This window comes from Delphinus delphis, chromosome 15 (assembly GCF_949987515.2).
Source record: "Delphinus delphis chromosome 15, mDelDel1.2, whole genome shotgun sequence".
In the NCBI taxonomy this organism is placed as follows: domain Eukaryota; kingdom Metazoa; phylum Chordata; class Mammalia; order Artiodactyla; family Delphinidae; genus Delphinus; species Delphinus delphis.
In genome coordinates this window covers 80684828-80821414 of record NC_082697.1, presented here as the reverse complement: position 1 = coordinate 80821414, position 136587 = coordinate 80684828, and the positions used below count along the sequence as shown (strand labels likewise).

The following is a 136587-nucleotide window of genomic DNA, read 5'->3' as shown; positions in this document are numbered from 1 at the left end:
CCTCCCTGTTCCTTCATTGTATATGAAATGACTGGGACGTGTGCGCAAGCCTCTTGCTTTTTTTTTTTTTTTTTAGCTAAATGGCCAATGAGATATTTTCATCAACATCAAATGGAGGTGAACTCAGGAAAAATACTGTTTCTGTGAAAATACCTCCTTTCTCTGTTAGGAGGAGGCTCATTTAACGCCCATCTTCTTATTCCAAGAAGTTATTAGCTCTTGCTGTTTAACAAAAAACAGGAACAACAACAAAATAAATCCTTCATATCTTGTTTGGAGAATTTCAATGTTTTTCATTTGTCATTATGAAATCAAGGGCAATTTTGTAACTTTTTTTTTTTTAGTATGTAGCTGTTACATGTATGGTAATGTCTTTAAGTAGCGATACGTTACTTTTAAGGAAAGGTAGTCTTCTCTTTGAGTCAAGCACATTGTTTAAATAAATTTCTTATTTAACAAAATTTTTTAATTAAAGCCAAAATATAAGACATTCCCAGATAAATACAAACAGAGATTGTTGCCAGCCAAACTATTTTACAGAACGAAGTCCTTCAGATTGAAAAGGAAGGACCCCCAAATGGTAGGTTTAAGTCACAGGAAGGAAGAATATGGGAAATGGTAAACTTGTGGGTAAATGCAAAACACTGATCTATATCTTTCCCTCCCTTAATGTCTTTTAAAAATGAAATTGTTTAAACAATTATTATAAGGCTGTAGTGTTGGGTTTTTAACATATGTAGATGTAATAGATTTGATAAAAATAGAATAAAGGAGGGAGGAAGTAGAGCTATGTGGCTGTATTTTATTGGATTTAAGTCAATATTAACCTGAAATAGTTTCTCATAAGTTAAAGATGCATATTATAGTCCCTACAGCAATCACTAAGAAATGAGTTTAAAAACATAGAAACAGTGGAATTAATGTAATACAAATATTTTTAACACAAGATAAGGCAATAAAGAAGGAACAGAGTTTCTTTGTGTTTACGGGACAGTTCTGTATCTTGATTATGGTGGTGGTCGCATGGTGGTCATACTTGTGATAAAATTGCATAGAACTATACACAACACACACACACACTTGAGTGCACGTAAAAACTGGTGAAATCTGAGTAAGGTCTGTGAGTTCCAGTATTGTGCCAATGTCAGTTTCCTTATTTTTATATTGTACTACTGTATAGCATGATTATGTTGGTAATTATTTGACTATATACATTGTCAAAACTCATTGAGCTCTACATTTATTATTTTTTAATAAATTAATTTATTTTGTTTATTTATTATTTTTGGCTGCGTTGGGTCTTCATTGCTGCACACGGGCTTTCTCTAGTTGTGGCGAGCGGGGGCTACTCTTCGTTGCGGTGCGCGGGCTTCTCAATGCGGTGGCTTCTCTTGCAGAGCACGGGCTGTAGACATACGGGCTTCAGTAGTTGTGGCATGTGGGCTCAGTAGTTGTGGCTCGTGGGCTCTAGAGAGCAGGCTCAGTAGTTGTGGCGCATGGGCTTAGTTGCTCTGCAGCATGCGGGATCTTCCCAGACCAGGGCTCGAACCCGTGTTCCCTGCATTGGCAGGCGGATTCTTAACCACTGCGCCACCAGGGAAGCCCAGCTCTCTCTACATTTAAATTGGTGATTTTCATTGTATGTAAATTATACCTCAGAAAGCTAATTTTAAAATATAAAACAATTTTTAAAATAAACAAAATAAAATATAAAACAATGAATACTACAGTCATCTAAAGAGGAAGCCAGGGAGGGAAGGAAGGAGGAAGGAAACCATAACTTGGAGGTAACAGATACTGTGCAAGATGAAGAAAACTCACACACACACACACACACCACCACCACCACCAATAACAACAACAACAATAACAGCACTATCGCTTACATCCTCAGAGAGGTAAGAAGATACTGGTACAAATAGGGTACATAAAAAAGGGAACTCATAAATTAACACTGGGACAGCAGATTGGAAAAAACACAAGGATTGAAAGTTCAAGGTGAGAAATCTCCCAGAAAGTAGTACAAAAAGAGAAAGAAATGAAAAATAAGAGAAAAGATAAAATCAGAGGACCATCCGGGAGATGCAACTTCTGAATGATGGAAGTTCCAGACAGGGAAACAGAGAAAACGGAGGGGGAGAGAATCAACAAAATACTTTAGGAGAATCTCCCAGTCCTGAAAGGCACATCGACAAGTAGACAAGAAGTTTGTGCATACTATAAATACAGTACGTCACATACGTACAAATATATATATATATAGAGAGAGAGAGAATTGTGTAAAACATACTCATGTGGACAGAGACCAAAGGAAATACACACAGGAAAAAAGTTATTTTGTTACAATGATGATGAGTGTTTCAAATTTTATTTTAAATTATGCTTATTTGTATAAATTAAGATTAAACACCTTTGCTTGCCCCAGCCCCAAGTACCTGCACAACAAAGTCCAAACTTGCCTAATAAAAATTCTGTAATGGCTCCCCGTGACCTTAAGGCCTTACAGGATTGTCAACAGGAAATTTTGAACTTTGTTCTGCCTGCCCGTCCCCATCTCCTGCCGCTTCCTTCCACCTGCCTGCACTCCAGCGGTTTCAGAACATGCAGCAGGACAGGCATCTTGAGGAACCCCAGCATCTGGCAGGAACTCCTCCTCCTCCCCGGGTCTCCATGGTAACACTTACCACTTGGTTGTAGCTGAGTTATCCCTTGCCTTGGAAGCCTGTTCTCAGGGAGGAGAAACTGTCTCCCTGGGGCCTGCCACACTGTACGCACTGTAAGCAGTTGTTCAATGTTTGGGGAGGCCGGGTAGGGCAGGCATTGTAATGCCACCCCTTTCGTGTGGCCTTTCTGATTCCCACACCACCACAACACCACCATTCCAGGAGAAATCAGACTTTCCCTCTGTGTTGCCGTAGCACTTTATGTGACCTTGGGTGACTTATTCCCTCTATAACCCAGTTTCCTCACCTGTAAAATGGGGCAAGAATGGTACCTATCTTACGACATTACTGTGAGGATTCAATCAGGTTATGTTTACAGCACCCATGCCAAGCTGGTAAATGCCCAGGAAGAGGAAGCCATTGTGATGATTACTTTGACGTCTTAATATGACATCTGTCTGTTTCCTATGGCAACATGTACAGACCTCACCTCTCCTATGTGAGTATAAACTGCCCGTGGGCGGGGAACCTATCTTGTTGATCTTTGTCTATTGCACAGCACATGGCATGCCGTCTGACTGCAGCAGACATCCAGAAAATCGTCCTTGGATTCACACAGACAAACATACACGGAGCCTTACACATGCGCAGACGTGTGCACACGCTTAGGGACACACGCCAATACATTTTTCTGTGCTCATCTTGGCTGACCGTCGGGTCTGTAGCGTTCAACTGCGCTGACCACCTCCTCCTCTGGAAGTACAGCATTCTCCACCCCTGGCTCCTGGGACCTACTCTTGCTTGGATTTCAATCTACCTCTCTGGAAGTACCTCTCAGCCTCCTTCGCGCCCCAGCTCCTCCCCAACTTGCCCTTAAATGTCTTTGTTCCACATAGCGCCATCTCGGTCCTGCCCTTCTCACTTTGGACCTGTTGGGTGACTTCATCAGAACCAAAGATACATTTGCAAAAGTCTAGAAAAGTCATAATCCGGGTTAGCAGCAGCAAAGCTCTCCATTCTGACTTCCAGAACTGCAAAACCTGAAGGACTTCCTACCCTCCTTCCGGCACCTCCCTCCAAAGGGACAGTCACAGGACCCACGGCTTCTTTCACCTGTAGCAGCTGCTCACACGTGAGGCTCCCATCCTCCACCCTCCTCTCTGCCCCTAGTGGCGCTGTGTCAGCTCAGACCCCTCCACTTTTCACCTGGACCCATGGTCAGGCCCCCCGTCTATTCTGTTGGCCGCTGCCGGAGTGAGCTCTCACCGGTTCTGTTTCCTCGCGAAGTCCCATCACTGTGGATAAAGCGATGCATACATGGGCAGCGGTGTGACGAATCAACTACGGCAAGATGTTAACCGTAGAATCTAAGGGGTAGGTACAGGAGTGCGCGTTCCAATCCTCTCAACTCCTTTGTGCTTCAAAATTTTCAGAAGATGTTGGGGGAAATACCCTTCAATGGTTTCTTTTGGCTTTTGGGATTAAACTCAGACCCCTTCGCGTAGAACATAAGGCCCTCTGTGATCTGGCCGTTGCCTCACCCTCTGTAACCTCATCTGCTACCACTCACATATCCCTTTCCCACAAGCCATCCTGAATTACTTGGATCCCACAGCAGAGTCGTGGTATTTCATTCTTCTGAGCCCTCGGACTTGCTGTTCCCGATTCCTAGAATGCCTTTCCCTGCGTTCTTCTCGGGTGATCCCTAACCCCCATGCACTCTTCTGACTCATCTCAAGTGACACCTCCTCCAGGAAGCCTTTGCTGACTCCTCCTTTCGAGGCCCCTTATCTGGTTCCCACAGCCCCTCCCGTATCTCAGCAGAGATTTATAGTACGAAGGGCCTCGCCTAAGACTGGGTTGTCAGATATGCAGCAGCAATGGAACCCTGGCCTGAGGACGGGGCTCTAGTTACCCTACGCCTCCGAATCACCTATGATCTCTCATTTCTTCCCTCAGAGGACGCATCCTCAGGCATCTGCCCTGCCTTTGCGCCAAACACACTTAGCAGGCTGAGCGAATCCTCGGGCTCAAACTGACAAGCCAACCTCGGCAACTCCAGCCGCCAAAGCTGTCCTGGCCCCGGAGCCCCGGAGCCTGCTGGCGGGGGCTGTGCCCTGCTGGTGGTGGAGGCCCCCGAGGAAGCGCTCCAGGCAGGGTAGGGAGGAAGGCGGGGCCTGCGGCTGTACAAGTCGGTGTCCCGGGCCTGGGACGGAAGTTGCAGAAGTACAATTAGTTTCAGTTTTGTTTCTCTTTCAGGAGCCCAGCAACAGCAGCGCCAGGGCCTCGGGGGCCCCCACTCCGGGTCCTGGAGCCCCGGCTAGGTAAGGAGAGGGGCTTGGAGGGCGACTGAAGGGACAGCTGAACTGGAGGGGGTGGGGGAAGGGGGAGAGCGGGAGGAAGGGGAAGGGAGTGGGGAGAGGGACCCAGAAGGCGGGAGGAGAGGGGAGGAGAGGGGAGGCTTCCCCCGCGGGGCCAGAGATCCGAGACTTCCTGGGGAAGACCCCCTCCCACTCTCTGAGCTCTCCAGCCAGCCCCTGCTTTCTGGAAGTTTGGGGGAAATCCCCCAAGTTTCTTTATCAAGTATTTCACAGCCACTGTGCAGGGAGCTGGGGGCATTCACAGCTGATCCTCATGTGACTCCTACCCTCCAGAGGCTTCTAGGAAAGCAGGAGGCCTCTTGCAGCAGGAAAGGCTGAAAGAAAAGGGCTGGAGGAGATGGGGCAAAGGCTACGCGGTGACCCTGAGTTTGAGGAACTGGAAGGAAAGAGCGAGGCGGCCCCTTCCTCTCACGCATCCTTCTGCCTGTTCATTTCAGGATAGTCGAGGCAGGAAGTGGGGCCCTCACAACCCGTGATGCCGCTGCCAGGGCCTAGGAGGCAGGTGTACGGGGCTGTGGGAATTGGGGTCCCTCATACTCCCCCACTCTCCGGGAGTCAAGGCACATCTGCCCACCCAGACCCTCGGCGGGTCCTCTGTGCCCTCCCCTCACCTGGCATCCCACCCCCAGCAGGACCCCCAGGATCTATTCACACCTGACTCGCATCCCATGTGCCACAAGGCCTGTCAGTGGGGGACACCGATCGTTACACCGGCAGGTCTCTAAGGCTGTGCTTCTTGGTGTTGTCATATCTCGCAGGGCCTGACATGCAAAAGCGGCCTTTACTTTTTCATAGTTGCTGAATGTCTGCAGGGAGGAGGGAGGCGGCTCTTTATCTCAAGAGACCAGAAGAAAATTCCTGGCCATTCAGGTGAGACCCCAGACCTGGTGGGGCTTGAGGATGGGGGAGAGGTGAGAGGGCAGGTGGGGGCCACCGCGGAGGTGCCCTCTGTCCTCTGACCCCGACCCCTCGCTTGCAGAATGGTTTCCCAGGGCTCCTCGCCCTCCCTGCTGGAGGCCCTGAGCAGCGACTTCCTAGCCTGTAAAATCTGCCTGGAGCAGCTGCGGGTGCCCAAAACATTGCCCTGCCTGCATACCTACTGCCAGGACTGCCTGGCCCAGTTGGCCGAGGGCAGCCACCTCCGATGCCCTGAGTGCCGCGAGACTGTGCCTGTGCCGCCCACGGGCGTGGCTGCCTTCAAGACCAACTTCTTTGTCAACGGGCTCCTGGATTTGGTGAAGGCCCGAGCCGGTGGAGACCTGCGCGCAGGGAAGCCGGCCTGTGCACTGTGCCCGCTGATGGGGGGCGCCAGCGCGGGGGGGCCAGCCACAGCCCGGTGCCTGGACTGCGCCGACGACTTGTGCCAGGCCTGTGCCGATGGGCACCGCTGCACTCGGCAGACCCACAGCCACCGAGTGGTGGACCTGGTGGGCTACAGGGCAGGGTGGTACGACGAGGAGGCCCGGGAGCGCCAGGCGGCCCAGTGTCCCCAGCACCCGGGGGAGTCCCTGCGCTTCCTTTGCCAGCCCTGCTCCCAGCTGCTGTGCCGGGAGTGTCGCCTGGACCCCCACCTGGACCACCCCTGCCTGCCCCTGGCCGAGGCTGTGCGTGCCCGGAGGCCAGGCCTCGAGGAGCTACTGGCGGGCGTGGACAGCAACCTGGCCGAGCTGGAGGCCACCCGGCTGGCGGAAGAGGAAGCCTTGGCCTGTCTGCGGGAGCAGGCAGCCAAGGTGGGCACGCAGGTGGAAGAGGCAGCCGAGGGGGTCCTCCGGGCCCTCCTGGCCCAGAAGCAGGAGGTGCTGGGGCAGCTACGGGCCCACGTGGAGGCTGCCGAGGAGGCTGCACGGGAGAGGCTGGGGGAGCTGGAGAGCCGGGCACAGGTGGCCAGGGAGGCGGCCGCCTTTGCCCGTCGCGTGCTCAGCCTGGGTCGGGAGGCCGAGATACTCTCGCTGGAGGGGGCAATTGCCCAAAGGCTTCAGCAGCTGCAGCGTTGTCCCTGGATGCCTGGGCCAGCCCCCTGCCTGCTGCCCCAGCTGGAGCTCCATCCTGGACTCCTGGACAAGAACCGCCAGCTGCTAAGGCTCTCCTTTCAGGAGCAGCAGCCCCAGAAGGACAGCGGGAAAGACGGAGCCAGAAGCCAGGGAGGCGCTGCAACCCCGCCCCAGAGCAGGGACGGAGCCCAGACCCCAAAGCAGGACAGCGCGCAGCCGCCCCAGGAAGATGGAGCCCAGACCCTAAAGGCGGAGAGAGCCGAGACGCCCCAAGAAGATGGAGCCCAGACCCCGAAAGAGGGCAGAGCCCAGACACCCCAGGAAGATGGAGGAGCCCAGTCCCCAAGGGGCGGCCGATCCAACAAGAAGAGGAAGTTCAAAGGCAGGCTCAAGTCCGTTTCCCGGGAGCCCAGCCCAGCACCTGGGCCGAACCTGGAGGGCTCTGGCCTCCTCCCCAGGCCCATCTTTTTCTGCAGCTTCCCCACACGGATGCCGGGGGACAAGCGGTCTCCGCGGATCACCGGGCTGTGTCCCTTTGGCTCCCGGGAGATCCTGGTGGCAGATGAGCAGAACAGGGCCCTGAAGCGCTTCTCCCTCAATGGCGACTACAAGGGCGCGGTGCCCGTCCCCGAGGGCTGCTCCCCGTGCAGCGTGGCCGCCCTGCAGGACGCCGTGGCCTTCTCGGCTGGCGCTCGCCTCTATCTCATCCGCCCCAACGGCGAGGTGCAGTGGCGCCGGGCGCTGAGCCTCTGCCAGGCCAGCCACGCCGTGGCCGCCATGCCGAGCGGGGACCGGGTGGCCGTCAGCGTGTCAGGCCACGTGGAGGTGTACAACATGGAAGGCAGCCTGGCCACCCGGTTTATCCCTGGGGGCAAGGCCAGCCGGGGCCTGCGGGCGCTAGTGTTCCTGACCACCAGCCCCCAGGGCAATTTCGTGGGGTCAGATTGGCAGCAGAGTAGCCTGGTGGTCTGTGACGGGCTGGGCCAGGTGATTGGGGAGTACCGGGGGCCGGGCCTGCACGGCTGCCAGCCAGGCTCTGTGTCCGTGGATAAGAAGGGCTACATCTTTCTGACCCTTCGGGAGGTCAACAAGGTGGTGATCCTCGATCCGAAGGGGTCGCTGCTCGGTGACTTCCTGACGGCCTATCACGGCCTGGAAAAGCCCCGGGTGACCACCATGGTGGATGGCAGGTACCTGGTTGTGTCCCTCAGTAATGGGACCATCCATGTCTTTCGGGTCCGCCCTCCTGACAGTTAAAGGGCTGGGACTGGAGAGACACTTCGGGGTGGGGGGACTGGGGGGGTAGAGAGAAGGGAAGCAGGGCGGCCCGAGGGATGTGGTGGCCGAGGGCATTCTCCCAGAGAGCAGGGGTTGGCAACTTTTCAAGGTGAAGTGCGAAACCGCTCTTCAGGTGCGCAGGAATAGGGACCAAGGCGGGTGGCATGGCCGTAACCCTCGGAAGCGGAGGAGGAGGGGTTGGAGGGGTACTGGGCATTAATGCTTCTTGCTTTTGCTGGGGGTGACTGCCACTGCCGCCGCCGTAGAGTCTAGGTTTCCAAGATGTGTAAGCTAGTCCTGATTTGAGTTCTTTAAAACCATTCCTGAGGGGGTAGCCCAGGGAGAGTCTTGGGGAAGTGGGTAGAAATAGTCCTTTAAGCCCAGGGCTTGAAGGGTATGTGAGGTATGTACTTTCTGGAAGAGAGCTGAGAACCCCCTCCCCTCTGACTTGAATGGGACGCACCAAGTCAGAAGAGGTCTGGGATTTTGAACCCGGCCATAAATGGCATCTTCCACCAGCCTCGGCTGGGAAGTTGAGGCTCCTCTGATAATGGCGTCCCCCAGTGAAGTGCAGGCTGGACTTCATGGGGGACCAAGTATAGACACAAGCCGAGGCCAACAGGCGTTTACCTTTAAGTCCGTGAAGAGAATGTGCTACTAGAAAATGGAACCCGGCAGGGTTGGAGTCTAAAACACAGGGTTCTGAGTGTGAGACAAGGGGAGACCCTGGGTCTTACCCCCTGACTTCCACCACCCCTCACCTCCAAGCCAACCTGAGGCCAGACCTATGTAGGATTTAAAACCTTTTCTTTTTTGATGTCTTTACACTTCCTGGAGTTTATTTTTAGCCCCCTCTTAGTTTTCTGGCACAATTCCTTTTGAGAAATTGTGGCTGCACTAAGGGGTTGAAGGCATTTGTCCATATTGCCGTTATGGGTGGGGAAAAAACCTAAGGCTAGAGGCCAGGTGCGGGACTCAGGGGCCAAACCGGTTGGAAGACCTGGGAAGTCGGTAGTGGGGCTGGGATGGGCGGAGGGGTGAAAATCTCATGGAGGGATCCCATCAGAAGGGAGCCGTGACCACCGGCCTTTTGCACAGGCTGTGGCAGCGGTGGAACTGAGGTGGACATGTTTAGCCAGGGGCTGTTGAGAGGTGACCAAAGGGAATAATATGTAAGGATCATGGGCAATGAGTGTTCATGGGAACCAGAGAGATGTTGGACAAGTCCAGATGGAAAATGCAGGACATTAGGTGTAGGGAAAAGAAAATCTGTTTCCAGGGAGGTCGTTGATTGTTTAATGAAGTGAAAGGGGAAATCATCAATGTTAGGTGGACAAATTCAATTATATAAAATTTTGAAATGTATGCACAGGAAAGAAGAACGAAGATTAAAGGAAAATCAATGAGATGAGGAAATGACGGAGCATTGATCTAAGGAGTCTCCAGTATATGGAGCGACTAAACAGATCTACTTGGTCAAATGACCAAATAAGCCGTATACCCAAGGGGAACGCACACAGGCCAGGACACATAAAATGAAACATAAAATAAAATCGACCACTTGCATTCGTCAAAAATACATTTTAAAAAATATGTCGTGGGGAAATAGACCCCTGGCACTATAAATGATGCTTCCTGGTGAACAGTTTGGCAATTCTTGACAAAAGTCAAAGAAGTGATTATAAGACGAAGTTATCACACTTTGGGGAGTACATTCTGGGAAAAGGATACAAAAGGAAAAAACGTATCTGCACACAGGTATTTGTGGCCACCCTGTCTATTACAGTCTTTGACAGGAAACAGCTCAGCTTAGCTCGCCAATTCTGGCTAGACCAGAATCTAGCCAAGTAGACTGTGTTCTACCAGGACAGTGAGCTGCTGCCTTCATGGATGACAATTATGAGAACTATTTAGGAGAATATGATGTTATATGATGCAATCGTAAGCCAAAAAAAAAAAGATTTTGGCTTTCTGTTCATGTAATGATAGCAACAAGATAAAACCATGTCTGAATAGTTACCGAATGGAAATAGGTTCAAAATGTGTAAATAGTCAGTGATTGGGGAGATTGGGTTCTTTTTATTTCATGCTGTTATTCATATACGCACATTTCTACTTCAGTTATTACTGTCCGTTAAATAACATATATGCTTGACTACTTCAGAAAAATACACTCAAGAATAACTACTGGATTTGTGAATGAATGTGTCAGAATAAGTGAGACTGTTCTGTCAGGGGTAGGGGTGGGAGGCTAGGCAGGAGTCAGGAGGAGAATCCCAGCCAGTCAGGACCCAGCAGGGAGGAAGGTTCGTCAGAGCAGGGTCCTGTCTGGTGACTGATCAAGGAATCTGCCCTGGGAAGTTTGCAGAGGTCAGGTGGTCCCCGTGGGTGGTCCCCGTGGGTGATCGGTCACTGTGGAGTGTCCAGAGACAGGGGAAGGTCTTACTGAGTTCACCAACTAATTCAGACCAACTGGAAGCCAAGTGGCGGTTCTGCAGAACCAGCTGGTTTAAGATGAGATGCACGAGTCGGGTGCCGTGTCTGTCTTCTTTGCAGCTCTCTCTACAGAGTCAGCACAGTGACGGCTCCTAGTAGGTGCTCTGTAAACGCCTGTGGAGTGAATTGATGTCTAGAAAATGCCAGGTTGTCCAAAACTTTGGCTTGTGGAAAATCTCCAGTAGGGGGCACTGTGGACACAGCCTACCATAAGCCTCCAGGAGACTGGCTCAGCTCTAAGTCACAAAAGAGGTGAAATTCGCGTGTCCTTCTTATATGTCCTGGGCAGGGGGTGGGGGTGGGGGGTCCTGGCCTCTAGGGGATAAATACCTTCAGGTTTGCAGAGCCGCACTGGGAGCCACGTGCAGAGGGCCCGGCTGGTGGAATGGCTGCAGTCAAGTGGCTCACCCCTGAGGCAGGAATAGAGAACTTCCAGAGGGAAATATCACCTGGATTCAGGAAGAGAATCCCACAGATGCTCTAAAGATGAAGGAGGCACAGGGCTTTCCATGATGCTGTAAGAAGCTTGGGGAGTCAGGCACTGGACGATTGACAGACTTACTGAATTTTCCTCGTGAAGGGGTAGGGGTGGGAAGGCACAGAACATGGCAAAATGTGAAACGGATGAGAAGTATAGCATTGAGCATAATTTGGAGGTAAAATCCTCAGTGCCCCAACTGTCACCTGGGAATCCTAAATCCCAGCACAGAAAGCACTGCTCGGTGCGGAGAGAGAGTTCTCGGCTCAACTACAGATGTTAAGTAATAGGAACATTGTGAAAGATCCGACATCCGCACCCTGCATTGGACTATGACAAGGATCGCTCATTCCTTGTGCTGTTTGGAACTCTCCAGATCGTGTAGGAAAGGAGAATGCCGTTCGGGTAGAGAGAAAGGGAGTAGAGAACCTTGTTCATATTCTCTGTGCTTAAAAAAGGAAGGTGAGGGCTTCCCTGGTGGCGCAGTGGTTGAGAGTCCGCCTGCCGATGCAAGGGACACGGGTTCGAGCCCTGGTCTGGGAGGATCCCACATGCCGCGGAGCAACTAGGCCCGTGAGCCATGGCCGCTGAGCCTGCACGTCTGGAGCCTGTGCTCCGCAACAAGAGAGGCCGCGATAGTGAGAGGCCCGCGCACCATGATGAAGAGTGGCCCCCGCTTGCCACAACTAGAGAAAGCCCTCGCACAGAAACGAAGACCCAACACTGCCATAAATAAATTTAAATGATAAATCATATCTTTAAAAAAAAAAAAAAGGGAAGGTGAATGAGGCAGTGGAGACCTGGGTTGAATGCTGGCTCTTCCAACTAAATAGCTGTGTGATGTTGGTCTAGCTCCCTAACCTCTCTGAACCTCAGTTTCTACATCAGTAAAATAGCGATAATAGTATTCACCATGCCCACCTCACGGGGTGGTGGTAAGGACTGGCTGAGAGGCATAGAGAAGGATTTTGTACCCCATAAAGCTCAAATCTGCAGTCTTGGTTGGGAAAAATTTTAACCGACTTTAGCACTGACTTATTTTCCATCAGGGTAAGCTTGAATGGGGATATTGTGCGCATGCATTGTGAGGGGAAAACTCGAGGACGTCTGGGTAGAGTTGTGACCTGCTTCTCCTTTGGAGGAGACTGTTCTGTTTCGCTTTCCAGCAGTTATTTGGAGAAGCCATTTGCTAAGACACAGCAGTGACCATAGGAGCAGAAGGGACCAATGGCCAGCTTGCTAAGACTAAGGCCAGCTGAGAATCAGGCTGTACTAATGAAGGCCTGACAGCCATAGACATTTAGAAGAAATTCAAAATGGCAAGAGTAGCCCAATTTTTTGGTAATTTAGAGAAAATATAATTTGGGAGAAAATAACTCTTCTTTCGCTGTAGTCTTATTATTACTATATCTATAATGCCATGTCATCGAATAATCTACAGAGATAATATTCCAGAGGGGCAGACATTCAAGAGAGAAGTCAGAAGCCTTCCGAGGAAATTGATGAGGTTGGTGACCTGAGCTGGGCGAGATGTGATAAGTGGGTGCCAAGATCAAGGTGTTGGACCATTTCTCCTGGGCAGGTCAGCTGAGAACTAGAGTTATCTCGTAAGTCAGGTGGGAGATTGGATGGGGATGCAGAGTTCTGTTTGGGGGAGAGAATGGTCTTGGACTAGCTGGGGCAGGGAGCTGCCAGAGAGAGTGCTCAAGAAGACGTTCCCATTAGGAGAAAGACGAAGTTCAGATGCAGGCTTAGGAAAACAGGTAACTTGACAGAAGGTAACAAAGCCAGTCTACCCAACTGATTCATGAATGTAGTTTAATTAAATGAGTCTGGATGGGAACAAAAATAGGTCACAGAGTGATTGGAGGTGTGGAGAAGGCTCAACAGGGTCTGGCTGACCTCACCCTCACCTGAAGCCTGGGTGAGGAATCTTTGGGACCGGGTGGAGAGGGGACCGTCTGTAAAGAGGCAATTAGGAAGTAGTTTGGGGAGGTTTTGGAACGCTATCTGACTTGTCTTCAGAGAAAGTTTGAACTGGCTGCATTAGCAGCTAAGAGAAATGGGCTTGAAAATGGTGGAATTGGGGCCTCTGTACCAGTGGTGTGAGCCCAGCAAGTATTTCTTTGCTGCCACCAGGCTGAAGAATGTGTGTTGTAAACTCGTTCATTCCTTTATACTTTGTATCATTCTTTTCTGTTTCTTAATAAATTCTTTTGAAACATGTGGACCTTCTCTCAGATGGTTCGTGCGTCTGGGAAATGATCAACACCCAGGTAGCGGACCTCCCTGGCGGTCCAGTGGTTAAGACTCCGCACTTCCACTGCAGGGGGCGCAGGTTCGATCCCTGGTCGGGGAACTAAGATCCCACATGCCTCGCGACACGGCCCGGGTAGTGAAGGGAATCAGATATCATGGCCGTTCCTTGATATAGCTCCAGAGATGCTACACGGGATCCTTGGGGACATTTCAGAAGCAGGGTGATCAGCACAGTCATCGTCTGTGGTCCCAGCCCTCGTCCCGGGCCACTCCCACCTGTAGGACAGAGGGGCCCTCTGGGCAGAAGTGTGCATCTTCCAGGCTCACGTTTGGTGGGAGGCAGCCCTCAGGTGATCCGGCCCAGCAGGACCCCGTGGAGGTGTATATGAAGGAGGTGGGCCAGGGGCCCAGGTCAGGATGGCTGTGCCCATCACTGGTCTCTGCTCGTTTTCTGGCTTGTGGGCTCCATCTAACGTGCTGCATTTGTGATCCCACAGTGGCCCCTGCAGGGCTGGGAGGTACCCAGGCTCTAGGAATATCTGCCTACTGGCCCAACCCACCCCCTCTGACCTCCTCTCCAAAGCCCCTCCAGGAGCTCCTGACCCTCCCTTCTGAGTCCTGAGCAGGAAGAGAAAAGATCTCAGGTCTTTATTTCGAATTCACTCAGCCTCCGGCCTCCGCATCAAATACAGGCGTCAAGCAACAGTTATGGAGTGCCACCTACCTGTGCTTCACATCCATCGCCTTCCGGGATGGAAGTAGGCACCATCGTTATTTTACAGACACGGAGACCTAGGCCTGCGAGCTTTGCTCATTTTAAGTAGATTTCGTTTCTGACTCCAAAGGCTGCCCTTCTGACCAGCTCTGAATCCGGAGCCTCATTCATCGATGAGAGAGCTGAACGAAATGAGATCTGAGGTTCTTCCCCGAGCTAACAGGCCAGGACCTATCCCTAAGCAGGTCCAGAATCTAGGCCCAGGAAGGGAAGCTCAGTGATGCCCCACATACCCCCACCACCATCTTCTCAGTGCCAGAGAGGCCCCGCCTCCCCATGGAGCAGGAATGACATGCCACAAGAGAATGCTCTAAGTGGCTCGTGGGGAAGCAGAGGGTGTGGAGGGCCCACCACTGCTGCGGTGACAGCCTGAATAAGAATTCCGCAATTCATCATCTAATGACTCAGCCTGGCTTTGGACCAGAGCCTCTGTGAGCCCTGGGGAGTGTGACTCAGCAGCTGAGGGGGCCGGGCGGGAGAGCCTGTGGGTCCATGTGAGCGGCGGCTGTGGGGAGAACGGCCTGTTCTAGCTCCAGACCCCAAGGCGAAGCGTCTGGCCCTGTGGTCAGGCACATGTGTCCTCGGTTCCCAGCCATGCGGCCCAGCCTCCTCCCTCAAACCTGGGTCTCTCTCTCTCCTCTGCATTGGAGAAGTCGCAGCCCTGGAGGCGGCAGACCCACTGCCTCTGCTCACAGCCATGGGGTCTGCAGCAAGTTGCCAGGCCAAAGACTCTGCAGGCCTCTCTCTTCTTCGCTGCCCTGCTGGGGTCAGGCCACCTTCGAATAAGGGCAGCAGAGGACACACTGTAGGGGTGGGGAAGCCGGGCTATGTCACAGGCTGGGCACACAGCTCGACAGATGTTCACTGTATCCCTCCTCGTCACTGGGGTCAGGGGAAGGGGGCTCTGGGGTCTTGATTTTGCTCCAGGGTCAACTCAGAAAATGTCTCTTCCCCATCAGAAAGGGCAACGTCTGTTTCCTCTCCCCTGAACACTAATTTAGGGACAGTCTCACCAGAAGAAAAGAGCCAGAGCAAGGAGACATGGAACAGCCCCCGAATCCAGCGAGGGGCCAGGGCACCGAGGCCAGGGGTCCACGTGCAGGGCGGGTGTACACAGACCCGCTTCCTCCCTCCAGCGCCTGCTTCCCTCCCATCTCTGACGGCCCTGACTACTTTCTCACCTCGATTATTCACACGCAGCTCTTTCCTCACCTGCAAAACCCTTCAGGACAAGAACTTCTGATTCACACTGAATTTTCCATAACCAGGTGTTCTATAAATACTGGTGAGTGAAAAGAACAAATGAGTGAATTTGGGCTAAAATCTAGTCCCTGTCGCTTACGTCAGATAGAACACAGAGAGGAGCTGGAAACATTGCTGGGCCAGGCCCGGAGGCAAAAAGCGTTTATCCCTTTTCCTTAGAAGGGAACATGAGTAAGAGTGAAGTTATCTGGAAGAAAAGATAGTAATCTCACTCCGCTGTACTTCTCCCATGTTCCACAGCACTTTAACCTTCTAACATACTATTCCATTGAATTATTTGTCCTACTAATTGTTATAATTTGTCTCTTCCTCCAAATTCTACCCCAGGTAGAACGCAAACCCCAGGATGGGGCATTTTGCCTGTTTTGTGCACTAATACCTCCTATGCCCACAGAATAGTGCCTGGGATACGGTAGATTTGGAATGAATGAATGGTATCTATGAAACGTTTACCTGGAGGCAGGCCCCTCTCTACAGGTTATGCATTTATGTGTATTAAAGTCCAGGTAGGTGCATAGTATTATCACCTCTGGTTTAATTATGGGGACGGTGAGGTTAGAAGGTTATGTGACATGAACAGGCTCACCACGAGTTGGGCAGAGGCCAACGCCAGCTGCGGCCGGCCTGGAGCTAACTCTGCAGCGCTCCCTGGCGAGGTGATGCGCACGAAGGCTTCCCAGCAGCCCCACCCCAGTCCAGCTTTCCTGGGTGAGACTTTCTTTCCTTTTTTAAAGATTTTTTTGTTTGTTTTTGGTGTGGACCATTTTAAAAGTCTGTATTGAATTTGTTACAATATTGCTTCTGTTTCATGTTTTGGTTTTTTGGCCACGAGGCCTGTGGGATCTTAGCTACCAGACCAGGGATGGAACCCACGCCCCCTGCATTGGAAGGCGAAGTCTTAACCACTGCACGACCAGGGAAGTTCCCAAGGCTTTTTTTCTTTCTCTCCCTTCCCACCAACTTCCTACACGACCCCACTCTAACCCCCAAAAGTTAGCTCTGCCCCAAAGTACAGCTTCTTCTCAGTTGGAAAGACTTTTCCTGGCAGGAGAACCACGGAGACATGGGAGCAGAGCGCGGGCCGGGGAGCCTGGGCCTGGCTCTCCCTGCCCGGGCCCTACTCCCCACCACCTCCCTCCCCCCACCCCACAGACTGCGTGGGAGGCTCCCAGGCCCAAGTTGAGGGCCGGAGGAACTCCCTACATCACTCTTCTGTGAGTTTCGTGCTGCGGGGAGCTCAGCTAGAACCTAAGGAGGTCCCTGCCCACCTCAAGGCGCGAGACTCCAGACGCTGTCTCCTCTCCAGGCCAGCCCTGCGGGGCCCAGGCGGGGAGAGCCAGGCCCCCTCACCTTCTGCCTTTCTCCCCAGTTCCCTTCTTGGCTCCAGTGCCTCCGTGGTTCTCTCGCCAGGAAGAGTCTTTCCAGCCAAAGAGAAGCTACACTTTGGGGCAGAGATATCTCTTGGGGTTGGAATGGGCTGGTGTGGGAAGTTGGCGGGAAGGGAACTATAGAGAAAACATCACCCAGGAAAGATGAACTGGGCTGCGGCTCTCGGGAAGGCCTTGTGCGAATCACCTCCCCAGGGAGTGCTGGAGAGTTAGCTCCAGGCCGGCCGCAGCTGACGTTGGCCTCTGCCTAACCACTTGCTCCTGTGTGATCCCTGGAGAAAATAGAGATCCAAGAACACCAGGAAGCAGGGAGAAGGCTGCAGGGACTTGAGGACACACACATCCAAGCTCAGGGAGACACGACGCCATATATCTGCATCCGAGGCCTCGGGGAGGCAGCAGGAGAGGAAGGGAAGGATGCTGGGGTGTCTGAGCACCATCTGGAAGTGGTCCATCAGGGGAGGCGGAAGCTGGATTGGGGTTTGTCATCGAGAATCTGTGTCCAGATGTTGAGAAGCAGTGCCACACCCTATGTATGGGTTTGTGGTTGTGGCCAGGGCCAGACATCTTTGCTGGTGTTTAGATGAGGTGTATCTCTATGCTCTGCAAAGCGCACAGGGCTGGGGGACTTGCTGTCAGGGTGCTCCCAGGCAGGGCACCATGCCAACTTTTGCCTCATTAAAGAATCGAGACTGGAATTTCCCAGAAGCTCATTTCCTACCACTTACTACTTAGCGGAGGACCAGAGCTGCCACATCTGTCCTCCGAGGGCAGATGCTGGGTGTGGGCGAGGAGCAGAGCCCTCCAGGAGTGCCTCCATGCCCTGTTCACCTCTCCACCCAGAGGCCTGTCTCCTAACACAGAAGCACATGTGCCTCCCCTCTTGGATTCTTCCTCCCTCTCCTTCAAGAAAGGGAGTCACAGGGAAGAGATCCACATTTAGTCCCAGCTTCACCACTCCCTGTGCAGAGGTTCCTTCACCTCTCTGAACCTCCGTTCCTCATCTGTACAAAAGATGCAGTGAGACAGCACAGTGGTTCCCAGATGAATAAACAAGAGGGAGAACACAAACACACTCAGTGCCTGGCACATGGAGGTGTTCGGTCCATGGCCACCCATTCACTCCTCCCCTCACCCAGCCCTTGGGACCACGGGCCTTCTCTCCATCCTTTTAGAGGCAAAACACCCCATGCACCCATCACTCACTCCACCACACAGCAGGTATTTATTGGACCCTCTGCCTCTAAATAACCAATGCAAACAGCAAGCACAAAAATGTCCAGGGGGAGCTTCCCTGGTGGCGCAGTGGTTAAGAATCCGCCTGTCAACGCAGGGGACACGGGTTCGAGCCCTGGTCCGGGAAGATCCCACATGCCTCGGAGCAACTAAGCCTGCGCGCCACAACTACTGAGCCTGTGCTCTAGAGCCTACGAGCGACGACTACTGAGCCCACACACCACAACCACTGAAGCCCGTGCACCTAGAGCCCATGCTCTGCAACAAGAGAAGCCACCGCCATGAGAAGCCCGCGCTCGATGCAACTAGAGAAGGCCCGTACGCAACAATGAAGACACAACACGGCCAAAAACAAAATAAATTAATTTTTATAAAAAGTGTCCAGGGACGACATGGCCAGGGCGGAAGGTGGCCGGTCTCCCAGATAAGGCAGCTTTATCATGGTGCTTCACCACAGCCCAGCACCTCCTTCTCGGCTACAGGTGCACACCTTGGACAAAGCAATCTCAGGTCCAATCAACATGAACCGGACGCAGAAAGAATAGCTTACAGACCCCAAATTCTGGCTTATTAATTCACAAACAGAGTCACATCCCCAGGCACCTGGACACATCTCTCCTGGGGGCCTCAGAATGTGGCTTTAGTGTGGACATTGGATGATCTTAATGGCAGGATGATAGTCTGAGGCGTCCTCTGCACCTCCAGACACACCCATCCTTGGTCCTAGCCACTGAAATTTGCGGGACGGGACACCGATTGTCCGGCACAGCCTGGAGCCCCAGCACCAAGTTGGGTCTCCTTGGATCCCCCTTTGTGATGAAGAGGAACTTTCCCCTCGTCTTGGCATTTTCCCTCGGGCAGAAGACAATGCAGTTACTTTGCTGAAATGCAATCACAATCTTATCTGCTCCTCTATGTCTCCTTAATTGGATTTGGGATATTCACAGACAGACAGTCTCCTAGGTAATTTCTACAGAGGGCTAATATCCTCTCCTAAACTGAGTTTCTTCTTAATTGAATTCTCAGAAGGCGATGTTAACTTCAAGGTACTTGGCTGTCAGACCCAAGTCCCACCCACGTGGGGCAGTATTAAGGGACACAGGAAGAAAGTTTACACCCAAACAGTTCCTGCCTCTAAAGGATGTACAACCCAGTAGGGAAAACAAAACAAACACATGCAATGCAGTCGACGAATAATCCAGTGCTGAACGTGTGATTGTGTGGGTCTGATCATAAGAGGGATCAAGTTCAAAGGACAGACAGCTCAGGATGGCCTGGAGGAGGCTGGGAAGGCTTTGGGGAAGAGGCAGAGCTAAGGCATCTTGGGAGGCTCTGTGGACAGCTGACATACCTGAGAAAAGCAGGGGAGGGGGAACATTCCAAAGGCAAAAAATGGGTGGGAAAAATGGAAATCAGATGGTCTAGATGGAAGGGGGCAGATGTGACCAATTCACATCCCGCCCCTGTGATGAATGGCTTCCCGGTTCCCTTTTTCACCCCCACTACTTCTGTTCCTCTTCCCCATGCATGAGCTGGGCTTGTGGAGAAAGTCAGGGACGCCCATGTCCCCCATCCTCCCCAACATACACAAACACACGCGTGTCCAGACGCAGCAGAACTAACGGTCTGCTGGACAGGAAAGCCCTGTCGGAGTGCAGGGAACCTCCACCCCAGGCCAGGAGGAACAGCCCTGGGCTTTCCACCTGCTGCACTGATCACCACCTGATTCAGCCTGAAAACCAGCCCCAGGTGCTAGACACAACATGACCTCTTCCCCTTTCCTACCAGCTCCCTGGGCTTCTCAGAAGTGATAACAGGGAGTTCCCAAGTCAGGGGCTTTCCATCCGGGCTCTGCTGCTGGCTCCCACCTCCACCCCCATTTCCCTGAGTAAGCTACCAGCACAGGCAGATACGGGCAAGATGGAGTTTGGCATGCCATTTCCAGAAAGAGGGAGGACTGGAGGAGAAACCCCTCAGAGCCCCATTCTGGTGGCTTAGGTTCAGGACCAGACCCTTGAGACACCCAGAGCAGAATGGTTTCCATTAGTGCTGGTCTAAAGCGGGAGCTCAGAATGAGAGGGGGTGACCCCCAATTTCCTGGTGTCCCCTCTGAAGGAGCTAGACCCTGGAAACCAGACAATGGCCCCTCTGCTTCCCCAGACAGCCTGGTCCTTAGACAGAGCTGGCCAGTGTGGAGCTGAGGACTCAGGAGGGCGAGGTCTCTGCCTGCGAGGCCCGCAGCTCCTGCCAACCCTGGCATGACTGAGGCTGTCTGCGTCTGGGACCAGCCTCACAGAATGGTGAGCTGGCAGGCTGGGCTACACCCTGGGGAAGAGGGAGTGGGCCCCAGAGAGCCAGGTGGTCTAGGCTGTGAATAACAGAGGCCTCATCAGCACCCCAGAGCCACGGGGCAGAAGCACCCAGCACAGGGACTGACTAAGAGCAGGTCCGGGCGGGTGGACGATGACAGGGGAGTCGGGAGGCTCTGTCAGGCTACACACACACACACAGACACACACACAGACACACACACACTCACACACACACACACACACACACACACACACACACACACACGAGCAAATCTCCCGGCCTGCTCTTTGGGGTCCTTCATTTCCAGGCCCTTCTACTCACACGACTCTTTGCTTCTCCAGGCTGACTCATCCTCCCTGAAGGCCCCTTTGCCCTATCCGGAAGGTTGGGGCCCTGAACTCCTCCGCACCCGCCCCAGGCCTTGGCTGTATGCCTGACTTCAAGTGTCATTCAGGAGGCACTTGGCCCAGCCTTCCTTGGAACTGCTTATCTTTAGAAACGCCTGTCTTTCTCCAGAACAGAGCCCTGAGTCCCTCCAGGGCTGGAGCCATATCTCCAGCCCCAGCACTTTTATATGCCCAGGGGGCAGAAAACACAATGAAAGCAGCTCTGCAGGAATGCCAGCAGATGGCAATTAGGATACTGACCTTCATTCTTCACAGGCCGTGCCCCGCAGGGAGCCTTCCCGGGCAGTTCACAGCGGGCAGGCAGTTCACAGCAGGCAGTTCACAGCATGGCTCTTTCAAGGCATGGCTCTTTCAAGGCATTCGAGGCATGTTCTGGCTCCTCCAGCCCTGAACCAGCTTCTCATCTCCTCTCTCCCTCTCCACCCATCTCAGAGTTGAGCCTGAAGTCCAAGGTCAGCAGAAAACCAGCTCACAGACGTGAACAGGGCAGGAAAAGTGCTCCCGGAGCAACTGGGTCAAAGTTCAGCACACCCATCCTCCTCCCCAGCTCACCGCCAGAGGCTGCAGCTCCCTGTCGCCAGGTGACTCAGCCTCCAGGCCTAGGGCAACACCGACCAGCTGTCAGGTAGACGCCTTCAAGTGTGATAAGGGGGCTCTGCCTCCAACAGCCTCCCCAGGGCAGCAAGTGCTTGACATTTCACATCACTGGCTCATGGGGTCTAAGGTCATAGTCTCAATCCTAGAAGCACCCGGAGAGCTAGTAAAAACAAAACAAACCCCAGTATCCCAGGGTTCCAGTTCAAGATTCCAATCATCAGGGGTGAGTCTGGGTCTCAGGACTTTTCCAAAGCTCTTGGTGGGGGTGGGGGATGAATTTGGAGATTGGGGTTGAAACATACACACTACTATCTATACAATAGATAACGAATAAGAACCTGCCGTACAGCACAGGGAACTCTACTCAATTCTCTGTAATGACCTATATGGGAACAGAAGCTTAAAAAAAAAAAAGAGTGGATATATGTATAACTGGTTCACTTTGCTGTACACCTGAAATTAGCACAACATTGTAAATCAACTATACGTCAATCAAAATTTTTTTAAAAATTTAAACAAAACCAATGCTCCTGGGTGAGCCTCAGGTGCAGTGGGGGGCTGAGAACCACGGGATCAAGGCACAGAATGTCATAATTCCAAACTGAGTGTGACTCGGGAGGGTTTAAAACAGTGACTCCTTAAGACCTGAGTTGGAATCAGTTCCTTGCTGGGCAGCAGATCTCGGGGGGTGCGGGGAGGGGAGAGGGGATGAGACCAGGGTCAGAAGAGTTCTGAAGGAAAGAGTCAAGGGTGGTGGGAAGGGGGCAGTGGGACATGCAGTGAGGGAGGGGCATGGACCCATCCTGGGTTGGGAGGTTAGGGGGGACAGCTGTGCAGGGGACAGCTGTGTGGACAGGTGAGGCACTGAAAAACAGAATGGAGTTAAGAGCTGGGGGCTCTGGAGCCAGCTCCTCTCATTAGCTGAGTGAGCTTGAGCAAGAACTCCGACTCCTTTGTGTGTCGGTTTCCTCATCTGTAGAATGGGGACATCGCCACTCCCCGACTCTGAGCCACAGGAGGACGAACTAAGGTGATGAGTACCAAAGAGGGCCTGGCAGATGGCAACCACTGAGCATACCTTAGCCATCATTACTGCTGTAGTTTGGGGAAGAGAGCAACTCCTGAAACCCTAAAGAAAAGGCATGCAGACCCCAACACCTTAGAAAAGAATGGACTTGCAGATCAGAAGCTGCCTCAACACACTAACAGGGGCAGTCACAGATCCAGGCTGTCTGGCACGAGTTTTCAGAGGCTCAGGGTCCATCCTTCCTCCAGGCTTACCAGCATGGGTGTCCGGGAGGCTAGGGGCCCTGCAGCCCTGACAAGGGGGTTGCTTCTCCCTGTCCCTTTCAGATGGAGGCCTCTCCTCTAGCTCTGGGATTTGCCACACTCTTTCTAAAGGCCCTGAAACAGGATGGAACTCTCCCCTCTGGTATTGCACACAGTGGGGGACCCCGGGCAGGCCTCCACCCTGTCCCGGCCATGACCTCATTCATCTCTAATGAAGTTCCTGCAGGTTCCAGCTTCTGCAAATCCTGCCCTAGAACCTAGAATTGTCTTACTTGGTTTCCAACAGCCAACTGGCCATCTGGGGCTGTGACGGTCCCAGCATAGATGGGCTTCTTTACCAGATGCTCCTTCGGTTCTCCCGGGATCCGCCTGACCTTGGCACGGGACCCTGTTTTCCCCCCTAGGAGTTCATCTGCTTAAGAAGGCCAGCAAAGGGGGCGGGGACCATTTCTCCCAGTCACTACACCGCGGGACTCAGACCTCCAGCCTTCCACTGCAGCGCCCATACCTGGAAGCCAGTTCACGCTGGGGCATCCCCAGGGCTGTTTACCTGACTGGAGCAGGAAGGCCCAGTCTCTTTCCTTTCCCCCTTGTTCCCTGGAAGGTGACTCTGTCCCTCGTGCATTGTTTTCTTTCCGGTGGAATTTCTGCTCTTGAAGACTCAGCGTTCTGCGTTCCTCCCACCGCTGCCGTTTCTCACATCCCGGTTTCCTCCTGTCCAGACAGCGCTGGCCATCGGCCAGGACCTCGGCCATTCGTGGAGAGGACAAGGGCTGAGGACAGCAAAGGGTGGAGGCGGGAAGTGGGAAGCTGATCATTCCTCCTTCATTGGAGCCTCAGGCCTCTTCTGCAGGGCCTGTGGTGGTCCTCCATGGGCAGTGTGTCAACAGTGGGTGGCGTGTCCACTATGGGTGGCGTGTCCACCATGGGCGGTGTGTCCACTGTGAGTGGTGTGTCCACTGTGGGTGGTATGTCCACTATGGGTGGCGTGTGCACAGTGGGTGGCGTGTCCACTATGGGTGGCGTGTCCACCATGGGCGGTGTGTCCACTGTGGGTGGTGTGTCCACTGTGGGTGGTATGTCCACTATGGGTGGCGTGTCCACAGTGGGTGGTGTGTCCACCATGGGCAGCGTGTGCACAGTGGGTGGTGTGTCCACCATGCACAGGCAAGCCCTACCCCCTGCAGTGGGCAGAGAGGCCCAGAGAGCAGGCCTGGGGTGGACGCATGGGGAGGTTCTGCACGGACGGGGACAGACCTTGGACTTCCCACTCCCAAATTAGTTCCTCCCTGGATTGGGTGCGAGACCCGTCTGGCACTAAGGCAGGCAGGGAGCCCAGACGGTCAGGCCAAGATTGAGGCCAATCTCCAGTGTGGTCTCAGGACAGGGGTTAGGGGTGGCAGGCAGTACTGCCCAACTTGTGCCAACTTGCCTGCCCATGGCGCTCCCTGTGGGGTTGTGGAAGGTGCTTGAGACGGGGTGGTTCATGCTTCCCCTCGCCTGACCTGGACCCCAGCCCACAGGCCAGTTCCAGGAAAGGGCCCAGGTCTGATTCCTGGGTGTTAAATGCAGCCCAGGTCAACCTGCCCTCCCAGCCATGAAGCAGAAGGGGCCCCAGACTTCGTCAGGTCTGGGCCGCCTCACGTCTGCCACCTCAGCTCCCCTCAGTCCAGCAGCCCAGCCCCTCCTCCACCCCGTCCCCCCAGGCAGAGCTGCGATGGGAATGACAGTTACGCGTTTGCCTGCATCACCCTTTAATCACACAGCCCTGTTGGTTCCTGACACTGATGGGAGTGGGGGCCACAGCGAGGCACCACCAGGCAAGGGACTCAGGACAAAGTCATGTTATAATTCTGGGTCCTGGGAATAGGAGGGACAGCAGGCATTTCCAGCTCCGAGCATCTGCTTTAGATCGAATTTCTTAACTTGGTAATGATGTCTTTTTCAAGCATCTGCTGGAAGCCTGGTCCTGCCCTGCCAGTGCCAGACATGGGCCTTCCTTGCCCCAGTGCCCCGGCCCCACCTGCTGAATTTCTGGGGTTCCTTACCTGAAGACCTGATTCTCTAATCCCTTCTATCACAGGAGTCTTGGTCTCTACCCTCTACCCTCAGGAAACCAATGGGCTCAAGAGAGGACACACACACACACACACACACACACACACACACACACACACTTTTTAAAGTCAGCTGAAGGCTACTGATTGCTTTCTTCCTATGGGTAGATATACTTGGTCATTTCATTCAAGCCATCTTTTGAAACCCTAACAAGATAGTTATGGAAGTGGCATCATTCTCCCCATTTTGCAGAAGAGAAAAGTAAGGCTGTGGGGAGTAAAAAAGTTACCCAGAGTCTCCTGCTAGTCCTCAGGCCACATCTGCCTCTTTCTACAGAAGACATCTTGTTCATGCCCATGGTGTCTGTCTAGAGAGACTGAAGCATTAGGAAGGGAAAATGGTTTGCTCACGACCATGTGGATAACTGGAGCCAGAATGTCTGGTCACAGTGATGACCACCGGAGAATCCTGACGTGTTGAGAGCAAACACACGTGGCTCAGTAAGCAGGTCTGATTGAATACAGTCTTCCCTCGGTATCTGCAGATTGGTTCCAGGACCCCCGCAGGTACCAAAATGCACAAATACTCTAGACCCTTATATAAAATGGTATAGTGTACTCTGGCCTCCATATCCACAAATCCTGCATCAGGGGATTCAACCGACTGCGGATATGATCGGTTGGTTGCATCCACGGGTTCGAACCCGCAGATATGGAGGGCTGACAAGAAGGGAAGGGGAACCTTCTGGTTGTGGGTCTCCTTGGGATGCCTTTCCTAATCAGGGTGGGGTCTCTGAGGTCAGGAGGAGGCAGCCACGGGGATCCAGGAGAGAAAAAGCAGGTCTCCGAGGATAACGTAAGGGACAGGAGCAGTCGCAAGGAAGAGCTGGGTGCTCTGGAGAAGGGAGTGGGCCCAGGAAGCCAGGAACTGGGAGGCGGGTGTGGACGAAGTCGGGACAGTGTTTCTATGTGGCCTCCAGCCTGCAGCGAGTAGAGAGTGCTGCTTAGGACAGCGACTGCGGGGCAGTCTCTGAAGGCATCTCTGAATGTCACATCAAACCCATCCCAGAAGAGATTCAGAGAAGCTCCTTTCTGAACACCTGAGCTGGAGGATGAGGGGAAGGCAGCCGTCCTGTGACTCCCCTGATCAAGCTGAGGTCGTCCTGTTGCCTTTCCTTCAAACGCTGCACTGCTCTCCCCAGCCCTTTCAGCTGCCGCACGACGTGGAGGGGCACAGGAAGGGTTCTGGGTCCCCCACGGATCCAAGCAAGCCAGCAAGACAGGCGCCGACTGCCTTCCTCCTCACCAAGCCAGCTGAGGCAGCCTGGGGTGACTCAGATAGACAGACATGCAGAGAAGGCCTGCTTCCATATGGCGACGAAGTAAGAGAGAAGGAATAGTCAGTGACTCGGGACGTCCCTGGCTCCCCACTGGCAAATTCCATCTGTGCTGCATCACCAGGCTGCTTCGTTCCTGGGACCTGTGCCACCCACAGGTTCCCCACTGACCCAGGGTCACCACCACCATCAGAAGGTTCCACTTCCCTTCTTGTCAGCCCTCCATATCTGCGGGTTAGAACCCATGGTTGGTTATCTGGCCGTCTGCCCAGCTCAGTAAACTGGTTGCGTCCAGAGCCAGGACGCAGACTAGAGCAGGAACCTCTACTTCCAGCACCTGGGAAGAGGCTGCAGTGAGAGCAGACCTAGAACACGGAAGCCCATGAAGAGAGCAAGACGGAGATGGGATGCCTCAGCTAGAAAGGGCTGCTGCCCAGAGATGGAGACAGGTGGAGAGAGGATGAGAGCATTGTCTCCCCTCCCTGTCCTGGGATCTGTGACCCGCCCCCTGCTCCCCCGCCTCATCCAAGCTGCCCTCTGCTTCTCCCTTGCAACCCAGCATCAGTACCTCTTCCTCCGGGAAGACTTCCGTCCACATTTGGGCCTACACCCTGATAGCCTGAGTCTTACAACTTTGTATACAGAGTTTGACAGATGATTTTAATCTAATCATTGCATGATGTTAATCTTCTGTCCCAGAACGTGTGTCTGTGCCTTCGGAGAAGGGAGAAGCTTATGTTTCTGTGAATCACACCATCGGGCATTGATTGTCAATAACCATTTGGCCATTTGGGGGAAGATTCACACAACAGCCAGGGTAAAATGAAAGATGTATCCAGAGAAAGTGATAAAAGGAGATTCAGGAACGCTGGGAATGAGGAACAAGTTCTGGTAAACAGGAAAGAAGTGAATCAGAGTTAGACAATCTATGTACGTGGAGAGAGAAGTGGAAGCAGGGTTAGGATCTGACTGGGGTAGACCCAGTGGGAGTGGGAGGCTCCCAGGCCTGCACTACCTCATTCTGGCTGCCACCGGCAGGCTCTGCGGTCACACCAACCCCAGGAATCACACATGCCATCTGCCCCATACATCCCCCTGTGGCCACACTGGGCCCCCTTCTCTCCCTCTGCCTCTTTCTTCCAAGAGAACAGGCTCTTTCTTGCCTGGGGTCTGTGGGGGGTCTCTGGTGCTCACTGAACACTGACATTATGAGAGGCCACCCCCAAGGGAATACTGCCCCCCAACGCCCCTCCAAGAAATAAGGACACACAAGACATGGCGACGGACACAGTAAAGTGAAGGATAAGCACAGAAGTGACTGTAAGAGAAGGGGATGTCTGTAAAAGTGGTTCAACTGTTAGGGGGTGTTATCGGGGAATCAACAGGACGTAGGGGATGTGGGTGGCAGAGAAGGGGACAAAAGGGCCAAGACCAGAAGAGTAGGTCAAAGTCTACTCCACTTTCACCTGCTGAGAAAACAAGCCTCCGTCCTTCCTGATATGCTGGAGGGTTCAAGACACGCGCCAAATGTCAGTGGCGTCCACATGTGACCCCACAGCTCAGAGAGGAAAATCGTCCCAGGATCTAAAGTCTGTGAAGTCGGCCAGTGGGAGCACGTCAGGCTCAGGGTGAAATCCAGAGGGCCTGGCCTGAAATGGACAGAGGGGCTGGCAGCCGTTCTCGTGGGTGACCAGCCAGTCCGCTTCCCAAGGCATTTCATCCACTCTGCTAATCACCGAGAGACATCAAAATATATAACAAGGCGCTTGCCTTATGTCAAAGTTAACAACTCAAGCTGTCTGGGTTCCTGTCCTGGTTCTGCCCCAACCGAGAGTGGCTGCCGCTTAGTGAGAGCCTGGAATATGTCGGACGCTTACAATATTTCATTTAATCCTCACAAAAACCCTGAAGGGTGGGAATGAGTGTCCATCTACATACCTACCTCACATACAAAAATGGAGACCCACAAAGTTTGGTTTTGCCCAAAGACACATAAGTAGCTAAGTGTCAGAGCCCTGACCAGGCCGGCTCAATGGGCACTGTTCTCCCATTTATGGTATGTCGCTGTGTGTTCTCAAACACATCCCACGGCCTCTCTGGGCCTCAGGTCTCTTACCTGAAAATTCAAAGGACCGGACCAGATGGTTCTTAGAGCCCTCCGCTCTGAAACTCTATGACATGATTGGAGAAAAAAGCATCCCACGTTGGGGGATGCAGGTTCTACTGTTACGGGAATTTAAGGCGAGATGGCTGGAGGTGGCGGCTGGAGAAAGCGTAAAGGAGAGGGGCTTATGGTGGCAGATTAGGGGAGAGTCAGGCTCGGCGGCAGTGTGAGGAGGGACCTTGGACAGGCCGAGGTGGCCCATGTCTGTCGGGCTGTCCCAGGGCCGTGATCTTCAATGAGAAAAAGCTGACACGTAGCCCAGGCCTCGGCTCACTCCTACAAGATGGGGCCGAGAGCCCAGCCCAAACACAAGCTATTTTGGGTGTTGTATTCTTTGGAAAACCACCAGGCCAGAAATAGCGCTGTGAGTTAGTAGGACCCCGGCCTTCTGCCACCCCCGGCTCTCCCAGTGAAATTACCAAGAGTCAGGAGGCCGGCTCTTAACATTCCAGGGAGCCTGTGTAACTGATAGGAGGCAGCCTCTTCTTCCCACAGGAAGGCCTGGAGCAGAGCATTTGACTGTAAAAGGGATTCTGCACGAGGAGAGGAGAGGGAAAGAGGGATTGAGTCACGGAGAGCAGAAAAGAGAGAGGGGGAAAACGGGGAGAGAGCTCACATGGCTGAGACTAGAGGAGACGGGCGGGAGGGGCTGGAGATTCCCAGTGGATGGAGGGATGAGTAGAAGCAATAAGAAGAGGGAGTCTCAGAGGGAGAAAAGGAAAGAGAAAAAGAGGGTGGGTACCTGGGGCTTGGAGAGCAAAGGGGAAGCAAAGCGGAAGAGCAGAGAGCTAGAGGGCAACTGCGGGGCAGGAGGTAAAGGGTTGGAGGGAAGACCAGCATGGCGGAGGCCCCAGTGGAAGCAGGGCTACTGGGGGGTGGGATGGGGACAGGGTAGGGGGACAGTCACGGAAAGTGTGAGTCTGATCTCGTCACGAAACACCTGCTCAGAGCAGATGAAAACATCTTTCCCAGTTGGCTAGAACCGGAACTTCCCCCGAAAATCCACAGCCCTATAACTCATTCTCTTATCTCTGACCCTCCAGGAGTCTGAGATCCAGTTATTTCAACAGTAGGGACTTTTGACCCCTTAAGAAAGAGCCAATGCTTGAAAGAGGTGACGGGGTCAAGGCTGTTTGGTGTTCAGGGAAAGTGACAGCTCCTTGAGTCAGGCTGGATTCTGAGAAGGGCGTTGCAGGAGGTCTGCTTTGGGGCAGCGGGTGATTGGACTGCACCCTGGTGTGGAGAAGATCTCCTGAGGGCAGACCAGGGGGAGGCAAGGTCGTTTCACGGAGAGGACAGTCAGGCACCACGATCAAGTCTGGGTTTAGATCCTCTGGTGGCCCCAAGTGATCAGAAAGTCAAAGGGAGGGTCAGAAAACCCAGCATGGTACAGTTACACTAGGCTTTGCCTCAGTTTCTAATCCACACCCACCAGACACCTACAAGTCTCCGCCAGTTTGGGAAAAGACCCCTTAGTAAGTCAGCCCTTTCTGTTTCCAAGGTAAAGCGTACCCCTTCTTTCTCCAACAGGACATAGAGCTGCTCCCAGGTGCTCCTGTGCCCAGGAACAGAGGGGCTTTTCTGGAACGGCAACAGGATCATTCAGGTCCAGGGGTGGGGGCAGAAATGGTCACTGCCCTGGCAGGACCCAGGCGGTCCCAGAAAACAGCAGGGCTTTTATGGCTGAGGCTGGGCGAGGAGAGAGACAACAGCTTCTGGAATAGCCCACGGAGGAAGGCATGAGGCTCAGCTGAAGTGGCTGGAGAGGCCGGACAGCGGGGCACCTGGAGGGAAGGTCCAGCCGCCTCTTTTTTTTTTTAGCGGTACGCGGGCCTCTCACTGTTGTGGCCTCTCCCGTTGCGGAGCACAGGCTCCGGACGCGCAGGCTCAGCGACCATGGCTCACGGGCCCAGCCGCCCCACGCGGCATGTGGGATCTTCCCGGACCGGGGCATGAACCCACGTCCCCTGCATCGGCAGGCGGACTCCCAACCACTGCGCCACCAGGGAAGCCCCCAGCCGCCTCTTGTCCCACTGCTCTTCCAACTTGGGGCTTGGCACTCCCAACACAGACTCCCAGGTCCCTGTCCCCCTGTGGCCCCCAAGGGTGAAGGGCAAGGCATTGGGGCCTTTCTGGGGTTAGGAGATGGCTTGGAGGCTTCCCCTTCTCTCCGTGCCACTCCACATCCCCACCTGGTTCCCAGGGGCAACAGGGAAAACAAAGGTGGAGGCAGAGGGAAAATGGGAAGGTCCTCCAGCTGCAGTTGCCCTTGGTATCTGTTTACTTAAAACAGCTAAAACAAACATCCTGACACATCCACCCACTCAAACTTCCTGTGATCCTGCTACCGGCTGTCTCCATGGATACTCCCAGTCGAACCCCACCACCCACACAAAACATGACAGTGTGTGGACTCCGCCACCCAAGTCAAGGGCTCCATCCCCCCCAGGACCCCTCTGGCACTACCCCGTCCACAACATCAGGCACACAGCCAAGGGTGCCACCAGACCCCTAAATGCACCAGCCCAGTCCTACAAACTGGCCTCTCGCCGACGTCCACCATCGATAGAATTCTTTGGTCACTTTGCCACCCCTAATCCCAGTGCCCTAGAAGCACACCCCGTAAACCCGCCGTGAATTGACGCCCTTACTTCCATCCCTACTGCCGCCACTCCAGCCCTCCAAATGTTTGCATCTGGAGGAAAAGGATAAGACGTAATCCTCCCCAGTCACAGCAGGCAGCTCAGAAAAATGAAACCTACACACTGGGCTCCTAATTTCCCACCAAGGCTTTACCCCTTTACCCCGGTTACCCACCACCCCACCCAGCACACCTCAAACCCCAGCCATACAGGACTGTTGACACAAAGAGAGCCCTGGGGACACCACCAGAGTCTGGACACGTGGGGGAGTCAGCCACACATCACCCAGTGGACGGGCTGGCAGGCGCTTGGCAGGGAAGACGGAAAGAGGGGAGGGAGTTCTCCACCAGGCTCATGTCCTAGACAGTCAAAACCCAGACAATCACATGGCACGCTCCGGGCCCTCTGGCTGCTGGGATGTACTCAGGAAGAGGGAGGGGTGTTCTTCCCAGTTTGGCCAGTGCATGGAGCTGGTGGACAAAAGTCTGCAGGATCTTTAGTTTCTTTGATAACTCTGCAGCGATCTGTTTCTCCAAAGGAAAAGGAGGAAGTGTAAATCATTTCCCTACACTGAGCACTGGGGAAAGTAAGCACTGGGTGCCAGGGGTCAAGCTGGCATAACAGCCCGAGGCAGAGGGCAGCAGAATCAAGGGAGGCCCTGGGGTCAAGGCAGCCAGGATTTGCTCAATTGTTCCAAGCCCTCTCTGACATGTACACACACAGGGCAGCACGCACACACACACAGATGCCTCAGCAAGTCCCACAGAGGGAGGTGCTGAGGGGGCCCGGCTGCTGTTCAGACAGACTTCCAGAGCCAGAAAGTGGGCGGGGCCGGGCCATGAGTTAATCTACTTCCGGCCCACATCTGGTATAAAGGGAAGCAGCAGCCTCCAGAGGAGCACAGCCGCATCTGGCTGAAAGACCAAGAGTGCTGTCCAAAGAGCCACACCCCCTCCCCAGCAGAGGAGTAGCCACCGCCGTCAACACCCGAAGCCCCAGCAGCAGCGGGACAAACTGCCAGTCACAAGGCACCTTGAGAATTTCAGGTAAGAGTAAAAGCAAACTCTCTCCATCTCCGGACCTCGGGCTAAGGCAGGGAGCACCCCTCTGCAGACGAGCCCCGGTGTTCCTCTTTCTTTCCCCGGAGACCTGCAGCCCTGAGTTGACCCCGTCATATCAGTGATCACAGGAGAGCAGGGAAGATGGGCAGGACCCCCCAACAATCCCACCACCCAGAAGCAAGGGCCTCACTTCTCTTGGACCCTCTCCATGGAGACATTCCCCCTTCCCAGCGCAGGAAAGGGGTTTTTCATGCCTGCTAACTTGAATGAAGCCATGATTGTGAAAGAGAATTACAAGAGAATTACAAAGCATCACAAGAGAATTAAAAAGCATCGTGTAAATCACAGGTGTTATTATAATTTCACCTTTCAGCCTCCTGGAAGGGAAAGAAGATCTCTTGGAGGGTGGAGCCAGCGGGTTCCAAGATTCCCGCAGGTGAAAACGCACTTAAGACTCCCTGGGGCTGAGACAGAGGGGAAAAGACTCAGGGTCTGAACCCATCACGGTTTCTGTCTTGCCTTCCTGTTCACGTATCATCTGCTAGCGGCAAATATGGGGAGCCTGGCCGCGGCTGGGGTCCCATCACCCCTCCCCACTCACCATCCTTCCGGAACTCTTCCCTCATCGGATCTTTTTCCACTGGCTCTAGGATGCCGATGTCTCCTGTCTTCGCCTGCCTCGCACTGGGCGTGGCCCTCATCTTTGGTGAAGGGTCTGCCTCCTACCATCACCAGTCTCCGGCGGCCCACCTCGCCGCAGACTTTGGAGTGAAAGTGTTTCAGCAGGTGGTGCAGGCCTCCAAGGACCTCAACGTGGTTTTCTCACCCTATGGGGTAGCCTCAGTCATGGCCATGTTACAGCTGACCACAGGAGGAGAAACGCAGCAGCAGATCCAAGAGGCGATGCAATTCAAGATTGATGGTGAGAGATGGGGCAGAGTGGGAGGCGGGCATTCACGTGGTCTTCCCAGGACAGGGGTGTAACCGACCAGAGGCAGAGGAAGGGCTGACCCCAGCTTAGCTGAGCCAACTCCTGTCCTCCCATGACACAGGGATGGACCACTGCATCTTCTTCTCACCACACCCTGTGTCACTTGGTTCTTGGACAGTCACAAGGTGTACAGGCCAGTGGATCTGGTATAAAACAGCCCTGCCTCACCACTCATATACTGTGTGACCTTAACCCCTCCGAACCTCAGTGTCCTCATCTGCAAAATGGGGACAGGAAAAGTATCGACCACATGGGGCTGTTGTGAGGGTCAACTAGAATGATGCATGTGAAGTGCCTGATAGCTATTGTTATTATTAAAAGAAAAAATTAGGGTTTATAACTTAAAAACAGAGAAAAATATTCCAAGCCAAAGATAAGGGTTAGGACCTAAGATTTTTGAAGAAAAGAGGGAGATGCAGGAAAGATTAAGGTTTGGAATGAAATCTCCATCCAGAGACCTCTGGGGGAGCAGAAGAGTCCTGTGCATGTGGGCAGGGTTAGGGGAAGTTAGCTCCACTGGGAGCCCTGGGTTTGAGATGACCTTAATGTGTCCTTTCCTCCCCGCTTTGGCCCAGAGAAGGGCATGGCCCCTGCCCTCCATCAACTGTACAAGGAGCTCATGGGGCCATGGAATAAGGATGAGATCAGCACGGCTGATGCCATCTTTGTGCAGCGGGATCTGAAGCTGGTCCAGGGTTTCATGCCCCACTTCTTCAGGCTGTTCCGGACCACAGTCAAGCAGGTGGACTTCTCAGAGACAGAGAGAGCCAGGTTCATCGTCAACGACTGGGTGAAAAGACACACAAAAGGTGAGCAGGCAGGGAAAGGAGGCCAGTCCCCAGGGCCTGCAGAGAAAAGGGATTCAAATCCTAAGTGTCCTAACCTCTCCCTTCCAGCATCTTCTGCTCTGTAGACAAGTCAAGTGCTTTAAGAATCAAAGCATCATGTTTTTCCATAATTAAGCTTTCCCCGTGAACCAACTCTAAAGTCATCCCTAAAAAGTATTGCGAGGTGTTATAAGAACAGTAATAACCATGACAAAGGGCACACACAACCCGTCAAGACTGCAGCTTAGGGAGCAAAGTAAGGGGAGACATATTTCCAGGTCTGATCCTGGACAGGATCCCAAGACCACGAAAGTGTGGTGAGCTGGAAGGCTTTCTGAGACTCTTAGGAAGATGAAAGGGGTTGAAAGCAACTAGATAGGTTCACTAAACCTTACCCAGTCTGTCTTCTGACGGAATCCCTTCTGACACACATCCATTGGAGGACTGGGCGCCAAAAAGGACCATCTAAAAGGATTTAAAAATATCTAGCCTCCTGATCGCCTCGATTTCCCACAGGCATGATCAGCGACCTACTTGGCGAAGGGGCTGTGGACCAGCTGACACGCCTGGTACTGGTAAACGCCCTCTACTTCAACGGCCAGTGGAAGATGCCTTTTCTAGAGTCGAGCACCCACCACCGCCTCTTCCACAAGTCCGATGGCAGCACTGTCTCTGTGCCCATGATGGCTCAGACCAACAAGTTCAACTACAGTAAGTGCAGGGCCCTCCCTTCCCCAAGTCCCACAGTGACTGCACCTCATCTCTGGGGGGCACCCCCTCTAAGGGGGGAGAAACCCTAGAATACACCCCAGCTGTGACAAAGACTCCCCAGGTAGGAGACACTGGGATTATCAGAGCAGCAGGAAGTAGCTTTTACCTTGTGCAAGATGAAGCTGAAATCCAGAAATTCCCTCAGGCCCATAGTTGACCACTTTGACCCCATCTCTCATCTTCATGTGGTTCTAGTGTGATAACCTGGGGTTCACAGATCCTTCTGGGGAAGAGTGATGTGAAAGTTGAGATTAAGGAGATGGGGATTGGAATGAATTCGTAGCTGGGTACTGGGGAGAAGGCTGTGAAGGTGAAGAAGGCCAACAGGAGACAGAGAACCCAGAAGACACTGTGATTTAGCAGAAGAGAAGGGAAATGGGAATAAAGACATTGAACAGGGGAGTGGTGGGGTGGGGGAGCCTCAAAAGCTAGGATGGAGAGCTGGCTTCCAACGAGTGGAGGGGACAGGAGGACTAGTTGAAAAGCCACTGCTGGGTTAGAACCAACAAGAACTGGAGCCATTGCCAATGCGCCATCTTGGTGTCTTCACAGCTGAGTTCACCACCCCCGACGGCCATTACTACGACATCCTGGAATTGCCCTACCATGGGAACACTCTCAGCATGTTCATTGCTGCCCCCTATGAAAAAGAGGTGCCTCTCTCTGCCCTCACCAGCATTCTGGATGCCCAGCTCATCAGCCAGTGGAGAGGGAACATGACCACACTGACCCGCCTCCTGGTTCTGCCCAAGTAAGCCACCCTTTGCTCTTGCCACACTTGCCAATGCTCTAGTCCCCTCTGCCTACCCCCTCCCCTCTCCCCTGGTTCCCTGGAAGTGCCACCCCCATGTGGAGTTTCCCAGACGTGACATCTGCAGGGTAGGGACAGGGACATGTGTGGGTGGCTGATGGGAAACACTCCGGCCTGGGTTTGATTAAGATTCCTCTCATCATCCCTCTTCTGCTGGAGGGCAGTTTCTAGACCATGCCCCACATTTACCACCCTCTGAATACCCAGCAAAAGCTAGCCAAAGGAAGAGCCAGAGATAGATGATGCAGGGTTGGGGTGGAGGGGAATACATTGATCTACACTCTTTTAGGAATGCCCCTCACTCCCACCCCCTTCTCTTCAAGTTAGTATCTAAACAATGGAGACAAAAGGAATCACTTCCGCAGATGAAACAGCCAGAACCACAGCTTCTAGCTGGCTTCCAACGAAGCAGAGTTTTAAAAATCCTTCTGCAGAAGCAAAGAGGGTGCCGGAGGGTGAGGCTGGATAATTCCAGAATTGTGGGGAAGCTTCCCACCATGCTTACCCCAAATTTCCAGATGCCATAATGCCAGGCTTAGGGAAAGAGGATCATTTAGTTGGTTAGCACGCACTCTCTCTCTCTCTCTCTCTCTCAAAAAAAAAAAAAATAGAGGTAATTAGTTGTGCCCTGATGGGAAGCAGAGCGAGAGCCCCAAAGCCTCGCTGCTGGAGTCCTCCTCAGGCTCAGCTCTCAGAACACAATCTACAGACCGGCTTTTTGTTCAGATATCCTTGCAGAAGAATTTGCCCTGCCCCTTCCCTCCCCAGTCAGACTGAATATAATTGTGCTCAAACTACTGCCTTATTTGAGGAAAGTAATTAGTCATAGGTTCAAGGGGGTGGGGAGATTGCAGGCAAATGTTCATTAGTACTAGAATCTCCCAGCAAGGAGGAGACCTTGCCAACGGATTTGAAAAAACAAGTTTCCCACTTCTACTTTCTTTTTTTTTTTTAATCAATTTATTTATTTATTTATTTTATTTGGCTGTGTTGGGTCTTCGTTGCTGCACGCGGGCTTTCTCTAGTTGCGGCCAGTGGGGGCTACTCTTCGTTGCGGTGCACGGGCTTCTCATTGTGGTGGCTTCTCTTGCTGCGGAGCACGGGCTCTAGGCGCGTGGGCTCAGTAGTTGTGGCTCGCAGGCCCTAGAGCTCAGGCTCAGTAGTTGTGGCACATGGCCTTAGTTGCTCTGTGGTATGTGGGATCTTCCCGGATCAGGGCTCGAACCCATGTCCCCTGCATTGGCAGGCGGATGCTTAACCACTGCACCACCAGGGAAGCCCCCACTTCTACTTTCTCATCAGTCCCCATCCTGTTGGTCTGTGGGGACGGAGATACTTGGTGGGGTTAGAGGTGGCCTGAGCTTGAGCTGTGTCCTGCTCCTGTCTGCAGGTTCTCCCTGGAGAGTGAAATTGACCTCAGGAGGCCCCTGGAGAACTTGGGAATGACCGACATGTTTAGGCCAAACCAGGCAGACTTCTCAAGACTTTCAGGTAAGAGGTTTTCCTTTCACTTTCTTCCCCTGGTGGACAGTGGGGTCCCTAAGAGGACTAAGGAGCTTCTCACTGAGAACCAAAGCTGATGTGTTTTGGTATCCACCTCTGTTTCAGATCAAGAGCTTCTGTACGTGTCGCAGGCGCTGCAGAAAGTGAAGATTGAGGTGAATGAGAGCGGCACGGTGGCGTCCTCCTCCACAGGTGAGTCAGGCTCAGGTGAGGTCTGGCAAGTCTCAGCCCCAGGCTTCCAGGAGGGCCCGCGGTCTGGCACCCAGACCCTGGGTGAACCAGGAAGACCCCACTGCCCACGTCAACCAGGTCTCTCCTGGTAGAGCTTCGCTTCCTGTGTGGAGCGCATCACCCCGATCCCACTAGAATACAGGCCTGCTTTCCCCGGCACCCTGCTCCCTCCCCACTGGCTCTGAGGTCCTCTGACTGTGAGGTCCTGGCTTTGCTCTCAGTGGTCAGTCACCTTAGAGGCACTTGCTTCCAATACGCCCTAAAAGGGTTTAGATAAACGTGCCTGCGAGTGACTACCTGAGAGATCTCTACCCAATTCCTGGAGGAAACCAGGCCTCAGAGGACATCCCAACACTTTTAGGGTCCACATCCAGGAATAACTGAGTCTCCTAAAACCCTCCCATCCCAGTGCCACTGTCACTGGATCACCTGTGACCAATCCAGGCTTCCGTGCCCACGTCCCTCCGCTCTAAGACGTGGTCCCTTCTTTTCCAGCCCTTACAGTCTCAGCCCGAATGGCCCCCGAGGAGATCATCATGGACAGACCCTTCCTCTTCGTGGTGCGGCACAACCCCACAGGTGAGCCGGGGGCCTGGGAGACCCCCCACCCCCCCTGCTCTCCTGGACTTGGGCACTAGTCCGGGCAGGTGTAGACACCCCCACTCCCCCCAAGAGGACTCCAGGCAAGGAATCATAGCTCTGTTCCCCTTCCCCTCCTCGGAGGCAGTGCTCTCTCCAGACGGGGTGCTCAGTCTGTCCCCCAGTCCCAGCTTAGTCACTAGAGCAGCTGTGCCTCCGGGCACTCACTCATCTCCCTGTATCTCAGTTCATCCGTAAACACCCAGCTGGGTGAGCTGTGCTGTTCCCCTCCCCCCCCCTTCTCATCTCCCATGATTCTTCCGTCCTCAGGAACCGTCCTTTTCATGGGCCAAGTGATGGAACCCTGACCATGGGAAATGCAGCCCTCATCTGGGACGGAACTGGAGATGTCCAAGAAGAAGAAACTCCGGAGCAAAGAATTTTTATTTTAATTCATTTTTCTGGAGAAAGAGAAGATATTTATCTTTTTTTTTTTTTTTTAACGGTAAATCTTTCGAATCTGTCTCTTAGACCTCCGGCTCTCCCAGGAGGGGAAAAGAGGACCTTTGAGTTAAACTCCCCAGCGGAGACCCTGGGAGAGACTTCAGAAGCACAATGCCCCGAAGGTCTCCCAACAAGACTGCAGAACTCCCAGGATCATTTGCGCGGCTGCTTCAGCCCATCGCTCTGCCCATTCGGGTCTTCGGACCTGGATCCCCCTGAGGCCCTGGCAGGAGGCGCCGCAAGGCTTACAGGAAGGAGCTTTTGTGTGTTTGCTAGAAATAATTTGTGTTCTGGTCACGTTGCCGTCACTCTTGCACTGTCTGCCGCTGCTGAGAAAGCTGGCTGCAGGCCAAAGAAGGCCAATGGGAGAAACACTCTTTCATGTCAAGGTCCGTCCTCCCCCAGCTCAGAGGCACGAGACCCACCCAGGCCTGGCTGCTCCCTCCCCAGAAACAGCGTGCATATATTATTTTGGAGTGTAGGTGACTTGTTTACTCAGAGAAGCAGCTTGCTGCTTCCCACAAACTTTATGTTGCAGAAATAGAGGGAGAGAGATGAGATTTATGCCTCCTTCTTGGCGCCAATATCCTGGTGGGGAGGGTGGGATGCCAGGCGTGTCCTTGAGCATTTATCACATCCTCGTCCTTGTGTGCTTGTGAGAGAGAAAGGACTATGGAGAAAACCTATTATTTAAACTTGTTCATAGTGTTCCTTTGTGGTCTGTGTCATTGCACCTCAGGAGTGGCCACTTGCCTGTCATTCCCCTCCTGGCAGCGGGAGTGATAGGGCCCACACTGCCACCTGGTGGCTGCCCGAATCCCATCGCTCCTCTCCTGGCCTTTCCACTCCGTGGAGCAGGACCCCTGCCAGGACTGTCCAACTTCAGCCCACGTTAGGGACCAAAAGGATGTGGTGGGTGAAGGCAGACAGAGCTGTTGTTTCAAAATTTTCCAATATACTTAGGAGCAGGAGTGCAAGGGGCTACACGACCTAGCAGGACAGAACTTTCCCCAATTACATGGTGACTCACAGCCGCATTGGTGACTCACTTCAGTGTGTCATTTCCGGCTGCTGTGTGTGAGCTGTGGACACGTGAGAGAGAGAGAGAGAGAGAGACAGAGAGAGAGAGAATGAGAGAGACAGCAAGAAGCTCGGGCTCAATTACCCCCGTTAGCTAATCTTTCTGAAAGCCAACTAGCTGGTGGGTAAGGCATGAAGACCAATGTATTGAAGAATTGCACGTAGGCGTCGAATGAATGTAACCTAATAGAACCCTAATCATCCCACTACGCCCCTCAGTGAAAAATCTTCGTTCTTTGTGTGTTTTTGTTCTTTTTTCATGATGCACTGGACAATGAGAGCCACACACAGTACCCTCAAGGATACCCAAACGTGGGGTCCAACGTTCCTGAAAGTGTGGTGAATTCTATGCTTTTTCACTTTTGATATAGAAGCAGCTAAAAAATGTTTTTTTTAAATAATAAATAAATAAAGATACTCCAAAATCGTCCCTGGCCTTGACTTTCCATGTTTCACACGGTACAAAATCCAAACCCTGTCAGTTCACAGACCTCTCGGGTGAAAGGGATCTTTATGAAACACACGCCCACAAGCTCAAGGCTCACTGTCCCGTCATGGGTGAATCCACAGGGCTGGCCACCGGGCTCTGCAAGAAGACCCCCAGGGATACACTGTGCAGGACATGATTCTCCCTTTGGGCCTCATCCTCAAAAAGGAAAGAGGGTTCCCCAAACGCCTGCCACCTGCCCAGACACACCTGCTCACTGCCCCTGTCACTTCCCATCTCTGTTCATGCCATTTCCTTCCCCACCAAATGTCCCCACCCTCCCCTATGCCTACCCCACTCCCCATTTCTCAAAACCCAGACCAGATCCATTTCCCCCACCATGGAGAGCCCCTGGATCCAGTCGACATCATCGGTCTCTGCTTGGCATGGACCCGTCTTTCTTTCTCCTGGTGTGTAACAGCGCGTGCATGTGCGTATGCTCTTCGAGTGTGCATGTTATCCTCCCCACCCCCATTGACACAGCAGGTTCTTTGAGAACAAGGCTCTTTTGTTACACAGATTCTTTTTTTTAACATCTTTATTGGAGTACAATTGCTTTACATGGTGTGTTAGTTTCTGCTGTATAACAAAGTGAATCAGCTATACCTATACATATATCATCCCCATATCCCCTCCGTCTTGCGTCTCCCTCCCACCCTCCCTATCCCACCCCTCTAGGTGGTCACAAAGCACCAAGCTGATCTCCCTGTGTTATGCGGCTGCTTCCCACTAGCTATCTATTTTACATTTGGTAGTATATATATGTCCATGCCACTCTCTCACTTCGTCCCAGCTTACCCTTCCCCCCTCCCCGTGTCCTCAAGTCCATTTTCTATGTCTGCATCTTTATTCCTGTCCTGCCCCTAGGTTACATAGATTCTTTTTTTTTTTTTTTTTTTCCGGTTGCGTTGGGTCTTTGTTGCTGCACACAGGCTTTCTCTAGTCGTGGCGAGCGGGGTCTGCTCTTTGTTGCAGTGCGCAGGCTTCTCATTGCAGTGGCTTCTCTTGTTGCGGAGCACAGGTTCTAGGTGCACAGGCTCAGTAATTGTGGCTCGTGGGCTCTAGAGCGCAGGCTCAGGAGTTGTGGCACATGGGCTTAGTCGCTCCGCGGCATGTGGGATCTTCCCAGACCAGGGCTCGAACCTGTGTCCCCTGCATTGGCAGACAGATTCTTAACCACTGTGCCACGAGGGAAGCCCCTACATAGATTCTTAATATCCTCCTTAAAATGTTATCCTGAACAGTCCTTTATTGTCTTCTTCCAGTATCTTGAAGGCTTTTGCCAGAGGACATACTTCCCCCAATTATTTTCCATTCATATATTCAAAAATAATTTTTAAATGGAAAAAATACCAAGAACTAGCTGTCAAAATTGCATGCTATCCAGCTCCAGAGCCCTGAAGATGGGATTGATAGACCCAGCCCCCCCCCCCCGTAAACCTAGATCATGTCTTAATAGGAACTAATTATTGTCCAGAGGCTCTTGATCAAAACATTGTCTGATAGTTAAGCGGTAGTGAGTTCTCCATCACTGGAAGTGTTCAAGCACAGCCAGGATGACCACTTGGTGGGGATGAGTCAGCAGTCAGGGTAGAGGTGATTTTTTTAAATGACAAGGAACACCTGCTCATACTAAGACATTCAAACTGTTTGAAAGGGTAAAAGTGGATCACTGATTGACATTTTGGTTGTTTCATGGTTTTTAAAAAAAATGTCATGTTGTTACCAACAATGCTGAGACGGACATCCTTGCACATTTATCCCAGTGTACACATGCTCGTATATGCATAAGATAACTTCCTAGCAATGGGACTAAGTATCTTTTAAGAATCTCCTAATCCTGCAAGAATGTGATTATGTTGGTGACACCACCATTTTCAAATGGTACAAAACAATCAAAGGTGATCCTCTTGCCTGGTAAGAATCCTACGTTTTCTGAAGCTTAAAAAAGCCTTCACAACTTTCCTGAATAACCCCACTGCCATGAATAAAGATAGATTTTTAGACCTTGAACTGAAAGAAGCTTCACGTTATAATTTTCCCTAATATTATGTTAGACTTCTTTGGAGCAAATTTTGATTATAATGTTTTGGAGAGTAAATCTAGAAAAGGTCTCCATTCACTGACTCCCTCCCCAGTCATTCGACACGTACTAAGGCCTTTTCACTGCCCTTCCGCTCCTGTATCCCTTTCAGGGTCAGTCCAGGGGCATTCTTGGGGCCTCCAACACAATGCACTAGGATGTTCCAAGGAGATGTGGTTGTTACACCTCCTCCTCATGGTTTCCTCTTTACGTTCAGGATTTCTTGTCTCCCACGAGGCTGATGTAGTAAGAGAGGCCCCCGAGTGCCATCAAGCCTGGAAGGAAGGTCTTCCTCTCCCCTTAGAAAGCCAGTGGGAACAAGGGCAAGACCCAGAGGAACGAGGCCTAGAATGAGTAGCTCCCCAAAGCTACTCTCAGCTTTAGAGAGAGATGCTCTCCGTTAACCTCAATGACTTCTCCGTCTTTCCTTTCCTATTCTCACTGTGCAACTGGCAAGCCCTGAAGGACTAAGATATGGTTGTAGAACTACAGGGAAAAAGGCCAGAGAGGCCACTTTGCCTCTTCCTAGCCTTACAGCCCAGCCCGTACACAAAAACTAGATGTAGCCTGAGCCAGTTCACAAGACACTTCTACGCTGAGGTTTATGGCCAAAACTTCAGCTGGGGCTAAAGGATTCCTCTTCCTGCAGGAATACTTCCTTCCTCTCATACAGATCCCGCTTCAGGCTCATAAAGGCTCATGAAGGCCAAGAATTTAGGACACCAGGATCCAGATTTATCTTTTGTCCTCCTTATACCCTGAAAAGATGACCAATGCCAGGCACTGGGCTAGTTGTTGAGGAGCTACCCATCTGTGACAGATTTGCTTAGAGACCAAAAGAGCCTCCTTTTTGCACAAGATGCTTCCAAAAGCAGAACACATTAGAGCCTTAATTCTGCAGGATGTAATTCAAACACTGTCCATACATGCTGAGAAGGCTCAGAAGAAAAGAGTTCTTCAGAAGGTCTCTTCGCCACCAAGGGAGTTTGCCCCAGGAAGTGCCCCATTTAACAGTGCCTTCTGTTCTTCTCAGATATTTTGAGGACAAAGACGGTGAGGCAGCCTCACAGTGTGAAGCCCACCCAGTCCTCCTTGGCCACTCTTCCTCTGTCTATTTCTAGGGATGAAAATTCCACAAGATCTGCCTGCATCTATCATAACGGCAGATTTCTTGTTCACCTCACCCACTGGAATTATTTATCTGCCCAGGTGTGGGCAATGAGTATGGATTTTGTAAATCCCTCAAGGGTAAAAAGATTCTATCAGAATGAAGCTTGTCAAGGAGACACCATCTGTTTTCCAAATCATTTTTTTTTTCCAGGCGGTTCCTGAAGTAAGTTTCATTGTACTGATCATGGCGTGCACTTCTGTAGAGATGAGGAAGGTAAGACACAGGAAGGTTGAATCATTTGCCCCAGCCATGCCTGTGCTCCTGGCCACTGCACTGTACCGCCCTCTCTGTGGCATTTGGGAACACAGATCTCCCTGAACACAGAGGGCTCAGACGCAGTCAGGAGCAAAGGTGCTGCCCTCACAGGCCCGTCACCAGGGCATCCTGTGTGCACACCGGTGCCTTACCAGCTGGAACACCAGCGTCCTGAATGTAGCCTTTTCTCCCCTGGCCACCAGAGGTCGCTTTGGCGCCAGTGGAGAGCTTCTGAAGCAAAGCAGCTATGGCTTCAACCGAAATCTCGCCAAGTCTGAACTCCAATTTAACAAGTTTTTCTTTAAGCGTGTAACTGTATACTGGGGGCGGTGAAGCACTTTTAAAACAGAGTAAGTGAGGGACTTCCCTGGCGGTCCAGTGGTTATTAAGACTCTGCAGAGGGAGCAGGTTCCATCTCTGGTCAGGGAACTAAGATCCCTCATGCTCAGCGCAGGCCAAAAAAACAACAATCATGTAAGTGATTGATGTTTCTTACTCTCAAGTACAGGCATACCTCGGAGATACACTTACTTTATAAATACTTTATTGCTAAAAAATGCTGACCATCATCTGAGCCAGTAAGTGTAATCTTTTGCTGGTGGAGGGTCCCGTCTTGATGCATGGCTGCTGACTGATAAGGGTCATGGCTGCTGAAGGTTGCGACGGCTGTGTCAATTTCTTAAAATAAGACAACAGTGATTGACTGCATTGATTGACTCTTCCTTTCACAAACAATTTCTCTGTAGCCTGCAATGCTGTTTGATAGCATTTTACCCAGAGTAGAACTTCTTTCAAAATCGGAGTCAATTCCCTCAAATCCTGCTGCTGCTTTATCAACTAAGTTTATGTAATACTCTCATTCCTTTCCTGTCATTTCAACAGTCTTCACAGCATCTTCACCAGGAGTAGATCCCATCTCAAGAAACCGCTTTCTTTGCTCATCCAGAAGAAACAACTCCTCACCATGAAAGTTTTATTGCGAGATGGCAGCAGTTCAGTCACATCTTCAGGCTCCACTTCTAATTCTAGTTCTCTTGCCATTTCTACCACATCTGCAGTTACCACAGTGGTAACAAAGATCACTGATCACAGGTCACCATAACAAAGATAATAATAATGAAAAAGTTTGAAATATTGCAAGCATTACCAGAATGTGACACAGAGGCATGAAGTGAACAAATGCTGCTGGAAAAATGGCGCCAGTAGACTTGCTCAGTGCAGGGTTGCTACAGTACAAACCTTCAATTTATAAAATACTCAGTATCTGAGAAGCACAGTAAAGCAGAGCGCAGTTAAATGAGGTCTGCCAGCATCTACGGAGAATACTCACCAAAAAGCTGAAACGTTACGGGAATCACTGCAAAAATGGTTGAAAGAAACATTCTAGAAATGATCACTGGAGTGTAAAGGGTCATCAGGACCGGCTGCTTTGTTCCATCTTAAAGGATGAAAAAGGTGGATTTGGGTCTGTGGGGGGGGAATGGCAGCGCATTCCAGAAAACAATATGAACAAAATCACAAAGGAAAAATAATAGCAAGGCAGGTTCCAGGGACGTGTCTGAGAATGAACTCCCAAGTCATCAAGTTGGTTTTCAGACTGCTGCCTCCCTCCTCTGATAACCCAGCCCGTCTCCCCTTTTTCCATACGCTCTCCTGGTCTATCAGGCAGGTCTGACCTACGTCCCTTGAATAAGCCATGCTTTTTGTGATCCTTCATGTCCCAGGCTGATAGTCTGCAAACTTAGGAAAAGGTGGCGATGTTGACCACAATGGGAAACCAAGAAATGGGATGGTTTCAGGGGAAGGCGGAAGGAAGTTACTCATTTGGGGCAAGTGAAGTTTGAGATGACAATGAAATTTTCAAGTGGAGGATCCAGTGTACCTTTCTTCAACAACACCTGGGTACCTGCTGTGTGCTGGGCACTGTGCTAGGCACAGTAGAAACAACAAAGGAAGGCAGTCTATCCTCTAGCAGGAATAATAGATATTAAATATGTACTATTATATAGAAAATTAGAATTTAGCATATTTGGAGTGAGAGGTAAGATTTAAATATCTCGATTAGGTAACCATGTATACCAATCATAATTGAAGCCAATCAACAAGCACTGTGCTAGGTGCTGTAAAAAAATAAAACATGAGTAAGACACTGTCCCAAGAGGAGCTTACAACTCACATGTCTCATCAACAGACAGTGTGGCATGATTACCTAGTATACCAGTCAGAGTCCTTCGTTACCAGGAACCGAAACCAACTCTGGCTAAATGAAGCAGAAAAGGAAACTGGGGAGCTCAGGGAATTGCCAGGAGGGCCAGAGAACCAGCAGGGGGTCTCACACTGGAGACAGAGCCGCAAATTACAAATCACCAGGTACCCCCACCCTACCTCTTACTGGTACGGGACACTGCCATTGGCGCCACTCCACCTGCGCCCTAGGTTTTGTCCTCTGACCCTCTGCCAGAGTCTTACCTATCCTCGTCACCCCATCCCCCCTCATTCCTTCCTGGACCAAAGTCCAGGTGAGAGTAAAGACTGGCCGAATCCAGCAGACATGCCCATGCTGTGGGCACAAAGAGGGCTGCCAAAGGGAATATCTGGGAAATTCAAATGCTACACTGGGAGGTTGCTCTATCTCCCCCTAGACTCGTAAGGTGGGGATTCTGAAACCCTAGGAAGGGGGTTTAGAGCCAGGGAAGTGAAAAAAAATGGCAAACATCTACCACAGAAAGTATTCAGGACCCTTAGGAATAGCATATGATAAGGTCCCAACTGCTTAGTTAAAAACAAGAAGTTAAAAAAAAAAACCCAGAGATGAGTGCAAATGACATCGTCAGGGAACAATGAGTACTTAAAGAATACACCAAAAATGGTGGCGGGGGCTTCCCCGGTGGCGCAGTGGTTGGGAATCCGCCTGCCGATGCAGGGGACACGGGTTCAAGCACTGGTCCGGGCGGATCCCACATGCTGCGGAGCAGCTGGGCCCGTGCGCCACAGCTGCTGAGGCCTGCACTCTGGAGCCCGCGAGCCACAACTACTGAGCCTGCGTGCTGCGGCTGCTGGAGCCCGTGCTTGACAACGGGAGAGGCCACCAAATGAGAAGCCCGCCCACCGCCGCGAGGGGTAGCGCCGGCTCGCTGCGCTAGAGAGGGCCCGCGCGCAGCAACGAAGACCCAATGCAGCCAAAAATAAATAAGTAAATAATAAATTTTTAAAAAAAGGTGGCAGGGAGCATCATCACAAGAGAGAGAAACACAGATCATAGACTCAGAAATGAAAGGCTTTGAGGCCACGTGGATCACCCTTCCACCCACCGCAGGAACCACCGCTCCAACCAGATGAGGGAAGAGGGAAGGCTTGGGGAGATGTCAACATGGGCTTCGCAGGATAACAATAAAAACACCATCCATACTAATGAGGGAGAATCTCACCTCTTCTATTTTTCCATTTATACAAATGGCACCACTAATTCTCCAGACTCATCTTTGATTCTTCTTCCTTCTCTACTTAGATGAGTTCTAAATTCAGGTGATTGGCCCATCACAGGTATCTCTCCAATTTGTCCCTCTCCATTTCATTTTTGTGCCTAGATTCCCAAAACTGCCCCCTAGATGATCTTCCAGCCTTCCATTTGTCCTTTCAAATCATCCCCCATATTACTGTAAGATTAACTTTTTCAAAGCTGTTTTCACCAAGTTATTCAGCAGCTCAGACAACTATAATGACTCCCAACTGCCTACTGCGTCAAATCCGACCTCATCTGCAGACACAAGCTCATTGGACCCACTAACCCATAGATTCTCTACGTGTAGCATTCACTAACCACGAAGAGATAAATGAGGTCCATCATCTTCTAGTTAGTTTAAACCACTTGAGTCTATGATTCTACGTGAGCAAAACCCCTATTTCTCACAATTCTCTCATGGATCTTATCTTCTCTGCAGCTAGGCATGGCATGTTGAGACAAGGAATTCTAGAAAGTGTCATCTTTCCAAGGCATGTAGGAGTTTACATCTCTAGATCTTCTACACTTCCTCGGGCTGTTGCCTAGATCTCTGCTTTACATCTTTTTTTTTTTTTTTTTTTTTCGGTACGCGGGCCTCTCACTGCTGTGGCCTCTCCCGTTGCGGAGCACAGGCTCCGGACGCGCAGGCTCAGCGGCCATGGCTCACGGGCCCAGCTGCTCCGCGGCATGTGGGATCTTCCCGGACCGGGGCACGAACCCGTGTCCCCTGCATCGGCAGGCGGACTCTCAACCACTGCACCACCAGGGAAGCCCTCTGCTTTACATCTTTACCTCACTGCTCATTACTTCTTTATACACAACCTTCTCCTCTCCCCTATGAGCACATTTTATTATTTTGCCTTCTGCCCTTCTCACACACTCCCACTCCTTTTCACTCCATGATGACAACTTGCTTTATTGATATGATTCTTGACCTAAAAAATAACACCAAGATAGTTCAGCCAATGTCTATGCCATTGGCAAGCCTATGATATAGGCAGAGGAAAAAGGGAGATGAAAAAGAAAGGAGAAGGGCTTCCCTGGTGGTGCAGTGGTTGAGAGTCCGCCTGCCGATGCAGGGGACACGGGTTCGTGCCCCGGTCCGGGAAGATCCCACATGCCGCGGAGCGGCTAGGCCCATGAGCCATGGCCGCTGAGCCTGCGTGTCCGGAGCCTGTGCTCTGCAACAGGAGAGGCCACATCAGTGAGAGGCCCGCGTACCGCCAAAAAAAAAAAAAAAAAAAAAGGAAGAAGAAAAAGTAGTAGACCAAAGAAGTTGGGAAAGGCAAATAGTAGTAATCGCTACCAATATCAAGTGTTTACAGTGTGTCAGACACTTTCTATACAGCATCAAATCGGACTTGCAAAGTAGGTATCTTCATTTTTTAAATGAGTAAACGGAGGGTTAAAGGACCCACCTGAGACTATACATCAAGTAGAGAGCAGAGACCAGATTGCATCCCAGGTGATTAGGCCCACCCCCTTGCAACTAAAGCATATGACCTCCATAACAAAGAGTAAGAAGAAAAGAATGCAAAGTGGAGACAGGTAGAGCCTTACCAACATTTGCTTCAAGTGCTACTCAAAAACAATAGCATCATTAGTTACCAACAATTATCTAGAAATATGCCATTAAGTTTTCGGCATGACAAAATTTAAGATTTCCCTCTTATCCATTTATATGCAAACTCCTTTACTACGTGGACACACACACACAAATATACACACTCACACATGCACATCCTCAGTCAAAAAGCTTGTATTACAATTTACATCCTTCTCATCTTTACACTTGTGTCTGGGTTACGATTGTCCCTTTTTAGCTTTAACCCATGCCAACTTTTTAAGATTCTCTTTATTTCTTTCTCTTTCGCCTTAATCATGCTTCTCCCCCTCTTCCTTACATCACTTTTCTTTCAGCCCCTCCTTTTCTCTTTTTATTTCTCGTCTGCCTCATTACCTACACCTTCCTCTTACTTTGTTGCTGCATCTAGCAGGTTCCCAGTAGATGTCTATTCTGAGCTCCATACTTCTCTCATGCCTGCCCTACCACCACCCTTTGTCTTTGCCTTCCTCGTCATTCCTCCTTCCCTACAGACAATTCCCGCCCTGCTCCCTCTCAATCGCCCACGCCCCTTCCATTAAACCACCCTACTTCCTCACAAACTCCAGCGGTCACCTCATCCACCTCTCACCCCTTTACCCGCCTTTCTCCCCCAAGGTTCCAAAGCGCGAGGACCTCATTGTCCTCCTCCCCCATCCTCCAACCAGCCCACAAGACAGCCTTGTTACCATGACGACAGGGCTACTCAAAGCTGAAGTCAAGGACCTGGTTGCCATGGCTTCCGCTTCTCCACCTCCAGCCCCGCCCGCGCGCTCCGCAGCATTGGCGCCTGCGCAGTACGCAAAGCCTTGGTTCTCTGAACCGCGGCGGACGGGGCGGGGCTTCAAGAGAGAGGGAGGGAAGGAGGCAAAAGGATAAGAACGGGAGTGGAGCTGGCGCCTACGGTGGCCGAAGAGGGACGCGCAGAGCCGGAGGCTGCAGGATGGTAGGCTGTGCAAAGAGGGAGGGGAGGGGGAACCGAGGGGCGTGGGCTGCACCTGCAGGGGTCCTTGGGGCCGCCCTCGGTGTGAGCCGCTCTTTCTCCCTCCGGTCCTCAGAGGCCCTCACTTACCTGGGCGGGTGGGCTAGCCGGCCTCGGAAGGAAGACCAGCTGGAAATGGCTTTAGGGAGAAGGCGCGGAGAGGGGGCGCATTTGTGGGGAGAGAGGGAGGTGACTAGGGGGCGGTGGGACCGTCCGGAGCCACGGGGGGCGCGCGGGTCGCGATCCAAGGAGTCCCAACCACTGCCGCAGGGAAGTCGCCCGAGGAATGGGGGCTCCGGGGCCTGTTGGCGGAGGGAGGCAGCGGGGGTCGCAAGTCACCGAGACCCTCTGTCCACGTGCAGCCCAGAGCAGCGGCGGCCGGCGGGAAGGGCGGTGTGTGCGAGGGGATAGTTTCCGGGTCCGAGGAGTGGACGTCCTGCCTCACCTAGAGGCGGGGGTGAGGTGGGGAAGCCAAGTGGGCTCGAGGTTTTGCTCTCGGGGACCCAGGCTTTGGCTTCCCGGTTCCGGTGCTCTTGGCTCTCCGGCCCCCACCCCATCCTCTTTCCGGAACTCGGGCCTTCCGTCTTCCTGCTCCCGGCCCACCCCTCATCGTAGCCGCACACGGCTCCCTTGTGCCCCTCTGTTGACCACCCGCCACGCTAGCAGCGCTTCCCCTTCCCCGCCACCAAAAAAACCCCCAGTTCTCTCGAATTCTGATCCTTAGCCGTCTAAACTAGTGCTGTTCCGCACACCCAGGACTCCGGCCCTGGTAATGTACACGGAGAGAAGAGCTCCAGGGAGAGGGAGATGACTCCAGGATGTGGCCCGGACCCGCCCACCCCCCGAACTGGGAAGCTGTGGTTGCACGGGGTAGTGAGGGCTCTGCACTCCCCAGTCCACCCCCCTGGGCTTGTTCCACAAACATTCCCTAGGCGAGCCACCCTGAATGGCTGTGTCCAAACTGAGGGACTGAAAGGGAAATTGGTCACCTGGTATCTGGGGAAGTGTGGGCATTCAGCAGGAGGCACCCTAAAAGGAGGAAAAGAGGAATATGTCTGGCCAAATGCCTGGAGGGCCGAGGAGAGCAGAGGGTGGAATCCGGGGCTCCCAATACCATGTGCTAACGTGAAGAATACCCCTGAGCACAGGACTGGCACTGGAGGGCAGTGTGCTGGGGACATCAGCAAGGGTGTATGGCTAGGATGGGGTGGAGGATTGAGGTAACTTCTTGAGAACAAAATACCTGATTTCAGGGTGGTGGTGGATAGAAAGAGCAGGAAAGAAAGCAGACGTCTCTGACATCAGCTATGGGCTTCTTGTCACCGTGATAGCATTTTACCCACCTTTGGAAAACAGGATTAGGAAACAGGAGATCAGGAAATAATAATAATGATACCTAATGTGTTACAGTGCTCCCTACGTGTCAGGCACTGTTTCACGTATCAACTCCTTCAATCCCACCTAACAACTCGGGAAAGTAGGTACTTTTATTATTTCCATCTTACACACCAAGAAACTGAAGCCCAGAGACATAAAGTAATTGCCCAAGGCAAATTACTCAACTACTAGAGGCAGGATTTGAACCCAAATGACAGACTCAGAAGCTCTGACACCCCCTACAAGGAAAGGCACCTGCTGGTGGGAGTAGCCAGTGTTGACAGCAAGGGCTGATGTTTTGAAGAAAGTAGGAGCCGTGAGTAGAGAAGAGGTAGATGGGATGGGTTTGGGGCTGTGTATTTCTGGAGGAAACCAGCTCAGAGAACCAAATCTCTGACCCTTGGCTCTGACTCCCCCCCACCCCCAGATGCGATTTATGCTGCTGTTCAGCCGGCAGGGGAAGCTGCGGCTACAAAAATGGTACCTGGCCACCTCGGACAAGGAGCGAAAGAAGATGGTTCGGGAGCTCATGCAGGTCGTTCTGGCTCGCAAGCCCAAGATGTGCAGCTTCCTGGAGTGGAGGGACCTCAAAGTTGTCTATAAGAGGTGACTCCCCACCTACTTTCAGACCTGCCTGGATCCTGCTTGATTGGGGTCTGGGATGGGTTCACCTGGCCAAGAAATAGGCAGTCCCTTAGGTCAGGAAGAGCTTAGAGCTAAGGACATCCGGAGGGCAGCGATGAACTCCAGCCGCCTTTACTTTCCAAATTCACGTTGAAGAAATTCTTGTTCCCTTTTGGCTTTGCTCAAGCCTGACACCTACTTCATGCACCTACCTCTGTCCCGAAGGCCCCATCTTGTCTATTGCACACGTCCCTGGCAGCCTCATTCAACAGTCATAGATCCTGCACCACTTTCCTAACACACACACACACACACACACACACACACACACGTGCACCAGCCCTTCCCAGTTCCTCCTCTGAGCAGGTGAATTCGTGGCTCAGGTTTTTGCTGAGTCAAACTGAACAGGTCAGAGGTCGAGAGGGAAAGAGCTTGCGTCTGTGAGAGGCACTAAGAGGCAGAGTGAGCTACTGTTTGCGCACCCTGGGGCCACCCCGCCTGTGTCCAGTAGGGGCACAGACTGGGAATGGGGGGAAATGAGAGGTTTGGGCACAAAATGCCTGGGTCCCAAAGCAGCCCCAGGAGCCGTCCCAGCCGTCCCTCCCGTGCCCCTGTCCTCAGATATGCCAGCCTCTACTTCTGCTGCGCCATCGAGGGCCAAGACAACGAGCTTATCACGCTGGAGCTGATCCACCGGTACGTGGAGCTCCTGGACAAATACTTCGGCAGCGTAAGTCTCCCCATCCACCCATTGCTATACGCAGCAATCCCCTCTTTTTACCAAACTCTGGGGTCCTTCCGATCTCTGCCCTGGAAGACTCAGGAGAGGGGAAGTTGGAACAGTGAGAACAGTAGTTAATCTCCCTCTTTAAGCCTTAAGCCTATTAGCCATGCCCCTTAATCAGCCTGGGGGGGAGGGTGGGGACCAGAGTCTGCCACTTAGTCAATCCATCTAGAGCTCAGCTCAAACTTCTCACACAAGGACAGAGGCCATGTTCAGATTTTTATCAGTGGTTCCTGACCTTGACTTTGCTTTGGAATCTTCTGGAGAGGTTTTTTTTTAAAAATAGCGATGCCTATGTCTCACCCCTGGAGATTCTGAATTAACTGATCTGGGCTATAGTCTGGGCACTGGCAGTGAGCTCAGATCTTAGGTGGGGAATGGTAACTCCATAATTTGTATTCCACTTAATAATTTACACAGTGCTTTCAGGTTCTCCTGATTGCTCCTCATTCCGTCCTATGAGTAGGTGTTGGTGTCTCCATTTTCAGATGAGAAAACTGAGACTCAGAGAAATTGAATGCCATGTAGAGTTAGCTGGTTAGTGTCACAGTGCTGCTTGGAACCGAAGTCATTTACCCCATGATCCAGAACCTCCTTCCCTGCCCGGTCACTGTGCCTAGGGAGGGAAGCTAGCCCAGCCTCTGGTAGGAACTGTGTCGCAGATCTGGGGGGAAGGCAACAGGAGTCAAGGGTAGACTAGAGCAACTAATGTCTCATGATCACAGAGAAAGAGGCAAGAGAAGAAGGAAAAGCCAAACAAAGGACTAAGGCCTAGGGGTTGGGAGGACATAGACCTGGGGCAAGAACCCAAGGTGGGCAGGAGTGGTCACAAAGGCCATGGAACCGTGATGAGAAAAAAGTGGGGTGGAGATGCACCTTGACACTCAGCTCTGCCTCCCCCGCCTCCTCCCAGGTTTGCGAGCTGGACATCATCTTCAACTTTGAGAAGGCCTACTTCATTTTGGATGAGTTTCTGATGGGGGGTGACGTCCAGGACACCTCCAAGAAGAGTGTGCTGAAGGCTATCGAGCAGGCGGACCTGCTGCAGGAGGTACGGGCCGGGACGGTGAGGGGTAGGAGGAAGAGGACCAAGGCCAGGGGCACCCTCCCTGCTCTGGACACCTTGCCTGCGGGCCCCAGCTGCCCCTTCCCGCCCTCCCTGTGGCGTCTGGCCCCCAAGGCGCCTGGTTGGCCAGCTGGCCCTCAAGCCCGAACTGCTCGGGGTGGGAGGTAGTGGGGGTGGCGGACGGCCGCCTGTGCCAGTTCCCCCCTCCTTCTCCCAAGACCCAGGGTGTCTCATCCCAGCCAGATCGCCTTTGTCCCACGCTACTCTTGGCATTTAGGGTTGCTCAGAGAATTGGAGAAGGGGCACGTGATAGGTCATTCTTTCTTTCTTTTTTTTAAACACACACATACTCAAAGCCTCTGCTTCTCAGAAGCAAAATTTTGCCATGGGGATTTGGGGGTTGGGGTCGAGGGCGCCTGGTTGTTGATTCTCCCTTCTATCCGGCACCCCCGCCCTCACGCCATTACTGCCTGCCCCCTCTCTGCTGTGCCACTGCTGAGCCTTGGTGCAGGGAGATGAGTCACCGGAACCTGCAATGATGAGCAAGCCGGCCTGAGCTGGCTCTGAGGAGGGGGAGAGATGGGGGGCGGGGGGGGGGCTCATCCCTGCAGAAGGAGAAAGGGCAGAATCCAACTTGCCATCTCACTGGTCCAGCTCCCCCATCACACACACACACACGCACACACACATGCACACTCATACACACGTGCCCTGGCACTCACACACCCACCCTGTTGCTACTGCTCTGCTCAGACCCTAATGACTCATCTCTCTGCAGTCTGGTCCACCTTTCCTCGGGGACCTGATGCCAACTTCTTACTCCCTCCCCGCACCCAACCATCTGCCACCCCCAGCCCTGGGAAAGCCAGTTTCCCAGCCCCCAGTCCCAGTTTTCCTCCCTCCCCTTCGGATACTGAGGCCGAGCCCCTTGCTTGCCAAGCTCCTGGCTTTGGGTTCTCTGCGTGGTGGGGGACTCAACCTGGACCCCACTCCTTGCCATGGTTGGCTCTGGGGGGTGCACCTGGGAGGCGCCCCTGGGAGGCTGGAGAGCTCCCCTGAAGGGTGCCCAGCTGTTCCAGCCTTGGGCTCACGTTGGCTTCTCTCTTCCCTCCCCGCGTCTCTCTGTGCTTCCCCCTCCTCTGTCTGTCCTGACGATTGCTGTCTTGCCCACCCTCCACTCCCTCACCCTGTCTGCCTCTCCTGGCGTCTCCACATCACCCTCTGTCTGTCTCTGCCTTAGGAGGATGAGTCGCCGCGCAGTGTGCTGGAGGAGATGGGTCTGGCCTAGCCTCCGCCCGGGGCCACGTGGAGATGTGGGGAGCTGGTGGAGAGGCAGGGCATCGGTGGCCCTTTTCTTGGTGGGACCCAGCTGCCCCTCCTCTGCTGCCTCACCTACTTTTGCAGTGAGCTGTGGGCTCAGGACCCTCAAACATTCCCTCCCTCCACCCCCTACCTCCTGTTTCCCCTTTTCCCACTGAAGGTTTTAGGAGCTAGGAGGCAGGAAAATGTGACCAAGTCGGGGGTGCTATTTGGCTTTCATTCCCTGCCTTTGAAGAACTAATGTCACCCCAAACTCCCCCCCACCCTTATAACTGTAAATATATAAATATGTCAGGTTAAAGGGAAAAGGTTTTCAGGGCTCTTCTCTTCTCCCTGCCCCATAACCTACCTCCAGCCCTCCCCGCAGCCAGCCAGGGCAGCTTCTCTGCCTGGGAGGGGGACCTCCGTGTCTCCAGAGGGAAGTCCTTTTCCCTCATCTGTCTCCTCCCCTTCCTTCTTGGCTGCAGTGGGGCCTCCGTTCAGTTCTAGGGGAGGAGCAACATAGTTAATTTTTTTCTAACCTTGCTACTTTGAGGAAAGGGAGGGCTGGGGGAAGGGTAGGCTTTACAGAAGACTGGGCCCTGTCCCTCCTTCACTCCGAGTTCCCGGTGAGGCAGGAGCTAAGTGGGTGGGGTGGGGAAAGTGTCTGATTTTTTTTTTCTTTTCCTCTAAAATAAAAGGAAAAGCATTTCTGGACTTTGCCTGGCTTAGGCTCTGTGAAGGAGGGCTGCTGCGATCAGTCAGGACGGGAAGGCAACACTGCCCGTTCCACTCATCCCTGGAACTAGGGTTGCCAGATTTAAGCCCCCCCCCCCCAAAAAAAATGAAGATACCCAGTTCAATTTGTTATGATAATGAATAATGTTTTTAGGATGAGTGTGTCCTGTGCAAATGTATTCATTGTTTATCTGAAATGCAAATTTGACTGATTGTCCTGTATTTTACCTGGCACCGCCCTCCCCCCAAACAGATTTGTGAGCTCAGTGTCTCTCTGACCTCAGTGACCACTGACCAAGGTGCCTCCAGCTCCCTGAGCTGCCTTCAGACAGGGAGGAGCAACTCCTGGGGACATGGTTTCACTCCTCTGAGGTTTCTTTGTGGTCCTTCACCTGGTTTAGTTTCATTTGGGGAGGAGACTCCAGAGTTCAAGGATGTATCCCATCCTCTATGCTTAGAAAAGGCTTGAGAAGCAGTTAAAAGGATGTTTCCGTGGCCGCCAACCCTTTCTCCCCACATGTCTTGTGAGGTACAAAGGACCAGGGAATTGAGGGAGCAGTTAAGGGAGGTGGGTGGGTAAGGTGGAGCAGGGGTGGTGGGAGCCACCAGCACTGCCTAGGTGGCCCTGAGATCGTGCAAAGAAGGATTTACTAGGTGGCTCAGAGCTGTGGCACCGTGTCCGCTCTGCATCTCTCTGCCAGGGCCTGGGGACCTGTGACTTTAACCCCCAAGCTGGAAGTGGAATTTAGGGTTTCCTAAAGGATGTGAGCCTATTCTACGCCCCCTCCCCCACGCCGAATACGGTTGAAAGAGGTTCTGTCACTCAACCTTCGCTGTTGAGCAGGAGATGGGTGTTGTGGATGGCGCTTCCCTCACCGCCCCTTGGGAAGGACCACACAGGCCCAAGGGGACGGGTGAATAACCGAGAACAAAGTCCTAATAAAATAGTCACTTTTATTTCTTAGCAAAACTATTTCCTCCGTGAGGGGTATTTACAACAGAGTAGGGAAAGAAGGGGTAAATTCACAGCGATCCGGAGAGGGTGGAGAGGCTCTTGGGAGGCCCAAAGGGCGGGAGACAGACACTTCTTCACACAGTTAACTGGAAATCCTTTTTCCGGTTTCAGACCGGGACATCCCGAGAGGGACTAGGTGGGGACGGGGCCCCGCGGGGGCAGGGAACTCGCACAAACTACCCGCCCCCCCCCTGCTGGCCCCGAGACACCGGTGAGTGAGTTTGGGATTTCGGGCTTCCGACGCACGAAGAGGTCTGACAGGTCCCGGCGTAGCCCGGGGGCGGGGCGGCCCGCGGGCGGAGGGGTGGACGGGGGCGGGGCTGGGCGCATGCAAACACTGAGAGGGCAAAGGAGCGACACGGAGGGGGGTGGCGGCGCGCGCGGTGGCGCGCGGGGGCGGGGCCGGTCACGGGCGCCTGAGCAGCACGTGCTCGATGTAATTCTCCAGCTCTTCCTGCTCCTGCAGCCGGCGCTCCTCTGCCTCCGCCTGCTCCTGAGCGCGCCGCGCCTGGGCCTCCCTGTCGGGATAGTGGCTCGAAGGCGGCAGGGCGTGGTGGTAGTGGCGGCGGCGCGAGGCAGCGGGTGGCTGCAGTGTTCGCGGCCGGATGTAGTTGGGAAAAGGGTGGTAGGGCCCCGGGGGAAACACCTCGTCCTCCTCCCGATCCCAGGGCGGGAGCACCTCGTTCCAGTCGGGCAGCTCGTCCCGAGCCGGGGCTGGGGAGAGGGGCTGGGGCTGCGGGGAGCGGGCGTGAGTGGGGACGGGGGCGGCCCGGGGGGGCGGCACAGGCTCGGGAGGGGCGTTCTTCTTCCGCTTCCGCTTCTCTTCCACCTCCTCGATGATGCTGACCACGTCGTCCGCTGGCAGGTGGAGTTTGGTGGACAGCTCAATGAGGCTATCGATTGTCTGCGGGTCCATCTCTTCGTCGTCGTCGTCCTCCTCCCCGCCCTCCTCTGCCCCCTCGGCTTCCTTTCGTCGGTGGCCGGGCGTCTCCTCCTGGGAGCGCTTGTCTTCGGCTCCGGCTTCTCCGTCCTCCTCCTCGGCGAACAGTAGAGCGTTCTGTCGCGCCCTCTCCGCCTCCTCCGCCTCCGCCTCCGCCTCCGCCGCCTCCTCATCCTCTTCCCCCGCCCTCTCCTCCCCGCCGCGTCTCTCCTGCTCCGCCGCCTCCTGCCCCCTCTCGGTCTCTCGCTCCTCCTCCTGCTGCAGCCCCCGACCCCCCAGGCCGCGCTGCCGAGCCCCGCCCTGCAGCAAATACTGGAGCAGCAGGTCGGAGGCGAGGTCGGCCAGCCGCTCTTCCTGGGCCGCGGCCTGCCGTGTGGCCTCCGCCTGCCGCCGCCCGGCTTCCACCTGCGCCAGCCCTTGCTGTAGAAGGCGCTCTCCCGCCTCAGAGCCGCCCAGGAGTGAGGTCTCCGGCCGGCGCGCCTTGGTAAAGGGAGCGCCCAGGCCTTGGTACGCCTTGGACAAGGGTGCCAGTGCCTCACCTAGGTGTGTTTTGGGGGAGGACACTCCTTCCCCGAACTGGTGGGCTTCGGGAAGGGGCCCGCTCTCGGGCATACGCGCCTGGAATTGCGGGGGAGCAGGCGGCGGCAGGGCCGCGCGCTCCGGGACGCGCGCCTGGAACTCTCCCCAGGAAGCCCGCCACACGCGCTCCGGCCCGGGGCTCTCCAGGTTGACTCGGGTCAGCGTGTGCGTGCGGGTTTCCGTCTCTGCTGCCGCCGTCTCTTGCTGGCGCTTGGCACTGCTCGGACTGAAATCTCGCAGTTCCTGAAGCAGGGAAGCTAGCGCCTCGAGCTCCTCGGAGGGGTCGGCCGCCTCGGGACCATTCTCCTGAGTCTGAGGGCGAGGCGGGGCCGCGGGCGCCTGGGTCTCTGGCGCTGGGAGACTGTGGGTCTGGCTGCGCACGGTCTCGGTCAGCAGAGCTTCTGCTGCTTCTTCCTCTGGCCGCTGCTGGGAGCCGCCAGGCGCTGGGGGCGAGGCCGGGCGGTCGAGTGCCTGCAGCAGCACCGCGGCCAGCGCCCGGGGATCCACGCCCTGGAAAAGCTCTCCCTCGTCCTGCGGCTCTGAATTCCTAGCGGCTCGGACCTCTGGGGCGCTAACATCCTTCGGCCCGAGCACTGCGTCCCCGGCTACCGGCTCTTTATGCTCAGAGCTGGGGGGAGGTGGCTGAGCCTCAGGGTGCCCCGGGGGCGCTGCTCCCAACCCCTTGGTCAGTAGAAGGAAGCAGAGGAGGACAGGAGCCGGCAACCTGAGCGATTTCATGACCGAAGTGCTGCCGGAGACTGTGAAAAAATAAAAGTGACCAAAGAAAGAGAGGGTTTCTGTAAGAATTTTCCGCTCTCTGATTTTATATTCCCTTCCCCCACCTTTAATCAGGAAAGCCGGGGCTTCCCTTATCCCCCTAACCTTACCCTGAAAAGGGACGTTTAGGAGCAAAGGAGGAAGATGTGCCGATCTCTGGAGTCGTGTAAATGGGAAAACGCCTGCAACCCTTGCTCCCCCGGTGCCTCCTCGCCCCCCTTCCCTGAGCCAGCTCACTGGCAGCGCCCACGTACTAAGCAGCAAGGATACGGGGAAAAAAAAAATCTCTGCTCCCTCCCCACAGGACTCCCCGGATGGTGCGTGGGCGACTTCAGCAGCAAGAGAAGAGCGGCGACTCCCCCATTTACCAGGGACCCTTCCCGGGGGCTCCCCGCTGTGTTTTCAACACTCCCAACTGGGGGAGAGAGAACCCTCCCTCACGCCCACGGCTGCTGAGGGTTTGAGGGACGGACAGCAGAGTATTTACCAGCTGGTGCCACGACGCGGGAGGTGGAGAGGAGGGTCGGGGTGGGGTGGGGACAGGGGAAGATCGGGACTCGTCCGCCTCGGCTCCGAGCGGTGGCTAGGATACGAGCGATGGTCGAGGTCTGGCGTCCAGTGGGCTGGGCTCAGCTGGATCCGCGCGGCTCCGGGAGACTCGCTCGCTCAGGCTTCAGCACGCTGGACAGCGCCCGCGCCGCTACCGCCTTATAAAGAGGAGCGCGCGGGGTCACGTGGGAATCGCCCCGCCCCATTGACGTCAATGTTCATTCATGGGGAAGCGGGCGGGCGCCTAGAGGCGGGAGGCCGCCCAGCGATTGGAGGATGCGTGCCTCTCCCGGCCTGCGCCTGCGCGCTGCAGGCCTCTTTGGAGGGGTGTGCGCTATCCTGGCACCAGGGAAATGAATGAATGAAGGAATGAATGAATGAAATGCTGAGGCGGGCGGGGCAGGGGGGCTATGAATGAATGAAGGAGGGACGAGGAGAAAAGGATGAATGAATGAATGGCAGAATGAATGGAAGGGTGGATTCAGAGACGCTGCAAGGCGGGAGGGTGGGTTACAGAGCAACTTGCAGCGGCGGGAGCCCGACGAGCGGAATAGGGTGGGGGCTCTCCCAGCGTCTGACTGGGACCCATAGGAGATCCACACTGGGAAGGGGGAAGAGAAGGATTCCAAAACTGAGGAGGGGGCCAGACTCCCCATTCCCCGACTGCACGGTGCGTGGGGAACACGCCCAAGGACGGCGTGAACCTGAGAGAGGAGGGATGGTTCTGCGCGCCTGCGGGCGCTGTCCGCGGATCTGCGGTGCGGGATGCGGGCCATGGGCAGGGGCACATGGGTGGATCTTGAGGCTTGGGTGATGCTGTCGGAAAGGATCCGAGTTGGAAGAGATAGGGAAAAGATTGAGGATGTGTGTGCCTCTGTGTCGTGTCTGTTCATGGTCTGTGCGTGTCTCGAGAAAAAAATGTGTGTCTGTCCTTCTGTCCAGCTGACTCTGTTGGCCCCTTTTCAGACCACCTCTCCCCACCACCCTCCTGCTTCTTCCCCTCTCGCTGCTACCCCCCAAAGGACGTTTGGAGGACGAGAGCAGACCAGGTGGGGAGGGGGGTGCGCAGGTGGGGGGTGACTCAACTCCATCTCTCTCCATTGCTTAAAGGGAAGATTTAAACGCGATGGAGGGGGGCGTGGAGGGTGGGAGTGCAACGTCAGAGATCGCCGCTCTCTGCCACCAGACCCCTCGTCCGCATCTCCTGCCAGAGGGGTTGGGATTGGGGGCTTGGACAGTTAGAGGTTCCGGGGGGATGGGGGGCGATGACGCACAGATTGCGCAAAGAGAATCCATCAGCGAGCCGGGTCCAGTGAAGGGAGACCAGCCGTGGGCGGGGGTGGGGGAGGACGGAAATGAGGAGGGGGGCAGGGGAGAGGGGAGGGAGGCAAGGGGAGCAGCCACTGCAGAAATGAACGGGAGGGAGGGAGGCTGGAGGGGGGCTGCGGTGCAGGCAGAGAGCTGTGCGGGGGCGTGGGCAGGGAAAGGGGGGAGTGGAATGACACATGCCAGACACACAAGGACTGCGGACACGGGTGCCTGTGGGCACACACAGGGCACCCGCGCCCTAAGACTCTGGAAACCGGGATCAGAGCTGTATGTCAGGAGCTCAGAGACTCTTTCAGAACCAGTCCTCAACCCCTTCCTCATCTCTTCCTAGCACTGACCCTCATCCTCTCCTCTCTCTCTCTCTCTCTCTCAAACTCTCTCTCTCTCTCACACACACACACACAAACACACAAACACACGCTCACGTGCTTTCCCTCTATAGCCAGCAGTGGCTTCTCGGTTCCATCAGTGGCTCCACTTTCCCAGAAGAAAACCCATCAGCTCTGCGGGGAAAGAGGTGGGGAGAAGTAGAGAGAGAGGAAAGAGAGAAGAGATGGGGGCAGGAGAGGGAGGCAGGCAGGCAGGCATCTGGAACAGGTAAAGCATCAGGCTAAAGAGAAAAAAAATAGGAGAACCAAGGTGACTGTGAAGATGCCAAAGAAGGAGAGGAGGGGGCAACAGACCTGAGACTGTGCCGCATCCCCTCCCCGGACTATCTAGGACATCCCTCTGCCCCTATGGGTTCCCCTCATTCGTCTTCCTCCTCAACCCACTCCCCTTTATCCTCCCTGCCTGGTTACCGAGAGCAGTGGAATGGGGGGGGTCACGTTACCTTCCTGAGGAGGATGAATCAGAGAGAGATGGCTCAGACATCTGTTGGGGGGAGGGGAAGCCATCCAAGAGAGAAGGAAAGAGGGAGGGAGGGAGGCGAGGTGGGGGGGGGGGCAGCCTGAGAGGCTGATGGGGCTAAGAGACCAAGTATGAGATGACGGAGATGGGCATCTAGAGAAATTGTTTGTGTTCCTGTGGGCTTGTATATGTGCACATGCATGTACATACGTGTGCATTGCGTTTGTGTGTGTCCCGAGATTAGTGAAACATAGGGGGAAAGAAAAAGAAATGGAAAATGGGGGGACCAGTTGTGTATTTAATCAGCTAGAGAGTGGATGGGCATGGTAGTGTTCCAATTTAAATATGTAATTTTCTCTTCCAATCTGCGGAGCTGTGTTTTTGCCTGTTACCAGGTGTCTCTGTAAGTGTGAGTGTGTGTGGGTCCTGATCCCTCTGAGTGCCTGTATACCTGTGCGGTTGAGAGTTTGAGTGCATCCAGTCTGGGTATCTGCTGGTGTCTGAAAATTGTGCCTGGCTTGGTGTGTCAATAATACGTGTGTCTTTGTGCACTTATCTGGGTCCTTCCATGTCAGTTGATATATGTTACAGGTTATGTGGACTGCTATGTGCTTTTGATCTTTCCTGCCCCTCCCCCACTTACCTTCACCTCTAGATTTCTGTGCAGAAAAGCCTCAGTATCCTAGCCACTCATCTGCAGCCCCCAAGTTCAAGTCTTGCCCCGCGTTTTTTAGAGTGTTCCCTCATTCCTGCATTCTTCCCCAATGCTTTCCTCCTCCACTCCGCCCAGAAGTCCAGGGGAGCTTCTCAGAAATCGGCATCCCAAGAGTCTCAGTCATTATGACAGGGGGGAGAGGGCAGTGAGATGGAAGCCAGAACAACAGATTTGGTGATTCCACAATCTGGATTGTGTCTGCATGGACTCTGAATCTCTGGGTCTGTTTCTGCCTCTCTCTATCCCAGTTCCCTGCCTGGGTCATCTCGTTCACACGTACCCCACCTCTCAAAAATGTGCTATGCCCTTCACACCTGGCTGCCTCTAGGGGCTTCTGGAAAAGAGCTGGACTGGGGACAGGTTCCTGGAGTTTGGGAGAGGAGGGAGATGGCAGGAAAGAAAGAGGAATGAGAGACAGAGCTGGGAAAGGCAAAGCTGAGAAGGGGACCAGGAGGGGATGCCTGGTGTTTGCTCTGAGATGTTTGTGTAAATCCGTCTCTTTATCTTTGTTTCTGAATCTCTCATACTCTCCAGGAGGGTAGTAAGAGAAGATGGGCTCCAACCAAGTAATGATCCAAGCTGAAGATTTGGAAAACCCAGGGAGGGGGTAGAGCACTGGGTCTTTTCCCTGAGAAGGTTTGGGAAAGGAAAAGAGGGCAGGGGCTTGGGGGTCCCCGCAGCTCACCTCCCCTCTCTTCCTCCCTTCCCCGCAACCGGTGACTCACCTCTGCAGCCTTTCAATGCGTCAGCTATGGGGGGGACAGGCAGGGAGGGGCACTTTATGAGAAAGGCAGGGGTCTCCACCTTGAATTGAAAGAAAGTGCTGAAGAACCCCGTGGAAATGACCCCATTAGAACACATCATTGCCTATCCCCTGCCCACCCCAGTTCAGGAGGTTGGGGAGTCCTGGGAAGGGGACTGGGAGAGAGCTACGGGCCACTGGTGGGTTTGGGAATGATGAGTAATAAAGGGGTGCTCACCCTGATTTTTAGTCCCAGGGTCCCATTCCTTCATACCCCCACCCACTCCTGGGTGGGGGAGGGGAGACCCAGCAAGCTGGGGGAGGGCAAAGCCGCAGAGATGAGTCACCAAGAAAGGAAAAGAGAAAGAGGGAAAGAGACAGAGATGAGGAGAGACACAGAGACAGCCACTGGAAAGACGGAGAAAGGAACACACACACACACACACACACACACACACACACACACACACACCTGAAGGTGGTATCCACAAGCTAACAGGAGAAAGGAAATTTTGTACTTCCATAATCCTGAACCAGCCTCTTCCAGCATCCACCTGTCACACAAACACACAAACAACAGTATCATTCAGAGTTACACTGCTATCCTGAGACACACCCACTTACACAAACACAATGTCACACCCAGTCCAGCAGAGTCACCTGTCCAGGCACATGCTGGAGATGTGACCAGTGTAATGGAGGTTCAGGTTGAGAGCCCTCGATTCCTTTTACACAGGATGGTGGGAGGGCATAAAAGCCCTAAAGGAATATAACTTCAAAAATCCAAGACTCACAGGCTATGCCTTGCATACGCGACGATACACACAGTCCCCTGCTTCCCCATCCACACGTACATAGTAACCTATCAAGCGCCTCCTCGTCAAGAAGCCACTTGGAGTACCTGATTCTGGGGTACGCCAGGCCCGTAGCCCCGAATATATCCCACCCAGACACCCCCTGATTCGTACACACATGTACAGAAACACAGACACACAAAGACGCCCATGGACACACTCACACGGACGGAAACCACCTTGCGCTGCCTTGCCCGCGTCCGCACACGTCCTGGCGCCCCCGCGTGGTACTTTTCGGGATCGCAGTCTCCGCCGCTTCGGAGCTCTGCTCCCGCGGGGCGGCGCCCAGGCTCCCTCCACCTCTTCCCCCTCCGTGCGGTGCCCACCCAGGAATGGGGAGAAAGCAAGGGCGCTGTCCGCGAGAGAGCCGAGAGCTGGGAGTTAGATGCCTGGATCGTGGGAATGAGGCAGGCTGGTTCTGGATGCCAAGGGGAACTTGCGAGAGAGCAAGAATTTGGAGCAGCGGCAGACTCCCAGGTCCAGGGGAAAGCGAGGCCGGGGGCTAGTCCAAGCGCCGTGCCGCTGCCCGCCTCGGTTCTGAGCAATCAATTCTTTCTGCCGCTTGGCTGGTGTGGGGGGTAGGGGCGCGCAACGGCCAGCAGCCCTCCCCAGCTCCCCTCCAGGAAGTCATTAGCCCCAGTGCCACAGGGCTTAGAGATCCTCTCTGATACAGGCTGCTGGGGAAGGGGGAGAGGACAATGCAGCTCATCCCTCCCCACCGAGAAGAAGTGAAACAGACACAGAAGGTGGGCCAAGGGCCCGTTTTATTGCAGTACAGCCATGGTTGAAGTGACAGGGAGGAGGGCAGCTTGGTTAGGTGCAGGAGGCAGCCAAGCAAGGCACAGCAGCGCAGCCGGAACGGGGGGGAAAGAAGGGAGCAGCGGCTGTCTGCTTTGTCCACCTTCTTCCACCTCCTGGCGCCCTCCTCTGTCCATGTCTTTGATTCCATCCCCAGCGAACCCTGTGCTCGCTGTCCATTGTCCAACAAGAAGTTCCAGCTACAGTGAGGTTCTGAGGTATGCTCTGGGCTGGGGACACCTGGTTTCTAGTCTCTGCCAGGCTACCAGCTATTGTGAGCCACTTGGAAGGCACTTGAGTCTGAGCCTCTCTCTCCTCCCTCTGCGGGAGACGTGAGGATCCCGTGTAGGAGACATCGCCGTGCAAATGCAGCTGTTACTACTTGCATTTAAATAGAAGACTGTCAAAGTCCACAAAAAGCATAAAGGAACAAGAGGATGGGAGGGGTGTCCAGAAATATCTGGAGGAGGGGGTTCCAGTCACGCTAGGAGGCAGCCTGGGTAGAAGCAGGAGACAGACTCGCACCAGGCTGAGCGACCTGCCCTCCACTACACCAGGCTCTCCACCCAGAACCCTCTGGTTCACGGGCCTGCTTCGGGTCCCTGGTTGGGGGCATAGGGAAGGGAGCCTGCAAAATAGCACCACTGTGCAAAGTTGGAGGAAACCCCAGTCAGAGGAGGCAGCCTCAGAAAAGTGCATCACCAGAGCGTAAGCAGGGGCCAAATCGGGGTGGGGCATTATAAATCTATTTCCTTTACAGGTCCTTCTCCATATTACACACAGGGCGGGTGATGAAGAGACCATGGAGAAGGAGAATGGAGGGGCAGACAAATGGACAACGGAGAACTAAGAGAGGTCCAGGCACGGGAGACTGAGAGGACGGTGAGGAGAGGAGCAGAGGGCAAGCTCTGGGGGCCTGAGAAAGATCGGGAGCAAGAAAAGTAATACGTATTGGGCAACTGTGCTCCTGGCCGGGTACTGGGCATTGCACACACTCTGCCAGCTTCCATCCACGACGGGGCAGAAGGGAGAAGCCACAAAGGGCAGAGTACACTCCCAGGCTGGGGCACGGACAGGGAAAGGCTCCGAAGCTGTGAAGGAACCCATTCTTTGGTAGGGAGAGGGAATGGGTGGACAACAGAAGCGCGAGTGGCTTCCCCAAACCCGGCGGTTCAGATCAGGTTGTGGGCAACTGCGTTTGGGGGCGCTAGAGTCAAGATGGCAGACAGAGATGTGAGGGGAAAAGGGGAGGGAAGGATGGACTGCGGGTAAGTGTAGGCGGCAGAGCCGATGGCCGAGGGCAGGGGGAGGGGCGGAGCTTGAAAACAGCAGGGGCGGGGCTTTGGGGGGATACGAGGAAGGAGGTGGGTCTAAAGTGCATCTTCTCTCCCCTCCGACTGGAGAGGCCTTAGATGTCGGCCTCCAGCAGGTATTGTTCGGTATAACCCTTGACCAGCTCGAGCCCCAAGCCAGCCTGGCAGAAATCAGCCAGCTGTAACCACAGCTGGGGCGCCAGGAAGAGCTGGCACATGACGTTGAGGTGGACGAGACGCGGGGCCTGGCGCTGCAGATGCCACAGAAGCTGGCTCTGAACCTGCGCGCCTTCGCTGACGAAGGTGTAGATGTTGACGTAGCGCCACGTGCCGTTGCCGCCAGGTGGGATGGGGAAGGGGCGCGTGCACAGCGTGAGCACGCGCGGGCGCGCGCGGCTGTTCACGCGCCACTCCAGGCCCTTGGCCGCCAGCAGGCTCAAGTTACTCTCGCTCGGCCGGTAGGGCTGCCAGTCCTGGATGATGGTCCCGCCCGGAAGCACGTCGCGCTGCACAGAGGGCGACAGCAGGGGAGGCGTGCCACGACGCCGCCAGCCTCCGACACGGCCTCCGTGGGCAGCGGCGAGAAGGCCTGCAGAGCCGCCAGCCGCGCGCCCAGCCCCTCCAGCAGGGCCGACACGTTGAGCTGGACCAAAAGGATGCCCTGCGGGGGGGCACGAGTGATCGCGGGGCGGGCGGCGGGAGGGCTGCGAGCCCGGCTTCTCTTGGCACCGTCACTCCCACATTCACACCCACGGGCTCCCACCTGGGCCCCTCGAGGGCCGACCGTGCGGGGCCGGGTGAAGTGGGGTATGTGAGAGCATGCAGGAACCAGGGGCAAGGCCTCCGAAAACCTGGATCCCCAATGAGAGTGGAGATCAATGTGGAGTAGTCAGGGTCGTGGGGATGTGGACCCCAAGAGTGGAAGCAAGGGAAGCTGATCAGTCAGTAGGATGCGGGAGACGGAGGGGAAGGACAAAGGCTCAGATTAGGATGTTTGCGTCCCTGAGGAGAGGCGGGGACACTAAGTCGGGACGCCTGGGCTCCGGCCTCCTGGAGTAAGGATGGAGGATTTAAAGACGGGAAGTCGGGAGCTGTTTGACTTTCCCTGGGCAAAAGGGCCTGGGTAAGGACTGGGAGTCCCAGGGCAGGGCTCATGGGCGCCCCCACTCGGCAGAGCCGGGAGCGAAGGAAAGCCGGCAACTGGCTGCATATAGGGTGACAACGCCCGGAGGCCCCTCGGAGACAGGCCCGCCCATCCGAGCTCCCTTGTCCTTCTCACCTGCTTGGTGATTAGGTGCTATTGCTTCAGCTCCCGGGACCCCAGCTGGTCGTCCCGGGTGAGTCGTGCCACCTTGATCCCCGGGTGCCTTCGCTTGACCAGCTGCGAGCAGAGGCGCTGCAGCATCCCAGCCACGCCCTTGCCGCACTCCCAGGGCGCCGCGCGCAGCCCCTCCACCAGAGCCGTCTCCCCAGCGTCGATCACGTGCACCGACCCCAGGGCGATCTGCGGGCCGAGGCCGTTAGGGGGCCCCCGCCCCGCCTTCGCCCCTGCCAGGGCTCTCCGTTCAAAGGGCTCGCCTCTTCCCACACGCTGAGCACTCCGTCGTCACCACCCCGAGCGCTGGGCCAGACCCGGGGCCTGCCCAGGGAGCTCTCCTCAGCACTTGGGTCTTGGATTCAAGAGCCCGCGGAAAGATCATTCGCGGGCGTCTCTTCCACCTCTTGAGATGCTCCAGACCCCTGAGCATCAGGTCCTTGCCCACTCGCCACGCCCCCTTTCTTTGGCTCCACTCCCAGGAGCCTGCTACTCCCAGCTTCCTCTTAGCTCCGCCCCGGAGCCCATCTCTTAGCTGCTCCTGCATTCAGGCCCTCTTGTGCGAGAGTTCAGTCTACTCAGGGGTCCAGACCCCATTCTAGCTGCTCCCAACCCCAGACTACCCCCTCTTGTCTGCTCCCCTCTTTCTGTGCTCGGAATTCTAAATTACAGAGGCTGTCAGGTTCCTCCGCTATTCCGAGTTCTACACATCTGCCACGCACCCTCACTGGCTGGGCCCCTGGATCCACACGCCCTTCTCTCTCTTCTTGTCTTCTTTTTGGGAAATTTCTTCCTGTAATCCTTGCTTCATCTCCCACTCAGGCTACCCCTGCTCTTCCCATTCCTCAGAGTTTCCTTTTTGGGTCAATGGCCTGTGGATCTGGTACCCCTTTGGCATCCAGCTCTTCTTTTTCCCCTGCCCAGAGACAGGACGAAAGAGAAAGGCCCGTCCCCAAGTCCGGATGATTCCTCATTTCCAGATCTCTCTCCTCCAGACCAACCAAATCAACCAATCAAGTCCCCTCTTCTCTCTTTCAGCCAATTAGAATTGTCCACTCACATAACCTACATAAGCCTCAGTAACCAACATCCCAGGGGACACACATACCAACTACTTTGAGGAGGGTGATTAGACTTTTTTTTTTTTTTTTTACAAGAACATGACCTAGGTTTAGGAGATGGGACCAGCAGGGGCACCAAGGGGTGGGTTAGGGATAATTTTAGCTTCCATGTCACAAACATGGCTTATGTAAGCACAGTGTGGTTCCAACACAAACAAGCTTCAAAACCAGGGCTCCATCTCCCGCTTTCTTTTCCGTCTAATTCTTAGGCTTAAGGCTCTCCCAGGTAAGCTGGGGTGACGTTAAGACAGCTCAGGCCAGTATCATCAGAGGGCAGGGAGAAGCACAGGCTCTTAGAGGATCTTAGAGCCCCTGCTATGGCCACTAGGGACCGTCACGTTCAACCCATTCCTTTCACAGAGAGGAAATCAATCAAGGCCCGAGATGGTTAAGATCTTGCCTAAGGTGAGTCAGCTTGGACAAAGCTGGGCTAAAAGTTAAATCTTCCTGGATCTCAGGCCAGTGGGGAGATCTCCGACCCCAGCCTGAAGAGCAAGGATAGGCATGACTGGGTCCTTGGCAGGAGTCAAAGTTTCCAAGTGCTAAGGGTTAAGCTGACTCAGAAGCAGAGATGAGATTGCGGGAGGAACACACACTGCCCTCTCCCTACTGTCAATAATTTCTATGCCAAAAATGAGCTCAGTCAGATTACTTGTGCCAGGTTCTGGGGATGATGAGTCCCAGAGAGGAGCAGGTTAGCTTGTGGCTCCCATCTGGATCTCCAGACAATCTCATCAGCTGTTCATGGGTCCCTGGAACATACAGGCTGGTACTTCAGGGATATTCCAGCAATTCCCCACTGCCCCCATAAGGGGGCAGAATGTGAGCAACTTGTAGACGGGAACACATCCTACTAGGTGCAGACATTAGGCTCCATTTTCCCTCTTACTTTCAAGATGGGGAGACTATTGCCAAAGAGTGTCTGCATCTCAGATAAAATGTGTGTAAGGGGAGGGGATTCCCAGGGTCACAGGAAAGAACGGGGAACTTGCTAATTCACCCTGCATCTTTTCTTCCCCGGCACTCTACTCCTATTCCCGTTGGGGGAGATGCAAAAGTTCTAAGGTCCTTCAACCCTGGAGGAGGTGGGAGCTGGGAAAAAAGCAGGTCAGGGGTAACAGGCCAAGTGAAAGCAGCCAGCTGGCCCCACAGCCCTTGCTCCACACTCTGATCCCTTCCCACCCTCCAGTGTGGCTCCTTGAATTCTAACTCCCATTAGGTGTCTAGGCAGAGACAGAGGCAGCCCTGTGCCCCTGGGCACTATGGGAAATGTAGTCCAAGCACCCCCTGGACCAAGCTCCAGGAAAGGGGGCAGCATTTCCTTATCATCCTTGTATCCTTTCTCTCAATCTCATAAATATGAATGATCCACTCTGGCGAGAGGATGATTGGAGTCGTCGCTGGGCATGCCGGGAGCCCATCCCCCACCCCATCTCTCTCCCACCAAACACACCTGAAATATTGATGGCCCTGAGGTCGCAGCTTCTCTGAGCTGGAACACGGAGCAGAGGAAGCAGAGAGAGGAGAGGCGGAGTCAAAGAGACCGCAGCTACACAAAGCGCCCAAAGAAGAGAGCGAAAAGGACTGGAGCCGAGGCAGAAAGGAGACCAAGGCAACCTGGAGACGATGGGGGGTGGGGGAGAGGCACTGATACCAAGTCACAGACATGACACCTCGTGACACAGGGCACAGCAGATGCCAAACAAGTCCTAGCACGCGCCCCCTCCCCAAGGAGACCAGAAATAGAAAGCAGCTTGACACACCCCCTTCTCCCCGTGGTGTGTGGTGGGGAAAGGGGTCACGGGGAGGAGAAAATCAGCAGAGGCTGGAAGAGAACAGAGACTTGAGAGCAGAGGCAGGGGAGACAAGATGAAGTGAGGCAGGGGCAGGGGATGAGGAAGATGGACCAACGAACTGGGGAGAGGGAGTGCCTCAGAGGGCCACGCTCATGGAGAAGGGGCGGCTGTATTGGAGGGTGGTCCCCGGTCTTTTGGGGAAGCAGGCGGGAGGGAGATCCCGAAGGAAGCTGTGTACTAGGCAGGGGGCCCCCTGGGCACCAGTCCCACCAGACTGGGACAGGTGGGAGCCAAATGACGATGGGAGGCGGAGGGAAAGCTCCTCTGAACACCTGGGCGAAGTCGGGTCTCAAGTTATCTGGGACGCGGGGCTGGGATGGGTTGGGCGGTAGGAGGCGCAGAGGCTCTCTTCCCCTGAGGGGCGTGGCTTTCTGCTGCCCCCATTCCGCGGGGGAGGAGCATGCCAGCCCCTCGCCCCCAGGCCTGGCTGCCCCCCTACCTCTCTCAAGCCAGGGCCAGGGACTGGCTGCTGAGAAGCCGATCGGGGCCGGCCGCGCAGACAGCGAACGGTACCTAGAGCGGGGTCACCTCGGAGCTCCGAGGGTCAAATTCCGATGACGCGCGGGGACCCGGCCGCCGCCGTCCGGTCCCGACTCGGAGTTCCGATGCGAAGGCCGGGTCTGCTCAGTCCTGCACGCGGGCTCGGGCGCCCAGAGCTTCGGGATTCGGGCGGTACGCGCGGTCGCTGCTCTGCTCGGGCTCGGCCGAGGGGAGGAAACCCCAGTGATGCAGAGGAAACGTGGCGCGGATCTGGAGCGGACTAGGTTGCCACCGGGGGCTGGCGGGCGCTGGGGGCAGGCGGTGGGGTGGCGGGGCGCCTGGGAAAGCGGAGTGGCCCCTGGGCGGCGAGGTGGGCGCTGCTGCGTGGCCTCTAGCCTTGCAGACGAGAGTCCGCCCCTTGTCCCGGTGGGGGGCGGGACTGAGGGTGGGGAGGCGTCTTGAGCGTCGGTGGAGGGGCCTGATTGCTGGCTTAGTTATGGCCCCATGCCCGCAGCATCTCTATGTTGAGTCCGGGAATACCCCCCACGCCCAGTCCCCCTTCTCCGGGAGCCACGCCCCTACCTCCCGCAACGTCAGCCCCATTCTCTGACCTCCGGCTGCTAGACAAGTAACAGCGGCTGGAAAGGGGACGCGGACCCCAACACCCTGGGGACCTGGTCGGAGAAACTGATAGAGGAAATTGGAAACCCATGAAGATCAGGAAGGGTAGAGACACCAAGTGGCAGAAGCCAAGAGCTGAAAGGAGCAGAGCAAGGCCAAGACGGGTCAGCCGGGCCACCACTCCCCGGGGGTCGCCGAGCAGCCTCACGCCCCCCTCCCAGCCCTCCGCACTGGCAGGCTCAGCTCCACTCAGCCACGGACATCTCAGCCGCGGGCATCTCACCTGCCATCAGGCAGCAAGGCCCCCGCGGGGCAGCACGCAGAGAGAAAGACTTCAATGTACACCTGGGGACACCCGAGTACAAGAACACAGACCTCTGTGCACACGGCTGGGCACCCGTGCTAACCCGGTGGGTGGACGAAGGGGGGGAGGGAGAGCGCAGTGCAGACCCGGAACCGGAGTGGCTGCAGCTCTGCTGTTGACTCTGGACAAGCTGGTGACCCAGGCTCTTAACTCCTGGGAGCTCCCCACCCCATAAAGTGAGACAAGAACACCTGCAGTTCTACCTGCAAGGAACCAGGCAAGGGATGGATGTGAACGTCCTTTAAAACCTGTAAAGTGCTGCAGAGGATGGGACACCACCCCCTTGTCTCCACTCTCGTTCCTGCCCAGCTCCCATACCCCCCCCCCCCCCCCCCGCTTCCCACAGAAGTTGACCTCTCACCTACCTCATCCCAGTTTTATACTTTCCAAGGTAATCACTCCATAACCTGGTAATCCCACTGGCTGTGCTAATGTGAAAAGATGGAGGATCGTGTTCCTGGACTTCCACACACAAAGCCACCCCAAGAGTTAAAGGGATCAGAGTCATCTCTTGACTTCGAGGCCAATAGGCCAATAAATAAGTCACTCAACCTTTTTTTAAAAATAAGACTTCCCCCATTTCTGATTTTTTGAAACTGCTAGCACACTGTGCATCTCACGAAGCTGCAGTCAAGGTGGAATACATTCCAGTGTGGGAAAGGGCCTCCAAAAGTTAAAGGTGCTGGAGGAAAACGTCACTAGTGGCCGAAAGGAGATGCGATCACACCCTAATTCCTTCTCTTTCACCAGAAGACTCCCCTCTGCCACCAGAAACGCTTGGATTGGTCCAACATTCACCCACCTCTAGTTTCCTCAACCAATCAGAATTGAAAGTTTCCCAAAGTTCCAGTTTTTTCATGTCCAAGCTATAGGTGGTGTTGCATTCTTCCCCTAAAGGCTCAAATATGGTTGTCTTACTGAAATTTTATCGAATATTGATGTTTGACCTAAATCCAATCATTTATTAGGGGTTACAAAACGGCGATATTCTTAATCTGTCATTCTGGGTCCCCCCCCCACCCCGGTTGGAATATGCCTATAAAAGGAAACTTGTTCTCTTCTACTATGATTACCCTTAGAGGTGGTTTGTTGAAGGAAAGACCGGATAAATGCTTACATTTTTCCCTTTATTTGTTAACTGTTCAAATAATGTGGTCGTTCCTCAGCATCCTTCAGTGGTGATCAGTTATTACTTTCAGACCGTCATGAACCCATTGATTTTAAACAGGCTTAATGTGCTGCAATCCAGTGCTGTTATGGCCCTTACGAATGTTGAAGCTAGCCAACTTTTTTGATAAATTGATGTTTTAAAGCGACACAGAGGATCGCGCTAGATCTTCAGGAAGCACTACGCGGATGCGGAGCAGAGGATGCCCTGGACCAGCCTGACACGTTGGCTGGTCAAGGGAAGTGCGTCTTAGAAATTCCCCTCTGGGGACTTTCCTGGCGGTCCAGTGGTTAAAACTCCGCGTTTCCAATGCCGGGGCCGGGGAGCTGCTTCGATCCCTGGTCTGGGAATTAAGATCCCACATGCCACGGGGTGAGGCAAGAAAAAAAAAAATCCCCTCCAGATGACAAAGAAGGGCAGGGTCCCTCCTGCGCAAGGGGAAGCCTGAGCAAAGCCCAAAGCTGAGAAACAGCCTGCTTGGCAAGAACAAGCAATTCTGGGTTGCACCCATCCTGTAGGTAGGGGCTGGCCAGCCAGGGGAGGGCTTTAAACAGGAGAGTGACAGATTGGCCTTGTGAGTAGAGGTTGCCCTCTGGTGGCCACATGGACAATGGCAGGGAAGGAAGAAGGCCTGCCAGGAGGCAATGAGCTGTGCCCCTAAGGCGTATATTCATATATTTGTAAGTTAGACTCTTCCAGATAGGAGGAGAAACCACACAGTGTTGGGGGTTATTATCCAGATACACGGCAGGAGAAATGGGACAGGTAACCTTGACGGCTCTGTACTGTGGAGTCCAGAGCTCTTGAAACTACAATAGATCCTTTAGGCAGTTTAGTGACCCATCTTCTCTCTGTGCACGTGGCACCGGCCCCCAAAGAAAAGATCCCATAGCAAATGTTTGTCACCGCCCAACCTGGAACATTCTTTGTCTAATTTGCACAAAGACCACGTCTCGCTGGATGCAGCACCCAGGCAAAAGCAGACAGCACTTTTCTGTGTCTGGTACCCTGTGTGTCTACAGGGTAGGGCTCTGTTTGTGGGGTGTCTCCAATGCTGTGCTGAGGAGTTCACACCTTCTGACAATGAGGATCCGGTCCCAGTGAACAGGAGGAATGGCATGATGAAAACAGTGTTTTAGGGAGAGCATCTTGCCAGCGTGAGAAGGTGTTAGATGGGAGATGAGAGGCAAGACCCCTCCTCTCTGAGGAATGGTCCCAGAGGAAGTCCACGGGAGGGATGGGGGCCTGGAGTAAGAGAAGCAGCTAAGAAGACAGGAAGAAGAAGACAGGAGGCCAGGAAGTGTGACTGGGGCTCTGGAAGGTGGGGAGAGAGGAAGGCGGTGAGGGTGATTCTGGCATCCCTAGCATGTTACCGGGGAATGATAACGTCTGGTAGCAGCGGGCAGTGCAGGATATTAAGCTCCTCGGATACGCAGATGCTATGTTTTGTCTACAGATGGGTTGGCTTTTCAGGGCTGCAAGGACTAGCAGTAGGGGAGGACCCACTGGGGCTGGAGCTCTGGAAGAATGACCAGAAATAGGTCTGTAGAAGAGCCCACATTAGGGTCTGCATGGGTGGCAGGTGAGTGGGGATAGCCCCGGGCGCAGTGGGATTCTCACTGTCTGGGGCTGGAGCTTCCGAAACAGCTGTAATGATGCTCTAATGGACCCTAACCTCCTCCAGCCTGCTGGGTCGACTCCTCTACCCATTCAAAAGGCTCGTCCCCAGCCCAGCCCATCCAAGTGCTGATCGCTCGCTCTCTTCTTTCTCTGAAAAGGCTTCCAGATGTTTCCTCCTGGCTCCATACTGGGTGAGTGGGCACCCACCCAGCAGAGAAATCCAAGGGTAGAGATGGGTGGGAGGACGATGGCTGACAGTTCTTCTCAATCCATACATAAGGATGCCAGTGCAGCCGTCCCATGAGCCTGAGTACCTCTCATTCACTTCCCAGGACAACCCCGTGTATGTTCAGTGGATGAAAAATCAAGCCGTGCCCTTGTGATCTGTGCACTTCTCTGTGTTGTATTTCAATAAAAATTAGAAACCCTGCAACTCTGAAGTAGGTAGCCCCGTGTTATAAGGAGGAAACTGAGGTTTGAAAAGCTTAAGTGACTTGGATAAGGCTACGGTCAGTTGCTGGTGGAGCTGGGAATCCGATGGTGGGCGTCCGATTCTATGAAGTAGTGGTGTGAGAGAACTACCTTTTATTGGTGCAGTAGTATGGCAGTAGGTGGGGGTCTCACGGCACCGGGATCAGGGGCTGGTGGGGCTGGTGAGTGTGGGGGGAGGGGTAAGGCCGGGGCTAGATGAAGGTGGGTCGAGTGGAAGCTGGGACACCGCAGCTTTCCTTGTGCTCATCAAACAGCTGCTCCAGAGCCTTCACGTAGAGCATGTGAGAGTGGTCAACCTGTTCCTCGGTGGGCCCGAGACACTGGGGCACCAGGATGGGGCAGCCCACTGAGGGGAGAGGGGAGACACAGGTGACGTGCTGCTTATGAAGCTGATGGCAGCCTTCTCCCATGGAGACGGGCACACTCACCCACAGTGGTCATGGGCCTGGAGAAGGGCACCAAGCCCCAGGAGTTGGCTGAGAAGAGACCACAGCCCCGGAAGATGCAAGGAGAAAAGCCCAGGAGCTTCTTGAAGCCCAGCATCTTCTAGCACAGATGCTGCCACAAGTCTGGGGCAAAAGCCTTAACTCTGAAGATATCATTCTCCCCAAAGGAGTACACGGGCACCAGAGAAGTGCTGGGAAGGGGCGGCAAGAGAGAAGACGGGTGGTCAGATCAGTGTCTCAAGGCGTGCCCCAAATTCCTCCCTCACATGATTCCACTTCCCAAGGCCATTTGAAGCAAATGACAGTGGCTACAAAAGAGATCTGAAAGAGGGATTTACATTTCTTGAGGAAAGACTGTGCAACATGGTGGCCAGGTAGGTATTAACCCTATTTCACAAGTAAGGAAGCGTGCAAGCATTTGCCTTTGAGAGGGTGTCATAAAAGAATTTGAACCAAGGGCGTCTGAGCCCCGGGGTCCTGTGACTTGCACTGTGATCCTGTCTCTCTCCGCCTGGGAGGAAGCCTGGGGAACTGGCACCAGTGCTTGGCACAGAGGAAACACTCAAGGGGCAAGAGCGCCCTCTAGGTGTGGTCACAGTGTAAGCTCTGGGGACACACAGGCCCACCTACAGGGGTGCGGGTGTGTAGGGACAGACAGTGCAGATCCCCAGACGCACTGTGGCTTCTGAGCATTCAGGGCAGCACCCCTGGGCACCCACTCACCCGTGCCTCAGTGCCAGGTGGACAAAGCCTTTCCGATTCTGGACAGTGAGGCAGTGCTCCCCTGGGACGGCATACAGGGACTCGTGGGCCCCCTAACCAGGACGACCACAGCCTGCCCGACGTGAGGCTGAGACAGAATAAAATCCAGGCTCTGCTGGTCCACGGAACATCCTCCCGCAGGTACGAGGAGGTGTGGGAACAGTCACCACCCCGTCCTTGGCTCCACCCCTTAGCCTAGGAAGGGTGAGCCCCCCATCCCTTTCCTTCCAAGCTCCCCTACCCCTGTGCCCATGTCAGTGCGCCCTGCAGCACCTCTCCCAGCAAGGATGCAGGACGCTTGCTCCAAAGCCATTCACCGACGCCCACTGTGAGCCTGGCCAACGTTCAAGCCAGGTCCCTGGACGGAATGGTGGGTGGGGGTCACTGTGGGGGGGTGGCTGCCTCCTCCCCTTAGCTCAAGACTCAGCAAAGGATAGAAGGTAGCCTCGATAGACTGGGAAATGGAGGAGGCCATTCAGCATGGCCGTCAAGGGCCGAAGCCTGGGGAACTGCTGGGAGAAGCTGGAGCTCTCAGTGGAGAAGTTACAGAGGATTCCCATGGCCATGATCCCATGTGGGTGAGCGACCAGCAGGTAGTTCCGGTCAGGGGGCAGCTCTACCGTTTTCACCAGTTTTGGGGGCAGTGGGCAGGAGGAGGGGAAGAAAGCATAGACAGCAGGCTACCTGCTGAACAGAATTCCCTCCACACCAACAGACTTAACTTAGGGTTAGAGTTCAAGGTCCTACGATGGGGTCAAGGGCACAAGGGGCCCCCTCTGGTACACCATCCCACCCCTCCCCCATTGCCTGAACTTAGGCAGCTGGGGGGCTCAGACTCCAGCATAGGGAGGGGTGAGTAGGGGGGGTACATAGGGGAAAGGGAGGAACCAGAGCATCTCCTTGGAGGGTGGCCTGTTGCCTTAATGGGAAAATAATCCCTTAGGTGCTTCCAAACAGTCCAGTTCCTCATCCACTCAGAACGCCTTCCTCCTTGGGCAGACAGATGAGGGTGGGAGAGTTCCTGGAGTCACCATTTATCACCTCTCACTACTTGGGTCCTTGTTTAGTGCTCACCTGGGGGGCGGGGTGTGTGTCCCGGTCCAGGAAGAACCACACCAAGCAGAGAACAGAGAAATACCAGAGCGACGTGAAGAGGAGGAAGAGAAGAAGGGAACAGAAGGAGCCTGGGGGAAACATGGGAAAGAAAAATGAACTATAGCTTTTGAAACTCCAGTGGCTCCTCCCCTCCACCCTCACCAATGAGATCACTGGCCATCTCCCAGCTGGACCTCTGGCCCCTCCCCTTTCCCTTGACCCTCGGACATCCTGGCAGGTGGGGCTCCAGCCTTTCTCCCCCCACCCTCCCACTTGCCTCCTTCCCCAGTGGACCCCGGGCACCACTCACCCGTGAAGAGGCAAGTGCGCACGTAGCAGTAGGCGCTCAGTATAGTAGGCGCGCAGTATAGCAGGCGCTCAGTATAGCAGGCGCTCAGTATAGCAGGAGCTCAGTACTTCTAGCCGCCGCTTCTTCAGGGTTTTCATACTGCGGGAGGGCGGCGGGGCTGTGGAGACTCCCATTCGCTCCCCTTCTGCCAGCAGGGCTCCAGGACCCGGAGGACAAACGATGAAGATTTCGGTACGAGCCGGGGAAGCCTTTCTCGTCCGAGTGGCCACGCCCCTGGGGCCTCCCGGAGTTGCTTGTAGAGGGCTGTGTGGATGGGGAGACCTTGGGATCCGGAGCGCCACAGGTCTTCACACACTGATCTTTGAACTCCATACGGTAGGTCTGGGCTGGCCGCTGGGCGGGGCTGGGAGCCGGGGTAGGGGCCGTGCGCTGGAGGTCCACCCCCGCGTGCATTAGGAATCGTTGTGGGGAGCGGTCGCAGAAGAAGCCGGAGAGCCCACCGACTGGGTCCCAGCCGAGACTCTTTGATCTCAAGTGCGGCCGGCAGATCCTGGACGCGCGCCCCGGGTGTGTTTGCGCGTCTCCGGGAGTGTCTGGTCCCCTCCGAGGCCCGGCCAGGCGCGCGAACTTGCCCCGCCAAGTACAAACACACACACACACACCGCAGGTCTGTACCCGCCTTTAATTTCAGTCCTCACCCGCAGTCACCGAGGGCACCGGTGGGGGCCGGCGGCGCGTCTAGGTGGGGGGAGGTGCCTGTCGGCGGGGACGCCAGAGCGCGCCATGTGCTCTTTCAACAGCTGCTTGAGCCGCTCCAAGTAGACCTCGTGCTGCGCGTCCACCTGCGCCCGGCTGGGCCGCGGGGTTCGCTGCGCCGGGATTGGGGCCCCCACTGTGGGCGGAACAGGAGGCCAGAGGGATGGTCGCTAGCAGCCGCCCGCAGGTCACCTTCTCGCTCGCCGCGATTAACTGGGACAGAGTTCAGGGCTGGCGCGGTTGCCAAAGGCAGCCTGGAGGCGTGGCCGGAATCCAGGATTTCACGCCCCAACAGGGGGGACCTTCACCTCCGGCGCGGGAAGGGTGCAGGGGCCTTCAGCCCGGGAGAAGCAGGTGGGCGGGCCGGATAGCGGAGCGGGTAGAGGCCGGGGCTCGCCGACGGTGTGGATGGGCGTGCGGAAGGGCAGGAGGAGGCCCCGGGGGCCGTGGAACAGCGGCAGGGCCATTCTCAGCAGTGGCTGCAGCGCTTCCTGTGTCCTTCGCACCCATGAGCCCGGCGGGTTCGGAAACTGCTGGATGAGCTAGTTCTCTCCGAAAGAGAAGGCTGGCACCAGGGAGGCCCTGGGGGAGCAACTGACTCCGGACCCCGCCCGGCGCGCGCTGCGCTCCCTCCCGGGCAGCGCTGTCCTCTTCCAGCGCCAACTTGACAAATCTCTTCTGATTCCGAATTCGCAAGCTCAGCGCTCCGGGCTTTGCCTCCCACGCCTCCAGGGGCCCTCCCACGGCCAGGAGGACCCCGGGCAGGGACAAGAGATAGGAGGCGCTGGCCTTGTCCGAGGGCACTGATCCTGCGAGAGAGGGCGGAGGCTGGGGGACCTGACGCCTGATTCTTCCAGAAAAGAGGGCGCAGGGCTCTGGGAAGGTAAGTAGAGGTGGGACCAAGTGCCCGCATGCGGGAGGAGGAGGGCAGTTAGGAGGTGACAGCAGGCACTGGGGCTCCTGAGACGCAGCGCTCTCCTCACCAGCACACATGATGTAGTCCCGGAAGACAGGGAGCTGGAACCAACAGGGCAGCGTGAGCAGGTGGGGCTGGAGGTGAGGGAAGAGGTGGGAGAAGCCAGTGGCCTCTGTGCAGAAGTTGCTGCAGGCCCCGCTGACCAGGACCCCGTGAGGGTGGAAGCCAAACAGGTAGTTCCAGGAGGGACCTGGATCTGCGGTTTTAACCAGCTGGGGGACACCCCACTGGGGAGCTGACATTGGACTTCGGGGGTGAAGGTCCCGAGAGTCCATTCTGAAGCCCTGCTCCCAGCCAGCGCACCGTTCCCGAGCGCCTTGCCGAGATGGGGAGGTGGTCACGGATATGTCTCCGGATGGCCCAGTTGTGGACCCAGGCAGAGCAGCGGCCCCCTGCCCCAGGTGTGTTTCTATCTCCATGGAGTCAGACCAGGTCGAGGACCGCTAGGATCCAGGCCCGGCCCAGGAATACAGGAGCAAGGCAGCCAGGGACACCTGGGCGGGAGGTGGTGGCGGTGCGTGGGGGGTTGTGGGGACTCAGGATCCAGAGGTTCGAGTCCCAGGCACACCTGGGCGGGAGGTGGTGGCAGTACGTGGGGGGGTGTGGGGACTCAGGATCTAGAGGTTCGAATCCCAGGTCCCCCGCTTTCCCCCTTCCCTGTTCCATGGTTTCAGGCGCATCTGTCCAATCTACGTCTTTCTCCCTCTCTCCACCCCACAGACCCCTGCCCTGCCTCCCTCCCTCCCGTACTGGAATGGGGAAGCAGAGTGCCAGGCGCAGGGTTCCTCAGGTCTTCAGGGACTCAGTGAGCCCCCCAAAAGGGGAAGACCCATTGCAGGACGGCAAACACTTGGAGGCCCCGGAAGAGGTGGCTGGAGGAGGATGCAGAGGGGAGTCACCCAGGAGCCACCACGGCCGTGAAGCGTACCTTCTTTGACCCAACCCACTGGTCCTGACCCCTGGCCTGGATTCTGCCCTCGCTTCCGCCCCCGCTGCTGACCTGCACATTGGAGCACTGTGAACCCCGGCATGGAAGGGTTAACCACTACTGGGGCTCACAGGGCTGTGACCAGTAGGACCGAAAGGAAAGACCAGGGCTGTGGCTTGGAGCCTGGGGGTGAGGAAGGTGTTTAGCTTTGTGGAAGTCAGGACCGGCTCCCTGTGAGGAGCAGGGTTGGGAGAGGTCTGGGCCAGCAGGGGTTGCCATGTGTGTGTACCCTGAAGAGCAGAGCTCCCCATTTGTCACCCGGACCTGGCGCCTAAACGGTAGGTGACCTGCAGGAGGATATATTCCCTAAGGAGTAGCTTAGGCCTCTGTGGGGAGACCTCCAGAGGGAACGGTTTTATGGGAGAGGCTAAGGATTGGGGAACCCCTCCAAGAGAGAGCCCACTGGTCTGTGGGCACACCCTCCAGTGGGCTGGGGCCAGTCATCACTGTGACCATGGCCCTGTTCAACATTGACCAGAGGCCTGCAGAGCCAGCACTTTTTCCAGGTCAGGGAACGTCACTTGTTTTGGGGTTTTTTTGGCTGCACCTTGCCTTGTGGGATCTTAGTTCCCTCACCAGGGATGGAACCCATGGTCCCTGCAGTGCAAGCCAGGAGTCCTAACCACTGGACCACTAGAAGTTCCGGTAAAAAAAAAAAAAAAAGTCCCAGTCTTGTCTTTTGCAAGGCTGCATCCCATCCCCCCTCTTCCAGGAAGCTTTCCTGGGCTGACCCTTAGGATTCCCCTCTCCTGATTCCACCTAACAGCTTAGATGCAAGAAGCCACAGGAAGGTTCCAGCCTGTCTTCCCTCAAAGAACACACGCCCCCAGGGGGACTTACTTCCCCAGCAGTGTCCCTGGAGCTTAGCTTAGGGCTGTGCCACCCCACACGTTATGCACTGGAGAAGATGCCATCAGGTGAGGAGAGAATCAGGGAGGAGAGCTTGGGGGCTTTGCAGGGGTGGGGATGGGGGGTTCTCACCTCAGCCCAACAAGGGAAGTCCTTCTTTCGGTCTGGCCCTCCTCACGTCCTCCCCCAGCTCTGGCAATGACAGGGAGTTAGACATGGGAGCCAGGGAAGCTTCCAGGCTCCCGCTCTGCTCTAAAATCATGTTTCTGCCTTTTCTTCTTCTCTGTTCATTTCCTCTGGAAGATCCCGGGTCTCCCCTCTACACTGGGTGGCGGGAGGGATACGGGGTCCACAGGTAGATGAAAGAATAAATGGACTCAAGAATTACAAATCCTCTTTTATTGAGAGGGAGACTGAAAAACAATAATTTATCACATGGTGAACACCCAGAAGCCCTCTCCCTGGGAACTCTTGGGGGCTGAGGGGTGGAGCCAGGGGGCTCCCTGAGCTTCCTGAGGGCCGCGTGGCGGGGAGCGAGGTGACACATTCAGTCCCAGGCACACGGAACATACACCCAGGAGGCGAGGAGCCGGACAGACCCCCTCCGAGGAGGAGGGGGGCACAGGAAGGCACAATGGCAGGGAAGCTTGGGCAGAGTGGTGGAGCGTCAGGGGTCCACAAAGGACACCATGATGTAGCGAGTGCCTCGAGTGGTGGGCAGCCCCTCGTGGTAGTGGGTGAGGCGGCCAGGGTGCAGGAGCCCCCAGCCCTTCCGGGGGGACGACACCACGCAGTCGTAGCGCAGGAAGCGGCAGCCACCTCCCTGGGAAGACGAGAAGGGGCAGGAGTGCAGAGTGAGCGGAAGCGGGGACTGGGCGGCGGGCTGCCAGAGCGGGGAGAGCCCGACCGGGGGAATCAGGGAGGGAGGACACAGGAGGTTTGGGCACCAGCAGATGGGAGACCCAGGAGAAAGGGTGAGGCTGCCAGCCTGGAAGGGGTCCAGAGGATACCCACGAAGTCACTGAGAAATACAGAGAAGGCAGACAAGGGGGCGGGAGGTGACGAGGGGTGTGTGCAGGGATGGTGAGGGGGCGGGACACAGGGTCCTGCGTGTGGGGAGGGGCCCTGGGGGCGCCCCGAAGTGGAGGGCAGTAGGGACTCACCTCGTAATCCAGGCCCTTGTGGTTGAGGGCGACGTTGAGGGTGAAGGTGGACGAGTCGTGATGTGGCCGCAGAGACGGCTGCTCATCTGGCCGGTAGCGGACCACGAAGTTCATCACCGCCCGGGTCTGTGACAGGGACACGGGAGGAGAGGCTGGAGGGATGGCCATCAGGTCCGGGGGAGGGGAGGGGTTCTCACTGGTACCTGCGGGCTGCCTCCCCCAGGGCTGCCCCCCTGTAGGATCTCGTTTTATGGGGCCCCAAACACCACGGGGGCCAAAAAGGCATCATGTGGAGACGTCCAACCGGACGGGGTGTGGGAAGGTGGAGGTGCAGGGGTGGCGAGTGCAGCAGCCCACCTTGGTGTGGTAGCCGGGGAACAGGCTCTCGGTCATGGGCCCCACGTACGTCCTCAGCAGCTGCAGCCACTGGTCCTCATAGCCCACCTGCTTCATGTGGATGTCCACGGTGGGCACGTTCTCGTAGCCTCCAGCCAGCCTTGAGTCCTGTGGGCAGCGGGCACTGAGCCGACAGGGCAGTGCCAGCCTCCCCCTCCTCTTGCTCCCAGGCCTTAAAGCCTGTATTCCCTCCGTCTGGAAGTCTCGACCACTTCTTAGCTTGACTCACTCCTCCTGTCCTCTAAGTGTCAGCTAAGATGTCACCTCTTCTGTGAAGCCCCTTGGTCCCCCCACGTCTGGGTCAAGGGTCCCTCCTGAGACTCCTGCAGCACCCGGGCTGCCCATCACAGCCTTTAGAAGCTGGGTTGCTGCTGCTGCTGACAGCAGGTGAGACCCAGGAGGGCAGAGCTCGACCTGCACCGCCCAGGTCAGGGGCTGGCGTCTAGGACCCACCCCGTAAATGTTACTTGAACGAATGGATGAGTGAATGAATACAGCTGTGCCTCCTGTGGGCCCCTCCCCCTTGGGGACCCCTCTTTGCTCCCACTCTCTGGATTCCATTTTTCCTCAATCAGGGAAGTTTCACCTCCCTCCTCCTGGGGCCCCCCTCCCCCCTGCCCCAGCCCCTCACCTCATGCCGGCCTCCTGACCACTGGCCGTAATGCTCCGTTTCTTCCACCAGCTCATCGCACATTTGCTCAGACAGCAGAGGGAACCAGTACACGTCCGGGCAGGGCTGCGGACGGGCGGGACAGGGCGAGAACAGCAGGGCCGCGTCATGCTCGGGGAGCGGACAGGCAGCCAAAGGAAGGGAGAGAAAGCAGGGAGCAGAAAGGGAAGCCAGGAGATGAGAGAATCTGCAGGAATGGGGATCTGAGCGTGGGGACGGGCCAGGAGGCGCTGGGCCAGAGAAGGTGGGAGCAGCGCTGAAAACGTGGCGCAAATGGCACGGGGGTCCCGGAGCCCCGGGTTCTAGGAGAGTGGATTTCAAACTCATCTTAAAAAGTATCATTTCACCCATACACCAATATACCCAACAGACAAGAGAGGACCACCCTGATCAATGCCAGGATGGGGGCTGCAGGCCTGTCTGCTCCGCCTTTGCCCTCAATGCCTGAGCAGAAAACCCTGAGGCACCACTAATCCAGGCAGTGGACCCAGGGGGTGGACCCAGGGGGTGGTGGCCATGCGATGGCTCGGGGTCCTGAGCGGGGCTCACCTGTTCCACGAGTCCCTCCCCTTCCAGGGCCCGGCTGTAGTTCTCGTGAATGTACTGCTCCTTCCAGTCCTGGGGGATGGGGGGAGGTGCACCTTGACCCGGGCCCTCTTCATTCCATCTGCTCCCACCCGGGAAGCCCCCTCCCCAGGCACCAGGAGAGCCTGCACAGCGCGCACAGGCGTGCGGTAGGTCTGGGGCATCCTCCTTTAGCGAAGGAAGGGAAACTGCCTTCTGAGCGCAGGGCCGCCTACTCACCAGGGGGTTATCGAAGATCTGCCAGAGGTCAGGGTGCAGGTGGTCCGTGTCATACCGGGAAGTGGCCAGGAGGCGCCCAAACTCGTGCTGATTGCTGAGGTGGAGAAAGACGCCCTGGCGTGGGGGGCGGGTGTGAGAAGGGTGACAGGGAGCAAGGGCCTTGCCCCGCCTCGAGCCCCAGGCCCACTCACCTTATCCCGCAGGCTCTTGCAGAAGGCCATGTCTGGGTCAGTGTCACTGCCCGAGAACACCTCCCTCTGGGGCAGCTCCGTCCTCAGGGTCTCCCCGCGGATCACATAGGCCTGGGATATGTAGGGCACGTTCCACACGCCCCTGGAGGCACCCACACCGGTCAGCTAGGTGGGCGAGCTCCACAGTCCTGCCCTGTTCCTCCCAGGGGCCCCTTCCCTCGAGGGCTGTGAGCTGCTAGGTCCCGCTGGCTTCCCCCGCCAAGCCTCTCGTGCCCCCTGCACGGTCAGTCCCTGCCCACAGCCCCCCCTGGACCCCCGAGACTGGGGCTATGCGGCAGGATGCAGGGGTCTCCGAGGGCCCAGGCCGGGGAGGGGAGGGGCTTCAGGACTCACACTCGCTTCCGCTGCACCAGCTCTACGTAATCCTCGGAGCGCGCGTAGTACTCATCGGGGCTCAGGGCTCCCCAGAAATTGGACCACAGCTTCCCGTGGCGGGACAGCATGGGCGCTATCACCTTCCTGTGGACGAGCAGAGGTGAGGGCCGGGCGGAGTTGTGCCCCACGCCCAGGGGAGGAGTGGGGGGTTCCCTGGGGACTATCTGGGGGCCCTCTGGCTGAACCAGGTGAGTGACCTGTTCTCTTCAATGAGGATGCGCAGGGTCTGCGGGTTGCTGATGACCGCGTCTGCGTCCAGGCTGAAGTAGAATTCACACTTGGGGTCCTGCCGACAAATGTCCCTGGAGGTGACAGACCAACAGACAGATGAGCTGAAACCGGAGCAGGTGGGGGGGAGAGGGAACTGTAGAGAGGGTGGAACTCCCCCTACCCGCTGAGGAGAAGAGGAGGAAAGTGGGTAGAAGCATCAGCAAGAGGACAGGAGGGAGAAAAAGACTGGGGGGGAGGGGGAGGGCGGGAAAGGGGGAGGCTGAGGCCTCTGTGCCTCCTCCCCCAGGACCCCCAGATTCTTCCATCTGTGCGGGGCAAGGGAGGGACAGCACACGTAGTGGCTGGAAGTGCGCCACTGTGGAGGCCGAGGAGAGGCTGGATGGGGAATGGAGAGGGAAGGGGGCTTGCAGCGGGTGGCAGCCCCTCCCCCCCTGCTTTCACCCCCGTCCCCCCCAACGCCCGCCCGAGGCTCACTCACATGGCCATGTCCCTGGCCTCGCCTGGCGTCAGGCCCTCCTCGGGCCCCACCAGCTTCACAGCTGAGAAGTGGTCCTGCAGCTGGGGCCAGGAGTCAGCAATGTGGGGCTCGTGGTACACCTCCTGGAGATGGCGGGGGGAGAAGGGGGAGATGGGGAGACCGAGAGGGCAGAAAAGATGGTGCCTGAGGGACAGGAGCGGGGAAGGAGGTGAGCAGAAAGGGTGCAGGAAGGAGTCTGGGATATAGGGAGTGGGAGTTCTGATGAGGGCAGGGGCGGGGTCCCTTGGGAGGGAGAGGCTGTCAGTCGGGGTGTCTCACGTTGTTGTGCAGGAAGAGGGTGACCCTGTCGGATGGATAGTCCAGGAGCAGCAGCCGCTGGAGGAAGCGGGGCAGGAATGGGGTAGGTTGTTCCACAAACACTGCCAGAAGCACCCGGGGGGGAGTCTGGAAGATACAACGTGATGGGGCTCAGAGGAAAGCCCGCCAGTCTGTCCTCCACAACCCTGGCAGGTTTGCGGGTATCCAGGGGCTTTGCCCCCACCCACTGCTGCCTGGAATGCCCTCCCTGCACCTCCTGCTTCCAAGCGCTCTCCCACCCACGCTGGCACCCCCTCCTCACCTGCCCCCCCGGGAGTGGCCTCCGGTCCTGGTCACAGAACCCACAGCCTCCCTCAGGAGTCCAGCCGTTGGGGACGTAGTTTCCCAGGTAATTCAGCTGCAGCTGTTGGGAGAGACGGTGAGAGGCTGAGGCTGACGAGTCCAGGGCCAGAGGTGAGGGAGGTGGGCAGACAGGGAGGGGGCAGGGCAGGATGGGGAGCGGTGGCCACTGAGAAACCCTCCCAGCACCTGTGCTTCTGGGGTTGGGGAGGACTCACTACCTGGAAGGGCTGGAGGAACCTGGGGGCTGGGGCTGTGCGGGCAGGACTGACTGGGGCTGGGGCTGAGGGTATAAGCAACCTGGGCACCTTAGTGGGGCCGTTCCCATGGACCACAACAGGAAGTGTGTCATAGGCCACGTTCCGGATACGCACGCGATTCCGACCAAACTTTAAGACCACCTCATCTGGGGAAGAAAGGCCAGGCTTCAGACTCCCTTTCCCCCAAAGCTGCCAAACAGCATGTGCTTCTAAATATGGGGGGGCGGGGGCTGCCCAGCTTCTCTAGAGGATGAAGGACTGTGACCCGTGGGGCGGGGATGGGATACCTTCTCTCTGAGGGCACTGACCAGGCTGCTGTCACCCTGGGGCACCCCACCACTTACTACCTGTGTGACCTGGGCAAGTCACTGGCCCCTCAAAGAGGCAGTTTCCCCATCTGTAACAGGTGGATAACCACAGAACTGCCCTTTGTAGAATTGTTGTGTTAAATGAAATTACAGAAGTAAAGCCCTGGCCCAGAGCCCTGCCACGTAGTATGTCAAACAGACATTAGGTACGACCACTGCTGCTTCTGTTACTATTAGCACAGCGCAACTAACTCTATCAGCCATTCGGACGTTTGATGAAGTTAACATCGAGGTGAGTTGAAGATCACCCCAGTTCTACCAGGAGCCTCTCCCACATTCAGGACCCCCAGCAGCCTCCCATCACCCCTTCGGATTGCCTCTTCCTCACCTAAAGCCCCGTTGAGGTTCTGAAAGATCTGCGATTTATGATCCAGATTAAGGCTGAGTTTCTCCTGGATGGGATGAGATGGGGCAGGTAATTAAAGAGGCGGTGGGACACCATTTCCCACTCTTTTCTCTTTACGTCTTTCAAGAAGCCTCTTTACCCCTTCCCTCCCATTCAGCCTGAGAGGCCTGCCACCTCCAGAGCTTCAAGTCGGGCCCCCTCTTCTGCCCCTCCCTACCCTCAGTCCTGGGTCCAGGTAGAGCCGAGTGTAGAACAGCTGATCGTCATCGTCATCTTTGTACTTCCACTGGCGGACGATTTGGTGGATAGCGGGGGCGAAGCCAATGAATCCTGGGTGGGGGGAGGGGAGGTGCTGACTCCAAGATTCCCAGGGTCCCAGGACCTGTCCCCACTCCCTCTCCAGCCCTCAGGCACCTGGAACACTCCATGCCCCACCACTTTTGGACACTCTGCCACTCACCACCAGAGTTGAGGAAGCGCTTCCCCGTGCCCACCTCAGGGTACTGCTCCGCCAGCCCCCACTCGGGCCAGCAGAAGGCCTCTGCAGAGAAGAGCAGGCGGCTGCCACTCTGGACAAACTTCTTCAGCAGCTCCGAGGGGCTGCCAGCCAGAATGACATCGTAGCTGGGGGAGGAAGGGGAGGATGAGCAGGACAGCCACTAGGAACCTCAGTCTCCTCACCCCCTCTTTCTGTCCACCCCTCTTCTTTCTCCCCAGCCCCAGCCCCTTTACCTGTCCACAAACATGATGACCATATCCCCCCTGTCTGCATATTTCTCCATTTCCTTCTTCAGCCACCTGACCTTCTGTCCTCCACCAACCGTTCGGGCTACATCGCCCCCTCGCCACTCCTGTCCCAGGCCCAGGGTCTGTGGAGGAGACCCAGAATGCCAGGGAGGGGCTCAGGCGGCCAGGCGGTCCCACCGCCCTGACCAGGCTCACCGTGGGGTCCCAGGCATCCAGCCCTCAGCCCACTCCTAGGCTAGACCCCACCCGCACCCCTTCTAGAGGCCATGAGTGTGTTCCTCTCCTCACCCGCACAGTGTAGTTGAAAAACTCCGCTGACCGCAGGAAACGCCGGTATCCTTCTGTCTCGCCTGTGGCCACGGTGATCACCAGCAGCTTCTCTGTCACCAGCCAGGAATTGACACTCAGGACCCACTCGCCCAGCTCGCTGCCCGGCGCGCTCCACTCACCGCAGGCCCCCTTCCCCTCCCTCTGACTCTTTTCCAGTTCCTCCCCTCTTTTCCGCATTCCCTCTTAAACTCTTCCAACCCAGGGAAACTTGACCCCAGTGAAAGCGGGATGGGAGTAACACCCAGAAACTCAGGATCAGTTCCCATGGGGAGGGTGGAAACAGTTCAGAGCGAGGAGTGGGCGAGGGGCCGTGTGATTCGGCCCTAGAGAGCCTGCTGGGCGTGGGAGAGGCCCGCCTCGACCCTCTCTCCGGGGTCAGCCTGGCGCCACTCGCCCCTCCCCGGGTTCTCACCTGGGTTGACAGGGTCGCTGCCCCGGGGACGATTTGAAGCCGAGGCCTCAGGAGGCGGCGACAGCAGTAGCAGCAGTAGCAGCAGGAGCCGGAGTCCCGGGCCCGAGGCCATGACGGGGAGCTGGCCGAGGGGCACCCAGGCCCGCACCGGGCTCTGGCTGTGCGCCTGGACCCCAACTCCGGAGAGAGGCTCTGGGAAAAAGGATGGGGGCTGCTGTGCGGCCCGCAGCTAGGAGAAGCCGGCTTGGGGCTCCGCCCTGGGGAAAAAAAAAGCGTACCCGGAGGTTACAGAAAACTCGAGATGCCGGGCCTTAGACAAGGCGAGGATTGTCCCGGGCGGTGGGCAGAACTGAACGATCGGGAGGGGGCGCCCAGCCCGGAGGCGGGGTAGGGGCGGGGACTAGGGCTGGCGATCCCGAGCCGAGGACTTTTAGAGCCAGCCCGGCCCACAGCGCCTAACACTTCAGGAAAGTGTAACGCGGAGAGGGGAAGTGACCCCTTGCGGGTCCGGCGGAATGCGGAGGCGGGTCTTTGCCACAACCCTGCCTCGAGCAGCCGGGCGGAAGACCCAGAAAGAGGCGGTGGGGACGCGCGGAGCGGGTTTGACGGCAGGGAGGGAGAAGGCCGAGGAGTCTGCGGCCCCAAGGGATCTGGGGGTTGAGGTTTAGGCAGAGGGTCACCGGGGACCTCTGGGATTGCCCACTGAAGCCAAGTTCTTTGGTACTCCGGCCCATCATCTTCACTGCCCAGGGGAGAAGCTCCATGGGATGCCTTTGTGATGACTGTATCTTCAGACAGACCCAAGGAAAATGACGTTTCTTGAAAGATCACTGGCAACATCTCTTTAACATGACCCATTTCGAGGGTCCCGCAAAATACACAACTACACCGAGGTCGGAAGTAGTTTTGCCCGTATAAAATATGGCGGAAAGCTTTCTGGTCTCTAAGGAAACATTACGTAGTCAAAGCGGTGGATTACACTGCGCACGCGTAGGGGCACGCGCCACAGGAAGTCGTGATGACCCAACCACAGCGCGTGATTTAGAACGCGTGCGCAGTAGGCTCAGCTGGCGGCTGTGTTGTGAAAATGGTGGAGAAGAAAACTTCGGGTATGTGAGCCCCTGGCTGTTGGCCCCCTAGCCTCCTCTAAAATCGAACCTGGCCTAGGATTCCCTCAACCAGTTATTAGTCTTAAATTCCTACCCAGGACCTCGGGTCCTGACGTCGGGGCAGACCCCCAAACCATCCGTTCACGTTATATTCATGCCTGCTGCAAGCCGGGCCCTGGGGATGGAGAAAGAAAAAAAGATCCTTAGCATCCAAGAACTGGCTTTCCGGGAGCTGGGCAGACGCGCAGACTTACCACTGCCTTTCAGAGTGATACGTGCTATGGTAGAGGGATGCAGGGTGCCTGGGCTTGGGGAGGAGTGGCATCCAACCCAGCTTCTGGGAAGGAGGGGACTGGAGGGAAGGAAAACGCTTGGATTGAGTCCTGAAAGTCACAATTTCGCTCAGTGCAGGTGCGTGGGGACTCCTTCCCTGCAGCGGGAACCGCACCTGCCAAGGTAGGAGAGCAAGAAAAAGCAAATCGCTTAGGAAGCCAAGTTCACAGTTCTGGGGCTTGCAGAGGAGAGAGGCTGGAAGGCTAGGAAAAGGTACCCTTGAAAGGCACTGTATACACTGCTGAAGAGTTTGAACTCTCTGGAGAGGGCGGTGGAGAGCCATCAAGGTCTTTTAAGGCAGGGGAGTGACCCAGACAAATTTATCTCTTAGAAAGGGAGTTCAGCTTCAATGCGGAGGATGGATTGGAGCGACTAGAGCTGCGTCGTCCAATAGAAATTTCTGGGATGATGGGAATGTTCTTAATCAGCACTATTCAGTATGGCAGCCAGTAGCCACATGTGGCTATTGAGTGCTTGAAATGTGGCAAGATTGAGAAACAATTTAAAATTTTATGTATCTTAATTAATTACATCTTTTTTTTTTTTTTTTTTGTGGTACGCGGGCCTCTCACTGCTGTGGCCTCTCCCATTGCGGAGCACAGGCTCCGGACGCGCAGGCCCAGCGACCATGGCTCACGGGTCCGGGCACGAACCCGTATCCCCTGCATTGGCAGGCGGACTCTCAACCGCTGTGCCACCAGGGAAGCCCAATTAATTACATCTTAATTAATCTACATGTAAATTTCAGTAGCCTCATGTGACTAGTGGCTGCTCTATTGTGTAGTGCAGGTTCAGAGATTGGAAGGCCAGTTAGGAAGCTGTTGAGGAATCCAGATAAAAAGAGATGAGGGTCAGAACACTCTGCCAGATTGACTTGTAATAAATACAGTCATGTCATCTTTAAACCCCTCACTGGATCTCCATCACCCTCACCATAAAATCCCCAAATCCAAATTCCTTTATTTTATTATTTTTTTAATGTTTTAATTTATTTGGTTGCGCTGGGTCTTAGTTGCAGCAGGCGGGCCCCTTAGTTGTGGCATGTGAACTCTTAGTTGCAGCATGCATGTGGGATCTAGTTCCCTGACCAGGGATCGAACGCGGGCTCCCTGCATTGGGAGCTCGGAGTCTTATCCAGTGGACCACCAGGGAAGTCCCAAAGCCAAATTCCTTTAGATACTTAAAGGTAAGATTCTTAATGGTCTGCCTAACTTCATATCCCCATCCCCCCCCACACACACATACTTTATGTACCAGCCATACAGAACTTTAAAAAATTTATTGAAGGCACTGCAGTCTTTCATCCAGGCCTTCCCTCATGCTGGTACCAAGGCCTAAGACACCCCACCCCCATCCCAATCAGGCTAACTTCTATTCTTTCCTCTGGAAAATCTTCCTGACTGACTACCCCAAGCCCCGGTTATGTGTTTCTGTCATGTGCTTTGTAGTACTTTGTACTTCCCTGTCCTAGCATGTACTATCCTGTACTGTGCTTGTTTATTTGATCATTTATATTCCCCACCTGACTGTAAGCTCTGGTTGTATTCCCAGAACCGCCTGGTACTTGGAAGGGAGGCAGTATAGTACAGCGCTGAAGAGGATCTTTTTTGATGCTGGGCAGTTCTGGGTTTGAATTCTGACCTAGGTGCTTATTAATAGCTGTGTAAACTTTGGACAGGTTTCTTAACCTCTGAACTCCAGTAAACTGGGGATGATAATGATACCTATTTCATAAGGTTGACGTAAAGATTAAAGAATTCCATTTATGCAAAGAGCTTAGTACAGGCAGATCTCAGAGATATGCAGGTTTGGTTCTAAACCACTGCAATAAAGCAAATATCGCAATAAAGTGAGTCACATAAATTTTTTTATTTCCCAGTGCATATAAAAATTATGTTTAGGGACTTCCCTGGCTATCCGGCGGTTAAGACTCCACGCTTCCACTGCAGGGGGCACGGGTTCAGTCCCTGGTCGGGGAACTAAGATTCCACATGCTGCTCGGCGCGGCCAAAAGAAATCTTTTTTATTTTTGCGTTATAGTCAGTTAAGTGTGCAATAGCATTATGTCTTTTAAAAATGTACATGCCTTAATTTAAAAGTACTTTATTGCTAGGAAATGCTAGCCATCGTGTGAGACTTCAGCGCGTTGTAACTTCTTTTGCTGATGGAGGGTCTTGCCTCAGTGTGGATGGCTGCTGACTGATCAGGGTGACGGTTACTGAAGGCTGGGGTGGCCGTGGCAGTCGCTTAAAGTAAGACAGCAGTGACGTTTGCCACATTGATTGACTCTTCCTTTCGTGAAGGTTTTCTCTGTAGCCTGCAATGCTGTTTGATAGCGTTTTACCCAGAGTAGAACTTCGTTCAAAATTGGAATCAATCCTCTCAGCCTGTCACTGCTTTATCAAGTAAGTTATATAATATTCTATTTTTTTAAAGTCTTTGTTTTTTCCTTTCCTTTCCTTTCCCTTTCTTTCTCCTCCCTCCCTCCCTCCCTTCCTTCCTTCCTTCTGTCCCCACACAGCTTGCAGAATCTTAGTTCCTCAGCTAGGGATTGAACCCTGGCCCACTGCAATGGGAGCTCATAGTCCTAACCCCTGGACTGCCAGGGAATTCCCTGTTATGTGATACTGTGAATCATTTGTTGTTGTTTCAACAATCCTCACACATCTTCACCACGAGTAGATTTTATCTCAAGATAAAATCTAATCTTATCTTTCTTGGGCTTCCCTGGTGGTGCAGTGGTTGAGAGTCCGCCTGCCGATGCAGGGGACATGGGTTCGTGCCCCTAGTCCGCGGAGCGGCTAGGCCCGTGAGTCATGGCCGCTGAGCCTGCGTGTCTGGAGCCTGTGCTCTGCAGCGGGAGAGGCCGCAGCGGTGAGAGGCCCGCGTACCGCAAAAAAAAAAAAAAAAAAAAGAAACCACTTTCTTGGCTCATCCAGAAGAAGCAACTCCTCATCCATGAGTTTTCTCATGAGATTTCAGCAATTCAGTCCCATCTTCAGGCTCCCCTTCTAATTATAGTTCTCTTGCTGTTTCCACCACATCTGCAGTTACTTCCGCTGAAGTCTTGAATCCCTCAAAGTCATCCATGAGGGTCGGAATCAACTTCTTCCAAACTCCTGTTAATGTTGACATTTTGACCTCTTCCCATGAATCACAAATGTTCTTCATGTCATCTGGAATGGTGAATCCTTTCCAGAAGGTTTTCAATTGACTCTGCCCAGCTCCATCAGAGGAATCATTATCTATGGCAGCTATAGCCTTATGAAATATATTTCTTAGATAATAAGACTTGAAAGTCAAAATTACTCCTTAACCCATGGGCTGCAGAATGGATATTGTGTTAGCAGGCGTGAAAACAACATTGATCTTGTTGTACATCTCCATTAGAGCTCTTGGGTGAGCAAGTGCATTGTCCATGAGCAGTAATATTTTGAAAAGTATCTTTTTTTTCTGAGAAGTAGGTATCAACAATGGACTTCAGATATTCGGTAAACTGTGTTGTAAACAAATGTGCTGCCATCCAGGCTTTGTTTTTCCATTTATAGAGCACAGGCGAATAGATCTAGCCTAATTCTTAAGGGCCCTAGGATGTTCAGAAGGGTAAGTGAGCATTGGCTTCAACTTAAAGTTACCAGCTAGCTGCTTTAGCCCCTAACAAGAGAGTCATCCTATCCTTTGAAGCTTTGAAGCCAGGCATTGACTTCTCCTCTCTAGCTATGAAAGTCCTGGATGGCTTCTTCTAATAGAAGGCAGTTTTGTCTACATTGGAAGTCTGTTGTTTAGTGTTGCCACCTTCATTAATTATCTTAGGTAGATCTTCTGATTTTTTTTTTTTTTTTTTTGGCTGTGCTGCGCAGCTTGCGGGATCTTAGTTCCTCAGTCAGGGATCGAACCCGGGCCCACAGCAGTGAAAGCGCACAGTCCTAACCACTGGACCACCAGGGAATTCCCTTAGTTAGAGCTTCTGAATAACTTACTGTAGCTTCTACAACAGCACTTTAAAAAAATATATTTATTTATTTATTTGGCTGTGCCGGGTCTTTAATTGCGGCATGCGAACTCTTAGTTGCAGCATGTGGGATCTAGTTCCCTGCCCAGGGATCGAACCCAGGCTCCCTGCATTGGGAGTGTGGAGTCTTAGCCACAGGACGCCAGGGAAGTCCCTCTACCTCAGCACTTGCTGCTTCAACTTGCACTTTTATGTTATGGAGACGGCTTCTTTCCTATTTAAAAAAAAAAATTTTTTTTTTAAATAAATTTACGTATTTATTTATTTATTTTTGGCTGCGTTGGGTCTTTGTTGCTGCGCACGGGCTTTCTCTGGTTACAGCGAGTGGGGGCTACTCTTCATCGCGGTGCGTGGGCTTCTCATTGAGGTGGCTTCTCTTATTGCGGAGCACGGGCTCTAGGCACACGGGCTTCAGTAGTTGTAGCGCGCAGGCTCAGTAGTTGTGGCTCGTGGGCTCTAGAGCGCAAGCTCAGTAGTTGCAGCGCACGAGCTTAGTTGCTCCGCGGCATGTGGGATCTTCCCGGACCAGGGATCGAACCCATGTCCCCTGCATTGGCAGGTGGATTCTTAACCACTCCGCCACCCGGGAAGTCCCTGGCTTCTTTCCTCAAACCTCATGAACCAACCTCTGCTCGCTTCACACTTTGTTTCTGCTGCTTCCTCACCTCTCTCAGCCCTTGTAGAATTGAAGAGAGTTAGGGCCTTGCTCTGTATTAGGCTTTGGATTAAGGGAATGTTGTGGCTGGTTTGATCTTCTATCCAGACCACTAAATCTTTCTCCATATGAGCAGTAAGGCTGTTTTGCTTCCTTGTCATTCAGGTGTTGACTGAACTAGCACTTTTAATTTTCTTCAAGAACTTTTCCTTTGCATTCACAACTTAGCTGTTTGGTGCAAGAGGCCTAGCTTTTGGCCTGTCTCAGCTTCTGACATGCCTTCCTCACTAAGCATAATCATTTCTAGCTTTTGATTTAAAGTGAGAGACATGTAGCTCTTCCTTTCACTTGAACACTTAGAGGCCACTGTAAGGTTATTAATTGGCCTGATTTCAATATTGTTGGGTCTCAGGGAATCGGGAAGCCCGAGGACAGGGAGAGAGACTTGGGTCAGCCGACTGCCAGAGCAGTCAGAACACACACACATTTATCAGTCAAGTTTGCCGTCTTGTATGGGCGCAATTTGTGATGCCCGAAAACAATTACAATAGTAACATCAAAGATCACTGGTCACAGATCACCATAACGAAGATAATAATAATGAAAACGTGTGAAATATTGCAAGAATTACTAAAATGTGACATATAGACACAGTCTCAGGCTATGGAGAGCTCAAGCAAACACACTGGATTTGGCCCTAGATGGTCACTGGTGTCCTGAGTGTGAGTGGTTCCCATTGAATGGAAGTTGGTTTGCCAGGGGTTGGTTAGGAGTGGATGGGAGGTAAGGAAATAAAACTTACCATGGACTGCGCTCTCAAAGCAGAGTAGGTATGAAGTTGGATAGACATGTGAGAGTTGATCAGGTTTTTCTATGGAGGGGAAAGTACCAGTTGAGTGGGAGGGGTTGAAGATGCAAGAGTCAGGGAGGACTCGAGCTAGAGGTAGAGGGTTTGGGTTCAGCAGTGGGACTTGGGGGTGCATCCACTTGGAATGGAGGGACGGGGGTACCCATGCAGTTATGATTGAGGGTAGGCTGATGGTTGAGCATCTCTCCATGGTGGCTCAGTTCCTTTTAGGTGGGAAATGAGATTGCTGAGTGTGAAGTCTGAGTGCATCAAGGTCCCAGTGGAGCCTGGAAGCCCCGAGTGTACTGTGGTCTCCGTCACCATGGTTGTGTGATTTCGGCCAGCAGTGAGAGGTCTCCAGGAGGCATTTCATTGGCTGGGTCTGGGATTGGGAGGAAAGGCTGGGGCCAAAAGGATAGAAAACAGGCATGAATGGGGACTTACCTGGTGGTCCAGTGGCTAAGAGTTCACGCTCCCATTTCAGCGCGCCCAGGTTCATTCCCTGGTCAGGGAACTGGATGCTGCATGCCTTAACTAAGAGTTCACATGCCGCAACTAAGAATCCCGCATGCCACAACTAAAGGTCCCACATGCAACAATGAAGATCCTGCGTGCCGCAACTAAGACCCAGCGCAGGCGAATAAATAAATAAGTAAATAAATAAATATTTTTTTAAAAAGAAAACAGGCATGAGTGACTGAAACGGCAGCCTTAGGTAGCTGGGAAGGAAGCAGCCAGAGTGGGTGATATATTGGGAGAAGATACAGGGGCCAAGGGCTGGGGGACTAGGATGAGATCAGAGAGCTGTGCCTCCCCAACCCCTGGAAGTCTTCCACACACGGCCCAGAGCCAAGGCCGCCCCAGCTTCTCTCTTCTCTGACCCCATAACTCTTCTGGCCCCATCCCATCTAGTTCGCTCCCAGGACCCTGGACAGCGGCGGGTGCTGGACCGGGCGGCCCGGCAACGCCGCATCAACAGGCAGCTCGAGGCCTTGGAGAATGACAACTTCCAGGATGACCCCCACGCAGGGCTCCCCCAGCTCGGCAAGCGGCTGCCTCAGTTTGATGATGATGCAGACACTGGTGAGTCGGGTGGAGGAGGAAGCGGGGGCCAGGTGCCAGGAGACAAGGCTGCAGGAGGAGGGAAGAGCCTGCCCCGGTCAGGGTTTGTAAGGACATCAGGCTGGGGGATGGGTGATCCAGGAGCTCCTCTGGCTCCTTTGAGCCAGCTGCTCTCCCTTTCTGTGCTTCAGTTTCCTTTCCTGTATGTATCAATAGAATGAAGAAGCTGGAGCCGATGAGCTCTGAGATCCCTTGAGCTCGGACACAAAGCTCTAGATGTAGGGAGGGTGGAGATGGAGGAAGGCTTGGCTTGGAGAAGTTGGGGGCAGGGAGGGGTGGTAGAGAGAGGCCGGCTTAGAACCCAGGTGGGCACCTGGGCAATGAATGGACACGGGGGATCGGAATGGTGAAGCAAAGAACCAGTGTCTTCCTTGGCACGTGCCAAGTAACTCATTGCTCTTGACCTCTAGGAAAGAAAAAGAAGAAAACTCGAGGTGATCATTTTAAACTTCGCTTCCGAAAAAACTTTCAGGCCTTGCTGGAGGAGCAGGTGAGAGGAGCTGGCTGGGGAGGACCCCACAGGGCAGGGATGCACCTGCAGACATCCTTGGCCCCGGCAGGTGTTCCTGGAAGGGGACAGAGGGGTCACAGGGCCAGCCCCCTTGTCTCTGCAGAACCTGAGTGTGGCTGAGGGCCCCAACTACCTGACGGCCTGTGCAGGACCCCCATCCCGGCCCCAGCGCCCCTTCTGTGCTGTCTGTGGCTTCCCCTCCCCCTACACCTGTGTCAGCTGCGGCGCCCGGTACTGTACTGTGCGCTGCCTGGGCACCCACCAGGAGACCAGGTGAGAGGGGCCTCCCCCGGGTCCACACCCTCCCCCTCCTCCCCCCATAGCCTCCTGGACCCTCTGCTCATCCTGGGCTTCCTCTGCCTTGCAGGTGCCTGAAGTGGACTGTATGACCCTAGGCGTCCGCAGAGAGGAAGGCCTTCCGTGCATCACCTGGCCTCGGAGAGGGCATCACCAAGAGAGGAGCCCAACGAAGCTCGTGTCCTGTCCTCCAGGGAAGACCAGTCTTGCTCCCAGGGACTGTGGCAGGGCAGTGGGCCGAGCCCTCAGAGCGCTGTTGTAATAAAAGGTCTTGTGCGAGGAGGAGCCTGCCTGTGTGGTCCTGTGGGGTTTTGAGGGTGAGGCTGATGGGTCTCCTGTCTCTCGAACTCACTGCTCTGTGTCTTTTCCTACTCCCGCTGTCTGCCCCTCATGGTCCCTGACCGTGAAAGATTTTGTCCCATTCTCCTGCCACCCCCAGGTCTTTGCATTTCTTGGCTGCTTCTTTCTTTTTTTTATATATATAAATTTATTTATTTATTTATGGCCGCGTTGGGTCTTCATTGCTGTGCACAGGCTTTCTCTAGTTGCAGTGAGCAGGGGTTATTCTTCGTTGCGGTGGCTTCTCTTATTGCAGAGCACGGGCTCTAGAGCGCAGGCTCAGTGGTTGTGGCGCACGGGCTTAGTTGCTCTGCAGCTTGTGGGATCTTCCCGGACCAGGGATTGAACCTGTGTCCCCTGCATTGGCAGGCGGACTCTCAACCACTGCGCCACCAGGGAAGCCCCTTGGCTGCTTTATGTTACTATTTGGGTTATTGATCTAGTTGTTCTTTTTTTTTTTTTTAAATTTTGTTTCTATAGTTCCTCCGGCTATCTTTTGAGTACCGCTGGCTCCCAGGACTGGTTATGGGGAAGTGGAGTGAGGGGAGGGGTGGGGATGGGGGTATAGAAGGCGCCACAGAAGGCAGCAGCACTGTCTTTGTCCTCTGGTTCTTAACCACGTGGGAGAGACTGGGACCTCATTCTTGGTGCTGCCTGTCTGAGGCAGCACTTGTCCTTAGGAAGCCCCTCTTACCAGGGGCTGTGGTGTGTGAAATTATTAGCAGCAGAGAGAACCCAGAAGTTTCTGGGAAGCGTCAGGAAGTTCACGGTATAGAGGCCCCTGTTCTCGGTGGCCCTGGGTGCTGTAACTTCTGTGCTATTAGAGCTTCTTACACCCACACCTCCTCTAAGTGGATTGCAAGCTGTGAGCTCTTAAGTGCCTTGGAGTTGCTGTCTTAAGGCCCCGTACCCTGTTGCAACACAGCCAACCAGGTGCTTAGGAAATATTTGTTGCACAAATTACTTCAGTAAGATATTAATGAGATCCAGCCAAGTTGGCGTTAAGGAACGTCTTAGGCTCGTCTCCCCACTACTGGGGACTTCCTTGGGGTTGGCCCAAATATTCCCAGTGTCTTCCTGAGGAGCTTCCTGCCCTTCCTCTGGAGACTTGGTTGGGCAAGTGGTGTTGGTGACATCTTCGTGTTCAGTGGTGGTGAGGACAGGGTTTAGAGACAGTCCTCAGTGTGGTGGTTTTGAAAAATGGCTGTAAAATTTTTTACTATCCTTTCATCAAAAGGTGGTGCTTGGTCCCCTTCCCCTGGGATCTGGGCAGGCTTATGAGTGCTTGGACCAGTAGAAAGTGGTAGAAGAGTGATTACATGACACTCAAGGCAAGGTGGTAGAAGGCAGTGCAGCTTCTGCCTTGTCCCCAGGACACTTGCTTTGGGAGCCTTCAGCTACCATGTAAGAAACACAACCATCCTGAAGCTGCCATGCTGTGAGGAAGCCCAGCTACACCCAGAGGCCACGTGCAGGTCCTCCCATTGACGGGTCCGGCTGAGCCAAGCCTTCAAGCCATCCCAGCCCAGGCTTCCATCATAGGAGTGAAGATGCTTCCTGATGATTCCAACCCCCAGACATCAAGTTACCCTCAACCATTTGAGTCTTCCTAGCCGTGTCCTGAACATCGTGGAGCAGACACTGGCTGTCTCTGCTGTGTCCTGTCTAAATTCCTGACTTGCAGAATCTCTGTGTATAATAAAATGGTTTATGCCTTTGAGCCTTGGGATGGCTGGTTATACAGCAATAGTAACTGGGACATCAGGAATTCAGTCTGCTGGCTGCGAACTCTTGGCCTAGATTAATTATCTTGCTCTCAGGAAGGGAAACTTTCCTAGATCCTAATCTTTCCATTTTTCTCTCCACCAAGAAGTATCGTCAAGAAAGTAAATAGAATTCCCTGGTGGTCCCATGGTTAGGACTCGGTGCTTTTGCTGCCGGGGCCCTGGGTTCGATCCCTGGTTGGGGAACTAAGATCCCACAAGCCACAGGCATGGCCAAAAAAAAAAGACCATTTCTGGGCTGAGAAACACCTTCTGTGCTGCATTGTGATCACCTGCGTCGGAATTCCTGTCAGATTTCCACTGAGTCAGCACGATCTCTTTGGTTTATTTCCTAAATTTACTGACTTTGTTTCCTATTTTGTTGCTATAAAAAGAATCACAGAGGTTCTGCTTGCTGTAAGATTTGTCTACTCAGTGACACACTCAGTCTTCCCCAACTGACCTTGATAGGACAGAGCCAGACCCCAGGGGCTCCTGACGCTCTGATGCTGATTGGGTGCCCAAGTCATTCATTGAACTTCTCTAGGAAAGATCTCCAGAACCCCATTTGAAACCTTAACTCCTCAAGGGAAACCTTGAGCAATTTTTGCCAGCTCCTGTGTACTAGTGGAGACTTTGTCCCCACCTTGGGAAACACCTTGGTCTTTGGGGAATCTACACTATGCCAAAGCTTCTAGAGGCTAGAAGCTTCTAGATCCAGTGTCATGTGGTAGGGCAGCACAGACCCTTCCTGGGCCCGCAGGGGCAGAAGAGGTTAATGCTAGGATCTGGAAGGCTGAAGACTGGGGCGCTCCCACCTAAAGACCTCAATGAGCTTTAAATTTAATTGACATGGATTAGGGACTTCCCTGGTGGTGCGGTGGTTAAGACTCTGCACTCCCAACGCAGGGGGCCTGAGTTCAGTCCCTGGTTAGGGAACTAGATCCCACATACATGCCACAACTAGGAGTTTGCATGCCACAACTAAGGAGCCCATGTGCCACAACTAAGGAGCCCATGTGCTGCAACTAAGGAGCCCACTTGCCGCAACTAAGACCTGGCACAACTAACTAACTAACTAAATAAAATATTAATAATAATAATAATTGACATGGATTAGTTTGGAGAGCCAGGGATTCTGGGAAACAGGCATTTGGGTCTTCAGTCTCAGACCTTGGGCCCACTACTTACTAATTACTGTACTACCAATTATTACTAGCTTGGACAGGTCACTTTGCCTCTTTGACTCTGTTACAGCCACCTCCCAGAAATTGTGAGGATTAAATGAGACTGTACCAAGCCCAGTGCCTGGCGTCTGGTAAGTACTCAGCTGTTGACATCATTGCCCAAGACCTAAAGCAGTTTGTTGCTGAGTTTCTCATAGCTAGTTCCTCAAAAACTGGAAGATTCCTGGAGTAGCCTTAGCACCTTGCCTATTACATGGTAACTAGCTGTCTGCATTTCTGCTCCCAGCCTGTGAGTTCTCTGAGGGCAGGGCCCTGGTCTTGCTGCTGTAGCTTCTAGCAAAGAAGAAAATAGTGTTGAAAACGGTACATGTGTCTATGAGTCTGTTTCTGTTTTGTAGATAGTTCATTTGTGCCTTATTTTATTGTTTTTTTTTGTTTGTTTTTTGTGGTTTTTTTCGGTACGCGGGCCTCTCACTGTTGTGGCCTCTCCCGCTGCGGAGCACAGGCTCCGGACGTGCAGGCTCAGTGGCCATGGCTCACGGGCCCAGCCGCTCCGCGGCATGTGGGATCTTCCCGGACCGGGGCACGAACCCATGTCCCCTGCATCAGCAGGCAGACTCTCAACCACTGCTCCACCAGGGAAGCCCTGGAAGTTATTATTTTTTAAAATAAATTTATTTATTTATTTATTTTTGGCTGAGTTGGGTCTTTGTTGCTGGGCACGGGCTTTCTCTAGTTGCGGCGAGCGGGGGCTACTCTTCATTGTGGTGCGCGGGCTTCTCATTGCGGTGGCTTCTCTTGTTGTGGAGCACGGGCTCTAGGCACGCGGGCTTCAGTAGTTGTGGCTCGTGGGCTGTAGAGCGCAGGCTTAGTAGTTGTGGCGCACAGGCTTAGCTGCTCCGCGGCATGTGGGATCTTCCCGGACCGTGGCTTGAACCCGTGTCCCCTGCATTAGCAGGCGGATTCTTAACTGCGTCACCAGGGCAGTCCCTCTGGAAGTTATTGAACCGTCCTCAGAAAACTGTACTTGCAGGCCTGGTTGATTTGACACAGTTTCAAAGGGCTTGTCAGTTTCTGATATCCACTCTCAGGCCCAGGTAAAGAAACTCTGCTCTAGACCAACTGTCTCCTTGTACAGCTGTGAGAAAGATCTGGCCAGAGGGTATCTCTGCTATTCCGGTTCCTAGAGCTGGATATTCCTTATCTGCTCCTTGATGGCCCTTATCGGTAGTTGTGACAGTGCCACAGTCTAGAAATCACCTGCCACTCCTCGCCTCTGCTGCTGGATGGGACAGTCCAAAGGCGATGGAGAGGAGAACAGGTGACAGCCTGGGGTCCAGGAACTGAGGCGGCACCCAGGGTCCCTTGCTGGGCCAGCTGCCTCATGACACCTTCAACCCCTGAACAGTTCGCAATACAAATTTATTTATGCAAGTATTTATACAGACCACAAACACTCGGGGACGCCTCCGCCCCCTTAACGGCCCAGAACCCAGACTCAGAAGGTTAAGAGGGGTCCAGCCTCAGGGGCCAGAGGTGAGTTCTCAGGAAGCTTGTTCTTGGCCTGAGAGGATCCAGGGGGCCAGACGAAAGAGGCGTGACCAGGGCGGAGCTCCGACAGGGAAGGCGGAGCCTGAGGTCAGAGCTGGGCGCGGCTTCCGGGCACGGGGCGGAGCCTGAAGCGTGGCTTGGCCCTGAGCTTGTTACCGCGAGCAGGGTCCTGCGCCTGCAGCCCCGGGTTTACGGGGACCCCTCTCCACTGGGGGCAGTGGGAAGGGAATGGGGTCCACAGGCCAGGCCACCTACACGTAAGCGTTTTTCCCGTACTTGCCAAAGCTGCTGTCGCCTTCTTCATCCGAGGCCGAGGTGGGCAGGCGGGCAGCGAGGCTTTTGGCGGGCATTGCCGGGGCCTTGTACGGAAGCCGGATGCTGGCAGGGGAGAGAACCCGGGTCAGAGGGAGATGCAGCCCTCGCCCCGCGCCCCGCCCCTCGCGGCACGCCCTCCCTTACCTGGCGCCTTGGTCCTGGTTCCGAGAGCCGCAGCAGTTGGAGAAGAGGCAGATGCCACCCAGGATGGCGAGCAGGGAGGCGCTCCAGCCCAGGTAGAGGGCGGGGCCCAGCTCGTACCTGGGGACAAGGACGATGAGCAGGTGGTGCTAGCTCAGGGTGGGGCAGAGGCCCACCCACTACCCCCGTGGGTGGGGCTCCCACACTCACTTGGTTCCGGGGTACAAGGGGTCGAAAAAGTCCCGGGTGATGTGGAAGGCGTACCAGGAGATGGTCACAATCCCACAGACACCTGGGGGAGAGAGAGGAGAACCGCACTAGGCCCTGTGGAGGAAGGGCGGCCCGGAGAGCAGGACGTGGGCCTCAAGTCCAAGAGCAAGTTTCACTGGATCCCTTTCGTTTCCCCTCTCCAGCTCATGACTCTTCCGTTTCCTATGTTTCCTACGTCAACTGCAGGCTGCTCGATCCAGCCCCCAGGACCCTACCGCAGCCCACCTCTCCTGTGGTCTCCACTCTGCTCCTCAGCCCCTCTTCCCCCTGTTTATCCCCGATCTGCCCTGGCATTCCTACCTCTAGCGCCTGGACCACAGTTTCCTTGCTGGGAATCTGCTCATCCAAGTCCTCCCCATCCTCAAAAGCCCAAGCAGTCTTCCCCATCAGCCCTGCCTGCCCTGACCCCCCTTTCCTTGGCCTCCTAGAGCCCTCAGCGCTGTGCCAGGTCTTCACCGCTCGGTGCATGAAGGCCTGAAGCCAGCCGGGCCCCCGGACAATAGGTCCAGCCTGGCCGCCCCCTGGGGCTTGTCTTCCAGCAAGCCACCTGGCCTTTCTGAGCCTGTTTCCACATCTGGAGAACAGGACAAGACCTGCCCTGCCTCACAGGCTTGTTGTGAGCTGATGTGTGCAGAAATGTTTTGCAAATTGGAAAGGGATGGTGACTCACATGGTACTGTTATTGTGTACAGCGTGTGTGTGTGTGTGTGTGTGTGTGTGTGTGTGTGTGCGCGCGCGCACGCATGTCCTAACTCTGGTCTTCCCATCCGGGCTGTAAGCTCTGGAGGGCAGAAACTCTCACCTTTGGAGTCCCTCCCACTGCCTGGCTCCTAGTGCGGGCTCAAGAAACATTGCTGATGGACTGATTTGTAACCAAGGGATCTGGTGAGTATGGGTGAGAGTGGGGTGAGCTGGGAGAGAGGGCAGGTGTCAATGCAAAGGGGAAGGTGAGGCAACCCTGCAGTCTGGGCCACGGGCCACCTCACCCCCACCACGGCACAGCGTCCCCCCATCACTTGCCCCCAATTACCAGCCAGTATGTTTAGGGCCCCTGCGGTGGCCGCCAGCTTGGTTTTCCTGGAGGGCTCCAGATCCCCAATGTTCGTGCAGCGCAGCCCCACCATGCCTAGGAAGAGGCCCAGGAAGCCCAGGAAGATGGCGGTGATCATGAGCGCGCGGCAGGCCTGGATGTACCCTAGGGAGGTGGGACACAGCCATGGGTCCCGGAGCCGGCCCCTTCCCCTCCATCTGCTCTCCCGGCTACGACAGGCAGCCCCTTATACAATCTGCTCAGGCCTCAGTCCCTAAAAGCCCTCAAGTCCTCTCCCTGTCCTTCAGGCCCCATCCAGACTAAGGGGTCAGGCCGAGGGGTCACACGCCCCTCCATCCCAGGAGCTCACCTCAGTGCCAACGAGGCTCAGCGCCGCCTGACCCTCCCGCCTGCGCAGGCGCACTTCGCCTCTACCTCCATTACAGGGCTTCTTGGCGCCACTGACAATATGGCCGGATAATGCTTTGTTCTGGGGGCATTCTCTGCATTGTAGGACGTTTAGCAGCATCCTTGGCCTCTGCCCACTAGGCACCAGTAGCAATCCCCCCAAACAGGACAATCAAAATGTTTAGACATCGTCAAAAAATCACCCCAGGTTGAGAACCGCCGTGCTCTGCTGGGTATTACAGACACTGCACCCAAGCACCCCCTCCCTCTCCCCACATCTACTAGGTCCCATTTAGTGCCCAGCGCAGTGCCCGACATCCTGAACTGAGCCTCTTCCTGGAGTGACCGATAGGGGGCAGCAGTGACCTACGGGTCACTGGGTAAAGGGCAGTTTCTTATCTGGAACGTGGGATACCTGGGCCTAGGACCAATCCAGGTCAGTCTAGCGCACATGCTTTCAGTGCCTGTTTCCCCTTTCTCAAACTCCAAGAAAAAGGCTGCTCCCTTTCTGGCCCGCCTTCCTCCTTCTCTGTCTTTGATAGTTGCCAAGCACTCCCAAGGACCTTGCACCCCTTTACCGGGTGGGGCAGTGCCACCTGTGTTGAAGGGGAAAGGCTGGGTCCCTGCCAGGAGGATGTGAAGCAGCCCAGAGTTGGGGAGCAGGGAAGAGCGACAGAGTTCTCTGGGAGCATTTTCTTATTCCCAGCTGCTCCTTCCGGAGTTCCCACCCTCTCCCCATCCATCCAGCCAGCCATCCCCACCTGGGGCAGACCAGCTCCGGATCCTCAGGTAGCTCTCGTAGACAAAGAGAGATTATTGAAGGGTCCATAAGAGCATGGGCTGGGTGGCTGCGAGGTGAATAATTGATAGGAACCTTCCCAGGACCAGAACCAGCCTGGGAAGGAAGTATCAGCGGGCTCGTGATACACACGAGTCTGGATTCCAGCCCCCCTACCACCTGTGTGGCTCTGGGCAGGACACCTTGCAGTCTTCCAGTTTCTGGAAGATGAGGTTACTAACAGCGCCAACAGCGGGGCTGTTATCAGCACTGAAATGGCGCATGGGAAGCGTGCGGCACAATGCCTGGAACCTCAGGCTGGGCAGCTGCGCTCTCTGCTCTCCCCCTCAGCACACCTCGCACCCCTGTCTTTCATTGTCTTTCGTCCACACTCACGAGAGGTTTCAAGCAGCAGTCCAAGTTGGGGCCCCTCCTTACACCATGGTGTGGTTGAGGGGTAAGTCAGGGGGTGGCCAGGGCTGCTGAGTGGCTGCCGCCAATGTCTGTTCTGGCCACCCAGCGTTCTGGGTGTCTGGCCCAGACTGTACTCAACTTTTACAGAGGGCTTTTTTCGGGGGGGGCGGGCATCCTGGATGGGATGAAAGCATGAAGCCCCTGTAGCTGCCTCAGGAGATTCTGGTAATAGTGGGGGCACGAGAGACCCACCTGGACTCCCTAACGGCTCAGAGCATCTTTGACATACACGGGGGCGATTTCGTGGCATGCTGACCTCGGCTCTTTCCCCTACCACCTGGCCCCTGCAGCAGGGGGCCTGGAGAAGCATGACGCCTCGTGAGCACCCAGTGAGGGCACGGGAGCTGCACTGCACAGGGCTTCTTGTCATCCCCTCTTGGCCTGGCGAGGGGCCGACTGAAGGACTCCTGGGGGACAATGCGGGTGCTACTCATAGGTGAGCAGGGAGCAGGACGATACTTCAGCCACCACGGAGGAACTTTCTGGGCCAAAAGAGCTGTAGGCTCCAGCCCGCCAAGAAGCTCAAAAAAGTACGTTGACCCAAGAAACCCAAACACACACACACACACACCCCTGCTTACAGTGGACACTGAGATGTGCAAGAGGACTCCCTTTAAAACAGTCCTTTAGAACTCACCATGGAGGTGAGACCAATGCTCCAGTGGAAGCCTGGCGAAGCTACGGAGACTTTTAAGTATCTCACCCCCCAAGAATCCAAGATGAGGTTTCCTCTTCACCCCACGAGCCCCAGCACTCCCACCCTGAAACTGAAATGCTGAATTTGATTGAGCGAATATAGATGCTCACATCACATTAACATTTTGCGCATTTTATCGCATATCATCCTCACGACCACCCGGTGAACCAGTGCCATTGACCGTAATCTCACAGATGGGTCAAATGCAGCTCATTTTGTCACCTGCCCGGGGCACAGAGCAAAGGCAGGTGCGGAAGCCGGCACTCTGGCCCCAGTGCCTGCACTTGTAGCCACAAAGACAGGGTCAAGTCAGAGCAGGGGGCCACGTGTGGTGAGGCCTCCACCGCAGTTCCAGAGGGCTGCCCCCGGCACTCCCGGCTTCAGGAACCCAGGTCTCCCAGCTGGATTGGGCCTCCCGTATCTGTATGGCGCCCAAGGTCAGACCGCAGGCAGCACCCACCCTTGCCGGGGTCTCTCCAACCTCCCGCCTCCCTCTGCTCCCCTCAGCTCTCCCCACCCCGTACCAGAGAGGGCCAGCATGGACGGAAACTCCCAGCAGTTGTAGACTCCAAGGGAGTCGGTGGCACAGCTGTACCAGAGGTTCTCGAAGATGGTGCTGGTGGTGATGACGTTCCCGTGCACGGTGGACACTCGCCAGCTGCTGTGTGTCAGGGTCACCCCTAGCATCAGCAGCCCCAGGGCTGCGATGAAGAAGCCGAAGATCTCCACAGCCACCGACATGGTGGGACACAGGCCCCAGGGGGAGCCTGGGGCCCCAGAGAAGGGGAGGGGCTGAGCCCCAGGGGAACTTGAAGGGGCTTTGGCTAAGGACGGCGGTTAAGGCAGGCTGGGGAGAGAGAAGGAGGCAGCCTGCAGCCTCTGCCTCTTCCTTGGCCCAGGTCTGTCTCTGGTTGGTCTCTTCCCTCTCTCTGGGTCTCTCCGCTTCCCTGCAGGTCGGTCAGAGGAGTGAGACAAGAGTGCACGGCAGCTGTTGAAGAGGAGATGGACGGAATAAACGAAACGGGCCAAAAGTCCACCCCTCCCCCACGTCTCTGGGCTGCCCTGGGCTCCCCGCCCCACGAGGGTGTGGGGAGAGGACTTACCGGGGAGGGACTAACGGATGCCGCCAAGGAAGGGTTCCCACGGGAGGCACTGGGAGCCGAGGGGAAGCATCCGCCTCTGATCAGCTTTAATCGGGGGCCAGAGAATGGAGTAAGAGGGACAAGAGACAGAGACGGAGACTGACCACAGGCAGGTCCCCTGCACCTTTCAGTGGGGAAGGGCCAAGGGAGCGGAGCCACCCTCTCTGAATGTTGGTGAGAACAATTCAGGAAACTCAAAGAGCTAGGGCTTGAGGCATTGAGTCTCCAAGGAAGATGAAGGTCGAAAAGGGGATGGGGAATCTGGGAGAAACCCATGCCTCTGGAATCCAACCAACCTGGATTCAAACCAGGTCCCATCATTTACCAAAGGGATGTGGGCATGAAGTTTGAGCCCCTTGAGCTTGTTTCCGATTCTGTGAACTAGAACTACTACTTCTCACTTCATAAGAATCGTGACTACAGATCAAAGCTCCCCGCAAGTATGAATCGCTCGATACTCGACACTTGGTGAATGCCCTGGGTCTGGGCGCCCAAGGGCCAGGGTGAGGCCAAAGGAGGTTGCTTTCCCCCAAACTTCAACTTCCTGAACTTGAAGGTCCCCCCGTGTCGGGATGATCTTTGACTCTCGGCAAGAAGCTTGATCTTGCTGCTAAGGGGCCTCAAGGGGGATAAATCACAAGCCCAGGACGTGATCCTCTGACAAACTAAAAAGCAAAGATTTATCAGAACTGTCACCAGCTCTATTAATTATGAGAGATTAGAAACCTCTGGGTCCCCACCCCAAACCGAGGCTGAGCACCTGTCCCGGCACAGACGGTCTCAGTTCCCGCCCCAAGGCCACGGCTGGGGCAGCTCTGGTTCTCTTCTGGCAGGTGAGGCTGGGGCTCAGTCCAAGGGGCCCGTCCTACACCCAGGCGGTCACATGGGCATCACTGCGCTGAGGTGTAGTCCCCTATCCCCTCCTCCCCGTGTCAGGCTCCTCTGTGCTCCCCCGGGCGCCTCCGCCCCAATCTCCCCCAAGCTGGGCTGAGGAACGAGAAGTATGCAGTGAAGCAATGCAGTGAAGCAAGGCAGGCCCGTGCTGAGCCTGGCACCGGCCGGGTGTTGGGCAAAGCAGGCTGTGTGGGGACTGGGTCCCGACCTTCCTTCTGCAACTGGGATGTCCTGGGTTCCTGACCTCTCCCAAGACCTCTGCCGACTCCACGCCAAATGCCCATTTCCTTCCCCCAACCAGTGGCCCCTCTCCTCTAAGGAGTGGGATGGGGGGGAGGAAGGGGAGGGCGCAGGAAGACAAAGGGAGGGAAGGGTGGAGGTTTTGGAGGAAACTGAGTGGGGGCCCCCCTGGTGTGGAAAACTCCACACGCTGAGAGGCAGCTGAGTGGGTCAGAGGAGATGGTGTCCCTTCAGCTCTGCCCTTTCCGCCTCTGGTCACTGCTTTTTCTCAGGATTCTACATCCGGGCAGAGGGCACGCCCCTATGCTGCCTGCCACTGCTCAAGGACGTGGCTGGGCTGGGCTGGACGGGGTGGGGGGGGTGGAGAGGAAGCGTGTAGGGTCTGGGCAGCTCAGTGGACAAAGGAGAACCCCACACCAGCCTGGGGGGCAGGAGTAGGAGGGCACAGAGCAGGGAAGGCCCATGCATGACCCCCACCCCTGGGCCCAACAGAACCTGCCCCTTCCTCAACACAGACACAGAGGTTCCCAAGCCAAAGCCCAATTTTATTTACACTCATCCCAAAACACATGATTTGGGGCTAGGGGACAGGTCCCAGGGGAGAGGAGGCTGAAGGTCACAGAGGACAGTGACAGGTGCAGAAGAAGAAAGGGGTGGTGAGGATGGGTGGGCCTCTCTTCCAGTGTCCTCCATGGGCTCCACGTGTCTGTCCCCAGGCAGAGGCAGAGACGCCGTCTCGTTCAGGATTTGGACTTGGATACAGCAAGTCCGATGAGTCCAGCCAGTCCCGCCACGCCCAGAGCCATACCTCCAACAATGGCCATGCCCACTAGACCATCTGGGGAGAGGAAAAGGGAGACCGTCACGAGTCCAAAAACCTAGTCCCCGCAGGGACCTCGGCCACCATCTTGCTGCCCGCCGCTCCTCAACAGAGGATGTGCCTCTGTATCTGGAGTCATGGGGTGAGGGACCCCTGAGGGATGGAGAAAGAAGGGGGTTTGGAGAGGAACTGCTTGGAAGGCACCATCTGAAGAGAGACCAGAGGGCCCGGGCACGAGGGAAGGAGGAGGACTTAACAGTTGAGAGGCACCTGGGGATGCTGGGGGCCAGGGAGACACGAGGGTGGGGAGTGGACAGAGACGGAGGGAGAAGGGCAGAGAGGACGGCCTTCACCTTTCTTCATGGCCTTGTCGATGAGCTGTTCCAGTTCCTTGGCCTGGTTGTTCTGCGGCTCTGTCTGCAGCAGCCCTCGCACATACTTTAGGGCTTTTTCATATTCCTACACTCAGGGAGAATGACACACCCCCCTCAGAATTCTATCCCTTCTCCTACCCATCAGAAGGGCCTTACCTCCGCTGGCCCCAGGGCTCTTCCCTCTACCTCCACCCCCTCCCTCCCTCCAGCCCCACCCAGTGGAGTAGAGTCCACAAACCACCCCAACTGTGTGGGGTTGATAAGCCAAGGGAGATAACAGCCCAAGGCTTGGGGCTGCACCCCACTGCTGACGTCACACTGCTCCCCACACCCTCGGCACCGGATCCTCTGTCTCTCACCTTCCCTCAGCATCCTGCTATCAACCTGCACCTCTGTGACGGGGGAGAGAGAGACGAGGGGGAGCTCAGCCACCCAGGCGGGGTGGAGGGGCTGAAGGAGCTCTCCGCCTTACCTTGAGCCGGTAGTTGCCCACAGCCAGGTAGAAGACATAATCCCGCTGCTCCTCTTTGCTCCCTTTGGGCAGCAGCTCTAGGGAGGGGGGGAGGGAAGAGGGTAAAAACCCCTTCTCTCCCTTGCTAGTGCCTGTGTCCCAGAGACCCCCTCCACTCCCTGAATACCTATAAGATCCTGGGAGAAAGTCACTGTCCTGAGCCTCCATTTCGGCTCCGGTCACTCCGGGCTTCCCAGCCAGAGCTCTGGGGCAGCATGAACCCCAGCTGCCCCAATGCCCCAGTATCCACACCCCGGTATCAACACTACAGTCAACTTTGGTTCATCCAAGTGAACTGAAAGGAAATCAAGGCACCAGAGAAGCCAAAAGGCATCTCTACTCAGCTGTGGTATCTGCTGTGTATTTTAACTGCAGCAGCTTGCTGACCAGAATTGTGTTCAAAATCAGTTTGCGCTCCTTCCCCCTTTAAAAAAACAGCTCCAAACTCACCTTCAGTCACCCCTCCCTGAAAGACCCCACCTGACTCTTAGTTCAGTGACTTCCCAGAGGCTCATGTGTTCAGTTGTACTCTGCATTAGAATTTGCTGCTAAGTGGTTTTGCAGGTGTTTACACATCTTCCCAAGTGTCTGTACTGTCTCCTCAACTAGACTGGCAATGTTTAGAGACCAATTCTACAGCTGTGCCCTGCTGTAGAGGGAACCTGAGAAATAGACAAATGGAGGCGGAGATGATTTGCATTAAGGAAGAGTCTTACTTTTATGGATGTGCAACAGGCATCCTTGGCTAGTACAGTGCTTGCTTATACACCACTACTTGACCAAGAGAAAGGGGGTGCAGAGAAATTTAAAGGTCAAGTATTGTGGCCTCTGAAAAATGGTGACCCATCCAAAACCAGCAGCAAATAGGATTCTGATCATAAAAGCACCACGTGCTCACAGGTTTTGGGAACCGTCTTCTGTACTTCTTCCACACCCACCCCCCCCCCCAAAAGGTTTTCAACAAAAGCTGCTAAATAAGCAACACGGTGGGGGTGGGGGGCAAAGAGCATGGGACTGGGACACACAAGCAGGAGCTTCTAGTCCCAATTCAGCCATAAATCAACCAGCTGTGTGACCCGAGACAAGTCACTTTCCTTACGTCTAGACTACCAGATCACCAAAGTCCAGTAGGGACTGACATGCTATGACTCTGTCTGGCAAAACCATCATCGATGAGCTGGCAAGCCAAAAGTACAGTGGAAGTCAGGCTAAGTATAGCCCTTATTTTACAGTGCGTTTACTGGTAAATAACTGTGAGGTGACTGCACTGTGAGGTCCCATGCTGAAAAAGGATCCCCGAACTTGAGATGGAGGGAGTGAGCCAGGCCAACAGTGGTTGAGGACGATGGCAGTTGGGAAGGGGAGAGCTGGGGAGCCAGCCTAGCACCTCACCCTCCAGCAGAGCAAGGCCTTTACGGATGTCATCGTTGTATTTGCTTCGCACCAGGCACCAGGCATATTCAAACTGCGTGCTCTTGGACACTGAGCCTGCTGCCTTCTCAGACTGAAATTTCTTTTCAAACTTCTGCCATAGGAGAGGAGAGGAGTCATTTAGAGGTGAAGGGAGCAAGCCACACTGTAGCAGGACCTGGGTGTCCCTTTCCCCGTTACTCTGCATCTTCCCCTCTGCCACATTTCCCTTGCGGGTCTTGGGGTCTGGTACCCCAGGTTCTGCCATCTCCATCTCTGGGACCCAGGCATTCTGGTTCTTAGTGGCGGGCTGTCTTGGCCCCCTTCTGCTTCCCTCCCCCTAGTGGTACCGACTGGAGATGCCACCTGCTGGCGGCTCCAGGCACCGCTCCCGGAGCAGCTGACCCCGAAAGGCTGAACAGTAAACACGCTGTCAGAACTGCTCAACAACAGCCCACGCGGTCCCTCGTCGGAGACTGCTTCTCCCATCCCCACCCTGCCGATCTGGACCCTTTCTTATCTGAAAAACGGGAATAAAAATAGTGCCTACCTCCTACCAGAGCTACAAAGATTGAGATCTCCCCTGAAAGGTCATTAGCACCGTGCCGGACTGTGACTAATATATGAAAGTTTAAGGTGGTCATTGTGTTCCCCCTGCCACTTTAGGAGCACTGAAAATCGGGTGCCCGCACCCTGACCTCCTAGCTCCTGCATGCACTCAGCACCCATCAAACTCCAGGCCCCCAGGCTGAGGCGTGGTGGCGCAGGAAACTACATCTCCCATTAGCCTTCGGGGCAAACTGGAACCTCTGGGCAGGAGCCGGACGCTGCAGGGGCTGCCGGGAGCCGTAGTTCGACTTCCCTAGGCAAAGCTGATGCTGGGAAGAGGGTTTGGCCCCTACCCGGGCTCTCCTCAGGGCCCGCCCTTCCGAATCTTCCTTTTCCCTCCCTTAGGGCCGGGCCTCACCAGTAGGTCCTCCACAGACACCAACTCGTTCAGCACGGCCTCCATGGCCGCCGGCCCCGCAATGCTCACAACTCAGACGCTACTGTACCACCTTCTCCATGGCCCACTGACCGGGGCGGAGAGTTACTTCCGGCGCCCGGCGGAAGCGGGATCGCCCTCCGCTGCGCAGAGCCAATCGCTTCACGTAGCCGCCGCGAGCCCGCCCCCACCCCGTCCCCCGCGCCGCCGCCGCGGAGCAGCGGGGATCACTGATGCGCATGCTCCAACAGGTTCTTCTCGTTCGCCCACGGCTCGCAGGCCGCACCCGGTGCCGGACCTGTCTTCAAGCCCGTCTTCCCGGGTACCCTGCGTGTGCCTCCGTGTACGGAGGCTGCCTCACTAAACTCTGAGACTATGTCTTGGTGGTTAGCCCCCAGACTGAAAACAGCGAAAAGAGAAGGTGGGGAACTGGGCATGAATCCCATAATTTTAGGAACCAGTATAACCCTCCCTCGCTCCCCCCCGCCCCAGTTCTCCCCTCCCAGATATCTAGGACCCTAGAGGCTACGTGATTTTTCAGTGCCTGCAAGAAAATCATAACTAGTACCAGGGTTTCCAGGGCCCCGGCTGACTCTTATAATGCAAGAGGAAAGAGAACAGATATGTTAACTATACACCCAGGACTGGAATACATAGTAATGGGGGATGCTGTCGATGGGAATTTAAAGAAAAGCGGTTGCCACTGCTTGCAGAGAGGGTCCAGTCTTCTAAATATTATTTAATAAAGCATCCTCTGGGTGTACCCAAGGGGGAAAGGCCTGCCATGTGGGGTCATGGACGATAAGGAGCTTGGCAGTGAGAAGCAACAAAGCATGGAAAGGGGAAATGCTGCACGCCACTCTGGCATCTGTGTTCTGTACCGTGATGGGACTGGGTAGGTAGTGATTTTCAAATTTCTTTTTACCTTGACCCACAGTGCTCCAGTACACATGTGAATGTAAGTTCCATGAGAGCAGAGACTGTATCTTGTTTATCTGCATCTCCAGCTCCGAGCACAAGGTAAATGTTCCAGAAATATTCGTTGAATAAACAGGAAGTAAAGCCGACAGTAGTAATGACGGCAGGGCAAGTGCAGGGGATTGTCATCCAAACACCTTTCACATTTGCAAGACCCCTTGATTTTTTTTTTTCTTTCCTCATAATAGCCTTGTGAGTTAAGTTGGCAAGTTATTCTTCTCTATTTGGCTTGGACAGTTGAAATTATTGTGATATGAGCTCAGTAAACTTCGAGAGAAACCTCAGTTTAGGGAACTGACTCCATAAGAGTCAAGGAGAAAAATTCACATTCATTCAAAGATGTATTGAGCTGCTACTTTTGGCTGGGCTTTGAGGTAAGCAGAGAGGGTAAAAAGATGTACAGAATACGAAGCAGATGGGTGAAAACAGGACCGAGCACAAAGGGCAGCTACTAGCAAGGCAGGGAATATAAGAAAGCCAAAAGGGCATTATTTCTATCAGGATGTTACTTCCTTCGGGTGGCCTGCTGCCCCTTATCCATGTTTGTATCTGTTGCAGTTCTTGGCACAGGCCTGGCACGTGGCAAAAGCTCCATCAGGGTTTGTTAAATGTATATTTGTGGGGGAAAAGGAATGCCTTACTCACATGGCTCAGTTCTGTGCCAGTGAAGACATCCTAAGTCTGAGTTTGTGTTTCTCTGGTCTAGTTAGCATAGCCATCCACCCTGGATCACAGGGATAAGAAATGGTGCCTGTTAATTTTACATCCAAATTATGTTTCTCCATCTTCTTCAAGCAGCATCCAAATGCAAACCATTGTCATCTCTGCCTTGGGAGACACTGACAGTCAGCTCACTGGTCCCCTGCATTCATTCTTGCCCCGTTACTGTCAGTTTACCACCCAGCAGTCAGAGGGACCTTATAAAAACACAATTCTCAATTTATCTGGAACCCTTTAATGCCTTCTCATTGTCCTTAGAATAAAGGCCAAAATCTTGTAGCGAAGCCTAGAAGGTCCTCTCAAGTCTGCTCTGTGCTTACCTCTCTGCCTCATCTCTCCATCACTGCCTCTCCCTGTTAGGCCTTCTTTCAGTTCTGAAACCCCCAGTGGCCACAGGCCCTCTGCACATGCAGTCCCCTCTATCTGGAACATCTTTCCCCTCTCCCTTTGTTTATATGGCTCATTCATTCATCCATTCATTCATGACTTAATTCATTCAACAAATACTCATTGAGCACCTGCTATGTGCCGGGCACTGTTTAAGTGCTAGGGATCAGTGCCGAATAAAGTTCTTGTTCTCATGGAACTTGCATTTTAGTGGGGAAAACAGAAAAAATACTTGAACAAGTAAATACCTAAAAACACAATAATGGCAGGAGTTGAAAATGCTCTGAAAACAAATAAAGCAGGGGAAAGGGATTGTGAAAGAAGAGGATACTATTGGAGGAGAGCTCAAAGAAGCCCACCCTGGAGAGGTGACACCTGGGCAGAGAACTGAAGGGCGTGAATGAGCCATGCAGGTAAATGGCGGAAGAACATTCCAAGCAGACAAATGGGCAGGTGCAAAAGCCTTAAGGAAGGAACGCACACGAGTTGTTTAGAAAATGAGGGCAGAGAGGTAGCCAGGGGCAGATCACGTAAGGCCTTGTAGACTCTGGGAAGGAATCTGGATTTAATTTGATGAGTGATGGGAAAACGCTGGAGGGTTTTGGGCAACACAGTGAAATGATCCATCATAAAGGAATCTCTCTGGTGGCTGCTGTGGTGGCCCAGGCAAGAGGCAGTGGTGACCTGGTCTACCGCCGCAGCAGTGGGGGAGAAGGGGTTCAGGGTATATGGTCAGAAGGGAGAGTCAGCAGGCTCTGCTGATGGATCGGATGTGTGAGAGGGAGGTAGGGTGACAGATAGGTTTGTGCCCTGAGTGACCTGGTGAGCTCCTACTGACCCTCAGTTCTAAGCGCTAAGGCTCTTCCTTAGGGAAGGCCTTCCCTGGCATCCAGACTAGGTGACGTCTCCTGTAGAGACGCAGAGCATTACTAGTCCTACATTTCCAGAATATAAAACGATAACCCGCTCCTTCCTTTCTTAGTTTGCCCTGTGTTTTTGTGAACCACACAAGTATTGCTTTGGGTATGGTAATAACATCTGCCAGGAGCCAGAGACTTTATTCTGCTCTCGTCTCTTCTTTTCTCCCATAAAGGAATGCTCACACATGACCTGTGGTCCAAAATCATACCAGGAAGGTATGAGCTCCATTTGATCCATAAGGAAACAGAGGCTCAAAAAGCTTAAGTCATCTGCCCAAGGTCACAGAGCTAGAAGTGGAGGAGCTGGGATTCAAACCCGAGTCCTGCTTCAGCTTCCGCGATGAAGAGTCAGTTAAAGAATAAATAGAAAGAAAGGATATGACACGTTTGTAAGTACTCTCTAGTTTTTCATCTTTAAAAAATGTAGGTGTAAATTTGTAACTTTTTGGTTTTGCATGGTAGAGGACTTCCCTTAAGCAGTAGATGAATGAGGAAGGAAAAATTCAGATTAATTCGAAACAGGCAAAACAATCCTGATAAACCATTTTTTTAGTAAAATACGGTAGTAAAATTGACAACAAAACCCCCCAAACCACCACCAGTGCTGCTGAGATTGTTGTAAAACTGGTTTCTGCCTCTTGGCAAGCGGCCTGTATTTTTAGTTCACACTATGTGTTAGTTTCTAATTATTGTGTGATGAGCTGATAAATGCCACCCTCCTGTACTAGACTGGAAGCGACAGGAGGGCAGGGTCTGTCTATCTTGCTCATCTTATGCTCCTGGAGCTCAATGCCTAGCGCCAGTAGATACTCAATTTGTAACTGTTGCATAAATGGATATTGTTGTTGCCATGATTAACTTTTTGGAAGAGAATCAGGCAATATATAGTAAGAGCTATAAGATAAAATATTATTTAACTAGTAATCTACTCCTGTGAGGAAAAAATATTCAACAAAAGCCAAAAAAAAAGAAGAAAGAAAGAAAAGACATGAAGATATTCATTCCTTAAAGAAGATGTGGTACATATATACAACGGAATATTACTCAGCCATAAAAAGGAACGAAATTGGGTCATTTGTAGTGACGTGGATGGACCTGGAGACTGTCATATAGAGTGAAGTAAGTCAGAAAGAGAAAAATATCGTATATTAACACATATCTGTGGAATCTAGAAAAATGGTACAGATGAACTGGTTTGCAAGGCAGAAATAGAGACACAGATGTAGAGAACAAATGTATGGACACCAAGGGGGGAAAGCGGCGGGGGGATGGGGGTGGTGGTGGGATGAATTGGGAGATTGGGATTGACATGTATACACTAATATGTGTAAAATAGGTAACTAATAAGAACCTGCCGGGCTTCCCTGGTGGCGCAGTGGTTGAGAGTCTGCCTGCCGATGCAGGGGACACGGGTTCGTGCCCCGGTCCGGGAGGATCCCACATGCCGTGGAGCGGCTGGGCCCGTGAGCCATGGCCGCTGAGCCTGCGCGTCCGGAGCCTGTGCTCCGCAACGGGAGAGGCCACAGCAGTGAGAGGCCCGCGTACTGCAAAAAAAAAAAAAAAAAGCCTGCTGTATAAAAAAGTAAAATTAAAAAAAAAAAAGAGATGAATACCTCTGATCTAGGAATTCCACTGCCAGCTATTCATCAGTGAGAAACTTGCACAGGGGTAAAAAACCCTCAAACTGGAAACAACCCAAATACCTTTTATATGAATTTAAGAATGAATACTTTATGGTATATACACATAGAAATGAATATAGAACACTGAAAATGAATGAAGTACAGACACATTTATCAACATGGTAAATCTAAAAAAATGTAATGCTGAATAAAGAAAATTTATTGAAAAAAAAGATATTCATTCCTGCATATCTGCGAAGGTAAACAAACAAAAAAAGCACCAAGGAATGGTTTTATTAAATGATGGCGCACCAATATTACGTTACATCAATATAATAATAAACAGCCTTAAAGTCATAGTCATCTGGATTCTAGGTCTGTGGCCGATAATACTCAAAACAAAACAAAGTATGTACTTCTCAAATTCAGTCCTGTGAGTGGGCAGAAAAGAAACGGACATTTTTTGTTGGTGGAACTAAAACCTAGAAGTGGTACTTGGTGGCAGATTCCCTCCCTTGACTACACCAGAAATTGGAGCTTGTTCTGGACAAGATGCTGGCCTTACAGCATCTTGTCAGTGGTCAGCCCAGGAGAAGTTCTCAGCAAACACCCACGAAACAGGGTTCCACTACTTGTGTTCTTCCAATCTTCAGTGATCTGTCTCTTCTACTTCCCACTTTCATCTACTATTTAATTAGTTAGGAAGTCCTATCAACCGCAAATTGATTTATTCATCCATCCAACCAACATTTGTTAAGGGTCTACTGTGTACCAGGCACCCTTCTAAGTGCCGGGTAAGAGAAATGAACTAAACAGACATAGTCCTTCCCCCATGTAAGTTACATCTTAGTGGAAGAGAAAAGACAGCTAACGAATAAATACATAGGCAGAGGTGATCTCTGCCTCCATTCTGTCGCCATTCTCTAACAGCCTAAACGTGTTTTCCTCCTCCAACCCAGCCTGGCTGCCAGCTGCATTTTAAAGTGCAAATCAGACTTATCGTCTCCTGATTAAAATACCGTCTAGACTACTCAGGACATTGTTTAAATTTCTTATGCATACGAAGCCCTTCAGGATCGCCTCTGCTTACCTCTCCAGCTTCATCTCCAGGCACCCACGCACCCTGCACACGGAGAGTGTTCGTGGGACGGCCACCTTTCTTTCACCCGGAATGTTCTCCAACCGGAGATCTCCATCCACCAAACACCTGAGCCCCTACGTGGCCCGCAACTAGCAGCCGGGCTCAGGGCCGTTACCCTCCGGGACATCTTTCTTCTATCCGGCCCCCGCGCCTCCAGCCCCTAGGAGGTACAGCATTTATCACCCAGTCCTACAATCCTTTATGTGGACAGGGGCCGTGTCTTGTTCATCTCTCTGCCAAAGGGCAGACACCCAAGAATCGTTCGTGGGGTGAATGAAAGAGTAACGGCAGGCGTTCTAAAAAAGACGCTAAGAACCTCGGAGACGTTTGCACTTCCGGGTGGCGGTTCGGTCGGCACCCGAAGATGGGAGAAGTGGGTACAGGCACCTCCTCAGGGGCTGCTCTAGGAGAAGTGCTCGGTGATCCGGAGGATCCGGGGAGCCCCGAGGGGGAAGAGCGCGGCGTCTGCCTCTGCGCAGTAGTCGCCCTCCGTAGGGAGGCGGAGCCGAGAGAAGCCTGGGGCGGGGCGCGGGAGGGGCGGGGCGCGGGAGGGGCGGGGCGCGGGAGGGGCGGGGCGCGGGAGGGGCGGGGCGCGGGAGGGGCGGGGCGCGGGAGGGGCGGGGCGCGGGAGGGGCGGGGCGCGGGAGGGGCGGGGCGCGGGACGACTGAGAGGTGGAGGCGGCGGTGCCGAGGCCTGGGAGCCTCGAACCTCATAACTCGCCCTTGTGCCCCGGGCTGAATGAAGTCCTACTTGCTAACCCATGCCCCATCGAGGCCCACTGTAAATTAAAATTTACCTGTTGCCTCCTTTAGAGGCTGTCTTGGCTCGAAAGTATGTGATGAGTGCACACAACGTGCCCATGAATCACCTGGGATCTTGTTAAAAGTGCAGAGTCAGATTCAGGAGGTTTAGGGTTAGGCCCAAGATGTTGGGTTTCTAATAAGCTCCCAGAGGACGTTGCTGTGGATTCTCCAACACACTTTGAGGAGCAAGGGTGTGAAACAGTGGGTTTTTTGGTTTTTTTGGGCTTTTTTGGCTGCATTGGGTCTTCGTTGCTGCGCGCGGGCTTTCTCTAGTTGCTGCGAGCGGGGGCTACTCTTCCTTGCGGTGCGTGGGCTTCTCATTGCGGTGGCTTCTCTTGTTGCAGAACACGGGGCTCTAGGTGCATGGGCTTCAGTAGTTGTGGCGCGGGAGCTCAGTAGTTGTGGCTCACGGGCTTTAGAGCGCAGGCTCAGTAATTGTGGCTCACGGGCTTAGTTGCTCCTTGGCATGTGGGATTCTCCCCGACCAGGGATCGAACCCATGTCCCCTGAATTGGCAGGCACATTCTTAACCTCTGTGCCACCAGGGAAGTCCCGAAACAGTGGTTCTTAAATTCGGTCCCCCAGATTAGCAGCATGGGCATCACCTGAGAATTGTTTAGAAATGTGAATTATCGAGCCCGGCTCCACACCTGCGGAATTAGGATATCTGGTGATGGAGCCCAGCAGTCGGTATTTTTACAAATGCTGTAGGTGGTTCCGATGAACGCTGGAGTTTGAGAACCACTGGACAGCGGAAAAGTCAAATTGAGCCTCATTTCTCTATAGACTTGTGACTGTGATCAATTTGCCTTATCTAGTTAAGCTTCAGTTTCATCAGCTGAAAAATCAGGATGAAAATACGAATGCCTTCCTAGTGGATCTGTTATGAGGAGGGAACATGAGATAATGATTGTAAAGCACTTGGCACACATAATAAACATTTTATAATAGTTATCAGAGCCTAGAGAGCTTAGAATAATTTCACTAGTGTGACAGGGGCAGAAAAAGACTTTAAAAGAAATGAGGAATGGGGGGAGGTGTGGTAAGCATATGGAGAAATGACTTTACTCTTTCAGGCCACTAAAGTGGAAAAGACAGGGCAGCAGTGGTAGTTACCACAGCAATGTTATCTCTCAGCCATGGTGATTATCCATAAAGCCATTCATTTAGACAATGAATAATTTCATTTAATTTATTTGGAGTGCCTCTTCCAAATGAGTGCGTTTCAGAGGGCAATAACAGACAAAGTTCCCCCCACCCCACCCCCCCGGCAAACAACAGATGTACCTTAAACTATTTAGGTGTGATTTTCCTACTTGTCTGTTCTGGGAATGACATCGCCTTTGCTGTTTACCACTTTGGTCTTAGGATTTGGAAAAGGGAAGGAGGCAAAAATCAGAAAGAGGCAAGAGAAATTTCTGGATCAGTGAGTTTTTATTCAGCAATGAATTCCAGCTGCCAGAAGAAGTAGAATATCTAGTTGGAGGGAAACCTTCCCAACACATTTTACATTTCATCAGCACATTTTATCAGCATTACCCTGATACCAAAACCAGCCAAGGACACCACAAAAAAAGAAAACTACAGGCCAATATCCTTGATGAACATAGATTCTAAAATCCTCAACAAAATATTAGTAAACTGAAGCCAGCAATACATTAAAAGGATCATAGACCGTGATCAAGAGGGATTTATTCCAGGGATGCACAGACGGTTCAACATCCAGAAATCAATCAACAAGATACATCACGTTAACAAAATGAAGGATAAAAATCATATCATCATCTCAATAGATGCATAGAAAGCATTTGACAAAGTTCAACACCCATTTATCATAAAACTCTAACAGAGTGAGTATTGAGGGAACATACCTCAACATAAGAAAGCCTGTATATATGAAAAACCCACAGCTAAAATCATACTCAAAGGTGAAAAGCTGAAAGCTTGTTTTCTTTTTCTTTTTTTAAAGTGAATGGTTTTTATTATTTTTTAAAATATATTAATTTAATTTATTTATTTGGTTGTGCCAGGTCTTAGTTGCAGCTCGCGGGCTCCTTAGTTGTGGCATGCAAAGTCTTAATTGTGGCAGTGGGATCTAGTTCCCTGACCAGGGATCGAACTCAGGCCCCCTGCTTTGGGAGCACAGAGTCTTAACCACTGTGCCACCAGGGAAGTCCCTGAAAGATTGTTTTCTAAGATCAGGAATAAGACAAGGCCACTTTGGCCACTTTTATTCAATGGTACGGAGATTCCTCAAAAAACTAGGAATAGAAGTACCATGTGACCCTTCTATCTCCACTTCTGGGTATTTATCTGAAGAACACAAAAACGCTAATTCAAAATGCTATCTGCACCTCTGTGTTCATTGCAGCAGTATTTACAATAGCCAAGATATGGGGGAATGGATAAAGAAGATGTGATACATACACAATGGAATACTACCAGCTGTAAAAAAAAGAATGAAATCCTGCCATTTTCGGCAACATAGATGGACATTGAAGGCATGCTAAGTGAAATAAGTCAGTCATATATAAAAAGAAAGATACACTGTCCACATAGTCTCATCAGTAGGACCCTTTATGGTCATCTGAAGGCTTTACTTTGTCTATTTCCAGGCCCACAACTGCTGAACTGCCTTTTTCTGTATAGTTTGCCAGGATTATCTGAACAGCAGGGAGTGTAACAAATTGGCACATTATAGGAGTGAAAACGTTTTATACATTTAAATCATTAAACCCTTATCTCTATTCTCTTGATCTTGACCAACAACATGCCACGGAGCTTACACGGCTATAGGGAAAATAAAAGGACTGCATCTCTCTAAAGATGGGAAGCCCCAGTCTGGACATAGGGCTTTTGTTTTCAAAGAAATCAGGTCAATTATCAGAGGACCTATCTGGTTAGCATGGAATTTGTTTTAAAATGATAATGCTTTCATTAGGGTAGTTGAGAAATAATATTTTCACTAAACTTTTTTTTTTTTATTTTTTTTATTTTTTCACTAAACTTTTGAATCACTCTCCGCCTGCTGAAGACCTAGGGTATAACTTCCTCATATCTTATGTCATCTATTTCTTCTATAATCTCAGTCCCAGGCTCACCGCCTGTGTAAGACTCACTCTTCCTGTTGGGTCTCTCTTTTACTCTCATGCTACAACCACAATCGCAGCACTTATGACACCAGATGTGTGGGGTTTTCCCACACCGAGCAATTCTCTGTGACACCAGCTGGGTGTCCTACCATTCAATTCAGTTCTGACGCTAGAGTTAGCACAGACCCTGCAGGTGACAGGCTCAGTCCCACAAGACTGGCCCCCCCAACTTTAGATGCCAGTCTCGAGTGATAGTTCCCCAGTTTACCTGTAACTCCTGTCTGACTTGGCTACAAACTGAAGGTTCCCATGAGCATCCCTCCTTGGATTCGACTCTGCTAGAACAGCTCACAGAACACAGGCAAACACGTTTACCGGTTTATTATATAGTAAAGAATACAGCCAGATGAGAAGATACGTAAGTTGAGGTCTGGAGGGGTCCTGAGCTCAGGAGTTTCTGTTCCCTTTGAGTTGGGGGTGCACCACCCTCCTGGCACATGGACTTGTGCATTAACCCAGCAGCTCTGTGAACCCCAAACATTTGGGATTTTTAGCGAGGCGTCCTCACGTAGGCATGATGGGTCATTAACTCCACTTCCAGCCCATCTCCCCTCTCTGGAGAATGAGGGTGGGGCTGAAAATTCTAGGCTTCTCATCATGTCTTGGTCTTTCTGGTAACAAGCCTCTCCTTCAGGAACCCACCAAGAGTCATCCTATTAGAACTAAAGACGCTCCTATCACTCAGGAAATTCCAAGGGATTTAGGAACCCTGTGTCAGGAACCAGGGTCGAGCACCAAACATCAGAACAAAAGATGCTCCTACGCTCCTAGTGCTTTTTTTAAGAAATTACAAGGGTTTTAGGAGCTCTGTGCCAGGAATAGGGGGCAGAGACCGATACATTTATTTTCTATTATTTCACACTCCCCTAAACAATACTAGCATGATATTAAAAATAATCCAATTTATTGAATATACTAGATTATTATTCCGATTTCTCACTTACATTGCTTTATTTTCCTGGTTGCTACACTTTAATTTCACACATGAATTCAAACTAATTAGTGTATGAGGAGAGTATTATGGCGGGTCTTTCACTGAACGTTGTGAGTTTTTTTCTTTTTTTTTAAAGTGTGTAGTTTTATCACTTTCAAGTACTGTAAATTGACCTGGGTTAGCATTAATTAATAAAAACCCTTGAGGGTCATTTTGTAATAGGAATGTTCTTTACTGAAGTAGTGACTATTTGTAGATAAATCAGTATGAAAAAAGATGCTTGGAAGTTGTCAGCTCACTTAAATAATTTAATTATTCCCTTGAAACCTGTGTAGTATAGTGAGAAGGCACCATCAATTTCTGATAACCTGGGGAAATAGGAGGAGGTGACATAGGTCACATTTACTTTAAGATAGTAATTAAACAAAACATGATGCAAAGTATATTTTTAAATGTAAATGTTTTTCATTAAAGCATTCATTGTTTTTACACATGCATTCACACATTCATTGTTCTATAGACATTATTCAAAAGTATAAAACACCCTTTTTTTAATTTCATTTATTCAATAAACTATGCATGATTCATGCAAAATGATCGTTAGTTTCAAGCCTTTTTCAGTGATTTCCTCCTCATAAGTATGAACTTACACAATGATAGAGCAACAGAATTAGCTGCTTTGACACCTACTGTTGAAGAAAGCAAAAATATTTATTGCAGTGCAGGGGTAGGTACAAGATTTCTAACCATAATCTACCAAGAGCTGCAGGAATTATTCATACCCTGAGCTAAATAGCCACAATCAGTATTCTTGTTAAGTGAAGTTTCATTTGTAAAACACCTTTTAAAACACAAGTACAAGGAGTTCCTGGGCAGTCCAGTGGTTAGGATTCGGTGCTTTCACTGCCGAGGCCTGGGTTTGATCCCTGGTCGCGGAACTAAGATCCTGCAGGCCACTTGGCCAAATAAATAAATAAATAAAAATAAAACACAAGTACAATAGTTTGAAAACCAAAATATTTTTTAAAATTTCATAAATTGCTTGACAAAGAAATAGCCACACTTCTAATAGTTAGAATAGTTTGCTATCTGTTTTGAGCTGAGCTCTGTTTTTATAAGAGGAGAATGAAGTTGGTCACTGAACACACCATCCTCTTTGCTCCCTAATAGTCCAGCAGACATCCAGGGTCCTTGACCTGGGGGTAGGTGACAGTATCTACACTTGGGCTTTGAAAGGGTTCGTGAACTCCACAAAATTGTATGTGGGAAAAAATGTATACACATATATGCAAATACACTTGGGGGAGAAGAACGGGTTCATAGTTTTCAAAAGATCCTAAAACTAATAACTATAGGAAAGCAAGGACCTTTGTACGTCATGGGGCAGGGCTCCATAAGACACTGGGAGAGCGTGAGGGCCAAGTCAGAAGAATCTGTTTTGGTTAACTGGGGAGGCCTCATGACAGAATTGTGGCTGCTGGCTCTAAATCCCTGCAGCCTGGTCATGGCTGTGCCCTGTAATCCCGGCCCCTCCCGGGGGCTACGTCTCCGCGTTGCTAAGGAATATCTGAGATGAGTGGTAGCTGGGTAACTCTGCGAAGGTCCGAATTTAATCTGTAGTTTTAGGGTGAATTGGGAGGATGCCGGTGTGATGAGAGCTGCATGTTTGTTTCATATCTAACGTTTAGAATTTTATAGCAGGAATGAGCTGAAGACCTTTAATCCAGCCACTCATGTTTTAAGTGAAAAAACGAGATTGAAGAGGTGAAGTAACGTTCTCAGAGCTCCTAGGTCTCCTGGTTCTCGGTCCACAGCGGTTTTCCTATGCACTAATATTTCTTTTGATACGTGGTAGATCAGCTTTTTAAAAAAGTAATTCTGACGCACAATCATCTGTTTCTGGTAAAAAGTTAGGTAGCTCAGTCCTTCTTGAAGAAGAGTGTCTGCGTGAGCTAGATTACTCAACATGTTCCAGTCTCGAAGACATCCCCTCCCACCACTTGGAAGTGTTCAGATGCTAGAAAGGATGTTCCAGAAGGCCAGCTGTGACTAAAAGCTGAACAGAGGCTGCTTCCTCTGAAAAAAAATGAGATCATATCAAGCTGGGCAAATCTGAGAGCCAGCTAAGGCATTGAGCCTTCCTAAATGTCAAGATTGTGAAGGTATTTTTAAAACATTGGGAGTCTTACTGATTTAACAGCTGAGAGAAGATGAAAGCAGTGGAAAAGCCCAAAGAACTTTGGAGTTTAGATAAATCTGTATGTGCTTGGAAGCTCTTTGTTCAATGTGGAATTGCCTGAGCTTTATGGGCTGAATCGTGAGCCCCCAAATTCATGTGTTGAAATCCTAACCTCCAGTCTCCCAGGATGACTGTATTTGGAGATAGGATCTTTAAAGAAGTAATTAAGTTAACGATGAGGCCTTTAGCCAATATGACCGGTGTCCTCAGAAGATGAGGAAATTAGGACACGGACACACAGAGCGGAAGTGTGAGGACACAGCGAGAAGATGGCCACGTACCACTCAAGGAGAGGGGCCTCAGAAGGAACTAACCCTGCAACACCTTGATCTTGGGCTTCTAGCCTCCAGAACTGGGAACCCTTCCCAGTTTGTGGTACTTTGTTAGGGCAGCCCTGGCAAACTAAACAACATGCAAAAGTCATTTTGCATGAGAAAACTCATTTCTTTTTCTAATTACACAAAAATCTTCTTTACGAAGCCTTGGTAAGTGCACAACGCAATCCTCCCTTGGGTTCTGTTCCAGAGCCTTCTGGACCTGGTTCCCAGGCAAGCCTTGTGCACCCCTGGCCTCTCTGATGGCTTCTGCCGTTCTCTCTGAGTGTGGAGTGCAGAGAGAGTTTTTCAGATACTGGAGCTTAACTCCAAAAGGCACTAAAACAAAGGTCTTTGCACACCTCCTATGATCGCCAGGGTTCTGTGGCCCCTCACCATTCCGATAACCCTACTTGGTGTTCCGCTGCAGGGATTTGCGGGGGACAGGGGGTGGGGAGCTCCCTCACTTGGTGAGTCTGGAGGGGCTGGAGGGAGGAGCACAGAGATGGGCTTCGTTCGGTGCCCTTTCTGAAGCACGCGGGGTGGTAGTTCTTGTGCTCAGTGAGGGGCTAGACTTGGAGACCTGTGAGCCCCAATGAACTTTCCTCCCCTGCTCTGGCCAGACCTGGGTCACCCCACTTCCCCTCAGCTCTCAGCGTCCAGAGCGGCCCCCTTAGCTGGCCCTGACAACCCTGCAGGGAGTTCTGGGTGTGGGGAAGGGTCTTTCCTCTGACCACACACCCTGCAGCCTCTCAGGGCTGGTGGAGCAGGAGCCCAGTCCCAGTTGATTCGCATGAAATGTTAAAAAAGGTGTTTAGCCCTAAGGGTGGGGTAGAGAAGCCAACCTTCATGAAAGTGTATATTACAGTCTAATAACGGGCATTACTTTTTGAGCACTTACTGTATACCGGCCTGCAGATAAATTCTCCCTTCATCCTTCCAGCAACTCTCCATGGTGGCTATTATTATACCCATTTTCCAGAAGAAGACACAAGCTCAGGTGAGAACTTTGAGGCACAAAGAGGTGAAATAACTTTACTAGGTTTCCACAAGCTAGCAAGTAGCAGAGCCAGGAATTCCATACAGTAAAACTTTATTCAGGGGACTTCCCTGGTGGCGCAGTGGTTAAGAACCCACCTGCCAATGTAGGGGACATGGGCTCGAGCCCTGGTCCGGGAAGATCCCACATGCCGCGGAGCAACTAAGCCCATGAGCCACAACTCCTGAGCCCACGTGCCACAACTACTGAAGCCCACGCGCCTAGAGCCCGTGCTCCGCAACAAGAGAAGCTACTACAATGAGAAGCCCGCGCACCGCAACAAAGAGTAGCCCCCACTCACCGCAATTAGAGAAAGCCTGCACACAGCAATGAAGACCCAACGCAGGCAAAAAAACCCAACAAACTTTATTTAGGACCCACCACGTGCCTGGTATAATGTCAAGTGCGAGAACTACAAAGATAAGGAAAAACCCAGACCCTTCTCAACACAAAGTCATTGTTTAGTGAGGGAAAATGGTAAAGCAATTATTACAATATGATGGGCAGAGTGTTCTCATTCAGTTATGCTGATGATGAGAGCACAGAGGGGAGGGGTCTTGAATGCAAGAAAGTTAAAGCCAAGTTTTGAAGAGGTGATGGCAGAACTGAGTTTTGAAAGCTGAGGAGTAGCTGGCCAGGCATAGAAAGGGATCAAGCACAGTTTAGGGTGAAGGCTAAGAATACGACTTTGGAGTCCGGCTCCCAGTTGGATCCGGGTCCAGTACCTAATAGCTGAATGACCTCGAGCGAGTTTCTCAACATCTCTTAGCCTCATTTTTATCATCTTTAAGATGGAAATAATAATAACCATTTCATACTGTTGTTTTGAGGATCAAATGAAATAATGCACATTACCTGAAAAAAAATAGGTGCTCAATAAATCATAAAGGGTTTCCATAAAGGACTGTTATCAGGGAATGGCAGGGGATGAGGGATGAGGCTAGAGAGGCAGCAGGGTTCAGATGATGCAGGGCCTGTGTGCTAAGTTAAAGGAGCTGGGCCTTCATCCAGTGGGCAATAGGGAGCTGTTGAAAGTTCTAAGCAGGAGACTAGCATGATCAGATTTATGTCTTAACAAAATCACTCTGGCAGCACAAGGGAGAATGATATTGAGGGAAAGATGGGGCGATGCATTGATCCTGTGAGGAGTGATTTAGGGAGGGTCTGGATTAAGCAGGGAGGGTGGAGAATGGATGCCAGAGATATTTGATGGTAGGATCGCCAGGTCTGCTAAGTAGAGCGGGTGCAGAGAGCGAGGGGGCAGGATGTGTGGCGGAAGAAGAGTAGACACCCACATGCTGGGGATGATGGGCTTAGAAATCAGGAGGATGTGCTGTGCAGCGTGTGGGGATCCAAGCAGCATCAGCATCAGGATGGGAAGAAAGCAGTTTCTCCCTTGGACTGGAGAGTGAGAAGGAGGTGAGCTTAGGGAGACAGTCGGAGACCCTTTTAAGTGAAGGTTGAAGAGTAGCCCAAGAGATGGGAGGAGAACCAGGAATATGAATGCCTAAGCCAAGGAAAGAGTTTTAAGAAGGGAAGGGTCCATATTATCACAGACTGCTGCAAAGTCAAGTAAGAAAAGGATTGCTTGGATTTAGCAAAAAGGGAAGTGCTGTGGCGGTTCAGTTAGAGGGAACGGAGGAAGTCGGTTGGAGAAACGAGATAGGTGGCAGATAGAGGAGGACACGTGGGTACAGTTTTATATATGTATTTATTATAGTTAGTTGATTATTGTCATTAATCATTAATTGAAAGAGACCTGCACATGGTCAAGTACCAGTGGGGAAAGCGCCAGCAGAGGAGAGACTGACATACAGGACAGAGACGATTAGTAACTTCAGCAGCACTTCTGCTATCGACTTGCTCTTGGTCTTGGGTCACTACCCTCCGCACTGCATGGGCTGTCTGCTCCCTGCTACCAGAAGAATCTTCTCAACAGCAGACCAGTTCCTGACACTGCTCAGTTTCAGATTTTCTTGGTCCTGTCTCACCTCCCATAACTGTTCTACTTACACCAGGATCTCTCATACTTCTGGACCTTTGCACAGATAGCTCCCTTTGCTGAGGGCTAATTCCCTCTTTGGCCCATTAACTCTTAGATGTCTTTCAAGATTAAGCTCAAGTATCCCTCTTGGGATACCCTCTTGGTCTCAGTGAGGCGTCTCTCCTGTGGATTTCTGCAGCCTCTTCTGCTCCCAGCTCTCTCAGCTCCCATCATGTATAATTATAAATCTCTCTATTTCTCTTTTAAAAGCTGTGACTCCTTTGAGGTCAGGGACTAAAGTTCGTGTCTACATGTCCTCGACCAAACTCAGTGCCTGATGATTTATGAATGAAGAAGACACAGACCATACTTCTTGAGACTCATACCAACAATAGAGAAACACAAAGCCTGTAACGGTGCAGTGTGTGCAGTGCTTTGGGAACTCTTCTTAGAAGACTGGAGAAAGTTTTGGCTGGGTCATAAAGGATATGCTCGTTAGGTGGAGAAGGTCATCTTAAACAGAGTGAACAGGGTGTTTGTATGCTGTGGACATTTCCACTTCCTAGGTTATTCAGGCCAACCTTCCCACTGAGGGCAACTAAAATGCTAGCTGACATCTAATAAAGCATTTTGAAAACACTAAAGACCTAACAAAGATAGCAAAACATTACCAGGCCATGATTTAGAAGACAGACTCAGAGGTGGTAAATAAATTTTTTTAAAAAATTGAGATATACTTGACATATAACATGATATTAGTTTCAGGTGTACAACACAATGATCCTATATATGTGTATATAATATCGTGAAATGATGACCACAGTAAGTGTAGTTAATAGTTAACATCCATCACCACATATGGTTATTCCAAATCTTGGCTGTTGTAAATAATGCTGCAATGAACATGGAGGTGCAGATATGTTTTTGAGTTAGTGTTTTCTTTTTCATTTTTCAGATAAAGACCCAGAAGTGGAATTGCTAGATCATACAGTGGTTTTATTTTTAAATTTTTGAGGAACCACCGTACTGTTTTCCATAGTGGCTGCACTAATTTACGTTCCCAAAAACAGTGCACAAGGGTTCCCTTTTCTCCACATCCTTGCCAACACTTGTTATCTCTGCCTTTTTTGATAATAGCTATTCTAAGAGGTATCAGGTGATATCTCATTGTGGTTTTGATTTGCATTTTCCTGATGATTAGTAATGTTGAGAACTTTTTCATGTACCCGTTGGCCATTTGTTGTCTTGTTTGGAGAAATGTCTGTTCAGGTCCTTTGCCCATTTTTTGATCAGATTATTTGTTTGTTTTTTGCAGTTGAGTTGTATGAGTACTTTATATATTTCGAGTATTAACCCCTTATCAGATATATGACTTGCAAATATTTTCTTCCATTCCATAGGTTGCCTTTTCATTTTGTTGATGATTTCCTTTGCCGTGCAGAGCTTTTTACTTTGATGTAGTCTTACTTGTTTATTTTTGCTTTTCTTGCCTTTGCTTTTGGTGTGTGAATGAACTCTTAAAACTGCTTTTGCCCTGAAGGTATTTACCAGCTCAGCAGGGAACTGTTATGAAACTGAATTACAGTTTTGCTTACCTCATGGCTTGAGAGGGACAGAAGTGAAAGTCCAAGGGACATCTAAGGTGAGAGATAAGAAAAAGCCAACTATCCCTAACCCAACACACTTTTGGATTCAGGGTAAGGTTAGACCAGATGTAAACCTGTGTTCTTTTGGCACAGGGAAAAGATTCTGGTGAGATAGTAAACCAAACCTAGCCTCCCTGAGGAATAGTAGACTAAATCTGCATTCCAGAGGTGGTATAAGAAAACTCAAGCAGGGAATTTAGCTGAAAGTGGTTCTGGTTTTGATAGTGCCCCAGACATCTGGCAAAAGGGAATGTCCCATTGGAAAGATGGGAGAGATCCAATTTCTCTGCATTCTTTCCAGTATTTGCTATTGTTAGTATTTTTCATTTTAGTTGTTCTAATAGATGTGTGTTATTTGTAATTATTGTGTACATGATTGTAATTTTTGTATGTTGATCTTGTATCCTGAGACCTTGTTGAACTCACTTGTTAGTTCTAGAAGTTTTTTTTTTTTAATTGTTGTTGTTTTTTGAGGGTTTGTTTTTTGGTGAACAATCATATCATCTGAAAATAGGGACAGTTTAATTTCTTCCTTTTCAATCTGTATGCTTTTAATTTCCTTTTCTTGCCTTATTGCTTTGGTTATGTCTTCCAGTATATTGAATAAGAGTGGTGAGAGCAGAAATCTTTGCTTCGTTCCCAGTATTAGGAGGAAAGCATTCAGGCTTTCACCACTAAGTATAATGTTCACTGTAGGTTTTTAGTAGATGTTCCTTATTGGGTTGAAGAAGTTCCCTTCTAGTCCAAGTTAGCTGAGAGTTTTTATCACAAATGGGTGTTGAATTTTGTCAAACGCTTTTCTATATCAGTTGATATGATCGTATGGCTTTTCTTCTTTAGCCTGTTAATATGGTGGATTACATTTAAAATTTTTTTTAATTAAGGTAGAGTTGATTTACAATGTTGTGTTAATTTCTGCTGTATAGCAAAGTGATTCAGTTATACATATATATACATTCTTTTTAAAATATTCTTTTCCATTATGGTTTATCATAGGATATTGAATATAATTCTCTGTGCTATACAGTAAGACCTTGTTGTTTATCCATTCTATATATAAAAGCTTACATCTGCTAACCCCAGCCTCCCACTCCATTCTTCCCCCAACCCCCTCCCCCTTGGCAAGCTCCAGTCTGTTCTCTATGTCCGTGATTCTGTTTCTGTTTCATATATAGGTTCATTTGTGTCATATTTTAGATTCCACATATATATGATATCATATGGTTTTTGTCTTTCTCTTTCTGACTTACTTCAATTAGTATGATAATCTCTAGTTGCATGGTTTTTGAATATTGAACCAACCTTGCATTTTGGGAATTAACCCTACATTGGTTGTGATGTAAAATTGTTCTTATATAGCACTGGATTCAATCTGCTAGTATTCTGTTGAAGATTTTACATCTGTGTTTATGGGGAATATATGTCTCTAGTGTTTGGTTTTGCTGTCATGGTAATACTGGCCTCATAATATAAGGTAGAAGGTGCGCCTTCTTCTCTTTTCTGGAGATTGTGTATAATTGGTGTTAGTATTTCTTTAAATATGGGTAGAATTCTCCAGTGAAACTATCTGTGTATGTTGAATGCAGCAGGTCTGTTTTACTCATTTCTCACTTGTCTCTATATCCATGGTGATGACCCTTGGTCAAACTCTGAGAACTACATTTCTGGAATGTTCACATAGCAATGGGTAGATGTTATTCTATATGCCCCAAGTAGTGGGTTGAGAAGAACTAGGCTGTCAGCATGTTTAAAGTAAATGTAATGATTCATGATGTGCCCCTGGTGCCTGGTTTGGGGCCATGCTTGGTCACATGGCAGGTATGTGACCAACTCCCTTTAAGAATGTTGGATTCCGGACTTCCCTGGTGGCGCAGTAGTTAAGAATCCACCTGCCAATGCAGGGGACATGGGTTCAAGCCCTGGTCTGGGAAGATTCCACGTGCTGCAGAGCAACTAAGCCCGTGCACCACAACTACTGAGCCTGTGCTCTAGAGCCCACGAGCCACAACTACTGAAGCCCACATGCCTAGAGTCTGTGCTCTGCAAGAGAAGCCACCACAATGAGAAGCCTGTGCACCACAACAAAGAATAGCCCCCACTCACCACAACTAGAGAAAGCCCATGTGCAGCAATGAAGACCCAATGCAGCCAAAAATAAATAAATAAGTAAATAAATAAATTAAAAAAAAAAAAGTTGGATTCCAAGACTCAAGTAGAATTTCCTAGGCAAGGACATCTCACATATGTCCCTGCAGTTTGCACGTGGAGAAGGTGTGTCTGTGCTATCCCTGTAGAGAGATAAGAAAGTATGCATTTGACCCCTCCAGCTTTTGCCTATGAATATCTTTTTCCTGCTGCTCCTGCACTGCATCCTTTGCTGTAATAAATCTTAACCTTGAGTATAACTTTATATGGAGTCCTGTGAGTCTTTTCAGTGAATCACCAAACTAGTTGTGGGGCCACTGAGATAGGAAGTTGTTTTTTTGAAACTACAAATCAATTTTTTTTCTTTTTTGCGGTACGCGGGCCTCTCACTGTTGTGGCCTCTCCCATTGCGGAGCACAGGCTCCGGAAGCGCAGGCTCAGCGGCCATGGCTCACGGGCCCAGCCGCTTCACGGCATGTGGGATCTTCCCGGACCGGGGCACGAACCCGTGTCCCCTGCATCGGCAGGCGGACTCTCAACCACTGCGCCACCAGGGAAGCCCAGATCAATTCTTTATATTATCTGTTTCATATTGCGTGAGTTTAGGTAGTTTGTGGTTTTCAAGGTATTGGTTAATTTCCTCCAAGTTGTTGAATTTATATGGGTAGAGTTGTTTATAGTGTTCCCTTATTATCCATTTATGTTCTACAGAGCCTGTAGTGATAGCCAATATTTTATTCTTTTTGGTTTCAAAGCACGTTTATGGAAAAATTACCTGACTGGAATTCTAACTATAACCCTATGTGGCAGTCAAGACAAGTGGTATTACTTACATTGAGTTGAGAAAGAAACATAGTTTTTCAAAAAAACTGAAGCGTAGTTGACATACAATATTATGTTAGTTCCAGGTGTAAAACATAATGATTCAACATTTAAATATATTAAATAAAAAATGATCACCATGATAAGTCTAGTAACCATCTGTCACCATACAGTTATCATAGTATCATTGATTATATTCCCTATGCTATACATTATCTCCCTGTGACTTATTTGAAAACTGGAAGTTGGTATCTCTTAATCCCTGTCACCTATTTTGCCCAACCCTCTAAACTCCTCTCCTCTGACAACCGCCAGTTTGTTTCCTGTATCTCTGAGTCTGTTTCTGTAGGAAGACTACATGTATAGGGAATTGCAGAGCTGATATTAGAGCCCAGGGTTCCTGACTCCAAGCTTCTCTGTTGATAATAAGGTCCCAGATATCACTCCTAAGTAGTTCTGTTTCATTCTATACCTATCTCTCAGCTCTTAACTGGCTGTTTTATTCTCCACCTAACCTTCCATGTCATGCTTGTTTTTGTTTTTGTTTTTTTAAAGCAAATCCTATCTTAGAGATCTATTGCTTATTCTTCTCCAGACCTTCTTATTCCTGGCCTCTCTCCTTTCTCTAGGTCAAATCATACTTGCTTTTTTGGAGACTCCAGCATAATAAAGTCTAACCCAGTGGTTCTCAACAGGAGGAAATTTTGTCCCCCAAGAGACATTGGGCAATGTCTGGAGACATTCTTTTTCTTTTTTAAATTATTTTATTTTATTTTTTTTGGCTGTGTTGGGTCTTTGTTGCTGTGTGTGGGCTTTCTCTAGTTGTGGGGAACGGGGGCTACTCTTCATCGCAGTGCACGGGCTTCTCATTGCAGTGGCTTCTCTTGCGGAGCATGGACTCTAGGTGTGTGGACTTCAGTAGTTGTGGCTCGTGGGCTCTAGAGCACAGGCTCAGTAGTTGTGGCGCATGGGCTTAGTTGCTCCACGGCATGTGGTATCTTCCCAGACCGGGGCTCGAACCCATGTCCCCTGCATTGGCAGGCGGATTCTTAACTACTGTGCCACCAGGGAAGCCCCTGGAGACATTCTTGACTGTCACACTGGGGGTGGTTACTGGCATTTAGTGGGAAGAGGCCAGGGATGCTGGTAAATATCCTACCGCGCACAGGACAGCCTTGCACAGCAGGGAATTATCCAGCCACAGTGTCAGCAGCGCCAAGGTTAAGCAACCCTACTTTAAGCCTATGCCTCAGGAGACCTTGTCTGACTCCTGACCAGCTCTTTGAGGCGGCACAGCTGTGCCAGGCCATCAAGGCTGTATCGCTTTGAATTTGTGGTGAATGACTTGACAATCCATGGCTTTGTGGGCTACATGGAGGGGAGTGGCTTCCTGCCACACAACCACAAGATAGAGCTTTGGACCTCTCGGACTTCCACTTAGAATTCCACGGATACTGAATTACATTTGCCAGTATCTCGGTGTGGGATGTCAAACCCAACAGCCTGGGTGGGTCACCGCCTCACCCACACTTACAGCGTGTGCTGGTCTGAGGCTTCAGTGGTGTGTTGGAGTAACAGGGGTTGTGGTGATGCTGGTGGTGTTTTTTTCCCCAAACATTGGAAATCTATTGGTTTTCCAGCATCAGCTCCATGGTGCTTATGTTCTTACTGGTGGGTTTGTGGCTGTGATTCTCATGTGTGTGCTTTGGAAATGACCCAGTTCAGTACACCTTGGATGAGATGATGATTGACCAGGGTGACAATGGCTGGAAAACTACCCGTACAGATGTCTTCCACTTTCCTCCATACTCTGGTCTGCTCTGTGCTGTGCTTGGCGTGGGTGCCCAGAAATGTGGGACATTGATTTCCTGGCCTTGGCACTGGTGAAGTGATGAGAATTATCAGGAATTTCCCTCAAGGGGTAGAACTAAGTAGGTAGTTTGTTCAGAAGAGGTTTGTGGATCTTCTGTTCTATCCAAGGTGAGGGGCAGACTTAAGGGGTAGACCTAAGACCTAAGGAGCTTTAGCGATGATGCTTATATTTTATTGTAGGTTTTCTGGACAACAGATGGGGGAGAATGTTTTGCTGGAGGCCCTGGGCCTGGAAGAAACTGGGCTAATTCCTCTGAAATTGCTAGAAGGGGGATAGGTGGGACCTAACACAGACTTTCCGCTACTACCCCGCAGGCATTATTACCATGGCGCTGCGTGGCGTGTTGTGTGCATCCTTGTGGGGCCATTAACTTGGCACCGTCTTGTATGCCGCAACCTGCTGCTTCTCTGGCTACGTGTTCAGCCACTTCTTTCGGCAGATCGGAGGTGAACATTGGGTGAGGGACATCATTCTCACCACCAGTCTCTCCTGACGAGGACTTCCATTTCCCTGGTAGGCAGGCCTGGGCTTAGGAACTTAGAAACATCATGCAACCTGGAATGGAGTTAGTGTGAGGTTTCCTGCCTGGACCCTCACGTGCCTGCTTGCTCGTCCTAGATTCACCAGTTCACAGCCATTCAGTGTTTTATTCTTGATATCGGCAATTTGTGTCTTCCTTTTCTTTTTTCAGTCTTACTAGAGGTTTATTGGTCTTTGAAAGAGCCAGTTTTTTTTGTTGTTTTTTTTAAGAACCAGTTTTTTGTTTGTTTAAATGCCTTTCTGTTGTTTTTATCTTTTTCACTTCATTAATTTTGGCTCTTCATTTTTTCCTTCCTTCTGTTTGTTTCAGGCTTATTTTTCTTTTCTCTTCCCTCCCCTCCCCTCCCGTCCCTTCCTCTCCCTTCCCCTCCCCTCCCCTCCTCTCCCTCCCCTCCCCTCCTCTCCCTCCCCTCCCCTCCCCTCCCTCCCCTCCCCTCCCTCCCCTCCTCTCCCCTCCCCTCCCCTCCCCTCCCTCCCCTCCCCTCCCTCCCCTCCTCTCCCCTCCCCTCCCCTCCTCTCCCTCCCCTCCCCTCCCTCCCCTCCTCTCCCCTCCCCTCCCCTCCTCTCCCTCCCCTCCCCTCCCCTCCCTCCCCTCCCCTCC

The 136587-nt window shown here is 53.0% G+C and overlaps 11 protein-coding genes and 1 long non-coding RNA gene across 17 annotated transcripts; 5 read left to right on the top strand and 7 right to left on the bottom strand.

Moving 5' to 3' along the window:
• Positions 1-4894: 4894 nt before the first annotated feature.
• Positions 4895-8292, top strand: TRIM56 (tripartite motif containing 56). 2 transcript variants are annotated; one of them, XM_060033164.1, is made up of 3 exons: positions 4895-4987; positions 5803-5914; positions 6024-8292. In XM_060033164.1, exons 2-3 carry the CDS (start codon positions 5847-5849, stop codon positions 8290-8292), a joined length of 2337 nt encoding a protein of 778 aa, XP_059889147.1. In that variant the 5' UTR covers positions 4895-4987; positions 5803-5846. The 2 variants fall into 2 exon arrangements, with proteins under 2 accessions (XP_059889147.1, XP_059889148.1); XM_060033165.1 differs by having other exon boundaries at positions 4931-4987; positions 5820-5914.
• A 23653-nt stretch (positions 8293-31945) lies between these two features.
• SERPINE1 (serpin family E member 1) lies at positions 31946-39797 on the top strand. 3 transcript variants are annotated; one of them, XM_060033162.2, is made up of 9 exons: positions 31946-32061; positions 32727-32998; positions 33643-33876; positions 34411-34605; positions 35218-35416; positions 36867-36967; positions 37085-37171; positions 37706-37789; positions 38120-38461. In XM_060033162.2, exons 2-9 carry the CDS (start codon positions 32728-32730, stop codon positions 38155-38157), a joined length of 1209 nt encoding a protein of 402 aa, XP_059889145.1. In that variant the 5' UTR covers positions 31946-32061; position 32727; the 3' UTR covers positions 38158-38461. The 3 variants fall into 3 exon arrangements, with proteins under 3 accessions (XP_059889145.1, XP_069397558.1, XP_059889146.1); XM_069541457.1 differs by lacking the exons at positions 31946-32061; positions 38120-38461 and adding an exon at positions 38514-39797 and having other exon boundaries at positions 32559-32998; positions 37706-37793; XM_060033163.2 differs by lacking the exons at positions 31946-32061; positions 37085-37171 and having other exon boundaries at positions 32559-32998; positions 37755-37789.
• Positions 39798-49310: 9513 nt separating this feature from the next.
• AP1S1 (adaptor related protein complex 1 subunit sigma 1) lies at positions 49311-54893 on the top strand. Its single transcript, XM_060032318.1, has 5 exons — positions 49311-49420; positions 51261-51439; positions 52079-52187; positions 53155-53292; positions 54548-54893. The coding sequence occupies exons 1-5, from the start codon at positions 49418-49420 to the stop codon at positions 54593-54595; spliced, it is 477 nt and encodes a 158-aa protein (XP_059888301.1). The 5' UTR covers positions 49311-49417; the 3' UTR covers positions 54596-54893.
• Positions 54894-55305: 412 nt separating this feature from the next.
• On the bottom strand, positions 55306-59327 carry VGF (VGF nerve growth factor inducible). Of its 2 annotated transcripts, none has more exons than XM_060032309.1 (2): positions 59143-59327; positions 55306-58636 (listed from the first exon to the last, which is right to left on the bottom strand). In XM_060032309.1, the coding sequence occupies exon 2, from the start codon at positions 58614-58616 to the stop codon at positions 56766-56768; it is 1851 nt and encodes a 616-aa protein (XP_059888292.1). In that variant the 5' UTR covers positions 58617-58636; positions 59143-59327; the 3' UTR covers positions 55306-56765. The 2 variants fall into 2 exon arrangements, with proteins under 2 accessions (XP_059888292.1, XP_059888293.1); XM_060032310.1 differs by lacking the exon at positions 59143-59327 and adding an exon at positions 58766-58830.
• A 6572-nt stretch (positions 59328-65899) lies between these two features.
• On the bottom strand, positions 65900-71931 carry NAT16 (N-acetyltransferase 16 (putative)). Its single transcript, XM_060031022.1, is given in 5 exon segments — positions 65900-66331; positions 66334-66465; positions 67084-67308; positions 70733-71015; positions 71927-71931. Coding segments are annotated over 5 exon segments (1077 nt in total).
• Positions 71932-73962: 2031 nt separating this feature from the next.
• MOGAT3 (monoacylglycerol O-acyltransferase 3) lies at positions 73963-77629 on the bottom strand. Its single transcript, XM_069541421.1, is given in 9 exon segments — positions 73963-75187; positions 75270-75478; positions 76011-76104; positions 76107-76185; positions 76478-76685; positions 76973-77048; positions 77138-77233; positions 77455-77554; positions 77556-77629. Coding segments are annotated over 9 exon segments (1089 nt in total). The 5' UTR covers positions 77628-77629; the 3' UTR covers positions 73963-75032.
• Positions 77630-78151: 522 nt separating this feature from the next.
• On the bottom strand, positions 78152-79581 carry LOC132438272 (putative diacylglycerol O-acyltransferase 2-like protein DGAT2L7P). The gene is given in 3 exon segments (XM_069541422.1): positions 78152-78346; positions 78608-78766; positions 78861-79581. Coding segments are annotated over 3 exon segments (948 nt in total). The 5' UTR covers positions 79462-79581; the 3' UTR covers positions 78152-78158.
• A 1826-nt stretch (positions 79582-81407) lies between these two features.
• Positions 81408-88796, bottom strand: PLOD3 (procollagen-lysine,2-oxoglutarate 5-dioxygenase 3). The gene is made up of 19 exons (XM_060032307.2): positions 88512-88796; positions 88058-88149; positions 87755-87891; positions 87483-87646; positions 87240-87352; positions 87005-87068; positions 86357-86454; positions 86011-86112; positions 85710-85835; positions 85392-85513; positions 84880-84984; positions 84641-84766; positions 84248-84389; positions 84057-84170; positions 83802-83870; positions 83214-83318; positions 82544-82690; positions 82187-82312; positions 81408-81846 (listed from the first exon to the last, which is right to left on the bottom strand). The coding sequence occupies exons 1-19, from the start codon at positions 88621-88623 to the stop codon at positions 81691-81693; spliced, it is 2220 nt and encodes a 739-aa protein (XP_059888290.1). The 5' UTR covers positions 88624-88796; the 3' UTR covers positions 81408-81690.
• A 672-nt stretch (positions 88797-89468) lies between these two features.
• ZNHIT1 (zinc finger HIT-type containing 1) lies at positions 89469-97877 on the top strand. Of its 2 annotated transcripts, none has more exons than XM_060032316.2 (5): positions 89469-89620; positions 96380-96550; positions 97000-97079; positions 97204-97373; positions 97468-97875. In XM_060032316.2, exons 1-5 carry the CDS (start codon positions 89599-89601, stop codon positions 97487-97489), a joined length of 465 nt encoding a protein of 154 aa, XP_059888299.1. In that variant the 5' UTR covers positions 89469-89598; the 3' UTR covers positions 97490-97875. The 2 variants fall into 2 exon arrangements, with proteins under 2 accessions (XP_059888299.1, XP_059888298.1); XM_060032315.1 differs by lacking the exon at positions 89469-89620 and adding an exon at positions 92755-92827 and having other exon boundaries at positions 97468-97877.
• Positions 97878-102488: 4611 nt separating this feature from the next.
• Positions 102489-107091, bottom strand: CLDN15 (claudin 15). Its single transcript, XM_060033161.1, has 5 exons — positions 106875-107091; positions 103994-104158; positions 102904-102985; positions 102697-102813; positions 102489-102615 (listed from the first exon to the last, which is right to left on the bottom strand). The coding sequence occupies exons 1-5, from the start codon at positions 107089-107091 to the stop codon at positions 102489-102491; spliced, it is 708 nt and encodes a 235-aa protein (XP_059889144.1).
• Positions 107092-109150: 2059 nt separating this feature from the next.
• FIS1 (fission, mitochondrial 1) lies at positions 109151-112848 on the bottom strand. Its single transcript, XM_060032303.1, has 5 exons — positions 112709-112848; positions 111724-111856; positions 110293-110369; positions 109800-109905; positions 109151-109464 (listed from the first exon to the last, which is right to left on the bottom strand). Exons 1-5 carry the CDS (start codon positions 112751-112753, stop codon positions 109367-109369), a joined length of 459 nt encoding a protein of 152 aa, XP_059888286.1. The 5' UTR covers positions 112754-112848; the 3' UTR covers positions 109151-109366.
• Positions 112849-112986: 138 nt separating this feature from the next.
• Positions 112987-116978, top strand: LOC132438266 (uncharacterized). Its single transcript, XR_009522163.1, has 3 exons — positions 112987-113147; positions 113664-113746; positions 115905-116978. It is a non-coding gene; the product is annotated as an uncharacterized lncRNA (long non-coding RNA).
• The last annotated feature ends 19609 nt before the right edge of the window (positions 116979-136587 follow it).

Coding starts and splice junctions, on each gene's coding strand:
- CLDN15 (XM_060033161.1), bottom strand. CDS start 107,091: ATGTCGGTGGCTGTGGAGATCTTCGGCTTCTTCATCGCAGCCCTGGGG. Junction 104,159..106,874: donor GTCCATGCTGGCCCTCTCTG/GTACGGGGTGGG, acceptor CCACCTCCCTAG/GGTACATCCAGGCCTGCCGC. Junction 102,616..102,696: donor AACCAGGACCAAGGCGCCAG/GTAAGGGAGGGC, acceptor CTCCCCTGCCAG/CATCCGGCTTCCGTACAAGG.
- FIS1 (XM_060032303.1), bottom strand. CDS start 112,753: ATGGAGGCCGTGCTGAACGAGTTGGTGTCTGTGGAGGACCTACTG. Junction 110,370..111,723: donor AGGCCTTGCTCTGCTGGAGG/GTGAGGTGCTAG, acceptor CCCCCTCCCTAG/AGCTGCTGCCCAAAGGGAGC. Junction 109,906..110,292: donor TGGGCAACTACCGGCTCAAG/GTAAGGCGGAGA, acceptor CCCTGAGTGTAG/GAATATGAAAAAGCCCTAAA.
- SERPINE1 (XM_069541457.1), top strand. CDS start 32,728: ATGCCGATGTCTCCTGTCTTCGCCTGCCTCGCACTGGGCGTGGCCCTC. Junction 37,172..37,705: donor GGTGGCGTCCTCCTCCACAG/GTGAGTCAGGCT, acceptor CTTCTTTTCCAG/CCCTTACAGTCTCAGCCCGA. Junction 37,794..38,513: donor CGGCACAACCCCACAGGTGA/GCCGGGGGCCTG, acceptor GATCCCCCTGAG/GCCCTGGCAGGAGGCGCCGC.
- TRIM56 (XM_060033164.1), top strand. CDS start 5,847: ATGTCTGCAGGGAGGAGGGAGGCGGCTCTTTATCTCAAGAGACCAGAA. Junction 5,915..6,023: donor GAAAATTCCTGGCCATTCAG/GTGAGACCCCAG, acceptor CCTCGCTTGCAG/AATGGTTTCCCAGGGCTCCT.
- ZNHIT1 (XM_060032315.1), top strand. CDS start 92,770: ATGGCCGCTGAGCCTGCGTGTCTGGAGCCTGTGCTCTGCAGCGGGAGA. Junction 97,080..97,203: donor AGGCCTTGCTGGAGGAGCAG/GTGAGAGGAGCT, acceptor TTGTCTCTGCAG/AACCTGAGTGTGGCTGAGGG. Junction 97,374..97,467: donor GGCACCCACCAGGAGACCAG/GTGAGAGGGGCC, acceptor TCTGCCTTGCAG/GTGCCTGAAGTGGACTGTAT.
- AP1S1 (XM_060032318.1), top strand. Junction 52,188..53,154: donor TGGACAAATACTTCGGCAGC/GTAAGTCTCCCC, acceptor GCCTCCTCCCAG/GTTTGCGAGCTGGACATCAT. Junction 53,293..54,547: donor AGGCGGACCTGCTGCAGGAG/GTACGGGCCGGG, acceptor TCTCTGCCTTAG/GAGGATGAGTCGCCGCGCAG.
- VGF (XM_060032309.1), bottom strand. CDS start 58,616: ATGAAATCGCTCAGGTTGCCGGCTCCTGTCCTCCTCTGCTTCCTTCTA.
- PLOD3 (XM_060032307.2), bottom strand. CDS start 88,623: ATGGCCTCGGGCCCGGGACTCCGGCTCCTGCTGCTACTGCTGCTACTG. Junction 84,171..84,247: donor GCAAGAGCCTGCGGGATAAG/GTGAGTGGGCCT, acceptor CCCCCACGCCAG/GGCGTCTTTCTCCACCTCAG. Junction 83,319..83,801: donor GGGAGGGACTCGTGGAACAG/GTGAGCCCCGCT, acceptor GCCCGTCCGCAG/CCCTGCCCGGACGTGTACTG.